The 144,179-nt window shown below is 39.8% G+C and overlaps 2 long non-coding RNA genes across 3 annotated transcripts in view; both read left to right on the top strand.

Moving 5' to 3' along the window:
- Window positions 1–40,201: 40,201 nt before the first annotated feature.
- LOC142057876 (uncharacterized) lies at window positions 40,202–118,323 on the top strand. Its single transcript, XR_012660796.1, has 3 exons — window positions 40,202–40,213; window positions 41,884–41,984; window positions 118,137–118,323. It is a non-coding gene; the product is annotated as an uncharacterized LOC142057876 (long non-coding RNA).
- A 24,025-nt stretch (window positions 118,324–142,348) lies between these two features.
- The window catches only part of LOC142057875 (uncharacterized), a 137,518-nt gene continuing 135,687 nt past the window's right edge, over window positions 142,349–144,179 (top strand). The window contains exons 1-2 of one of the 2 annotated variants that reach the window (XR_012660794.1): window positions 142,349–142,716; window positions 144,054–144,179. The exon at window positions 144,054–144,179 is cut by the window's right edge and continues 43 nt beyond it. This is a non-coding gene — a long non-coding RNA (uncharacterized LOC142057875). The remainder of the gene's footprint in view (window positions 142,717–144,053) is intronic. The other variant, XR_012660795.1, reaches the window with a different exon arrangement.

The following is a 144,179-nucleotide window of genomic DNA, read 5'->3' as shown; positions in this document are numbered from 1 at the left end:
GCTCTCTGTCTCTCACCCACTTATATTAAGTTCATATTCACAGTGTAAGAAATGTTTGTGTCCTCTGAAGATTAAATTAAAAAATGCTAGTTTACTTTTGATGGCAATAGCAATGATAGGTTAAGGTGGGATCCTTGACGTCCCAACAGGAAGCTCCAAGGTGCTCTGGACAAGGCAGCTGCTTGTGACCAAACCTGTGCTAGTAGTTGCTATTAGGTAAGGAGTGCTGGAGTAACCTGTGCAGAGGGAAGAACTTTCTTGGAAGAAGGACTGGAGCTTTCATGAGTGTATGGCTTTGGTGGAAGTGGGCTTAAGGCAGCACCCTCTTCCTGGATTTCACCCTATTTCGTTTAACTGAGGCCTTGGAAAGGGCTTTTTAAAAACAGCCAGGACTGTAAGCTTCCTAAAGCTTATGCCCCTTTTCCATCTAAAATATCTGCTTTCCAAATGTGGAAGTTTGTTGTGGTAACTCCTGGATTGCTAAGAGCTCTACAACATTCAGCTTGGGCTACACTCCTGTGTCCAGTAAGGAATTTTAGCTGTTGGAGTTAATTTGCTTTTCTGGCCCTATTAAACATATTAAGGAGCACTATAAATGACGCAGTGTTTATCTGAATAACTACAGTTTTCTGGCAAAATTTTAATTTAGTGTAGAACTAAGGTTTAATATGTGCACTAAAAGGGAATTTATCTTTCATGTTGATACTGTGAAGAAGTGCAGCATAGCTTATCACGCCTATGCTTATGATTTGTATGAAAAACAGAAAAGTATTGTGCAAACATTAGTATATCCCAATTCAGAATCTGCAAATAAAAGATGGTGATTAAAAAAACCCAATTACTCCCTTCCCATAAGTAAGTGGCTTGCTAATTATCTATAAAGATACAAGGATAGGGCAGTCATAATCTAAGTGTGGCTTTCTGTTGAAGACTGCATTATGGAGCTGTTGGAGGCTTCTGAGCATTAACTAGGAAATGTTTTGGAAAAGATCATGCATCACTACATGCTATCAAAGAAAAGGAGACTGGTCTTTCGAGCAGGAAAACAGCAGCATAAGGGTGACTGCTGTTACAGGTATCCGATAAGGAAAGGAGACTGCACCTATCGAGAATGAGGAAAGTCAGCAAGAACATCTTTGAAAGAGATAAAAGGACTCTCATCTCCCTTTTCTCCCTTTATTTATTTAGTGAATTTTAGTGCTTGCAGGAAGCACCTGGTTGACAGCTCTGTACCTTGTAGTCCTTGGTTTATTCCCAGCAGAATATGCAGTACAGACATCTACAGCACTGGTTTCTCCTGTTTGCTCTCCTAACGGATAATGTTAGGGTATGATTTTATTTCCAAGCTGTATTCAGTCACGGGCCTGTCTGCTCACTTCTGCAGTGGTGTGGGTACAGGCTGGAGTCTCTGGCAGACTTGGAGGCTGGACTAAAATGAGGCAGCTAATGCTGTCACTGCCCTGGCCATCGTCCCCACCCTTTGGTGGATGTTGCCACCCCTGAGGCAGTGATGTCTAATCCACTCATGAATCAATTATTGAGCTGTCACATTTTTCAGCCTGGCCTATTAAATTAAACTGACATCAGTCTCATCTCACAAAGGCATTAGATAGTGATGAATTTCAGGTAATGTTAACCTGGTTTTGAGTTGGCCAGCTAGAGACAGACAGATTCATTTTTCGTTCCAGATGCCAGAACTACTGTCACGTCCTATCTTGCTGTTGTGGTTTGTTGATCAATGTGTTGCCTTCCTTGCTGACTCCTGAGAGGGGACAACTTCATAAGGAGAAAGGGAGCATAAGAAAACAAGAAAGGTCAAAACCTGTTTTTTTTCTGTCTTTGCTAGAATTGTGAGGAAGAGTGTGCATATGTAAACAGGGAGATTGGCTGGTTACAAAATCTTCACTGGAATAGAAAAAGCACAATACTGCCTGTATGGCTTAAAAAGGGACTGCGTGGAATTAATGCAATTCATGTTAAGAGCTTACATCCATGGAAAAATGGAAAAGAAATATTCCATACTACCAGCAGCTCTGCTTTATAGCTACAGGTACCTGCAGTACACCTACCATGTATAGTCCCTGCTTGTTCTTTGCTGTACTTCCATTCACTGGGTGCTCCTGCTAAGGAAGCTGTGGAAACCTTTTTCCTGAAGCTTGTTAAAAGGCAGAAGGTCCTCAGAGTGCTCTGAGGTGAACTTGCATGCGTTTGGCTTTGTCTGTACTTGCTCCCTTTCTGGCTTCTGGTTTTATTGGTAACTGAAGTAAAACAAAAATGTGTTCAAATGGAGGTTGACTGGTCCTACAGTTTATCCTGTTTTCTCTGCCCAGGACTTAGGGGGAATTGGTGTCTGTGTGCTTTGTTTTGACTCCTCATGGCAAGACAGAACCATGGGAGACCTGTTACATACAGCCATGAACAGCCAGAAGGGCAGTGCCCTGGTTCGCAAAGCGGGATGGTCACCTGTGGCAGTGTCCCATAAAGCCTGTGTTTGAATGCATTTCTTTTTTTCACTCTGTGTGTGTGGGGGGATCAACAAGGAAATCCTAGCACATATTTCCTGCCTGCTGAAGCTGTGGATTTATTACTATTAATAGAACTCTTAATTGACTACTCTAGAGCAGCTATAAAAATTGATTAGATGCATATGAGGAAATAAACATGGGTCAGGCTGTAGTGGCGCAATGATATGAATATGATGACCTATTAGGACATTTTTGTGTCTAACAAAGGATTTTTTTTAAAATAAACATTAAACAGCCCAAATTCTGCCCTCCAGCGCTTCTCCCAGTCTAATGAATGTATGATGAAAGCAAATATTTGGTATAGCAGAAGAATCCCATTTTTTAAATCTCATTCCTCTATATTTTCAAGAGGTTAGGTTACTTGGCATGTAAATCATCTCTGAATTTTAAGTGAGGCCAGAGTAGTAAAGCTCTGTAGTTGGTCTTTCATCTTAATGTGACCAAGAATGTCCTCTAGCTCACTCTATTTACTAAGAAATTAAAAAATAGCAAATTGCACATCATCACATGCCATATGTCCACTCCTCTCCTGGGCTCTGCTCTACAACAATGTTAATTGGCTTGCCTAAACCCTCTTCTCCTGAGTTATGACCACTCCTGATGAAACAACCAACAATGCTGCTGATTGGAATAGGGAATGAAAAAACAAAGCATAACATTGAGCCACATTAAGAATAAATTTATTTCTGAAAAATGAAGATAAAAAAGAAGTACTGACATGTAACCTATGCTTTCAAAGGTAGTGTGTTCAGTTTTGGGTGCTCACTTAAAAAGCTGGATTTTCAGGCTCAGCATTGCCTGAAAGTCAGAGACTTTTAAAAGGCAATTTACATTGAAGAAACAAAATCATTGAGTAGAAAATGTAAATTGCTGTACATATTTGTTTCTGTTTTAGTGGAATAAACAAAGGCACAAAAAGTGTTAAAAAAACCTCAAGGGCTATTAAATAAAGACTATATATTCCTCTCTATTGGGCATAAGTTATTTAATAAATTTATACATAATAGGTAAATTGGATTAGATTACATTGAACAAAAATAATAAGGACTATAGGCTTACAGTACATTAATGAACTTGTTTTTTACCTTTTCGCTCTGGTCTTCACAGAACCTACAATAAGTCATTAGCTTTGTCTTTTATACTAATACATGGTATTTAGATGAGGACACATTACCTCAGCTTCACCTCCCAGAGCACAGTACTGTGAAATGCTAAAAAACCACCTGAGTGTAGGGGCCAGCTGAAGCCCATTTTCACCACAGCCTGTTGGCAGGTGAGGGTGCTGGGTGCAGCCCTCATTGTCTCGGGCTCCTTGCACAGCCTATAAAGAGATGTCAGCTGGTTCCCATCCTCCCGGGGGAGCTAAGTTGCTGTCCTCTGGGCCTTCTCCTTCGCTGGGCTCAGCCAGCAGGGCTGAGTGTGGCTGTGGGAAGGAGAGAGGAAGAGCTTAGAAGAGCGATAGGAGTCTCAGGCTGCAGCTCTGGAGGTGCCTGTGCTCATCTGGGCAGTTTTAACTCTGCCCCTGCCCATCCCCAGCATCTGCAGAGTGCTCAGTGCCACACCGGCCAGGGGAGCTGGCCCACGGGCAATTCCTGAATGTGCCATCTAATGCTCGCCTCTGAGGGTGTCTTTGTGGCTGTTTCTTGGTGTGCTTCACCCAAACCTGATGCTGACTGTGGGCTTTTCCAGCTTCTTGACCGCTTTCCTGTGTTGCCACCACTGGTAAGCTTTATGCAAGTTACTTGGTGTAGCAATGTTAGCAGTCTCTGTTACAGGTGTACTGTCCCTTTTCTATTTTGAAGAGTGTGCCCTGAGGCATGCTAAAGAGAGAAAGAAATTCTTGCTTTGCATATCCGCTAGTTTTTAGAACCTTTCATGTGCGTGTAAGTCCTGCTGCTGTAGCACCTCAGAGCTCCCACCATGCACGCTTGTAATGGCTGATGAACAAATACTATAAGCTGGGGGGGGGGGAGGAAATAGAAATGCAAGGAACTCTCAACTCTTAACAAACTTTTATCTTTCTTTTTATCCTAAGTAATGGGATTAGGTCAGAATCGCCTGCACTTTCCTTTTTACACAGATTTAAAAAAAAAAAAACAAAACACAAAACCCAATCCAAAATATTAGGTCTTGTGGATGCAAAGAAAATACCACAAATATGAAATCTGAAAAGACTCAGAAATGAAAAAGGAAATATAATTTGTATGATTTTATTATCCTTAATGGTCTGATCACTTTCTCTGGCAGTTTCATAATTTTTGACCCCTCCAAGCTGGCAGTGCACAAAAATGGAGCACAATTATGGCAGGATTATTCCAGATTTCCTTCATAATGTTATTCAGTGATACTACAAAATAGCTATGAAGTTAGAATTTTAATTTTAATAGCACTTTTTTTTAGGTATGGTCAATCTATCTTGTTATTATGACAAGTTATTTTAAACTACTTAGTATTCAGGATATTTGCACTTGCAATGAACAAGTTCATTTAAACACCAAATCAATCAGTATTTTCACTAGAGAGAAATTTTTAAGTACCAATTAAGAATGAAAAAGCGATCTACATCCTCTAATACAATATTAATGTGCTAAGAGGGGTGATCCCAACTGCATGAGAAAAAAATGCAGCTGTGCATATGCTTGTCTTAAGAAAGGGTTTTTTTTTTCCTGTCAGTTAGAGTAATTTAATGAATAAAAAGTGGTTCTTTTATTACTGCTAATGAACGGAAGTCCCATCAAATTGCAAGGCATCAACACATGACATTACTTTTAAACTAAAAGCACAGTAGATTATCCCAGCAATAATGGAGGCTGTGAGCACTTTGTAGGATGGATGGACTGCGTTTGTCTTGCTATGGAATACTGTTACCTTTCAGTAGTGCATAGATCACAGTTAAGAGTAACGCAAGGTGCTTAATTCTGTAATTCTCTGTTGAAATATCAACCTATCTGCTCATAATGAGACAGTTTAAAAAAAATAATTACAGAGGCACAGGGGAAATCATGTCCTTTAGATCGATCAGGACATGCAATAATCTGCAGAGGGGAGTGGTGGCAGTCTTGCCACTGAAGTAACTGAAACCCCTGCTGATCAAGCAGTCGGACACATAACGGTGGGAAGGATCTAGCTCAGGCACTGTGGTCTAGTGGCCATGTTCTCCTCTGGTATCCCCAGTTTGGGTTTTGTTTGCTTTGCAGTAAGTGGAGCTGCTCGTGAAATGGCCTTGCGGGAGGGGAGCCAAGATTTCATAGGACTAAGCCTTGTATCGGGATACCCTGTTTAGGTGGGGATTAGGCTGCATGGGAAAAGGGTTTTACAGGCCTCCAGCAACTGGAGGGCTGGCTCAGGAGACTTTTACTGAAAAAAAGGAACCAGTGCTTTAAGAAAAAGAGGTTTTATCACATTGACTTAGCTTTGTTTCAGCTTAACACCCGCTTGTTTCTTTAGCTGTTGATCTGCCAGGGATGTCGCTGAACAATAAGGTGACAACCTCACCCTATCAAAATGACATAAAATATGTTTTCTTTTAAGCTGTGTTTGAACTTGTCTTACCGTAAAGGTACTTTCAGACCACAGGGACCTTGGTGAACATCTGAAAATGTGAAAGAAAGAGGGGTACACACACACAAAAACACAAAAACAACAAAGCCCAAACCCACTTCTCCCCCCCAAAAAAACCAACCAAGCAACTAACCCACCAAAAAAAAACCCCAAAACACCAACCTGAAGTTGAATTGTTGAAGAAAAGATTGCCTAGCCTCTCCAAGGATTTCATTAGTGTCTTTCCTGTGAAAGAGTTTCAGAAGCCTATTTACAACAATTTTGGTTTTCTTATTCTAGTTACTTTCTTACAATAATTTCTGTAAGTGTTATTTAAACATACAATTTAAAGGACTGTTGGCTTAACTATTTTAAGACAGCGTCTTTATGAAATAGATTATTTCTTTAGGACAGCAAAAGATATGTAATCTTATTCTAATTATCTGGGGGGAAAAGTATTTATTATTCATAAACATAGAAGAATTTGTGCATATAAAACTAGAGCCAGTGAAGTTAGCTTGATTTACACAAGCTGGAAATCAATCCAGCTTGTTCTTAAAATACTTGTTTTGCAGTTTTTGCATGGAAAGTCTGTGAAACAGTACGGCTTCTGCTCCCTTGCTGGGTTATAAATAGTTTATAAATTAGGCATTTAGTATGCATTTTTTAATAAATCATCACTTGTCCTGAAATTCAGGATGCTTTGATCTGTGCATGTTTTTGCAAATACATAGCACCTTTATGATGACCCCACTGCTAATAGCAAACTGCATGGAGGGCTTTTCATAAGAATATTAAAAGTTTTTGCTGTTTAGTCGGCAGCGGCCTTGGCTGTACACCACATCACCCTCTCCCTGTGCACCACTGAGTGAGCATTGTTGGGGATACCACAAATGCAGGCTCAAAGCTACCACTCACAGGATAAAAACACCTTTGTGAGATATTGCCACGATAATTCCAGCCTCACAAGGTAAAGCTACATTTAAAAGATCTCTTCAAAAGAGAATAGGGAATGTAGTAATTAGGGAAGTGAGTGGAGTCATGTGGGAAAATATTTGTACCAGATGACTCTTTTCCAGCACAGGGATGTTACATTAAAGAGCTAATGTGTAAGTTAATGCTGCCTGAGGCAGGGATTAGCTTCTAATGTGTAGGGATTGAAGACTGCTAATGGCCTAGCTAGCATGAAAACCAGCTTGTGTGGGAAGGTGACTTACCGTACTTGCATCTGTTATCTGGCCATTGCTAGGTTTGTTATGCTGAGCACCTGCCACCAAATTGCCACCACCTGCCTGCCCAACTCCTGGGTGGGCACAAGGTCTGTCACAGGATCAGCCAGATCCAAGGCAGGGAAGAGTGGTGCTGCTGGTGGTGTGATTTGTGCATGAGGCCAAATCAACATGTATGACTGCCTTCCTCATCTCTCTCTCTCTTCTCGAGCTGCTGGTGCTGGTACAAAAACTCTTGTGCTACTTTCCTGGACCAGATCTGTAGCTATTGTCAGTCAGTGAATCTCAATGAAAATGGCGAAGTTATGCATCCACTGGGGGTGTGGTGCTTCTGTTTAGGAATCCACTTTGCTGTGCTGAGGCTTTTCAGTATGAAAGAGAAGATGTATTCCTGCATTGGTAGAGGGCATCTGTCAGGGTCGGAAATGTCACAATGGATGGAGATAAGAGTATGCCCTCTTCCAGGCCTGGCCCCGGCCTTTGGTCCTCCTCTCTGTTGTGTTGGGACAGCTGAGGTCTCTCTGGTGCACCCCAAGTACTGGGCGGAGGTAGATTCCCATGGGAGCCTGTGCCCCTCTGCAGTTTGGGTATGAGGAAATGGGCTTGTAGCATTGCTCTACACAAGCAGTGAGGTGGATTCAGTGTGGGTGGCAATTCTCTGGGAACACTTGCCACGGTGTTTTGTATTGTTCCTTGGATGCTGTCTTTACAGAGATTTAGTCTTGATCATATTTCTTCCCCAGATGTGCTCCTGGGCTCTTTCCCTGCTCCTAGTTCCTTTTCTGGAAAACCACTCCAGTGTGCTCAGCTGTGCATAGGGCACTACCTCTTCAAGTCCTGGCTGCTTTCTTAGCTAAAGTGTTTTGCTTCGCCTGGTGTGGAGGCAGAGCACCTGTATGTATCCTAGTCACATGAATGACAGCTTCCACCCTCTTCCTTAGCAGTAGTTTCTGTTGACTTGTGCCTCTCCATTGGCAGTTGTGCAGTTAATCCACCTTCTTATTGAAGGACATGCTGTTTTAATTTTACTGCATAACTACCCTCTTAAGGTAAAGTGGCATCTCAAAAAAAAAAAAAAATTAAATGCAAGAGATGGGGTAGACCAAATATCTTTTCCTCCTTTTTATAAAACATGTTAATTGTGGGTCAAAGAACGCAGTTGTTTGACTCCTCCTGATGAAGTGCTTGTATAGACTCAGCAGTGTTGTGGTTTTTTTCTCAAAAGAATGTTTCCAAATAAGAACTCAAATTCAGTACCTAAAAGTAGTGTTTTAAATTTAATATCTTTTTCTGCATGCCTCCTTTATGCAAGTATACTGTCACTCAGCTGTTGCAGAGGCAGCAAGACCCATCAGTATCTGTCAGTCCACCTGAAGGTACCTTGCAGGTCGCCATATAGGAATTCCTGCCTGTTGCAGCTTTCAGGCTGAGTGCAGAACATGGAATATTTCTCTAGTATATGTGTGCACAATGGCTGTGTGAGGAAGCAGGGGAATAAGTGGTGTTGGTGAGAAATCAAGGAATTCCTTTAGCAGTACCAGGCCATGTTCTCCTCTCAGTGAACATGGATAACTCAAATTAACACTAATGGGTGTTATGCACAAGGGAGAGGATGATCTACCCCATTGCATGCACTGGGAAGTGCAATTTAAAGCTTTCCTGAGGCATCTTTAAATTAGATTTCTTGGAGTGTCTCTTTGAGTTGTCTCGCAGGCAGAACTCCCACTGACGCAACAGGGCTTGCTGCACAGAGATCAATGATAGGCGATGTCTCCTTTGTTGTATCTTTTCAAGAGATGTAAAATAAACAGAGGTAAATTGCTCTTATTGGTATGATATACAGATTCTTGCCCGTGTATGTGGTAGCGATTCACTTCAGGGCATGTGCTTTCAGGTTACATGAATACCAAAACACTGGAAAAATAAGCCCATTAAAAAATTGGTGAGCAATTTCCTTTCCTCCAAGAGTCTACTCTGTGACCTTGATTGCTGGCAGGAGCTGAAGGAGGATAGATTGGTCAGATCAGCTGTAAAGACTGGACATTTAAATGGCTAGCAAGGACACACAGATCTGCTGTGGGAAGAATTATACAAAACAAAATCCCCAAGGCCATAGGACTTGGATGACAAAGGGATGTACCCATAAAAAGGTAGATTCTGTAATGGCTACATCAGGCCTTTTAGCATCCCTCTCAAAAGCATCTGGTATTATCTGTTGGTCAGTGGTTACAATGTGGGATTCCCCTGACCTCTGAAGTTGGCCAGTTCCTATGTTCTGGTTTCATCCAATAGGAATCACAGTTGGATGCTTTGAACTGTGCAGAAGATGAATTTGTGTTATTAAACAGTGTTTGTCCAGATCCCCTGAATTTTGCTTGTTTAATGAAGGAGGTGGTACGTGAATTGTTCTGTTGAAACCACATCCCAAAACAAGCTAAGTGGAGGAGAAGCAATGTCAGAATAACATCCTCATATGATGCTGGTGTCTGCAATGCCAAACTGCCATTTTACGATCTTACCTTATTTCTTTTTCCTGGTTTAAACACATGGGAAATTTTGAAAGGATATCTTTTTCTTAAACAGCTTTTTGAAACCAGTGGGGGTTAATTAAAAACTAAGTATGGAATCTACAAACACACAGAAATTATTTACACTGTTGTTAATTTCTTCTTTAATATTCATAAATGTTTTCTGTTAATTAAGAATAGAGGGAGAACATGAAGAAAGGCTGAGAACAAAAGCAGTCTGCATACAGATAAGGGTCTGAGTTCTTAAAGAACTGGACTAAATGCCTACTGCCTGCACTGAGTGAAGAATTTATATGCAGTGATTGTGTATTGCAGCTGAAAAATTGGGTAGACTTATGCATGAATCTTACTACATCAGCATTTGGCATGATCCTCTTACGACCACAGTTGCCACTTCACTGTTTTCTGGCATTAGATATTCTGCAGTCCTGGAGCAGTTTAATTAGCTCTTAGAAAGTCGGGCTTGTAGTTGGGAAATATTTCTAGCTTTTGAAGTAGCATTATATAAAGCATTGGTAGGAAATAAAGCTGCATAACTTAGAATAGTATGCTGCATTTTATTTATACTGAAGAAATCATAAGCCTGCTGCTAACCCTTTCAGAGGTATTAGCCATTATCTTAACAGCATCTATGGGCTGTGGTTGAGATCAGAGTTTCACCATGCAAGGCATTTCACGTAAACATATAGACAGCCCATTTCCTGATGTCATGCAGTATTGGTCTGTAGACATAGGCGCTGTTACCTCTCTGTGAGAACGGCAAGTTGCTTCTTCTCTCATATGCAGAGGTATTTGCAGCCTCTTCCACATCCAGGACCTTCACAGCTTTGTTCTTTTCAGTTTTTAATAACACTTGTTCAGCTTCATCCCTACAGCATATTTACTTAAAACAACCCTCTAGTGTAAATCCCTTATTTGAGCTGTTTTTAATACTGGCCTATTTATGAATTGGGCTGCTATCTCTAACCTATTTTACACCACTGTGTGCAATTTGTCATTTCTGTAGGATTTGGGTGAGTTTTAAATAGTGTATTTTAGAACATATAAATGAATAGAAGTACTGTATTGCCTGGTATGATTTGGCAGCCCTGCGTTAATTGTGAATTGCAGAGCAAAGATGCTCAATAAGTGCTTGGAAACAGAAGGGTTTCATCAGCTTAGTATGTCACAGTTCACTTTCTTTCCCAAAGGGACAAGAAAAATGATGCTGCTTTGTGTTGGACATCAGTTGATATGTGGCTTTTTACTCCCTTCAAACCCATTTGAAAACCCGGTCTTAAATGTATTTGTAATAGTCTGCTCAATACGCTCACCTCCATCAAAAAAGAGGCAAGAACAATTCTGTACGGCATAGGTGACCAACACACATGCTTGTGAACATCACATGACTGAGAGAAATGCTTCATTTTCAGAGGCTGGAAATGTAAATAAACACAAAGAATAAATTGCTTCAAGAAAAGTAAGGGTAAACTAGCTTGAAGAGAAACCAGTGCGTTCTCCTATTAGTTTCTTCAGCTATATTCCCAGCCCCTTTTAAATAATGTATTTCATAACACATTTAATGCATTGTAATATCTGTTGACCTAAATGCAAGGTTAATTGAGACTCTGCATTTTGTGTCCATCGGTAGAAGTAACAGTAAAATAAACAGTGTCTTTTGGCCAGTCAACAGACTTCCCGCTCGATCGCACTTGGAAAAGACTTTCTCATATATATATATACATAAAAAAATATGTATAGCACAATATGTTAAAATATGCCTGCAATATGAAGAGATGACAAGGTGAGACGAAGAACCTAATGTAACATGTTTAGTGAAAGACAACCTTATTTCATTCCCTTTCCCTTCACCTCTGTATCTCAGCAGGCACAGTTTGAAAGACACTACAATTGTGGAAATAGATGGTTAGTATCCAGATGACGTATTTGAGAGGAGAAGACTAGAGAAGACAAGTCGAGATAATTAGCACAAGCCAGGATCTTTAAAGTTTGTGCACCAGGATAACGCAAAGAAAAATGATCTCTTGAAATAATTAATGTAATGTTGTAGCTTTGTTAATGATACAAACTTCCCTTTATGCGGGGGGCCTGCACACTACTGAAGTTCATTCATGCAGAAGGTTTAAGTTAGATTCAGTGCCTGTGTTGATTCTCAGTATGGAGATGAGATTGCTGAAAGACTGTTTGACGTTAGCTAAGGATAGTTTTCATTTAGGATATTGAATATACCTGTGTCTGATCTGTTCCACAAGTAGAAAACAGGAGGGGAAAAAAAAAATCTAGGCTTTTATGAAGTCCTCTATGTAAAATAGCCTGCCTGGTTAAGATTCCTAGACTGACGCTTGCTGTCTTGCAGTGCTACCAAGACAGGCCCATTTTCAGGTTTCAGACTTCACCATCCCTAGCATCATGGCAATCCTCTAAGAATGAGCTGTGGGGATAATAGAAAACAGGGAGTAAGGAAACAACACTTTTAAATGAAGAAGAAATGGATTGTATTTCTTACCTCAGATCAAAGGTAGCAAAGGTTTTTTTCCAAGGGTGGAGAATTGGCAATGGAGCAGAGGGAAGAAACAGAATTAAAAGAGAATCTGAGTTCCCCCCTGCTCCAGGGAGAATGTTGCATGGTCTGAGGCTTATAAGGCCCATTGCATTCAAGATTTTAAACTGTGACAATAAGGTTAAAGTTGCAAAAAAAAAAAGGTTTTAGCAAAGATTTATGGAAGAAATGTGGCATATAGGAGTCTGGAGATTAGAAGCAGACTTCAGACTCTGTCAGCCTGAATACAAGTTAGAGACCCGGGTTAGAGATGAGTGAGCTGTATGTACAAATACACGTCTGTGATCTTTTTTGATATGAAAAAGATCACAATTTATAGCAGAAAATACAGGGTCAATGGTAGCAAGAATACCTTGAGGGAGACAGGAGTTACAGTAATATCAGAAGACAGTTGGTAATGGGGCAACAGCAGGTTCCGCCCCCCCCCCCCCCCCCCCCCCCCCTTAGGGACAATGATGGAACAGTAATTACTGAGAAAGCCAGCAACCTGCAGAGTATAGGAGTGTCTTGCTTGTAGTTAGTGATGCTGAAACTGGCATATATAGGAATCAAAATTTGATCTCTGAACAATTGAATCTGCTGATGGTGGACAGGTAAGAAGGCAGATGGGGTGGGGAAGGGGGAGAGAAGGAAATGAACACTGTGGCACAGTGCCTTCCTTGAAGATCTAATATGCACTAGCTATATCCCTTCAAAGGTTCACCTGTTAATGAAACAGCATCTCTCTCTAAACCTAATTTTATCTAAAATTGAACCCACAAAAAGGAATAATCCATGTATAAATGGATGCAGCTGGATCGGTCCACTATGTCACCCAAATAAAGCGGTGTGGCTGTGCTCTTTGATCTCCCCTGTTCTTCCCCATCTCCTTTACAAAAAATATTGTGCTGGTTTAATCAGTGATCTCTAACCCTTGATGTTGCAGACAGCATTTGCATGGTTGTTTATGTGAAGATGAAATGGGTTAACTGTGCTATAAGTAATAGGCAATGTAAATGGAATAGGCATATATTGTTTGAAGTGACAATGATTTAAGATGCTTGAAGCCCAGCATGAGAAACCTGAAAATGGACGGAGATATGCTCAGGCACTGCTAAAAATCATCTCTCTCTACGCTGTCCCAAGGAGGTCACTTAAAAACTACATTGGGCATTGGTAATTGCACCAGCAAATGTGGGCTGGTTTGTTTTAAACACTCTGTCTCCCAGCAAGACAGTTAAAAGCGAATGCCTGGGAAAAAAAAAATTCCAGCTGTACATGTTTTCTTTCATACTGATTTCACAGAATCACAGAATGGTAGGGGTTGGAAGGGACCTCTGGAGGTCATCTTGCCCAACCCCCCTCCTTGAGCAGGCACACCCAGAGCAGGGGGCACAGGAACGCGTCCAGGCGGGTTTTGAATGTCTCCAGGGAAGGAGACTCCGCAGCCTGTTCCACTGCTCTGTCACCCTCGCAGGAAAGTAGTTTTTCCTCATATTTAAGTGGAACTTCCTGTGCTCCAACTTGTGCCCATTGCCCCTTCTCCTGTCATTGGGCACCACTGAAAAGAGTCTGGCCCCATCCTGTTGACACACACCCTTCAGATATTTATAAGCATTGATAGGATCCTCCTCAGTCTTCTCTTCCAGGCGGAACAAACACAAGTCTCTCAGCCTTTCCTCATAAGGGAGATGCTCCAGTCCCCTGACCATCTTTGTAGCTCTCCGCTGGACTCCCTCCAGTAGTTCCCTGTCTTTCTTGAACTGGGGACCCCAGAACTGGATGCCATACTCCAGATGTGGCTCACTAGGGGAGAGTAGAGAGAGGGAGGATAACCTCCCTCGACCTGCTGGCCACACTCCTTTTAATGCACACCAGGATATTGTTGGCCTTCTTGGCCACAAGGGCATGTTGCTGGCTCAGGGTCAGCTTGTTGTCCACCAGCACTCCTAGGCCCGTCTCAGCAGAGCTGCTTTCTGGTAGTTCAGCCCCCAACCTGTACTGGTGCATGGGGTTGTTCCTCCTCAGGTGCAGGACCCTGCACTTGCTCTTGTTGAATTTCATGAGGTTCCCCTCAGCCCAGCTCTCCAGCCTGTCCAGGTCTCGTTGGATGGCAGCACAGCCTTCTGGTGTATCAGCCCCTGCTCCCAGCTTGGTATCATCAGCGAACTTGCTGAGGTTACACTCTGTCCCTTTATCCAGGTCACTGATTGAATGTATTGAACAGGACTGGACCCAGCTCTGCTGGGGAATGCTGCTAGTTACGGGCCTCCAACCATACTCTGACCCTCTGAGCTCTGCCCTTCAGCCAGTTCTCTATCCATCTCACTGTCCTCTCATCTAACCCACACTTCCTTAGCTTGCCTGTGAGGAGGCTATGGGAGACAGTGTTGAATGCCTCACTGAAGTCAAGGTAAACAACATCCGCTGCTCTCCCTTTATTGACCCAGCCAGTCACACCATCATAGAAGGCTATCAGGTTGGTCAAGCATGATCTTCCCTTGGTGAATCCATGTTGACTGCTTCTGATAACCTTCTTTTCCTCCACATGCCTGGAGATGACCTCCAGAATGAACTGTTCCATCACCTTTCCAGGGATGGAGGTGAGGCTGACTGGCCTACAGTTTCCTGGGTCGTCCTCCTTGCCCTTTTTGAAGATTGGAGTAACATTTGCTTTCCTCCAGTCCTCAGGCACCTCTCCTGTCCTGCACGACCTTTCAAAGATGATAGAGAGTGGCTTAGCAAGAACATCCACCGGGTCCCTCAGCACTCGTGGGTGCATCCCATCAGGGCCCAAGGATTTTCAAGGATCTAGTTTGCCTAGGTGATCTCTGACCCAGTCCTCCTCAACCAAGGGGAGGTCCTCCTTTCTCCAGATTTTTTCTCTCTCCTCTAGGGGCTGGGATGCCTGAGGGCCAGCCTTAGCAGAAAAGACTGAAGCAAGGAAGGCATTCAGTAACTCTGCCTTCTGTGCATCCTGCGTTACCAGGGCACTCACCTCATTCAGCAGTGGGCCCACTGTATCCCCAGTCTGTCTTCTACTACTGATGTATTTGAAGAAGCCCTTCTGGTTATCCTCGATATTGCTCACCAGATTTTGTTCCAAGTGGGCCTTGGCCTTCCTCGTTGCATCTCTGCATACCCTGACAACGTTCCTGTATTCCTCCCAAGTGGCCAGTCCTTTTTCCCACATACCTTAAAGCTTTTACCATTTCAGTTTCTCTAGAAGCTCTTTGCTCATCCATGTGGGTCTCCTAGCTCCCCTGCTTGACTTCTTCAGAGATGCACCAATCCTGAGTTTGGAGGAAGCGGTACTTGAATCTTGCCTTGTTGGCTCATTTCTGTGGCTGGAACTTATGCTTGTTTCTACCCTCACCAGTATTTCTGTCTCCCTTACAGAAGTAAATATAGTTTCTTTGGGGATCTTGTTTTGTTATTAGCTGTGCTAGTGAACTCCAGAGCAATCTGCAGTGTCAGAGGAAAAGCAAACCTAAAGTCTGAGGTTTCACTGGGAAATTGCCCGTTTCCTCTTACCCTGCAGGGGCCCCTGGAGTTGCTCGCACCAGTATCCGTTGTTCTATGTCTCTTAAAAAGACCTTCAAATACCTTCGTTTCTGCTTTATGCTAATTGACTCCTATGTGACTTTTGTAAGTTGTTATACTGTATTTATATGTAAGCATGAAACATTCTTCTCTTTGAATAAGAGATTAAACAAGTGGCAATGAAAATGCATTTGAAAACAAACTCCTACACAGCTGAATAAATACAGTCCATTGCATATTAATGAAGATCTGATGGGATCAGCAGAAGATACAGTTGTGGCGAAGTATTGTGAGTGTCTGTCCAACCACTGTAAGAATCTCAAAGGAGATGGGAGTTAAATGCATTTACTGTAGAACAGAGTTTAAATGCCACAGATTTAAAAGATCACAGCTGTTGCGTTTTTGTTTGGTGTTGTTTTTTTTTTTTGGGGGGGGGGGGGGGGGGGGTGGGTGGGTTGGGTTGGTTGCAGTGTTGTTTGGTTCTGGGGTTTGTCTGGGTTTTTTTTAAGAGAAAGAGAGCAACTGATACTGCTTTTAATTTTTTACCTAAGGTCAGAAATAATTTAACATCTACATTTGTCTGTCAAGAGACCACTGCCTGCTTGTGCATGTAATTGAAACCTGCTAATATAACAAAGATTTTCTGTTTAAGTGTTAAAATGTTAAGTATTGAGTAGCTCTGAAATGCATGCCTTTTAAATGAGATCTTTCAAGATCATTAAAATTAACTGCACATCGGTATTTAATGTATAAAACCATGATTTACTGTGCTGAGAACTAACTTCAGCTTGCTGCAGATGTAAACTCATCCTCAATTAACGTGCTACTGGGCCTGATTCAGAGATGGGTGAACTCAGCAGGTCTTTCCAATTACTTTTATGGGTATCAGATGAAGTCTTTAATGCACTGCTGAGTGCTCGGACTCATTTAAAAACTCTCATTTCTAGATATACTGCAGATCTTACAAAATATCATTGTACTTTAAAGCTGTTCTGCTGTCTTGGATGAGAAGTTATTTACATTTGTGTGAATACATCTGATATATTCCTCCTTTCCTCACACCATAATATGCCTACAGTATGTGTTTTCATATATTATGTGTATCTTTGAATACATAATATATTACCAGATGGTATGTGATTAGCAGGGTACACTAAAGTAGAAAGACGTCTTCCGTCCTTGGTACTTGTACACAGTCTGGTAGCGTATGTATTTGAAGTGAATAGTTCAGGATGTATTTTTAGGAGACAAAATATAATGTGTTGATACGTGCAGAAGTTCTGTGTATGCGGTAGAGGAGCTACCCAGGAAAGTTTAATATCTAACATGCTACTTTAATTATTATAGGAAAACCACCTCTAGCTCATGAGCTTAGCCTGGTGAAATTTTGACTGAGAAGACTTATTGCTCAAATGCCGATGGCACGTCTTCAATTCCAGTAGCTTGATAGTTCAGATTTGGAATATGGAATATCCAATGTCCACATGACTTTTTTCAGATCTCAGCTGCTGTTGATTTGTAGAGAAGAAAAAAAATGTTTCTAACTAGTTACTTCCTGTTTAGGTGGGAGTATGTGAAAGCCATTGTTTTCTCAAAACAAATAAGAAAATGCCAGCTCTGGGCTTGTAGACAAAGCTCCACTGTCAAGAAGTACTTATGGACATGTTTCAGATTCCTGAAAATTCAACATTTAAATCAAAAGCATTTCAGGTCTTGCCTGAAATCATGTGATTTGTTGTTATCATTAAGGCTGGTATTGTGAAAAGACCTGAAGTTATGGCCACCTGTTCCTAGCATAGATTTTAGTTATCAGAAATTGAATGCCATGGGCCAAACTTCCAGCTCTTAGTAATAAAAATTACACAGTGAAGAGAAATTATAGACATTCCAGAAGTGTACTGTTTATGGGTCAATTCAAGTCTGGAGGTAGCTTACGGTTGGTAACTGATAGAAAATTTGTGCAAGAGCCTTAGCTCACATAAATCAATAAGGCTTCCTTAATTGTAATCCGCTAATGCCAATTTATACCACCTGAAGAGCTATTGCCTAGATTTATAGTGTAAATATAATTACTATGACATAGATTTGCTTTGGTTCACTGACCTGGCAACCAGCAAGGTTTACAGTATTGTGTCTTTTTGTTCTTGCTTTTAGAGGGTGGCTAGAGTTAGAACCCAGACAGTTTCTCTCCCAGTGTGCTGTTTTGACAGTATTGGCATATAAAGTAGACATCGTTGCAGGGTGCGGGGCTCATTCCTACAGGCCCCGTGTACTGCAAGCGCAGCAGGGAAGGTCCATTTCAGTTATTGTTTGGCACAGTGGGAACCCGCTGACTCAGCAGTACCTGCAGGAGACTCGGTGCTTTTCAGTGTTGGTTGCTGTAAGCGGTTGCAATTAGGTTTTGACATTAACATCCTACCCTGCATCAGGCCGACTGGGAGAGTGGAGCAACTTGCTAGATGTGATTGTTTTCCTGGGCTCTGCCAGCAGACTCAGTGAGACAGTTGGGTATTGATTTAAAGATGAGACCAGCTTTGCAATCAGATGGGCTAGAAACATTTTTGAAACTAAATACTAAAATGCTGAAGAACGCAGTGAGCTCTCTGAATACAAGTGAGGAAATATCTGAGCTTAGGTTTCTCATTCAGACCTGTAATCTATGAAAAGTGGAGGATGGTTCCTGCAATAGAAACAGAGAAGGCAAAAGTATCACCTTGGTTTTTTTCATTATGTATTGTGTAAGCTGAAAGACATTCCATGTCTTTGGCCAGGAGCCTTCATGGACTCCAAAGTATAATGTCAGCACGGGTCTCGACTCCAAAGCATAATGTCAGCACGGGTCTCTCTTTGCCTGGTTGCAGGCTATCATTTAATTTCTGTCATTCTTCCGCTTCTCTGTACATGCTGTGATGTCCCTGCTGACAGCTAATATCAGTAAAAGAATCAATAAAGAGTTATTAATCCTAATTAAAGCATGGGTGGCCTGTTACACTGAGTAGGCTTAGTCCCTCCAAGCATAGATTGTGCACTCAATTTTGCAAGTGCACTGGAGAGACTTGACACAACTTCAGTGACCTGTGGATGTAACTGAGAGCAGAATGTAGCCCTTGGCTGTAGGAGCTATTCTTTTAAATTATTGTTAAAAGCAGGAAATAATGACTTTTGGTTCTAAGTGGTTGAAATGCCATGTAACTCAGGGAAAATTGTGAGTGGGGAAAAGAGCTGAAGTGAGTCAGTGAGCAAGTTTTTCTGTGCTTGGAAAAGAGAGAAACCTGTTTTCAAGTGCTCTTTATGTCAGAAATAAGAGCGCAATAGTTTCAACACTAGCATCTAGCAGTCATTTTCCACAGTATAAATGCACCATAACTTAGCATGATTTCTATGCTCCTGGGAGGCTGTGGAGCTGTGGACTTAAAGGGTGCTCCAGGTCACAGCCAAGACGCAATTAACCCTGAGATTGAAGAAATACCTTCCCCACCTGCAGGAAGGATTCTCATTTTGAATAGCTTTCCATTAGTTTTCCTGTGGGAATGACACAATATTGGCAGTATTTCTGGAACTAATATGACAGTGCTAGCCAGGGAACAGTTTAGCTATAGGTCATTAACACTTCTGTGGTCACTAGGGGTTCTGTGGGCTTTCAGTCAGGCTCTGACTATCTTCTGGCTATTGGAAAAACTTCTTGTCCTTCTGTGATTGAGGTAATTCCATGTGGCAAAAGACGTGCCATGCCCATATTTTAGTAAGGGGTGCATTTGTGTGCACCTGAGTTGTGATTTTTGTTGTTTGTTAATTCCTTTTTCTACCTTGGGAGGCACGTAAAGCTAATAATGGTTGTGTTTTCAGCTGACCCAACACATTCAGATGCATTTGAAATTCCATAAAACAAATTTATTTGTATCTGAGGAATAACCTGATAAACATTGAGTAGGAACACTTATTAAGATTAGAATTTCTGATCAAAGTCATATTGCTAGTGTTGCTAGGAAAACTTTAAGAACTTTAAAATGATCATTTATGGTGGAAAACAATTTAAGTGGTGGGTTTTTTTTCTTATTTACTGTATACTTTTCACCCATCTGTAACTTAATGTGTGACAGAAAAGCATTTGTCAGCTCCCTGCATTCTCTGAATTCCTTTGCTTCTTTCTCAGGGATTGGTTGTGTGTTGTCTCTGCTACTGAATTTTTAGATGAACTAGTATATCGATATTCTAATCCTGGTTATTACTTAAATGTTCTTTTGTCTTTTTTTTAGTTTTACAAAACTCTTAGTTTACTACAAACCCACTTCTGCAGAGGGAGACACAGAATGAAAATGAAACCAACGAAAAATTAATATGAAGGAGATTTGGTTTAGGACAGAACACTTCAGTGAAATTTGGAAGATGTCCTTTAAGTCTTAGGAAGTGTGGATGCTTCCAGCATGAGGTGGTCCTGGAGAGGACAATGTTCATCTGGAGAAGGTGTTCATGATGACTAATAGTTCATTTTATAGCTACTCCTGCAAATTTTCCTATTTGGGATGTGCAACACCAAAAGCCACTGGCTAAGGGGAGAGGCTGACTTTAGTTGGTGCTTGTGAAATCTTTAGAAGACATGGTCAGTGGACTGTCTCACTGATACATGAGAACAGGACTGCAGTGAATTCAAAGTGCATGTGATACAGAGGTAAAACAGCCTTTGTGAAATCAAGTGTTATGTATCTGATGGCTGCCTGCCTCCCTCCCTCCCTCCCCCCCCGCCCCGTGGAGTCTGACCTGTTTGGCTGTCCGGGATTGTGACTTGATAAGTGCTACTTTCATGTATGAGGAGATTATAAGCAGTGTTGCCACTGGCTCACGTTATCTTTGTAAAGCATAACCTACAGGATCCTGTAGAACAAAACGGGACGATACTGAAAGCAGTGAGATGTGGCTCTAGTGATGAGGAGAAAAATGATAGCCATAAAAGCATCACAGAGGCACTCTGGCTCATCAGGCACTGCATGCTATCATGTGTGTGTTTAGGAAGGGATTATTCCCAGTGATCAGTTCCCACTCTAAGTATCAGATAAGTCAGAAAGTGGAAGTACTGAGAGGCATGAAAAAAGCATAGAGGACAAATATTTTAATCATGTGAAACTGAAAACAGATTATTTATTTTCCTTAAGGGGTCAAGAGAGAGGTACAGAAAATTAGGAATGCTTATTAACATTTATAGTGATCATTGAATGAACATGAAATTTGGCTTTGTTTTGGGAAGTGGGGGGATTTGGACCAGATGATTTTCTAAGGTCTCATCCAACCTAAATAATTCTTTGATTATCATTTTTGATGAAGCCAAAAGACAATAAACTTTTAAAAGGTGTTTTGGCCTGTGGACCACATTGGCATAGCATACTTCTGAGTCCATGATGTTAAATAAAAAATGGACTAGAAATCAGTATAGGTGAAACAAAAATCCACAGCTGGGTTGGATGGAATACCTTTTCGCAAGAGCTGGATGATGTCAGGCCAGCACAGCTTGCATGGCATTGTAAGAAAATTTCCTGATAGGTAAAAGGAAGTTTTTCCTCTTCTTTTCCTAGTATAGTTGGTGTGGGCCATGGACAGGGACAGCTCACCTGGTTTGTAACGACATGCTTTATGCAGGGTGCATTCAGCTTTCAGTTACAAGTGGATAGTTCTAGTAACTTCAGCATCAGGACCTTCTTTGTGAGGCAGTTTGACTTTCACACAAAATTATTGGGGGGAAAAAAAATCAATGTATAAATTGGCCCTGGATTTAAAACTTGTGTTTTGCACTGACGCCAGATTTACTCTCCATTGTACAGGTAGAGAGAGGGTCCAATTCATCAGTATTTATCAAGGTAGCTGTGCTAGGTTGAGAAAGGTATGAAAGAATTAACTAGGGAAATGCTGAAGTCCCTGCCTTGCAGAGAGTAGATCCAACTGTGTTACACTGGTTCATGACCCCTAGAAAAATGTCACCCCCAAATGAAGCCAATGGTTTCCTGTTTTATGCAAACTAGGCCAACAGATTCTTGAAGTGTTCAAAAAAAATAAATTCATCTCTTCTTGAATAAAAGCAGATTAAAAGAAGCTGCTTGGCTGTTTTCTACAATAAAACCCACCAACCTGTCCTTGTCCAGAATTTATTTCAATAACATGTTCACTTCAAGAGTGGGTAATAAGAAGATTATTTTTGAAAAGTAAAAGGAAAAGAATATAAGCCTGAAAACCACTTTTGTTAGTGCTGCAGTGTGCATCTGTTGCAAGGTTAATAATAGAGTTATCTCTGTCGACAAAGGAAGGAGCCTGACAACAGAGAAGAAATCCAAATGGGTTTGAGTTCCTTGCATAATTGTAATTTTAATTGCCATGTACAGAAAAGGCTTCAGAGGTTCCCCAAACACTGCTCATCTCCAGATGAGATTTGCCAGTGTACCACTCACAACATTTCTTTTGAAAAGTCACTTTCTTGTTTTATCATGTTTACAAAAACTGAAGTGAGAGTTAGTTATGAATCTTCTGTTATTCAAGTCGATGGCAGATGCTAGGAAGGCTTTCCTGTGTGATAGAGTTAAACTCTTTGGGACTGATTACAAAGAAATTGCATTAGCAATATTTAAATGTCATCTTTGAAAGGCACTCAATAATATGTGTGTTGGCGCTGATCAAGAATAGTACCTTCTAAATATGAAAAAGTAATCTGACTGTTAGTTTAACATAAAAATGTCAAACTGTGGGCAGTCTCTTGTCAGTTAAAGAATCTGGGCTATTCCTAATGGGAATAAGGATGAAGGGGAGGGGGGAGAAGAGGGTACTAAAAATTGCAGATGTGCAGAACTACTCAGAGATAATTTGTGCTGGCAAATAACACTGTCAGCCAATTTGGGAGTAATACTGGCAGCTTGATACCTGTTCTTCCTGAGCCACCTTAGTGATTTTTTTTTTTTTCCTTAGTAACTTTTTTAATAGCTAGCAAGGCTTTACAACAGGCTGGGCTATGTTAATGATGTGCTGAGTGGAGGTGGATTTGTGCCGATTTAAAGAATATGCTTTAGAAAGTTCATAAAATGTATTAAAACAGCAAGCCTGCTTGTTGCTGAATAGAGGGGATATGCCTGTGAGAGGGGAAGGAGGAACCTTAAACTTTGGAGGCTAGTGGAGCTGGTGCTTAGTGAAGGGATGAAGATGTGCATCTTCTGTTACCTGTCAGTTCCTGTTAAGGTTATGTCTCAGTAGAAATAAAACACTGCAGTCAAATGTCAACCCTTGCCTCATCTAAAAGTATCTTCCAAGGAAACAAAAGTCTGGTAGAAGTTCACTTGGAGGGAACGTCGTATAACAACTCTCTTTATTAGCTGCTACGTAGGTCTGTTGCTTCTTTTGGGATGTCAGTTCCTGTTTTTTTCTTTTAAATGGTTTCCATTGTGTCACTGACATCATCCTACCTCCCAGCCGCCCCCCCTTTTTTTTTTCCCTTCTTTTCTTTTCCCCAGCCATTTTTAAACGAGGCTATGTATCTAGTGTTCTATCTACCTGGGCATGTTTCGAATCTCTTTGCTCCAAAAATGTCCCACCTAAAATGAAGCCTGTGCAACAGCTGCTGCTTTGATATGTCAGTGTACATCAACAGCTGTCTTATGACTTAAATGTAAATTAGAAAGGAAGCATTAGCATCTCCATTTTGCAAGACGAGCTGAATGTTAGAGTGTGATTTGGCCAAGGTCATGCAGGTCTGTGGCAGATCTAGAAACTGAACATCCCAGTCGTTTGTGTGATCCCTAAGACATTAACTCATTTTAATCTTTATATCTTAATGACAAATTCTGACCTGTTTGTCTAACAAATTGCCCAGATTGAAACAGATTCTTTCCTATTTTTCCCACATGGTCCTTTCTCTTATTCTTCTTTCATTTTTTTCAAATCCCTCTAAATGCTACTTATAAATTACCTACCATACTTCTCCTTTTCAACCCAAGATTTTGGATCATCCTCTTGTGTTAATTTGTTGCTCTTTGCACCTTAATGTCTTGTTTTAATGCGTCTTTTGTCCCAACTTCTTAAAAGCATTTAATCCATAGATTTGATGCCTTTTCATAGCAGCTTAATATTTTGTCCTCACTCAGGGACACCAGTCATTGGCTCACAGTTTTTGTCATTGCTAATTGTTATACTTTTGTTTTATTGCTGTGTCCTTCTGTTACCCTTTCCCAATACTTTGCCTAAAAGAGCTATATAAATAACTTAAAATATAGTGTAATGGGCCAACTGTAAAGTAAATCAATGGACAAACTTGCTGTGAGGCCAAAACCTGGGGTCCTCTAGAACTATGCTGCAGAAGGCTAGTGGAAATTGAGCACCATTTTCTCTAAGCACCACTACTATCAGGATTTCTGTGTTGTTAATCCCTAATATTTTAAAAGTTTATTCTCTAACACAGAGGATAACTAGAAGATCTGATAGAAAGCAGGTGCTGTATTTACGTAGATTGCAACACAAAGGCTTGTCTTGACATACTCCTAAAAAGGAGACCAAGTCCTAGGAATGCTGAGGACCAAATCCAAGAAAGTTTTGAGTGACCAACTATCACTTCAGGTATTTAAGGGAATAGTTCTTCAAGGAAGCTACAGTTGAATCGGATATGGAATGAAGTCACTTTTATACCATTCTAAGCTCTTGCATCAACTGTCATAAGCATGAGCCTTACTTCTGTCAGGCAATTGCTGTGGAGTTCTTGGCTTAACTCTTGCCAAGGGCTGACCAGATTTGTCTATAAGCCCACCACCAAGGCACCTTTGGATGGGAGTCTTACAGATGTTGGTATGTTCCTGTTGGCCAGCAGGTGAAGTAAGAATTTCAATAATGAATGGGAGTTTTTAGCATTTCTGTTGTACTTCAGAGGTCAGTACAGTGTGGTTGGAGTTCCTTTTTTCAGAGCAGAAGTAACCAGAATGAAGCAACTGGGTGACATGATATATGCAATGGGTTCTAAAATATCTTTGGCACATCAAGAAATACAGTATACAATTGCAGCACAAATTTCACCTCAAATGATTAGGGGTTGATGGTGGGGTGTTTAGCTACTTGAATTCAATATAATCTCTTACAAAGTAATTTCCCTAAAACAGCAGTTTTCCTTTGGTTTTGGCTTTTATGTTTAAGAAAACCCAACAGCATATATTGGAGGAAAGCGTTAATTTTTTTTTAATCCGAAAAATTGACAATGCAGAGAATAGAACGCATTACAGGAAAAAATAATTATTCTGCTATAGTTGCTGGCATACCATGGGAGTATGCCAGGGGAGATCAAAAATATTGTTCTGCTGTGATAGTCAAGTGCTGGTCCAAGAAACATCCATGCAGGAACAGTTTGAGGTGGAACTGTTTTTTGCTTCTGATTTCAAGGAGAAGAGCTATTTTTAAGTGCAGTGGAAAGATAGTTGTTGTGCACAAGTAGTGTTCTGTGGAACTCAAGATTTATTATATATCATAATACTGACACATTTTATAATGGCTGTGAGGCTGTTCGTTCTAAGGGGTGTCCATATTGCTAGTGCTGTTGGTAAGACCTGAGAGGGGGCTGTGATAGGATAGCACAGAGAGTTTTGGAAGGGCACAGGAGAAGTGTTAGAGCTGATTTCCCACTGCCGCGACCGAGGGAGAGGTGTCCTGAAAGGTCAGCAGTGCAAAGAAACATCCAGAGACTCTGAGAGGGACCAAAATCCATTTCTCAAACTTGCCAGGAACAAGTGGTGCTGGAACCTCCAGATGTTATGAGGGGAATCTTTAAACTGGGTACATTAATCAGGTTCATAAGAGGCATATGAGTATGGACATTTCCCTAAAAAAGCAGTTTTGCTTCTTTATAGGAGCTCTGAATGTGGGTGTTCAAATGCAGATGAAGTTCTCCCAGTGTTGGAGTTTGTTAGAGCAGGTGTTGCAAAGCTGTGTGAGGGTGCAGTGTGAGTAGACATGGGGCAGGCAGTGGGTGGTGTACATCTCTCTGGCAGATTGGACTTCTATCGAACTCTAATATAACTCTGTAGCTTTTGCAGACCCTGTGGAACCAGGAAAGCAAAATATTTTCATGTAGCTGAAACCCTGGGCAGCTTTTAGGAGAAGCAGAATGTACGTCATTAATTTGATGCAGGGATGTGTGAGCCTTTAATTAGGGACTCTGTAAGAGCAGCAGCCAACTTCCCCTCATGTAATTGCTGTGGTGGAAAGTTGTTCTCCTGAGTTTTAGATGTGTGCAATTTTTACTATTGCATTTTATCTTTAAAGAGGGAATAACTGTTTATTAAAGTGGTTGTATTTACCCTTAATGCAATGCATTAACCATCTATTTATTACTAAGAAGTCTGCTTAGTGTGCGAGTAGAGTGTGTGCTTGTAGAAAAGCAGAGCTATTGATTAGACTGCTTCTGAGGCACTTTACTCTCATTACAGTTGGACTAGATTTGGTGTGGTGTACTCTGGTTTCTATGAGCAGTGTACTATGCATGCATGTTTTGCCTGCTGGATGTTTAATGGTTGCTGTTGGAAGTTATTTTCTCTCTTATATGGCATTGGTATAGTTTGAATGGTGGCATTTCCTTCTCTTTTCCATTTCCTCTGTTAATGGTAATAATTAACCAGCTCTCTGCTTTCACTTTTATTAATATATCGATCACATAAGTATTACAAATGGGGTCTCAGTATATGTACTTTCACATGAAATGACACTCCTGGTGTGTCAAATATTTACCCCAAATAGCTTTTAAAAACAAACAAACAAAAAAAGAACCTTGCAGCACAAATGTTCTAAAAAGGGTTCAGAAATCTGGGCACTAATATGTGATTACAGGGGGTTTTGTAGTTCTTTTGTCTGTGATGTTGAATATATAGAGGCCTGGCTAAGATTTCTGTACATTATAGCTCTCACAGATTTGCAGTGAGAGTAGGGTTGAGTAAGCTCATTTGCTTTTGTTGATATTTTTGAGATAAGGGAAAATATGCTAGAAAACTAGCTTGTTGCTTTTTCAGTATTTTTTTTTTGTTTCAGTTCGAGACTTTTGGTTGTAAATTAACCTTTACTTTCATTTTAGGAAGACTTTAGAAAACCTCCATCCAGATATTTTCCCTCTTTTGAGCTCAACACATCTCATTTTTCTTGAGGAAGTTGAAACTCTCTTTGTTTCAGTTTAGGTCTGTGTCCTGTCCCTGTCCCCCCCCTTCAACACTGCTTTTTCAGCTCCTAACTCTTCTTTTACCCTGTATACTATACCATCTCAGTGCAAAATAATTTGCAGTTTTCTAATTGGGAGTTTCACTCCTTAGACCCCTTGATTCCAGTCTTTTAGTCTGAGGTTCTCCATGTAATACATGTGAAGGAAACTTGTTTCATAAAAACTGAAGTATTCCCTGTATGGGAAACATTGATTTGTTGTTTTATAACAAATTTAACATTTCTGCTGCAGGGTGGGGAGTCGTTCTTTGTTTATTCTGGGTTTTTGTTTGGGTGTTTGTTTTGTGTGTGATGCTTTTATTTGTTTTTAAACAAACAAACAAAAAAGCTCACATTCTTATCTTTAGAAACCAGGTTCATTTTTGGGAGACTTCTGCTTCCTCTTCCTTCTTCCCCAGAACGCCGTATGAGCAGCAGTGGCAAAGCCTGTGCTATGCACAAGCATAGGAAGATATGAGTTGGAAGGGTGGGGAAAATCAGAAATATAACATATATTTCCATACCTAGGAAGCTCCTTTCACCTTCCTTGTACTGATCTGCAGCAACACCAGCAGAAGCTGAGGGATGTAAAGGCTATGCCTCTTGTCTTTGAGAGCTGTTACCTCATTTTGAGACAAGTCCAGGAGATTTTGAGCAGTATGGTGTCCTATCACAGCTCTTGTAAATTCTTGTCAGCAGTCTTAGGAATGCTACAGCTGTGGGCAAGTTTGCAAACAAACAAAAAATATTAGCCTCTAGAAAGCCTGGAAAGAAAAGAGCTTTGGGCAACTTCTTCCGAGTTAGAAAATAGATGAAAGAATTGAAATTTAAGTCAAGTTTCCTTTTCAGTCTTTGTAAGATGTGTGTGGATTTCTGTCCTGGGAAGCTAGCTGTGTAAATTTATCTTCCCTTTGCTTGACTGAAAAATGGGGTGCAAAGGTTCCGTGCTGTCTTCTTGGCAAGGCAAGTACCAGTACTTGAACAGCTGCCACCTCACAGCTACTATAGCAGGACTGAGGCTTGCTGCAAAGTCAAGGCTGATCATAAAATCAGGGTTGTTCTTCTGCAAAGACCTTCCAGTTTCCAGTGTAGAAAGCTAAACACTTTTTAAAATTATTATTCCCTGGTGAGTGGGAAAGAATTATGTTTTTTGAAAGACAAGAATATTTTAATTAGTAGAAAAAATAAATTTCCCCTAGAGGTATTCATATGGGTGGGTTTTTTTTTCCCCGCTTCTAAATAGTTCCTGCCAACTTTTAGCTGAGCAGCCTACAACTTCTTTGGTAGGAATTTCAGAGTATAATGAATGGGTACAGTTTTGTCACATGGGTTACTGCCTAGGTTTCAAACAGTTTCATGAAAGAAGTAGTGTGCAAAAGGTGTTAAAAAATAAAGCAGTAAAACTCCAGAATTTAGGGAAATGTAAACCCTGCCTTGCCATTTGCATAACCAGTGCCATATATTGAAGCAGTGGATATGGACGCTACTGCTCCGTAAGCCAGGCTCGGCACTTGCTTTTCTCCTTCCGAGATGCATTCTTTTACCATGTAGAACTGCCTGAACTGAATGTTATGTTAAACCAAACCCTGACTCTCTCAGTATGTCTGGGGAATGCAGTAACTGAAGCAGATTGTAACAACTGCAAATAACTATTCCTAGGATTTATATCCCTGTCATATATTGGGATCTTTGTAGTACTAAAAAAGCCAGTTAACTAAGAAACTATGGGTGCATGAGACTGGACAACAAAAAGTGGTCTTAGCCCTGCAATATCTTTTTGAGGATTACCATAGCTTATTCTTTTCTTGTCTTCTGCTCCAGAAATGCTGTTTATTAAAAGCATTCTTCAATGATTCTTTCTGCCCCATCAGTCTTGAGCAATAGGGTAATGCCAGGCAATTATGCCAGTACCATGGTGAAGGTAGCATGCACAGTTGTATCCTCCAAGAAAGTGTGGTCATCTTCTTCAAAAACACCTGGAATTGGGGAATCCCACACAAGTCCCTTGCAAGGCTTGCCAGCTTTCTCACCGGGATCATTCATCATTTGTGAAATGATTTTACAGCCACATTCCTAGATTTAGCCATGATGCTCTGCCATCAGCACAGAGGCCAGAACAAGCAGAAAAGTGTTTTCCATGTAAATCTTCTTTCCTGAATTGAAAGACCCTTAAGGACTGTTTTAACTTGCTGCACAGACCGGTCCATATCCACGAGTGTTCCTTTTGTAGCAAAACCACACGTCACACAGACGTGTGAGTGGTGGGGTGGGATGTAGTACCTGGGAAGGTACTTGCGCTAAAATCTGTGACAGCACTTCTATGCGTAGTTAACCTAATAAGATTGAGAGTGCTTACACACATATTTACTCTAATAACATCAGTTCAAATCCCATTTGTTGCTTGCTCCGTACTTACGTGCCTGGCCAGATTGGGGGCCCTCCTACAGCTGCAGCTTCTCTCCCTGCTCTCTTCCCCAGTGGCTGGTGACCATTTGGCCAGCTCAGAGTTGCTGCTGAAACCTTGCAGTGGTCTCCTTACTGCTAGTTTCTCTTGGTTTAAAGCTTCTTTCCTCACCATGTGTACCCCAAGGCCACTGTTTGCCTTTTAGGGGAGAAGCCCAGTTTTGGGGGCTGGGCGGTTGTTTCCTCAGCTGCCTGAGGGGAGCCTGCCCTGCCCTGCCCACTGTTGGCTCTGGAAGGCTCTGTGGAGAGGCAGCGCCTGTCAGCACCTCAGGGAATAGCACCTTGCGTATAGCCTGTGACATGCAGCACTGCTTCAGCCCTTCAAAAAAGGATTAAAAGTGTTGGAAACAGCTCCGTTTTGGAGGGAAAAGTGTGCTCTCTGCTTAAGTGGAGGTTTGGCCTCAGGATCCACCCGCTGGTGTGAGAGAGGGGATGTCATCGTAGTGGACTGCGGTCAGGAGGCCGCCTGCTAACATGGCAGGAATGGAGCAAGGTGACTGGCCAAGCAGTACCAGGTAATGGGAAGAGATTTGTTTGGGAACCAAAAACACTGCTGCCTGGCTACAGTCTGCTGGTGATGGAGGTGCTGTGGGGCGCTTGGTTATCTCAAGAGTGTAGGGCTGCTGGTGGCTAGAAAGGGGAGAAACCTCCTGAGAACAGTCCCACAACAGTGCTATGTGCGCAGCGAGATGAAGATGCTCCGTTTCACTGAACCAGGCTAATACTACATCACTAACTATCCTATCCTTTCTGATTCTTAAGCTTTTTCCCTTCCAGATTTTTTTAAGATTTAAAGACCCTTGTTTTTTTTTTTCTTCTGTAATTATGTTTTTGAGCTGCAGCTGTGGAGCTGTACTCCTCTCCCCCTGGGCCCAGGGGCTCAGGTAATGGCAGCAAGCGCCACACCGTGGGTCAGGGAGCAGGCAAGGGAAAGGCTTCCTCCTGGCAGAATCATATTTTATTCCATGGGGAGACAACATTTCTTTGCAAAACACTCCTCTGACTTTAAAATAATACATAATAACTATAAAATTACCAAATGTCAGGTAAACAAAAAGTTATTAAGGATGACCTTATTAGTTCTATCTGCGATTTGCAGAGCGAGGTAATTGTCAAGTCTCACTGTTATTAGGTTGAAATAATAGTTTGGGGACCATCAACATTAAAATTTCATTATGATGGGACAAAAAGGCTCATGTATAATCAATAGTAAGAATCCATTATTATTGACTTGGAATGAATGAAGCATGAACACATTTGTGCAGATATGAACAGTTAGCAATCTTTTGAATAATAAAGAATTAACACTACACAGATAATGTCATTCTGGGAATTGGACTCGAACTCAAATTGGTACATGCCTCTTTGTTGTAAAGTCGGATTCACATCCCTTGGTAACTTCCATTAAGCTGTTTCTCAAAATACTCTGTGTCTACAATTTTGCATTCCTTGGCTCTGGCTTGTGAGGGAGGTGGGCAAGCAGGTCAGGATTGTAGCGGAGTGTGCTCTGTCGCTTGCCAAGTTCAGTGGTGGTGCTGGGAATAGTACTGCTTTGGGACACTTAATGCAGTGAGCATGGGTGGGTGGAAGCAGGCTGGGAGGGTGATGTTGCTTTCTGCCATCCTAAGCTTGGCAGTGGCATTTTAATGACACAGTGTATTGTTGATTGGATTGCAGGTGCCAGGTTGAAATAGGTAAGGGATGGTGAATGCTGATTGGAGAAGTGAAGCACAGAGCCTGTGGAGTGTGCTGGTTCCTGGGGATGTGGCAAAAGCCATGGACATGGTGTATGACATTACCTTGTCTACTGTATGTGATGTGCTGAGACAAGCTGTTCCCAGCATGTTCTTTTCTGTTGCTGTGGGATATGTCACATTGGCAGTATCTTTAGTCTCTTATTTTCGACTGAGGAGGTGGACCCGAAATGTACTTAAAAAAAAATAATCCCACAGTCATTATGTGCTAAATCTGATGCATTTTAATTTTTTTCAACCCTACTTTGAGTTTCTATATACTAAGTGCTTTTGAAAGGTGTTATTTAAGGGTATTTTAACCCTGCTTCCAGAGTAACAGCTGCTTTTCATCATCATCTTCTGGCTGTGATGTACCCACTCTCTCGTGCTGGCTCCCAGCTGCTACAGTACCCACAGTACTTTGAATTGGAGTTAGCCATTGACTTTAGACTGCAGTTTTACAGGCAATAAGGTTTGGGTTGCTCCAGACCTGCCTCTGCTATTACAGTGAAGGACCTTGGACATGTAGCGTTACTCTGTCTGTTATGAAGTGTTCCTCAGTGCCCCTACTCGCATGTCTTTCAAATTCTCAATCATGGAGCACTACAAGAGAGATTCTGGCCTTCTGCTATGAGACATCACTACTCCAGGTATCAGATGTGCAAACTTGCAAGCCCTCCTTATGCTTGCTAGCCTGGCCAGAAAGCACCTAGGAGCAGACTCTACCAGAAACTCGCCCTGTTTCCTCTAGTGGCTTCCTTCTATAGCATGCCCTATTTCTGAAGGAATTGGGAAAGTCACCTGATGCCTTAAAAAGTAGTAAAGAGATCTTGTGGCTGTGGCACTTGAAAGGCTCAAGGAGACTTTCTGGGGAATCTGGGAAGTAATTTTTTTTTTTTCAACTGTGAAATGGGAACAATCATTTTCTTAGTCAGTGGAGAGGGAATAATTATTTATTGCTTGCATTACAATAGCACTAAGGGCTGGTTGGGCTAAATGCCCAGAAATTGGAAAAGTTATTTAAGGAATTAAGTGTACCTTTTTTTCTTTTTCATTTTTTTGAAAGGCATTGATAATACTTTAGATGGAAGCCCTACAGGGGAATGAGTGGTGTATTGCAGTGGCACCTGCTTTCATCCATTAGAATAGGTATAATTATGAAAGAAAGAGAGAGTGTTATTTCCTTTCAACTTTTACCAACAGAGCATTTCTTCTTCCCTATACTTAACTTTCAGCTGCTTTTCAGGGGTAAGAAAGGAAAATAATTGAGAGACAAAGGGCAGCAACCCAGCTGAGCAGCCCATCTGTTGCTGAGAGGTGCATGGGAAGGAAGGAAGGTGCCACCTGCAGGGCCTTTAGATTCTGTTCCCTCGCTGTGGGGAAAGAGGGAAGATTATTTCCAGTGTCCCCTTTTCTGAGAAGGGGGCTAGAAGATGGGGAAGCCCTTAACCTTTCCAGCAATGAAGGGGAGTGATCCAAACAGTCTTAGAGCATGTGAACATATATTTAATTTGGCTTAGTAACCAAAGCCTGTTTGGTGAAGTGATGCGGGTGCCTTCTTTTTCATCATTTGTCCCTGTGAAAGCAGATGTAATGGACGCCCTGAGATGTCTTCAGTGAGAGAGACTGAGGGTAAACATGTGGAATTATGAGAGGTATTGAAAATTTTTGGCTTGCTGAAGGCGAGTCACTTTCACACTTGCCTTTTTTTAAAAAAAAACCCAAACAACACTTTTTTTGTTTTGTTGACCCATGATGTAAGGCTCTGTCATTTTGTTTACCTGCCTGTGGGTGAGGAATAAGGAATGTATAAGGTGTTTTAAATTTATGAAAAACTGGCAACTTATGTAACCTAATTTCTGAAACTGTTCTTCAATTTTTATTTTTTTTTAAAGCAAGAGATGCATGCAGGGCACACAAAAACAGTAAAAAGGTTTTACAGAGCACATACCATAAATCAATGAGTAAGTTGCTCAGAACAGCACTAACAATGAATATAACTGAGCGCACATAAATCTAGGGAGGAGGAAACCGTTGTGGTTTTTTTTTTCTTTCCCTCATCTTGTCAAGCCTCCTGCTGATCTATAAAATAGGTGAGTAGCTAGAAAAAACATCAAAGTATGCCCAGGAATTATACAGTAGTTTAAAAATACAATACTATTGTATTCACAACACAGAGTATTCATCGCTGATACAGTTCCATAATTATAATTGTTAAACATAAGTCCCCCAAACCCCATCTGCTACTTTATTAGCTTGAATGATCACTGCAGAGTTTGTCTACCTAGAAAAATCCTATTTTTCTTCCACTGAGTTGCATCAACCTCTTTGCCTTTAGTGTTAAAACTAATTTCAATTAGTTACTAATTACAATTAGTAATGCATTTCAAAGCTGATTTTTTTTAGCATAACTAAGTTTTCAGTTAAGTCGTAATTTTAAACCCCAAGTCATTAAAATTATTTTTCATATCTAGAACTAGGAAACATGCATGCTATAAAACTTTCAGATCTTTTCTTCTGCTGCTGCTTCTGGGTGTCTGCTTCCTTGCTGTGCTGTTTGATCCCTGTTGACTTCTGTGTCTGTGTTTGTTTCCATTTGTATGCAAAAGTTCTTCTTGTACCATAATCAAGATCAGGTGATATATGGGAAGAGACTTACGTGTTTGAATTCTTTTCATGGGCAAAATATTTCAGTTCTGCCTTTCTTGTAATCTATTTCTGAAACTTTAGGGAGAATGATAACGGTATAGTGCCTGCCATAATAAGTAACATTTCAAATAAAAGCATTTATTTACAGGTCATAATTGTTTTTAAGTAGTATTTATAAGGGGTAAATGCAGTGCAATTTACAACAGTTTGAACCAACCATGAGAATACTTAATACGCATAAACTGCATTTCACTTCTAAACTGTTATGAATACCCAAGAGACAATGAATTTGCACATATATTTTAAAACCTGAGTTTTCCTTCCTTTCTTGTGTGCATGGAAATGTCTTCCTTGCTGAATTGCTACCTCATGTCTCTGGCCTTGTTTTTATTGCTGTAGCATACCTGCCCCAAAATAATTGCAAGCATAAGCAAGGTCTAATTTTATTCCTCCTTATTCTTACTAGGTGGAGAGCATATAATACTGTTGAAGAGAAGTTTCAGTTCTATTAAGGTAAGAGCATGTCTGAACTCAATAGAAGCCCTCTTTGTATGACCTCTCCACTAATGCAGCCCTTTGGATTAGAGAGAAGGATTTCTTTTTCCTTAGCAATAAAGTAACCTACTCGCAGAATTGTTGGCACTGCATTTTCTGCTTCTGGATAGAAGCCAGTATAATGACAGAAACACCAAGATGTTACCTTTAGTGGTTTATTTGTATTAGATGAGAGAAATAAGTTTTCTAGTTCCATGTGGTCTAGCATCCTTCATATTTAAAACAAAATAATGATATTACCTTTCTCCCAGTCAGAGTCCAAGCTCAGACAAAACAAATTGGCTTGTTCAGATGACTCTTCTTTCACTGAAGTTGACTCTTTTTATTAACAAGAGATGGGGCAATTGTATTGATTCAGCCTGAGTCTGTGCAAACAGTTCTAAAGGTTTTGTAGTCACTCCAATCAAGTTGGCAAGAGCTGCCATGTTTAATGTCCTTCAAATGAAGAAGAGGTGTGAGCCATTGAGAAATGAAAGTCTAGTCTTCAAAAACAAATCTGTTCATTGTTTTTTAAGTGCAAAAAGCATCTTAAAATTTTAACTTCTATTTCTTTGCCACTTTTATAACTCAAAAATGCTAGACAAGTGTTCCTGAACTTCAGAAAAGCTTTGTAGACTTTACTGAATTTTGAGTGGTGGCAGGAAGATTCTGGAGGAATACTGCTTACATCAGCTTCAAAAAGTTTAGATCCTCATTTAAACTTGTTTCAGTCTTTGATCTAGCAGATGGACTGGAAATCTCTTGGCAACTGATATTTTAATTTTTAAAAAAAATTTTGCCACTGTAAAAATTTTGTGAGAAAACTCTGTCTCACTTAGCTGCTTTTCCTTCTGCTGTCAGAGAAAGCAGGTGATTGAGATAGCTTGACTTTATTGGGACTTAGATCTGGATTTCAGAAACACGTGGGATGGAAGAAGGTGAAATTCCACAGCTGAGTTTTCCAAAGTGTTTTGATCACAGAGAATCTTGTTAGCCAAACCAGAGTTTCTTTTGTTACAGGCTTTTCTTACCTAAACTCCGTAGATTTCTGTAGTAACTTCTTAGGATAGTGGGGTCTCAACAAATACTTCAGTTGTTTACCTCTCTTAGTTATAATTCAATGAAAAATGATTCTGCCTGTCATAGGTAACTATTTTCCCTGTGATGTTTGAACTTCCATTATGGCATTCATTATATCATGTAATATAAAGAGTTCTTTGTAATTACATTTTGACAAATACACATTTCATGTTCATAACATTATAGAAAATAATTTGCTTTTGTTTAACTCTTTAGCTTCTGCCCTGTTTCTACTTCACTATGCAGTATTTTACTATTGTTGGGCAGCCTTCCCTATTTAGGGAATGTATGTATGCCACATGCAAAAAAAATGTGCAATTTTGTACCTTATGTGTGTTCATCTTTGCCTCAATCACAGACCAGAGCCTTAATTGCTTATGTACTTGACCGAAAGTTAGTCAGGAAAAAACAAAATCTCAGTGGCTGTGTCATCCCAAGTTAGTTTATTTAACAAAGTCTTTGAGTCTCTAATTCCCAGTTTATTTTTAACTTATCTGAAAACTTTTAGAATGGAATTAATCTCATGTAATATGCCCATCAAGAAGTTAAGTGCCTAGTCTAAGCTACTCTCCTGGGCTCTCACTGGGAATATCAAAATATACTTCTGGATTTGCCCACCTACCTTAGAAACCGTACCCTACTAATTCCGCTCATTGAATGATGACTCTTCTATTAATGGAATAGAACTGCATGCCGTTCTGGACCCCACAATTTAAGAAGGATGTTAAGGGACTTGAATGCATCCAAAGGAGGGCAACGAAACTTGGTGAAAGGGCTGGAAGGTGTGTCCTGTGAGGAGCGACTGAGGGCTTTGGGTTCGTCTATTTTGGAGAAAAGGAGGCTGAGGAGCGACCTCATTGCTCTCTACAGCTTCCTGAGGAGGGACGTGGAGAGGGAGGTGCTGAGCTCTTCTCCCTGTATCCAGTGATAGGATGCATGGAAATGGTTCAAAGCTGTGCCAGGGGACGTTTAGACTGGATGTTAGGAAGCATTTCTTTACCGAGAGGGTGGTCAAACACTGGAACAGGCTTCCTAGGGAGGTGGTTGATGCCCCAAACCTGTCAGTGTTTTAGAGGCATTTGGACAATGGCCTTAATAACCTGCTTTAACTTTTGGTCAGCCCTGAATTGGTCAGGCAGTTGGTCTAGATGATCGTGGTAGGTCCCTTTCAACTGAAACATTCTATTCTAAAAGAAGATAAAAGGGACATCTAAAACAATTAACTCCTCGTGTGTAGCCTGGGTGCCACTCAATAACAATGTATTATTGGAAGCACAGGACCGATGCATACTGTCTGTGTGGAAAGGCTAGAGAAAGAATTAAAAAGTGCTTTTAGGGTAGCTAAACATGAGGGCAACAAAGGTTGCTAGTAATGAAAAATTGTCCTATTGAAATTGAGTCCAAATGAAGAAAACAGAAAACATTGTATGTTATGGTGAATTTCAAAATAGAATGAGGTGAACTAAAAAATACCTTAAGCCAATGTGTCCTCCAAACATGAGGACAAGGAATGTATGCTGATGACACAAAACTGTTCAGGGTGGTATGGACAAGAGCTGACACTAAGGAATTGCAGTAAGACCTTAGAAGACTGAGTGGGCAATGAAATGGTACATGATAGAGTAGGTGAGGTACCTAATGGAAAAGAATCCATTTCACATTTAAAATAGTAGGCTCTGAGATTATTTTCCTCCTTCAGGAGGAGGATTGGTTTGTCTTGTGGTATGGAAGGATCACCATGCTTTTAGTGGTGTCTGGAAGCCTTTCCTGGGGTGATTGAGCACTCAGAGGTCATGTTTGGTGTTTTTTTTTGTTGGGGTGGGTCTTTTGTTTTTTTTCCTCCACTCCTCTCCTGGTGAAAGAGAGTATGAGTTTTGAGAACCTCCTGTTTTTGTTTGGTCTTTTTTTATTGCCTTTTTGTATCTACTCCATTCTGCAGGAAATAGACTTTCTGTGTAAGTTCTATTCAAGCAAGCCAGTGTGAGCGGAGTTTGTGTTTTTAAGCAAGAAAGATCCTGCTGACTGAGATGGTTTCAGCTGATTCCAGATAACACCTTACCTGGTGTTTGGCCATCTCAGGAGATTGCTGGAGAGCACAGGGTGTATTCTGTATTTAATCCTTGTAGAATTAAAAGGAGTTAACTCCTCAGTTGAGCACAAGGACAGATAAAACCATGTATCAGCAGAATCCCTGAAATGCTTATAAAAGAAGAGTGCAATTCTTTAAGTTGCCTCTAGTATTCAGCATTGTTTCTCAGCGTTTTCTGCTCATCCAGATCTACTGGACTGTTCTATGGCTGGTGAGAATTTACATTGTGTTTTTCTCACATATATTTTGCAGGAAAACATTCTCATGGTTTCTCTACTTTTAGGTTTTACACTTGTCAATTTGCTTTTGCTGACTGCCTTCCACTAGGCAGATCATTCACGAATAAGGCCCGATAGGGCTTTTAGGACTGATACCTCTGTGCTGAAAATGAGTGAGCAGTTCTTGTGTTCAATACCACGTGTGCGGTTTTGAAATCTGTGTTCCCATAGAACCAACTGTTTCACTTAGCTCTGTCCATTAACAGTAGACCATATTGTATCATATTTATTTAAAAAACCATGGGAATATTGTTAACCAAAATAGCAAAATTGGAATATATTCAATTTGAAGATATTTTTTTTCCCCTCTGCATTCAAGGCATCAAAATTATTCTTCCATCAAAACATAACAATTGTTATGAATGATACAATAATACTGTGAACTGCTTAAGAGCTTCCACTTTAAAACTGTAATGGGCCATGCAGACAGAAGGGAAAAAAAGGCTAAAAGCATAAATTGAAGATAATCAATGTGAATAGACCTTACCCATTGTGCAGTTTGAATAGGATAAGCACACATTATCTGGCATAATTGGTTCATGTGATTTTCTAATTGAAGAGAAAAAGTAATTAGAGCCTAATTGAAGCAAAGTAACACAATGTCTGTCAGCATTTCTCCTTCTACCACACATTATATTATTACCTGTCATCTTTCACTTTAGTGGGACTGGAAAAATGAGAAAGAAAAAAAAAATCTTTGGAGTTTACCTAGCCAAAGCAAAGGTAAAGATAAAAGACACTAAATAAAAGCAAATAGGGCTGAGATTAACTCTCTACACTCATGGGTGCTTCCAAACTAGGAGTGTTCAGTTTGCCTAATTAAGAAATGTATTGTATTTTGTAAAATGATGTTATAAATTCAGTCTTATTAAACCTTAGGAAGAACAATATTTAAAACATACTGGTCTTGACTCAGGGCTCTGTACTTTCTGCTTTACATTTCTAAGAGAAGAATTTTGCAATTTGCAGTGAAAAAAAAAACTTGCTGTTTTTAACAAAATAGGGGAGAACACCTTTGCAGGCTTCTTTGCTGATTTTTTTTTCGTGGAGCAATTTTATTCCAAAAACTGTCTAACATGAGAAGACCAATTGCTGCCAGTGCAGAAAGGAGATTGTACTTGGAAGTTGTCTGGGAGATGCTTTGAACAGAGAGTGAGAGGATGTTGCAGGATATTCTCCATTTCTTGGGGACAGAAATATATTTTAGGAATTTTTTTTTTCTGGGGGAGAGAAAGGAGCTGGGGTGATGGAGCAGTTATCTCTCTACATACGCAAAAATTTGGGTGTAACTTGAAAGCAAGTTTCTTGAGACAATATACAGTTATTCTTATTAAGGGTGGGTGATATCTTAATGCAGTAAGAGGATACATTGAGGTAAGATGGAAGAATATTTTTCGTAAAGGAGTTAAAACTCATCGCCACTTCCCTTCTGGAAAGGTGCCTTACTAGCATGTATTTAGTGTTGTGCCATTGCCAGTGGAGCAGAATAGTGAAAATTAGAAATCAATCACCTTCATGTTGCAAAGCTTGTCAGGTTTCTTGCTGGTCATCCTGACATCAGTTATTAACCCCTCCTGTTAATAAAAGAAATTGCATCTCAGTTCCCTTTCAATGCATTTTTAGCTGCTGCTATCACTTGTCTCCGGTGTTGGATTCTAAAACACTGGGGTATGATGTCATTGGGAAGATTTTTGGACCAAAAGGTATGTTATAATCTCAATTTTTCTCCTTGCCATGTGTAGTAATACCTGTTGCTAGTGCAAAGAGAATATTATCACATTTCCTTCACCTTATCTGTAGGTAAAAACCCCTTTTGTTTTGGAAACAGGGAATCAATCCTTACTACCTGCAATGTGCTTAACTCATTGGTATATTACAAATATGCCATCAGTCTTTAAGTATCTGAACTGATACTGGATAGTGGCTAGCTCCAGTATTTAAAATGGCCACAGGCAGCCTGGCTTTGATTCCTGTATGGTAGTTTTCAAAGTGTGATAAGCTCTTACTAGTATTCCATTGCAACGAATTGCATGGATCTGAGGTCCTTTCACAGTATGTAATGTCCCAGGTCTTCAAACAAAAGCTGCTCTCTGTTCTGATGTTGAGCTGCTCATTAATACCTTGTGCTGGTGGAAGTGGCAGCTGTTTCTGTTTTGTTTTCTACTACAGAAGTGTTTTCTGTAGGGTGTTTTCCAAGCTCTCAGTTAGAGGGTATCTTTTTTTTCTGAAATGTGCTCTTCCTTTGCAGAGGAAAAAGGAAACTGTGAGGGTGAGAGACTGGGAAGTTCTGGTAAGCAGCAGCTGTGCTTTCTAGATCTGAAAACCTGTTGCCGGAAGCAGCGCAAACAGCACTGTGAGACAAAATGATTAACCATGACTACAGCAAAGCAGCCAGCTTGTAGCCAGTAAGTTAAGGAAGGCTTACTTGGGCATCTTCCTAAACTAGGGTGAATACAGAGCAGCTAGAGACCAGAAAGGCAGAGGGATTGCTAAAAGCATTTTTTTAAGCTTTTCTATTTGAAGGGCCTAAATTGATTAAATTGAATTGAACAGAGTTTGGGGGTTTTATTGTTTGTGTGATTTGCTTGTTTTGTGGGGTTTTTTTGATTGTTGTTGTTTTTGTTTTTGTCCTAGTGCTGTTTGAGATTCAAATAAGACATTGCACAGTACAACTGTGTCACTCTGGTGAAAACCATGCTATCCTGTGATGATGCTGGGTAGGGTTGTACCACCCAGCAGAAAGTGAAGTTTTATTGAGGGGAGTAGGGGAGTAGGAAACAGTGAAGGGAAGAGAGCCTGAGTAGCAAAAATGGGTATAGGTATGCAGGCTCATATGCAACTCAAGAATATACAGAATTGAATGGTATTGCTTGGAGCTAGGCAGCAAATAAAACTGAATAACTTATGCAAGAAAGAAATGAAAGTGCTCACTTATTTTTTGTTCTTTAAAAAAAATACTGGAAAATTACTGTATTTCTCGATGAAATCTGAGGCCGTTCCTAGCTCTGCTGATGCCCTTAAAGAAATAATTTTGATGGAAAGGCTTTGCGGAATGACTTTCATTTTTATTCTCTGTGGTCACAACTTGCCACACAGCTGCATAAAATGTCCTGGAAAGGTTAGGAAGACATTGCCCGTAGCCATTGTCTTCAGTTTAGTGCTTTGTGTAAGTTATTTTAATGGTGTTACTGATGTTAAACAAAGAAAACATGGGCAATGAAACAGAATGGGTCTGCTTATAAGTAAAAAGTCAGAGCTGCATAAATTGACTATACCTGAGGCTTTGTCTGCCAAATCGCTTAGGCCAAGCAAGATGCTTTCGTTTGGGAAAGCTGACTTCTTTTGGCTTCCTTTTGCCGGAATTTGGTTCACTTCCCATGAGAGGAAAGATTTAAACTAGGCTCTCTCAACTTTTGGTCAAACTTTGAGTTTAACTTTGGAACTGACACTTCAAGAGCTTTGTGGCCCATATTTCTTTCACAATGTGGCAATGATGGAAGGTTCTGGGTGCTACCACTGCTAGCTTCTAGTTTTTCACATGTATTCACTTTCCCATTCTATGTTGTGACATTGTAGGTAGAATCTGTTACCCTCCCATCTGCTGTTGACCACCACTGGGGCCAGGCTCATTTCTGAATGTCATTTACTATTCTGAAATACATGCTTAGCAGTGAATCTGTAAAAATGATTTGCTACATCATGTTGCTTTTTTATAGAGGTGAGAAAGAATTACATTTTTTTAAATAAAACACTTTAGACAAAGTAATATTAAAATATTAATGCCTCCAGATGCTGGCACTGTCAAAGATGTATCCATTCCATTTATCAGTCTCTTAACATGAGGGCTTTTTTCTCCTGTCTTTCTCAAGTGAATGTGGTGCGCTTTGCATGGAATAAAAATTGAATGTAATGACACACTTTGCACAATTTGATGAACAAAGGCATTAAATCTGTCACCAGGCTAGGTGGAAATTCCCAGTGTGAGAAGCTCTAACACTGAGCCAAGCACCTGACTCTTGCATCACCTCCTGTTTGCTCTGATGTAAGGCATATGTTAGCAGGTAAGTGTTGGATGCTCTCTTCCCAACCTGATCAGCAAACTCACCCTGCCAGCTGATATCAATTAGCCCTCTTCCTTCCTGCTGCCCCGCCTCCCCCAACTGTCTATGTAGTCTACAGAGGGCACAGATCCTCCCTAAGGACTGAGGAATTGCAACCATGTCTCTGACAACCAGTATGCATGAAAGGCATGGATGGCAGCAGCATAGGCTCTACAGGCTTTCTGGATACCCTCCTGGCTTTCTGCTTACCCTAGGCTCGCACTAGGCCCATTCTACTGTGTCTTCTCTTATGGTGATTAAATTAGCTTGATTAAGACTAGCACATATAAGACTGTACACTCCAGTCATATATCCTGGCTGATTGCAATGTCAATATGTGTGTAGTTAAACTCCCTTTTGCTTTGCTTAAGGAGTATGAAACTTTGAGTTCTATCTTTAATAGCTCTACAATTTATGTTCATTGACAATGGATGCAAAACAAAATGAAATTCAGATTGTAGTGAACAGCCTCTCTCAATCTCCATGTTTAATTAAATGGTTCTTTTCAGGAACACTAAATATGAAAAACTTGTTAGCTGAAAAGACAAGCCTACCAATGGATTACGTAGGCTGTGCAGGCTGGAAGTGAGGTTCTGATCTTTGTGTATATTCTTTTTGTTTGACAATACAGCTCATAAGGTTTTACCACCAATGCCTTCAGTTCTCCTTGAGGCCTGTTGTGCTGATGTTTGAATGTGTACTTACTTTAAATGCTTCTCTGCCTTGTTGACCTTAAGTGTGTGTGGAAACATGTAAAGATCAAATGGGTGTCGTCTGAATCCTTTTCATCTAATTCTTCCAAAGCCTGCAAGAAACACTGCTGAGGACATTAATGTGGAAGAGTAATCTCAAATGAAGTCAAAGGCCAAGCTGTTTTTATTTCTCAATATAATAAGCCTCATTCATTTGGAAATTGATGGAAAAAAATAGATTAAGCATTTGCATGTACTGTAGATTGAGGGAGGTCATATTTCCAGCTTGCTTTATGATTACTTACACTGCAGACTTCCTTAAAAAGCAGATAAATACTGTAGGTAAAATTGCTTAGGGCAGATATGGCAAGGATAGTTGTTTGCACGTGCCCATAATATTTAAGTTGTATTCTTTCAGTGTAGAGACACCAAGTGCCAAATCTGGGCCCTAGGGAGCACCCTTTTGCCCCACATACAGCTGCATCAAATGACAGTCTCTGTTATGGCCAAGGAAGGTCAGAGGTATTTTGTGCTTAGTCAATTACAAGTTGTTGTAGTTTGACCATGTTGCGTTTGTTAATAATTAAAAGGGGAGAGGGTAAGAGAACCTAATAATAATGACTGGATTGTAAAGATCTCCTTAATAAGTCTTCCCCACCTGCCTCTCCCAGTGCAAAAATTAAGAGGAATCAATTACCAGGAAGCAGACTGGACAAAAACACAAACAAACCAACAATAGTGATGTTTCTTTGCATCACCAAAGGTGAGGGGTGGGGGGGATGGGGAGGTAGGATGAATGAGCGAACTTATATCCTGATCTTTTCTTTAATTAACTGAGGACTCTGAGCTTATAAGGCCTTTTAAGCTCAAAGGCATCAAATAGGGGAAAATGAGGAAATCTTGACAAAGAATGCTCTGCAATGAAGGCTGACAATACATCAGTAATGCATCCTTTCATGAGCTTGGTTATGATGAACTTTGAGAATATTGCATGTTGTTTTTCTCGTATTACTTAGTCATAATATGCCAAACTAGGTGTATTAATTCTAAATATCCTGGGGCTTTTGAGGCTCAGGTTAGACCTTAGGACCACAATTTCAGTCTAGGCTCTAATGTGCCTCTGAATTATAGTGAGGTACATGTAGATGTTTAGCTATTTGTGTGTGATAGATTGTGCAAGCAAAAAATTGCATGTGCAAAAAATGAAAGCCAATGTTTGAAAACCTGTCTCTTATCCTGAAATAATTTTTCATTTGTGATCTATAGAAACATAGAATTGTTTAGGTTGGAAAAGACCTTTAAGATCATAAGACTCCAACCTTTAACCTAGCACTGCCAAGTCCACCACTAAACCATGTCCCTAAGCACCACATCAACAGATCTTTTAAATACCTCCAGGGATGGTGACTACACCACTTCCCTGGGCAGCCTGTTCTAGTGCTTGACAACCCTTTCAGTGAAGATATTTTTCCTAATATCCAATCTAAACCTCCCCTGGTGCAACTTGAGGCCATTTCCTCTCTTCTTGCCACTTCTTACTTGGGAGAAGACACCAACATCCTCCTTGCTACAACCTCCTTTCAGATAGTTGTAGAAAGCAATAAAGTCTCCCTTCAGCCTCCTCATCTCCAGACTAATCCATCCCAGTTCCCTCAACCTCTCCTCATAAGACTTGCTCTCCCGACACTTCACCAGCTTTGCTCTTCTCTGGACACGCTCCAGCACCTCAGTGTCTTTCTTGTAGCGAGGGGCCCAAAACTGAATACAGTATTCAAGGTGAGGCCTCACCAGTGCTGAGTCCAAGGGGACAGTCACTTCCCTACTCTTCCTGGCCGAACTATTCCTGATACAAGCCAGGATGCTATTGGCTGCCTTGGCCACCTGGGCACACTGCTGCCTTATGTTATTTTCAGCTGGCTGTCGACTAACGCCACCGGGCAGCTTTTCAGCCGCTCTTCCCCAAGCCTGTAGTGTTGCGTGGAGTTGTTGCAACCCAAGTGCAGGACCCAGCACTGAGCCTTGTTGAACCTTATGCAATAGTCCACAGCCCATCCAGCCAGCCTGTCCAGATCCCTCTGTGGAGCCTTTCTACCCTCAAGCAGATTAACACTCCTGCCCAATTTGGTGTCATCTTCAGACTTACTGAGGGTGCACTTGACCCCCTGGTCCAGACCAGGGAGAAAGGTATCAAACAGAACTGGCCCCGATACTGAGCCCTGGGGAACACCACTTGTGACCAGACACCAACTGGATTTAACTCCAGTTAACACTTTGGGCCCAGCCATCCAAGCCATGAGCAGCCAGTTTTTCCAGGAGAATGCGGTGGGAAATGGTGTCAAAGGCTTTACTGAAGTGTAGGTAGACAACATCCACAGGCTTTCCCTCGTCTACTAAGCAGGTCACCCCATCGTAGAAGGAGATCAGTCAGGAGATCATAGGAGGAGATCAGATCAGTCAAGCAGGACCTGTCTTTCATAAACCCATGTATCTGGGCCTGATCACCTGGTTGTCCTGTACATGCCACGTGATGGCACTGAAGATGATCTGCTCCATAACCTTCCCTGGCTAACAGGCCTGTAGTTCCCCAGATCCTCTTTCTGGCCCTTCTTGTAGATGGGCATCCCATTTGCTAACCTCCAGTCGACTGGGGCCTCCCTGGTTAGCCAGGACTGCTGATAAATGATGGCAAGTGGCTTGGTGAGCACTTCCTGCAGGTGTCTCAGTACCCTTGGGTGGATCTCATCCAGCCCCACAGACTTGTGTGTGTCTACGTGGTGTAGCAGGTCACTGACCACTTGCTCTTGGATTGTGGGGCTTCATTCTGCTTCCCATCCGTCTCTTCTAGCTCAGGGGGCTGGGTACCCAGAGAACAACTGGTCTTTAATAGTAAGACTGAGGCAAAGAAAGTCTTAAGTACCTCAGCCTTTTCCTCATCCTTTGTCACTATGTTTCCCCCCATATCCCATAAAGGGTGGAGAGTCTCCTTAGCTCTCCTTTTGTTGCTAATGTACTTATAGAAACATTTTTAAATTGTCTTTTATGGCGGTAGATGGATTAAGTTCTAGCTGGGCTTTGGCCCTTCCAGTTTTCTCTCTGCATAACCTCAGGGCATCCTTGTCCTCCTGAGTTGCCTTTCCCTTCTTCTGAAGTTCATAAAATCTCCTTTTTTTTTTTAAGTTTTTATTTTTTTTAAATTTTCTCTCCTGAATTCCAGCCAAAGGTCTTTGTTCAGCCAGGCTGGTGGTCTTCCCTAACCAGCTTGTCTTTCAGCACATGGGGACAGCCTGCTCCTGCACCTTTAAGATTTCCTTCTTGAAAAATGTCCAGTCTTCCTGGACTCCTTTGCCCTTCAGAACTACCTCCCAAGGGACTCTGTCAAAACAGGCCCCTAAACAGGCCAAAGTCTGCCCTCTGGAAGTCCAAGGTGGCAGTTCTGCTGACCCCCCTCCTTACTTCTCCAAGAATTGAAAACTCTGTCATTTTGTGATTGGTATGCCCAAGATAGCCTCCACCTATCACATCAACCACAAGTCCTTCTCTGTTCACAAACAAAAGGTCCAGTGAGGTGCCTAGTTGGCTCGCTCACCAGCTGTGTCAGGAAGTTATCTTCCACACACTCCTGAAAGCTCCTAGACTGTTTCCTTTGCCATATTGTATTTCTAGTAGATGTCTGGTAAGTTGAAGTTGCCCATGAGAAGAAGGGCTAGCAATAGAGAGACTTCTCCCAGCTGCTTATAGAATATTTTGTCCGCCTCTTCATCCTGGTTGGGTGGTCTATAATAGACTCCCACCATGATATCTGCCTTGTTGGCCTTCCCCCTGCTTCTTACCCATAAACACCCAACCCTATCATCACTATCATTAAGCTCTAGACAATCAAAACACTCCCTAACATACAGAGCTACCCCACTGCCTCTCTTTCCTTGCATATCCCTTCTGAAGTGTTTATAGCCATCCATTGCAGCACTCCAGTTGTGCTAGTTAACGAACATGATTCTGTGATGGCAACTATTTCATAGTTTTTCTGCTGTACAATGGCTTCCAGCTCCTCCTGTTTGTTGCCCATGCTGCATGCATTGGTGTAGATGCACTTAGTTGGGTTACTGATCCTACCAACTTTTTGGGCAGAGAAGCCCTAATTCCTACATGACCATTCTCAGGCACTTCCACTGTTTCTAACACATCCATAAGCCTTGTGTCTTTCCTGCCTTTACCTCCACGGATGCACAGACTGAAGGACCTCACTAGCACACTGTCTCTCAAACGTTGGTGTGCCGCCCCCAGGCTTATCTGTAGTGAGACTGGTTTTATCCCCTTCCCTTCTTCAATATATGTACCATATAATAGTATAGTAGCAAGTTAAAGTGTGCGCTAACAATTATTTGGACAAAGCATCACAGTTTTGCTGAAGGTACCGGTGTTGAAGAACTACAAAATAGTGATGTGAGGCAGAAAGAGGAAAACTCTGAACTTCGTCATCTTAGTGAAGAGAATACTCAATACAAAATAGAATTTAAAGCAAATGTGTGTACGGGGGGTATATGTTGAGGAGCAATAAACCAAAGCTAGGAATATGCATTAGTATGAGCAGTTTTGCAGCAGTCCTGTCTAGGGAAGGATTTAAGGTAGTTTCTAGGAAAAAAAAAAATCCTTGAAAACATCAGCCCCACTACATGGCTGAAGTAAAACTAAGGCAAATGGATGCCATCAGGTGTTACATAAATAGGACAATAGAAAGATTCAAAGATGTTTGTTTTTGAGGCACAGGTTAGAACTAATCTAGAACCCTGCTGTACATGAAAACTATTAGAACAGATGTTTAAAAATGGCTAGTGAGGAAGAAATCCCCAAAGATGCTGGTTAGGTGCAATATCTGGTTATTAGCAATATTACTGAAATAAAAAGTAGCTCTTAAATAGGATTTATTTCTAGTATTTTTCTACTTATGTTTAATTTTAGCTTCCTGACATTAGGACTTTTTGTCTTTGAAGACATTTGTTGCCAAAATTTGTTTCTTATATATGTACTTACAGATTGTGATCACAGTTTACATCCTAACCTTCTCTTGTTCAGGTGCAGGTACAGCTGTACATCAGTGATGATGGAGTATCTTCCAATTAGCTCTTTGGCAGCAAATGTTTAGGATCCATACTCAGCTGACTATTGATAATGACTCTGAAGCCCTAGTCATAATTTGTCCCGCACAGCAAGAAGCTTACAGCCTGCACATCTACACACTGTTCCCAGATTAATAGGTTTAATAGTGACAGAAAAATATGCTCACTGGGCGGCAGGTTGTTCAGATTCTCTGCAGCTCCAGTATTAAAAGTAAAGATTTCAGTACTATATAACGTGAAGTGAGATGATGGAAACCTTAAACTGCAAAAGCTGAAATTTTCAGTGCACTAAGTCAAGGTGATGTTACATTGCCTCCATGCCAGTAACTACCTAATTAGCATGCATGGTTACTGCTAGTGACTCCCCTTCTCCTCCAATTCAGGCCAATTCGGCAGCCGTATTGGTGCCTCACAACACCATGAGGGAACTTTGAAACTGAACATCCCATCAGCAAACACCTCTGAGCTACCATCTGTTTCATAAATGAAGGAATCAAATGTTGCTTAAGAAATAAAATAAGACAATATTATAGGTAATATTATGCAAATTGACTTAAGCCTCTATAGGCAGTCCTGCAAGCTGCATCCACTCCTAAGGATTTCCTGGTTGGTCTTCCAAGCTGAAGTGGATGCTTCCTGTGAATGTGTTTCCTTCCCTGTTTTTTGTGATGTGGAGCCCCAGCTTTAAAAAGCAAAATAAGGATGATAAACAACTGTGTCCCAAACTTCATGTGCATGGGAGGCTTTATTAAGTTACTTATTGAAATATTTCATATTTCTTATGAAATGTCTCATGCCCTGACTGACTGGTGGTGTTACTGTAACTTGTCCCCTGTACCCCGTGTCTTGAAAGTCTTTAAAGATGGAGGCTAAAGACTTTCCTGAAAGGCCATGTGTTTTCTGCAGGGATGAACTGCAAAAATAAACTATAGAAGACTGCAAGTTCAGGGATAGGTCTGACTGAATGCATCTGGACTGCTTTGTGGCAACTTTATCTCTTTTCCTCTCTGCCTATATATGATAGGCTTCTGACCCCAGAAAGGGCCATGTTTTCAGTTGGCCTGTATAAACCATTGAGCAACACAGACTAAGAGCAGCTGGAGATCTGAACTCCTTGATATTTAGCCCATGACTTCTGTGAGATTTGGCTTTAATAGTAGCTCCAATAAGAATGCAAGAGTCTATTGTCTTTGTAGTCTCTGTGGATATGAAGTCCTGTTGCAGCACTCTCCTGCAAGCAGACATACCTTACTCTCTTCTTGTCCTGAATTAAATTAGCAGATATATATGTCTAGGAAAATGGAACAGGAATTGGCTGATATCTTTTCCCAAGATCTTTGTTCCTACTATGAAGTTGAATTAGAAGCACCACTTTGGTAGTGCTTTTAAAATGTGACCATTTTTGTGGGTAAATAGGAAGTTGGACAGAACTGACTCTAAACTTATCCTCAGTTTGGTTTATTTTATTATATAATTATACAAGCTAGGTGATTAACAGCAATATATGTTATTTACTATTTCATATTTGGCAGTGGCTCAGAACATATTATATAGCTTGAAAATACAGGTTGTTATTCCCAGAAACTGATAAAACTTGCATCTTGGAAGTTCAGTCTCTGTAATAATGGATGTCTTTATAAAAATAGGGATAACTTTGTATGATGTTTCAGAAACCCTTAAAAGGCTGAGGGGACTGATTAGGCGTACAGAGTATACTCATAAGGTATATAATTAGTCAGTTATGGAATGGACAAAGTCAAATAAGAATATATCAGTAATCAGAAATTCTAAAAAGCCAAGGAAAAAATGGGTTTAGATATATGTAAATGAAGAATCAAAGCCATTGTATCTGGATTTAATGCACTTCATTTAATTGCTCCCAACATGCTGAAAAGCTAGAATAAAATATATAGCTATTGCTAGTATTCTTGGGCCTTTTCCAGAAACAAGTCTAGGCAGTACTGGTCCTTAGTCTCCTTTAGAAGAGTACAGCCCTGGAGTCAATTACTCAAAATTTAGATTTAAACTAATGTAGAAAAGAACAAAATGTGTGTCCCAATGTGAGCCAAATGGTACATAAAAGGAGTCTAAATTTGGTAAAGTCATGCTGTCTTTCATCTCCTGCATTATTAGCATTACTAGCATAGGGATTTCTCGTATGCTATATGCTGTCAGAAACTTACAGCTGTTATACTTCTGATGGACCTGGCATTAATTTATCACAAACCTACCCATATCTACAGCTAGACCTGAATTTGGCCATTCTGTGTTGTTATTTAACGGCTTCTTTTTTAAAAAACAAACAAACAAAAAACCACACACACAAAACCCCAAAACAAATAAAAACAAAACCAAACAAAAAAACCCAGCAGGCACACACCCTGTTTCCCACTTACTACTTTTAAATCTCAAATTCCCTTTTCTGTTTCTGTGTTACTGACTGGAGTCTTTCAAATCATTGGACCTTGTCCCTCCATCTTGGTCACTTCATTGCCTTGAAATACAGAAGAGCTAGTGATCTTTTTTTTCCCCTTTGACTCATAGGTGAAGGCTCTGGGGACAACAGAGGAAATGATGCTGGCAGCTTAATACAGGTCCATCAGTAAGACTTGGTATTGATAGTATGCATGGAATGAATCTATTAAAAGGTCAAAGAATAGCATTTATGAAAATACAGCATTTACAGTAATATTTTGCCTTGGCATCAACCAAGAAATATATTCATGTAAAGCGACATAACGTTCAGTGGAGTGGAAAATAGTTTATGTAAAATTGTCCTCGCTATGAAATTATATCAATACACAGGAAAAAAGCAGCGATTTTTTTAAAGGTAAGAAGCAATGCTGTTCTATTACTTCATGAAAAGGCTTTTACATGTGATAAAAATTAGTTTAGACAGCTAAGCAGACTAGCTAATTCATGGGAATTACCAAAGAAAACAAGTCATAGGCACTGTAAAGAGAGGTTACATTAAGGTCAGGACCTCATAAATGATCATGACAGAAAATCGTACGCTCTTTTTTTCTGACCTGCATGAAATATCCATGTCTGCTGTAACTCATAAATGATACTAGGACTGCAGTCTGACTCATTCATAAACCAGTCTTTAATAATCCTCTGATGGATGGTCATGATTTCCAGTGCTGAGAAGGTATTAATAGTCTTGTATTTTGGGTGCTCCTCATGCAGACAACCTCTTCCCAGAGAAACAAGGGAGTGTAACAAGACAAAACCCTTCAGTGAATAGGTCTGATTCCTGCTCAAATCTTCCAGCCCCTGGGGATGTGTAGAAGGCCAGAGATGTGTCTTTGAAGCCTGAGTTCTCACTGTCCTCCAATGCCATTGGAGTTGTGGCTCTGAGGTTCTCATCAGCTGTTGCCATTGCTCTTCACGGAAATACAGAAGGAGGTATACAGTAGTTAATGCAGCCTCAGGCTTAGGCTGTGGGGTTGTCAGCACTATTCACTTGCTTTTCCCCTTTTAACTGGGCCTACAGCCAGATCCCCAGACTTTTATCTTTAAAGAAATGGTGTTGGAAGGGCATGGATGCAAGCGCAAAGGATTATCCACTCAATTACTTTCAGTCAGATGGTTTCTGTGAGCCACAAAATCCCTTTGAAAGGGATGGAGAGAAAGGTGGGTGTGGGTTTTTTTTAAAAAATGCCTTTTAATATTAAAGATTATTGCCTTATATCTGTCATTATAATACAGTGAATGCCAAAGAGATTTTACCCTAAAAAATAAAAAAAGAATTACACCTTTACCTTTCTATCTGTTAAAATACAGTGGTCTACTAAGTAAGTTCTGAGTTCTGGTATTAAGCAGTTTGCATGCCCTGTTTTTTACTGTCCTTTACTATGATTAGCTTACAGTAGCTAATTTTACTTGGAAATGTTGGTTAGCTTAGGAGGGCTGGGTTTCCAAAGTTTAGCACAGGACCCGGTGATTTTATACAAAAGATGTTGTTAATCTGTTCTTAAGCAAAACAAAACCAAAAAACTCTGAACTTGAAACTTATAGAAACTGGTTTTTTCCTGTTGTATCAACCATATTAACTAAAGGGTGTCTTACTGATGCCTTAGCTATTTCATGCTAAATCTTTTTGTTGCATAAACTTTTACATGTGTTCTGTTATTACATAATTTTGTCAGATATTTGATCTATGACTTCTTTGAGTTATTCAAGCACAAAGTCCAAACTATTACAATGCTCTGATAATTTCAGAAGGGTATACAAAGCTCCAGAACCATCTCTCACATTGGCATGTAGGAAATCATTGGAGCTCAGTCTGAGTTTAGGTGAGTTATCTACGAATATCCTCAGTGTCTGCTTTTCATTTCAGTGGTTTTCTCTGAACTTTGCAGCTTCTTATACTGGCCAATAGAGGACATTTGCCTATTCAGACATCTAACATCTGAGGTAAATGTGAAAAAGGCTTGAGGGATCAGTAATGAGTCTTGCTAAAACAGTGGATATGCTGCATGGAACTGACAAATACTGTCTTAGTTTTTGGTGGAGAAATAGTATGCTCAGTGAAACTGTGAATTTTTGTGTTCTGAATTCTGCAATTCTGATACACTAAAGTTATCTTCCATGAGCTGATCTATGGGTGCATTTGGTGACGGGGCTTATAGGTGGCTGTCATATTACATTGAAGTGATCTTCCTGTTCAGGTAGTGGCAAAGTCTTTAAGCACCTGGACAAAACGCCATTCCAAAATAAGCACTGAAGCAATCAGGACTGAATGATTCAGGAATCAGGTTATTGTTTTAATTTGAAGTAATAACACCACTTTAAACAGAGCTTTATAATACTTCCTGAAATATTGCACACCAAGTATTTGATCTAAGATATTTTGTACAAGATAATCATTCTTTACTGGCACCTTAAGAAAAGGGATGGGAAAGTGGACCCATCGTCTGTGCCTACATGGCACCAACTGTCGTGTCAAAAAAGTACTATTGTAACTTAAAATATGCCTCCAGTGAATGCACATTCTTTGCAGGCTGCTCCTGGATAGGTCTGTATAGTGCAAAGTAATTTTTTTTTCCTAGGGATTGAATAGGTTTTTTATACATAATTTCCTTCTTCCATGTACTTTGTGAATCTGACATTATTAGCGCAAAGAAACGCAAAATTTGCTTTTCCCGCTTTTCCTGCTCAGTATAGTCAACTGCAAGCAATGGCTAGGTTATATACAGACAGCTTATATTGTCTTTCTCTTAAAAGATCTCAAGATAAAGTCAGCTTTAATGAAGTGTATGTGCCGGTGAGTAGTGAAGGGGGAGGGGGGTGGTGGGGTGTTTTTTTCTTTGTTTTTAGAGTTTTTAAATGGTCAAGAGGGATACCAAATTGCTCAGACAGTCAGAGGAACATGAGGAGGCGCAGGTGAAAATAGGGACATGACAGTCATTTTGTTTTTCTTGGGAAATAAGGGGAAAAGGGCTGCTAACACTCTTAAAAAATGGCATGATGGGATTGGGTTGACATATTTAGAGTGAACGTGATACAGCCATCCCTGGAATCAGAAGCTATGATGTTGCAGGTATCAAGGTGTCTCCACGAATTGTTTAAATGAAATTTTCTGTAGAAGGGAAAGTGGGGAATGGAATCACATCAGTAATACTTCAGGATCTGGTTCCTCACTCGCAGTTTGTACCAGTCCCACAGAAACACTTCCTCCATCTGGAAGTTGGGGCATATTAGAACATTTTCTTGTTCTCCATTATTTACAAAACCACAGATTAATTATGATGATTGTAAGGAACCTGCTTGGTGATGGCGAGGGTTTGGTATCCCTGTGTAATGCTTCAAAATAGTATGGGGAGTTATGAGACAAAGTTGGGAAGAAGCCTGGTCATACAGAAAAATTGCTATCTACAGGAGGAGAATCCTCAACGTATAAAAAATTGTCCCCAGGGAGAAAGCTAAAACTGATTCACTCTTTAACCTTCTGTGCTGAAAGTAAACAAGCTTAAGGTACAAACAGATTGGGAATTAATTGGTGTAATTAACATTTTGTGATTATAATGACTTCTAATCAATACTCTATGCAAATAGCTGTATTGATGTGTTGAACAAAAGGTGCTAGTTGTATTTGGATGGGGAAAAAAAACCACTTTAAAGCACTAATGAAATTCAAACCTTTCAGCACAAGTAAAATCCTGACTGCATCTTTTTCAAGGTAAAAAGAAGATCCTTTAGTGACTTATTTAATTAAAATGGCTCTGATACAGCTGCTGACTAAACTTCATAAAATGAGGTGACTGGAAGATGAAGCATATTCCCCTGCTGACAGTTCCCTCTGTTAAACCACTGTGTTTCTTCAGGTTAACAAAGCAAAACAGAGAAACAGACCCGATGCAAGCTCACAGCAGTGAGACCTCTTCCTGTGGCAGGAGTAGCCTGGGACTCAGTTCAGATGTCAAAGCAGCAAATGGAATATCAAGAAGCTTTTAAGGCCACGAGGAAAGGGTTAGAAGCCTCTTTTCAGATGAGTGAATGGGGTCTGACGTCTTTCTCTGTCTCTGGAAATCACCTTCAAATTGTTCCCCAGTTCTTTTTCTTTCTGAGGTCATATTTAGAATGGGTAAGTTAGCGATCAGAAAAGGTTAGGAGCCACCAGTTTTCCCACACTCCAACCTTCAACTTCCTGTGGTAAATGATACCTTCAGCAAACCTTATTTGCCAGTGGCTCCAAATTTTCCTCTTTCAAATAAGAATTGGAGATTGGGCAACATAAAAATGCAGTCACTGCTAAACTTAACTCAAATACTTCCTGAATCATCTATTGAGGTATGTGATGGAATAAAAAAAATTTGTTTTGAGTCTTGATCTTTAGAAGTAGCAGGAGTGGGTTTGGAATAGCGGTTTGATAAATTTTCAGATATAGGGAGGCCTCAAACGTCATGGAATTAGTCCTTTGCAATTAGAGATCAGCATACATTTGCAGTTGGATTTGATCTTACGGGTTTTTTTCCCAACGTACATGATTCCATGATTCTATGAAATGTATTTAAGGCCTTCAGTTTGGGTGCAGATGGATATTTTCTCACAGTGGACAGGAGACCATGAGTGACAGGCTTTCCTCAGCACAGTCTGAGGACTATGACAAGTCAGGATTGACAGATGTTGGAAATACTATACTGCGAAGACTGTATAATTGCCTTTTGTGATAACCCTACACTTGTCCGATGCTTTTCAAAGTGACAAAGTAAATGAACAAAGACTTTGCACATACAGTGTTGATCTTGTTTTTAGAGATGAAATAAAAATGCATTTGTTATGATTTTGTATTCTTAAAGAAAAAGCCACCTCGGTGCCCACCGCTAGGAACACTTAGCGGGTTGCTGGGGTTTATCATTAGTGTAGCATTAGTTTTGTAAAACTTGTATGCCTTTTGCTGAGTCATAATGAAGCATTAAACTTTTCAAGACAACCTGATAAGCAAAATCCCTTAGTCATCAAAGAGGAGGCAGTTCATGCCAGGTATTGGCCAAAAATAGCTGTTGGGATTTCACCCAGTAAATGTGTGTCTCATCAGCATTCTGCAGTGCTGCCAAAGTTTGCTATAGCATGAAGGAGAAAGAAACAAAGAAACATAAGGAGAGGGGAGGGGGAAGGAAGCTAATGAGGAGAAAAATTGCTTTTTAGCTGTTCATTGGAACTATTTTGGTTTCCCAGTGAACCTGAACCACATCTTAGGTGATAATGTGGGGAAGTTAGCATTTTCAGCACCTGAGTAGGAAACGTGTAGTTTAGGCACTCTGAAGGGATGGAAAGAGCTAGTGTAAGTGCTTTACTGAACAGAGATAGAATGGAGTTTTTGTACATTCCCAGTGTCTTGCTGAACTGGGACCTTAGTCTGGCTCTAGTGGTAAATGTGCCCAAAACAAATCGTGGGTCTTAGACTTGCACTGCCATGGATCATGCTCCCTTATTAATGAAGGGCTCTCACTTCATATGTACATTAATGTCTGTTTAACTGCCCTGGAAGAATAAAGGGACCTTGAAGTGGCTGCAAATGCAGCATGGTACAAGACTTTCTTCTTAAATGACAGTCAGATAATAGGTAGTTCTGTTTGTATAGTTGGGGGTTGGTTTGGGGTTTCTTTTTTGGTGTTTTTGTTTAGCATAGGACAGCGTAGAGTGCAGTTACCCAGAAAGAAGAGACATTCAAAGGAAATTTTAGAAGAGACCTACTTGGGTTTACCTTCATCTGATATTGCTTTCATTATGTCACTTGGAATAGCAGATAGTGACTCTTCTTCTGAAGAGTTCCTCTCGTTTGCAACTGATAAGCTCTCACCATTCTGATGGGGCTGACAGAAAGACTCTGTTGAAATCAATGCGTTAAACTCCAGTCGTCAGAAAGATGCCAAGGTGTGTATCACACCTTTTAAAGACATAAAGCTGAGAAGTTCAGAAAGTCACTTAGCTATAGCTAAGTGCCACATGAGTGGCAGCCACGCTGTCATTCTTTTTTTCCTAGAGAAGCAATCCCTGTGAATTTTCCTCTGTTATAGATACGGCCTTTTCTATGCATCTGTTCTCTTATACCTCACCTCCTGCCAATAAATTTTTAATTAAGCGGATAGTTAGAAGCACAGTGGTCTCAAAATATTAAGTTGTTAGATATTTCATGAAAACAGACATCACTAGTGCCCTAACATACACACAGGCTGCTGTGCAACCCTTGTCACCTACCAAGGAGTCCTTGTAGCCAAGAGTCCTTATAAACCATAGGAGAAATTTATTTGGCATATGATCTACTAGTTGCTCAGATTACAAGTGTTTGGGAACTGTATTTGACCTCCTGCTTCCAGAACTGCTTGTCTGGAGACAGGAGTGTTGTGCTACTTATTGCAGGTAGAATAAATTAATTTTCTGGCTTCCCAGTGTTATAAAGGTCCTTTACAGCTGTATCTATGATGTTTATCATACTGTAGCCTTGCCTGATGGTAATAAGAGTTCTAAAGTTCTGTCTGCATTTATGGTATAAGAAGGATTGGCTAATAGCAAAATTTACAGGCTCTAAAGTATGCATGCAAAAATTCATTTGCTCAAGGGGCTCTTCTGCTTTGTCCTCAGCATAGCACAAATTGTCAGGAAAGATGGGATCCAACTGAAAGCTCTAATGTTTCAGCTTTGTTGAAAGGGAAAGTACAAAAAGCCAAAAAGCTTTTTCTGGGTATGCCTTTGATTTGGCTAAGGAAGCGGAGACTGCTCTGTATCTACCTGAATTTTACTTCTGAAAAAGATGAGATAAAATATTTCTACCCTTTGTACCTGTAAAAGATACAAAACTGAAATCTAAGGAGTCCCTATAGACTTCAGGAGTATTCTTCAGTCCATTTACTGGCTTAGCCTCTTATTTTCTTTCAGACTTGCTTTGTATTTGGCTGAAATAAAAGTGGCTTAAAATCAAAACACTTTTAATACTCCATCTCAGTAACTTGCTGCGTGCATCTCGTGTGCTACTTGCCTTCCAGTGGATTTATAGCCTATGAAGGCAGACTGTTGTTTCTGCTGGCTCATGTCATGAAATATCTTTACTTTGTGTAACACTTTTGACTACTGAAATGTGGCATTTGTCTCTGGCATGCCTTGTGCTTTACTTTTACTGTAGAAGCACGTAGTAAGTATTCTGTAAACACTTCTGAAAGGCAGGACTGGGTGTGGAGCTTCTAAGCCACTTTGGTAATTTCGATGTCTTTAAAACAATGTCGCTTGGTTCATATTTATTTCTGCAACAATCCTCAGTGCTACTGTCAGAGCCACACTAGAAATAATAGCAACATTAATAGCATCAACACCTTTTGAAATCAGTTAAGCCCTTTGAATTCTCTTGAGGGGAGGGAAGAAGGAAGGGAAGAACAGCAAACGCAAAAACAGCCCTTTGAAAAGAATTAGCTCGAGACCATAAGATAAATTAAAAGAGAAACCTGACGAACTGTACTGGGCAAGTACAAATGTACTCTCTTTTGCAGCCCATAGAGAGTTGTCAGGCTGGAACAGGGTGCTTATGGTGCAGAAGCTGGGATTGTGAGCGTACATTTAGCAGACAGAATACATCGTGACCTGGCACAGGGTTCATAGAAGCAAACCAAAGCAGTTGGCCAGAACAAGGTGTTTTATAGAGATTGTGCATGTGTGTGCTCTGTGAACCATTGTCTCACTGAGCCGCATAAATGAGAAGGGCCACCAGGCATTGTGATTGAGACAGACATGCAGGAGGGATGGCGTTTGGGAATCCTAAAAGCTGATCTGGTTTCTAGATTCCTTACATCTTCGAACCAGGCAGATCTTTGTGTCTGCTTTTTTGTTCCTTGGCCTTAAATTGGAATAATAGTCGTGAAACATTCACAGTTCACTTAGTTCTGCTGAGGTTCTATTATTTGCCTCTAGGTGAGCTCTGGGAAATAACTGAGATTAAACCACTCTTATCTCACTGTGAGCCTGTGCCTCCATTTATTTCTAAGAAGTCCTCCTTGTACCTGTCCGCCAGTACTGGTACAGCTGGACCAAGTGCATTTTTCCTTTCCTCTTTTTCTGGGTGAGGATAAGAACAAGCATTTGACTGAGCTGGTGCAATACTTGGTGGGAGTCCTGTTGCTGCGGTATTCTCCTCCTCCCCCTACCCATGTTTGTTGACTATCCTGTGTCAACCTGATGTTTAAAAAACTCAGACCCAGTCATGTCTCCAAAGTATGGGTAGTCTGTGTACCCTTGAAGAGACTTCAGTGACATGAAGAAGAGATTTTTAGGAAGGCTGGCGTTTGTTTACCCCGATGTGTGCAAAAATGAGGTCAGGCAGTTAAGGCAAAATTTAGGACTTTCTAAATGTTCCTGTTTGCCACTTTGGTGGTGTAATAAAGACACATGTTAGTCTGTTTCATTAGTTAAAGGTGTGTGGGACAGTTGTCTTCATGATGCTCCATCTCCACTAGGAAAAGATGCTTTGGAAATGATTTATACTTGAAGCTTTCCATGGAATTGTGTCCATTGCCTTGTTCTACAGTCACAATTAAAGCTTTGAAATACCTTAGTTTAAAAAAAAAAAAGATTAAAGAAAGACAGGAAATAATTTTTTCTTCTCCTTAAGTGACTAGTAAATTGTTGTGTGCTTTACTTTTTGTGACAAATATACTAATGGACCATAGATGATTAAATAGTAAGGTCTCCTTCAGAGAAAGAGAGGAACATTTATATGGTGGACTGCTTAGAAATGGGTATCTTCTGATTGTTAATGAAATGCAAATCAAGTGAAACCAAATTAGAGATGGTGCCTGGCAGACTAGTTGTTTAGAAGATTTTTCTGTGTGCTTTAATGTGTGGGGTATTTTTGCCAAGGCTTACTAAATGATGAAATGATACTGCAATTAGAATTAAGATTGGCAGACACTTTTGTTAGAATTCTGCTATTTGTTCTTCAAAACATAATCAATTAAGAAAGGGCCTTTGAAAACAACGAGAACAAATGAGAAGTCAGGAAGTAGCCAAATAATCACTTGACTGCTTCTGTTTCGAGAAACCAGAGAATTCTTCTCAGTCACAATTAAAAATTATATTACACAAATTATATCTTCTGTCCTGCAAGTTTGTGGGGTGTATGTGTCTGCAAGAGAGAATAAGCTGTAAAACTGCCTACTTGTCTGCAGGAGAAAAACCGATATAGGTCAGGTTTAACCTTCCCTATAACCAAAATCAACATGTTCTGAACGAATGATTAAAAAACCCATTTACTGCTCCAAGTATTCACTATCACCAAGCGAGATCTTCTGAGCTAGCTGATGATTCTAAAACTAATCACATTCCCAATTATATGCTTATAAATATTATTAACAAATTATTGATTTGTATAGCCTGAGCATACAAAGCATCAACCTGGATTAATGTCTTATTGTTCCACAGACTATACGAAGAGAATGAAAAAGGCAGACCATAGTAAATATTACAGTCTGCAAAGAGAAAGATGATACCTCAGCTAAGTATAGCAAGACTCTGAAAGAAACAAGGACGCTGAAGAGACCATAGATGGGTGATTGTATTTTGTGTTCGGTTTGGGTTTTTTTTTCCTGTGTGATTGGATACTGAGGTCCACCTGGTACATTACCAGCTGCTTCCAGATCATACAGCTTCACTTAGGGATCAAGCAACCTAGCCGTCAGTAGTGGATTTTTGAGATGTCCCACTCAGGAAGTCCTCACAAGGTTTTCTGAAAAAAATGTGTACTCAGTTTTCTGGAAAACCTTCAAGTTTTAGTAGTTAAACCAGAATTTGATATCATGTTTTGGAAAGTCCCCCTGCTCCAATTCCTATGTTTAAACACCAAAAATTGGAAACCCGGACTTGAACTACATTGTCCGTTGTAAAAATGGGAGTCTAGAGCATTTTAACATGAGATCTCTAAAAGTTCTTTAATTTCATTGGCACTAAACTTACATGCAAAGCTTTTGAGGCTAGGAGGACTGGCAACAAGATAGATTATTCCATTCACACAGAATAGTAGTAATTAAATGTACAGTGAAAGCCTTTACAAGATTCTGCCGAAATTACTGGAATTATACTGAGCCAAACTCATGTCTAGTGCAACTCCATCTGTGACAGTGGTCCTGCGGCATCGAAGCACAGAGAGATGACAAGTCATGAGGAAACGTGTATTTTAAAGGAAATGGAGGGCAAATGGGTTATTGTAGTACAAATATCAAGCAAGATTCTAAAATTATGTTTGACAAAAGACGTTATTTTTCATGTTTTCCCAGCTGGTTAAAATTTAACTGAATGATTTTACTTTCAGGAGACCACGTACAGGGTTTGGTCAGAACTGGCGTAGGGAGGGGAAACCTTTCATAAAGAATTGCTAACAAATGGGATTCAACACTCAAGAGGCTCAGATGGCCTATTAATTCTGGTTCTGGCTTTCTTCCAAAACAACTGTGCTTCTCTTTTAATTCATGGCTAATTTCTATCAGAGATACCAAGAGACCATTTCTTTTTTCGACAGGAAGCATCCACATTGCTTAAATGGATTCATGCGAGGGGCTTTAGTGAGCAGACATTGATTGGCTCGTCTCTGGGGCCTGGCAAAGGCCTGACGGGTACTGGTTTGACATAGGCAGCAAATGAAATACGACCTCCGTAAACAGGCCTGAGCTTCTGGGCCTTTGTGGAATCTGGTAGCTAAGGACCTTTTCAATCCCTTTTAATTAATGAAGTGATTTTACTTGACTGAGATTACATTTACAATAATGAATTAAAAAGTAATAAAAAGAAATCTCTTAACAAATATGCAACAGGGAACGAGGACCAAATTCTGTACGTATCTGATCCCCATTGTATATCTTATTTCTATATGCACTTCAGATCACTGATTTTAAAAGGGAGGCTTTTGTTTTCCAAGCACTAACAGCTGCATACTTCATATTTTCAAGTGCTTTTGCATAGAAGATTAAAATTATTATCATCTCGTATGCCTAGATGATTAGTTTAGCCCTTTCTTATCTCTGTTGTGCTAAATGTCTCTATTCCTCAGGATTCTTGACATCTTACCCTAGCCACTTCCGTGCTGTATTTTCTCCTGTGGTATGGCATAGGTTTAGCTGCCTTTCGCTTGATAGCAGTGAGCAATGGTGACTGCGTATATTTTCTAACGGGAATGCAGTCATCCAGTGTCATTTCTGATGGGCACATAGTGAGTGTGAATCTACGCCCAGCCCAGTTTTTAAATGATTCCCCTCTGTATTAAGTCTGAATTCAATCTCGCTTTGTTGTTTGGGTTTATTTTTGTTGTTGTTGGGTTTGGGTTTTTTTTTCTTACATTGTACTTTAAGGTGACAGTAGAAGTGATCCTAAATTTTCTTAGAGAACAGTCACATTCTGACTCTGATGGGTACATTATAATTTTGGGGATGTAGCTTACCGTTACTAACTTTTCTTCTAGTCTGTTTTGAGTTCAGATGTGATTTAAGTCTAGAAATCTCCACAGTAATAGTCTGGGACATTTCCGATGCAAGGGAAGGCCCAGGGCTAGCTTAGACTTCTCCCTGATGTTATGTTTCAAGGTGTCAGAACTGTCTTGCTAACTAAGAGGGTGCTTCACTTAAACTCCTGATTTAAACACTCAAACCAAAGCAGTTGCTGAAATTGAAGGAAAATACAGGTTGGTGGAAAAAACAGATTAAAGCCTCTGCATTTTTTGTTAAAATAATATGGCATCTAAGGGCTTCTAAGAATATCAAGTATATTTAAGTGCATGGATGAGGTTAGCTATGCAAAACGATGGAGGAAACTTCCATACCCAGAGTTACATTTGTCACAGTGTTGTGTGTTTGGTCATGGATGCTCACAAAATACTCTGTGTGAGCATACTGCAGTGAAATATGACATGCAGAGGTATCTTAGAGACTTCCACACACTCATGACTTTGTGCAGGAACTGCAAGATCACTGAGTCATCAGTCTGCTTTTTTGTATTATAGCATGTACTTAACTTTTCAGTTAATTCTGTTTCTTTCCCTTTATCTCAACAAATTGTTTTCCTCTACTACTGCATAGATTTATTCTGTCAGAACCCGAAATCGCTCTTTCATATATTGGCCGTGGAAAGCCGCTCTTTTTTCTGCTGTAAAAAAGAAATGGCATCAATGCAAGATTGAAGCAAAAAAGTTACAATTGTTTGTCGGATTCTTTTTTAAATATTTCATCATTTAACAGAGACTAGAGCAAAAAAAGGAGTAGAGATGTCATAAAGGCCTTGTGTATGATCCACTGGGAGCTCATTAAAAACCAGTTATACTTAGATACTATTAGGTTTTTAGGATGAGAAGCATCTTAACATGTAGAAGAGGAGGATCTAGAGTGGTAAACAATGAGCAGTAGTGTGGCAGTCGGTTAAATAACAGAGCATATCTTCTATTAAAACTTTAGTTTTCAGCATTTACAGCTTGGTTAAGATGCCACTTAATTACACAAATTTGTATGAAAAATCTCCTTAAATTGCTACGGTAGTGGGAGAATTTGCAGAGAGGTGGTTATCATCTACTTTGATTTGTTCTCTATTGCTTAAAAGTAAGTGATCTAAAATTAAAAACCCTCCTGCTCCCCTGAGAAGTTTTATTGCAGATTTAAGCTTGGAACTACAATAATTTTAAATATATGTGTAGAGTTTTGGAGTAATTTGAAATTAGGAGTCATCAATGAATGAGTGGCTACACTTAATAGATGTGATTTTACTGGCCAGGGATACTTACTGATATTCTGGAAGGAGAATTAATCCATGGGTTACAAAGATTTTTTCAAAAAACAAACTACGTTTGGTAGATTTAACTATATTTTCCTTTGAAACTTACTTTCGGTCGTTTTAAGCTAGCGCTATCCGTTTGGCAAGTAATCTCACCAAAGATTTACTAACTCTATGTTCGTCGTTATTCTGCAGTAGCTGCTGTGGTCCCGACCTTGAGTTACCGCCGCGGAGCGCCCGGCACGCGGGGCCCAGCGGTGCGCGGGCTGGGGCCGGCCCGGGGCGGGCGGCCGGGCGCGCTCCCGCCGCGGCTCTGCAGGCGCGGGGCCGCGCACCCGCCCGGCGCCGCCCCAGGGGCCGCTCCGACGCTGGAGCCGGAACCTCTGTGGAGCCACGCTTCGGGACGCACGGGCTGCCCGCGGCAGTGTTACGCTGGGGAAGCGCGTGCGCCCCGGCGGGCGGCAGGCCCGCGCCGCGCAGGCCCGCGCGCCGTGGCCGGGCGGGGATGGGGCGGCGGCGGCGGCGGCGCGGCAGCAGGTGGCAGCACCGGACCGGGGATGGGGAGGCGCTGAGCGGCGCCGGGCTGCCCCGCGGGGAGGCACCGGGCACCTCGCCTGGAGTCGCCGCTGATGGAGAGGGCATGAACGATCCCAGGCCCCGGCTCTGAAGTTTCAGCCTGGCCGTGCGCCTCTGTGAGGTGCCGTCGCTGAAGGTGGTTCGGGTTGTCTTGTTCGGGTGGTAAGCCCGTGATGCGGGAAACGAAGGCAAACAGGAAAATGTATTGATGTCTTGGCAAGTTAGAAATATCTAAGGCAGATGGCATTGTTAAGGTGCTGTTCATAGCTACAGCAGCTACCGAGTTGGTAGGTGATGCAAAGGAAAAAAAAACCACAACAGACAGACTTCCGTGGGAGATGGCAAGTTGGCCTGAGCATGGGAAGATGGAAGTTGCCCGTAAGTTACGGACAATCGTACACACGCACGTGTTTACACTTGCATGTGATCGTGGTAACAGTTTAGTTATGTAAATACCCTGGTGCCGTGACTTTCCTGTAAAGTAGGTGCGTATTCGTTTTCTGTAGGTGAGTCCGCTGGATTTGGTTTTTAGAAATAGTATGAATTGACTTGAAAAATACACTTGAGAACAGAGGAACAAGCCAAACTGGTAAGTAGAAAGGGTACAGAGATATGGGGAAGAAGGAGAAAGAAGTAAGAGGTGTGTTTATTTGGCAAAGTGGTAAGAGAGCACCATGGTTGGATGCCCACTGGAGAAGGCAGTGATAGCAAGAAGCTTTAAATTTTAAATATTATCAAGTGGAAAATGGGGAAATTATACTACGGAGGGGGAATGTATGTGAGTGAGACTATCTTTCAGTTCCTTACCGATAGCATTTCAGACAACCTTGATCTGAGGAAATGACTGTTTAAAATAGTGTAGAAGAAAAGATTCAGGAATGACAAAATACTTGAGTAAAAACTTTTCCAAGATTGGGAGCAGTGGGAGGAAGATGGCTGGGAGGCAGGAACAAAACTTCATGGAATATAGTAAAGACTTTGGTATAACAGAAAAGAAAGCCTCAGAGGGAGAGTTGACGGATTATGCTAAGAATGGGAAAGGACCAAGAGACAACTGAGATCTCTTTTAGGACAACTGGAAGAGGGGCAGGAAGAATTGGAGAGGGCCACCCTCAAATATAAAGTATACTCCATTCTTATCAGAGTACAGCAGCAGATGAATTAAAGAGTTCAGAGGACCCGACAGAGTTTGGCATTTGGAAATTGAGATCCTTGTTGGAAATGTGTGTTTTATTTTCTGATGTGGAAACTTTCTCAAGTGGGCTCTGTGACCCATTTACCTTCAGTTTCCCTTAAATCAACTCTTTGGGTGTCATGAGTTCGATATTTTATCTGAGATTTATTGATGAGATTTGCACTGTGCTGCTATATTCCAGTTCCAATGTGCACTACATTTCCTGGCAGTACTCATTTCTATGATCCCTCCAAAGTCCTATGAAAGGGTGATGATAATATTTCATGAGTTTTCCTCCATGGATCTAATAGTGCTTTATGATGCTAGTCAGCATCCTTATTCTCACTGTATAAACAGAGACTCTGTGCCAAGGATTAAAGAGAGTCATGAAAGATAGGTCCATTAGTCACTATTCAGCATGACAGTCTGGATGTACAGTAATACCGCCTGGAAAAGTTCTGACTTGGTATTGGCCAGAAGGTACACCCAAGGAAAGATGTCAAGTCTGCTCCTCTTCACTGATGAAGGCAGCTTGCTGGGCTGTGTAGGCTGTGATCTGACCTGGCACAAATATTTTTGTCATTTCTGTGGCTTTAGATTACGCACCTTTGCTTTTTACGATAAAGCAGATGATTTAAAAATTAGGAATAACACTTTGGAAGAGCATAATTTTGAGAAACTGTATATAATCCTAAATGCGGTACTAGGTCAGTGTTTAACACCTCACTTACCTGTGGCAATATTTACATTATGTTGCATCAGCCCTGCCTTGTCATATGATCATCTTTCACCATATTGCCCTCTATTGTTGTTTAAATAAGTACAAGAAGAGTCAGCTATAGAAATTGAGTTATTTTTACTATTTTCATATAATAACCATGAGCCCTGCAGGCCTAGTGCTGGCAAAATACCATAGATTTGTCATTTAGAAGCAGGAATTTCTGTATAATTTCCCAAATAGAATTTTGGTCCCCTCTGCTGCACTGAATGTATTATTGTTGCATGTTTTTCTTGCTGTTTCTAATGAGCTGTTAATGAGCTGCTAACTATGTATGTAAATTAAATGGGGTTAGACATTGAAAGGTTATCAAGAAATAAAATGCCATATAATACTTCAAAGTGTTATAAAATAAATTAGTGTCTTTAATTTTGCTGGCACACAGTTGATATTTAATAACCTAGACCCTCAATTCTTCTAAATGATGTTAATTTAAGACATTTTCAGTCTGTACCCGGAGTAAAATGGCAAACAAGTTCTTTCATTCCCCCTTCATTACTAAGATATATCTATAGCGTATGTGTGGGTTCCTGTGTACCTCAACTGAGAGATCAAGTTATTAAGGGTAGTTCAAGACCAGTGGGGCTTACTGTAAATATTTTTGTTACGATTTAACATGACAGGTAAGAATATGGCGTGGTGAATGCCGAGTGCTTTGGCTATGGTGATCTTTTAGAAACTATGATACCGGCAGCTCCGGTTACCTTGCTTGTCAGTTGTGGTTATGTTTTAAGACCACAATATCAAAGTGGTGTGAAGCAGGCTTTATGCAACACGAGGGTGCTGTGGTGAAACTGCTTACTGCAGCCGTCCGTCACCTTGTAAAGAAGGGACAGCATGGCCTTTCCTTTAATGTCACAGCAGACTGATCTTGAAGAGCTGGTGAGGCACAGCTCTGGAGGTTCACTGGTGAAACCAGGATATATTGTATTAATATTAATATTTCTATTAGATGTATTGGTATCGCAGGAAAAGGAGGTCCTTGTTCTCTCTCAGTTCTAACCCCAGAGCTTGCTACTGAGAGCTCAGATGGCCTCCTCACCTGTGATAAGCTGACCTTCTCCATAGGTCAGTCTGGGTGGGCATTAGCTGAGCTGAACAACCCATGCTTTCATGAAGTTTTCACCTGGACTTGATGGTATGCAAGGCTGCTACAGAGCAGCCAGGCATCAGCTCAGGGCTGTACTGTTCTCAGTGTAGTAGGTGTAAAAACAGTCCAGATTAATTTTTCGTTTGGGCAATTAGGAAGCTGGAAAACACTACCAGAGTGAAAAAATCTAGGATTCTGCATCACGATATGTAATTTAGTCATCTGTTTGACAAGTGTAGTTTAGCTTAAATAATTCATGGTAATACTTCAGAGTATGCCAGCAAATGTTCTGCAGTATGTTTTGTGAAATTAATGAGGTTGTGGTAATATGAGACCTCGCTACCACATTTTGCCATTAAATGCTCGCTGAGAAGTAGGACAGGGCACAGTTTGTTATGGTAGCTGGCTCATGAAGAAGTCTGGTTAGTCTACTAGGAATCTGTGTTATTCTGCTAGGCTTCAATGTAACTTCAGTATTTGCTGTCTCATGTCAAATACTACAAAGTTATGTACAAAATATTTAACTCTGGGTTTTCTTTGTCATGATTTGAATGTTTAAAGAGTTCGCAGAATATTATGGTTAGATTAGTAGTAGTATTTAAATTGTTTTGGAAAACAAAATGATTAGTAGGCAAAAAGAAGAAAATCATATATATGTATGCTGCATCTTAGTTTTGCAGAGTAGCTGAAGGAATTTCACCATATTCAGTGATGTCTCATGCCATACCATATTTTACTGCCATACCTAAGCTAGAAGGATGGACTCATTCTGAATTTCACTTGACTTGGAGGTATGGGGTTAGATCCTTAAGTATATTTCTCAGTGCTTTCATGGAACTATCCAATGTGTCACTCTGTGACACTGAAGCAAAGGGTAATTTTTTAAAAAAATTGTTTTTTGGTACTGTGCCATCCTTGTTCCTTGCAGAAAATAAGATATATAATTTATGTTCATTTCCCAGGAGATGGACAGTTTTGTCCTGAAAAGCCTGTAGGGACTTTAGTACTCCGAAGTCAGCACTCCAGAGGCTAGTAACATAAAGAAGCACTCCACTGCAGACAAACTAATCCTCCAACAATGTTTCATTCAATCAAAAAATGCTGCAGATTGAAGGTGTTATTGCATGCCTGCATTTTCAAGAGATTATTGTGAATGAACTGTATTTTCCACTGAATAGTAACAGCAAAACAGCCTACCCATCTAAATGTTTCCCATGGTAATTTTGCCCTAAATGAGCAAAGATTGTGAAACAAGTAACTTATTGTTTTAACCTTTGTCCCTTTGAGTATGTGAATAAAAGCTGTTGTGAAAAAAAAATTTGTTTTAAACTTATAAAGTCAATTTATTTTTTATTATGTGGTGCTAATCAGTTCTCAAGCTGATTAGATCGTGAAAACTCTATCTGGTTTTGTCTTGGACTAAGTCTGAAAAAATTGCTGAGAAATCTTGTTATGACACGTTTGAATTTATTTTGCAACGCTAATCTCTAGAATGCAGCCACTTCTCCCCATGTACGTGTTTTCCTTTTCAAATCAATACCTGATGGATCTTTTCCACTGTACGCCCAGTTTTCTACAAAATTTGTGTTAACAGAATATACTGCTTTGGATAAAATCTTGTTTCTGATGATGTGATTTTAGTGGAGTGCCCATATCCTCTTTTGTAGATGCTCAGCTACGTGCTTTTGTGTCTGAAAGCATTCGTGTATATCCTGATGATAGACCTGAAAATTTAAAACAGCAAAATTTGTCTGCAGAAGGAGGTAGTGAGACTAAGACATCCATGGATGAGGTGATGGGTCAATTCCTGATTCTGTCATTCCCTTCATTAAAGGCTTGAGGCTGATCTGCGGGGGCTCACATAAGGTATGAGGGGCATAGCCTTGTGCTAGTCTCAAGATAGGATGAAAGTTACTGCAAGTTTTCCCCAAAAAGCTCTTCAGTGAAATGCACAAAGATAGGTGGTGGTCCTATTGCTGTTGCCAGTGAATGCATTTTTTTTGGTAGCAAAAATCTCAAAGCCCTGCAAAGTTGTTTTCAGATGTGGAGGGCACCCATAGAGTTGGCTCGTGGGCTTGATCACATCCACCTGTTCAGACCTGTTTGGGGCAGAATGACTTTTCATGTCGGCAAAAACAGGCCCTTCAGGTGTGCCTGTTTTGGTGAATATTGGGAAGTCAGACTGGTTAGCTGTCCGCTGGACGCTTCTTCATAGACCCATAGTTCATTCTTAAAAGGAAAAAACCAAACATGAATGAAACCAGCCAAACAGCTAATCCAAAGCCAGGGATGCGTAGGTACCCTGCGAAAGCCACGTTACCACATAAGCTAGCAACGCAGCGACTGCTTTAGCTATGGACTGCTCTTTATTTCTATTCATATCTTACTACTTCATAGCAATTAAATGTTTTGTTCTAAGGTTCAGAGCCCAGCCTCACTGAGCAGAGGTGAAATTTCAGCGTAGATTAAAACATTTTTACTGTGAGGTGCCATCAAGTACAGCAACACTACAAATGGACATTTACAGCTTATTAAACTGGAAAGAACTCCACTGATACACGCCATCGCATTTGGCATTTTATACGGCTGAGATTGAAGATGGGGGGATAAAGGTGTGATAGTAACGAAAGCAGCGGGGGTAGGCAAGTGGTGATGATGAAATGTTTGCACTGGTAATTGTTTTTATGAAGAAAGCAAAATGAAAAGGAGGGGGAAGGAAGAAAGGCAAAATTAGGGTAATGGGCAGTGTATTTATGAGCTGAAGCCTTCTTGCCATAAAGTGAGGAGGAAAATGGCCTTTTAGCCAAAGAAGGTCATTCCATGCAAACCTCTAAAGGAAAGAGGATTTTGTAATGATAAAAGGAGGGGAGAGTACGCTTCTTACACTTTAATGATTTCTTTGCTGCTCACAGATAGGAACTGGAACTCCACACTATTAGCCACAAATGGCATTTTGAAATGACTTTTTTTTTTGGGCAAACCCAAAAGACATTGCTAAGATTTACATTTTCAAATATATGCTGACCTTTTTTTCCTCTTTCTCTTAGTTCATTTGTCATCAGTATGTAATTGAATCAATATATTTCCTGATCAACCCAAAGATTGAATAAGGTCATGGGAAGCCATGTGTGGACATTAAAAATCATTATTTTACTCAAAATGAGCAGAGATGGCATAGACCATTCAGAGTTCCAAATGAAATTCTATTAGATTCTATTACACTTTTACAATTATAGAGACGTTCCAATATTACAAGGGGAAATGAAGTCATAATAAAAAAGCCCAGAGGTGTATTACAAAGAAATGGGCATACTATTTTTCTAGTTAAAAACTTGATGAAAGGAGCTCTGCTACTTTTCAGTTGCTGAGATGTGACCTTGTTCTTAAAAAATATATATATTTTAAAAATACCAGGAGTCAGTTTCCTTCTTACTCACCCTTTATACTTTGTGCTTCACAGCATGTTTTTACGGAGGACAGGATATTTAAGCTGATTTTTATTCTAAAAATATTTAGAGAAAGATGCACAGTAATAAGTTTGATATATTTACACATGTATCATTTTAGTGTCTGTCTCTGGAAAAGTAGTTTTAAGGGGATGCTTGCCTGTTTATGGAAGTTGAAAAGATATGAACTTTTGGCATGTAAGAGACACAAATTTCATCACATTATGAGTTTTCCCTGACTGTTCCTCTTTGCATCATCCCTCTGCCCTCATTAAAATGTTTGCTCAAGCTACAAATCTTTGATTTGAGGTGAACTTCTTTTGATCAGAATTTTTTGGGAAACCCAGAATCAGTATCTATAAGAGAACCCATTCCTACGTCCAGGATTTGACAGTAGCGCATTGACCTGCAGCTAAGAATGAGGTTACTGTAGAGTTTTGAAGGCGCAGTCATTATCTGACCCAGGGTCGTCTCATCTTGGCATTGCATGGCAAAGAGTGGAAGAAACCAGTTTGCTTTGCAGAGTTTCAGCTCCGTTCCAGACTGCAGGAACAGGGAAGGATTTGGGTGCAACCTTTTTCAAAGAATCAAGCACACTGTTTGCATTAGTACTATATTTAAATGTTGGCTTAGATGTTAGTGAACTGTTTCTCTACTACTGCATCCAAAGGAATAAGGCAAAGTATTGAGATAGCTTAATTTTTCTTTTAACTTGCTTCTGAACAATGAGATGTTGTCTGACATACACAAGAATCAGAGAAAAATGGTACGGCGTATTCTTATCTACACAACAAAAAATTACTAATTCTGAGGAAATAGAAAACTGAGAAATGGCAGTATAGATATACCATAGACCAAGCATAAGCTTGGAGTCCTACTCCTTAGGTTTCTGGACATCTGCTATGAAAATTAGGGTTGTACTGGGAAATATTCTTTGGTTTATATGTAGATGTGTGTGCATACAGGATTCTAGACCAACATAGGCTGCAAAGGTAGCTCAGTTTCCGTGGGGACATGAGGAAGGAAACAGCATCTTCCTCAGAACTGTGAAGTCAGATGGTAACTTCAAAGGGCACTATTAAACTCTAGAATAATGCCTATTACCCACCACAATAAATTGAGTAATTTTCAGAAATTAACACTTTAGAGATCACAGAGTAGAGCAGGTGTGAAGGGGGAGGTTAAGAAACATAATAACTTCTTTCCAAGGTTTGGAACACTAGCAGAACCGTTCTGGAAGAAGTCATAGTAATTAGGTCACCGCTGGTCTCCTTTCTGCATGGTTAAAGGCAGAAGCTGTGATTCAAGACAGAAGTACCTGAAGAGCTCCCTCGTGCTGTCAATGAGCGTGAGTGTTAATCTTCCCTAATGTTTCCAGTGTTACCTTCTACAATATTTCCTCAGTACTTGAGCTTGTTTCTGCAAGTTATGAAGTCATCTAGGGACCTTCCTGGTACCTTCAGCATTACTACAGTTTGCACAGACAAGGCAATAAACTGTGGCCGTATTTGCCAAGGCAATGGGGCTGTGCTGCTGGATGGTGCTTTCTGAGCACGTTTATGATTTGGCCTTCATTTTTAATCACTACGTAAATGGAATGAATCCCTAATTTCAGGATATAGATCACAGGTTTACCCTTGTCTGTCTTCGAAGCTACCAAGAAGTCTATTTAGATGCGCAGTGAAGGATAAGCTCTTTAATGTGTTTCACTGGTGCCATTAAGGGTTTTGGGGCTTTTTCCAGACACTTGCTATGTATGCAGGAGGGTAAATACCATTTGGCTGCTGCTCTTCACTGACTTCTTTTCAGAGCAGTAGCTGTTGTCTCGGTTTTGCTTCTTAATAGCCAACCTGCATCTGCCATTTTGCCATTGCCATCATAAATGGCAAGTCTGGTTTTTTTGGTGGGTTTTTTTTTTTTTTTTTTTCCTTCTGTTTAGAGGTCGTCCTTTTGTTACCTGGGGAAGAGACTTCCTAACAGCTTGGCATTTTTTGGCACCTCCTTGGGACTTAGGCAACTTCAGAGCTTTCAATCAAATAGTTGCAGAATATGTGGTAGCAGTATGAGTGGCTATTGCAAATTAATACAAATCTAGATGAGTTCACTTCTCTCATGGAAGTGGTTTACAGTGGTAATCCTGATAATGTGTCTTCACTTCTCTTCTTAAAGCATCTTGCTTGAATAAATGTATTTTGAACTGCCATGGGTTGCATGTACCCCACAAAGTCCTGTGCTAAGCCTGTTGGAAGGGGGTAGTACAGAAAGCAATGAGGAGGAAGTAAAATCTCGTAATGAAGTGTGTAGTCTGTATTAAATTAGGCTGAAGTCACCTCCAAAGCAAGAGACTGATGGTGAATCTTGAGCATAGATTTCTACATGCTACCTCAGAGCTGGGCAGTGAGGTTTGTTTTAAGCTGGTTGTGTAATGAAAATATATGCAAGTGTCCTAGCAACTTTTAAATGGGTAAGTAATAATTGATGAAACAGTCAATTGCTAGAATGACCTCCCCAAACCCTCCTAGCAGTTACTGAGACGTTAAAGTGACAGAGATGGGATCAAGCTAGTAAATGAGAATGTGCAATGCTGTCTTCTCTGAATGATTTCCAGTCTAAGAAACTACTTTGAGCCCAGCATATTGTGCAATAGGTTTGAAAGCAAAAGCCTAATGAAAAGCTGCATTTAAATGCTGTGGCTGTTTAGGGGGCTTTTTCACCTAAAACTATTTATAGTTTTGCCATTAGTCTTACCTTCTTTGTTCCTCTGTCAATGTGTTCTTTCTATATCGATAAAATGGAGAAAACAATAGAAAAATTTAGAGAAGTAACATGTTTGCAAAATTATTTTTGCTGCACTGGTTTCCAAAGCTTTTTTATCTTAAAACTTGCGAAGTCCACATTTTTAGCCAAAACCTTTGTCCAGCTCTATTTAATATTCTTAATTATTTCCAACAATTAATTTTGGCAACTGCCTTGCAAGAAAATAGGTGAATGTTTTACACTAGTTTCACAGAAGCCGACTGATTAGAAGGGCAAATTTTGCTTTCCTCTCTTGTACTGTGTAGTACCTGCCCTCCTTCATGAGGAGAGCTATTCGAGTCTGACCTTAAATGATTTGCTGAAAGCCAGAAAAAGAGTCAGTGTTAGAGTGGCGGAATTTTGGCTTCTAATCCAGAGTTCAAATGACTAAACCATGCATCTGATAAAATGAAATTTAAACTTGTGATACTGCATACTGTATAGCACATTTAAAATGCATTTACTTCCCCACCTCAGGAGCTTCAATAGCTCCAAAATAACTTTTTAAAAGAAATTGTTTATTGAAAGATTAAGAGCATTTTATTGACTTTGCAGTTATGGCCAATTCCAGTGCGTTTTTGTGACAGTATCTACTCACAGATAGTCTCTTTCCTACGTGTGATGGTTTCATTATCTGAAAGAAGCCTACCTACTGTTTATCCTTCCCTTGCTCTCATCCTCAGTGTCTCCCATGTTCCCCCAATGCTTTGTATGTCAAATGATCTCCCTGTCTCAATTCAAATCCCTCCTTAAGAGATGACTTCTGTGCAGATTTCCTATAATGATTCCCCCAAGATACCCATACTGATTTGAGACAGGTCTTTCATCCATTGTAGCACATGTGGTTGATGACACAATTTCTGAACCTAATACCGCTGTGTTCAGAACAGTTTTGAAAAAAATCTTTAAGAAAAAAAAAATCAAACACTTTTTTCCTTTTGCTTGTCTTTTTTCACCGTGCCTCTGTAACAAAAAATGCCTTTTTTTTTAAAGCAAGGAAAATGAACAGATCAAATTTTAAATATGCAGCATAAATGATAATTAGTTCACAAATAATTTAAATATGAACATCTATCCTTATTAAAAATCTTGTAGTGCCCTCCCCATCCAAGTGCACGTAGAACTGTGGTGAAACCGAATGCACCATAAACCGTAGCACTTTGCTGACTCTTGCAGCCCTCTTGAACTTTCCTTTCCTGCTTTTGCAGCGTATATCCCTCTTAGCTCAGCTGTGTGTGTTCAGGGCTGAGTATGGAGCTGGGGTGTTTTTGCAGCCAGTGTTTACTTCATGAAGTTCATGAAGTCTGTCCTCTGTGGGAGGTTCCTAACTTGGGGATTTGCTTTTGCTTTGTTTTTTAAAGCCAGGGTTTAGTATCCTGGAGTGTGATGCCAGCTCCACCTTTTCAGCTGAGCCTTTGCCAGACATTAAATTAAAACATTACTTTCCTTTCTTACTTTGTACTTAGCTGATTAATTTCTTCTTTCTCCATCCTACTGATGTTTGTATTATCGCAGATGGATTTTTTTTTTTTTTTTAAACTGATATGGGCTGCTCCCCTTTTGCGGGCATGGGTGCACAATAGGTTCTGAAAATAAAGGGCTGGATTATTTGGTAGATGCACATATGACTGTATCGAACAGTCTTCTAAAGCACCTCTATGCTGCTAATTTCCACAAATGAGACAGAATTAGTTGACCTTTGGTCTGCTCTGGTATGGCAATTACAATGTTCAAGGTACTTTCTGGTAATGTGCTACATGAAGTCATAGAAAAAGAGGTGGGGGAAAAACCTTCACAAATGTTTTTATTCTGTTAGTTTCTAAACTGAGTCACCTTTTTTTTTTTTTTTGATGTACATTACATTAGGGGAAAGAAATTGACCAATAATAGTAGTGATATGCAAATGGAACCTTTTCCTAACATAGACTGGATGGATATTAAATCTCCAGAAGCCCAATAAACTCAAAAGAGTTCTATAAAATGGCATGTTGTTGCATCTGGGTTTGTGACTCGTGACCACTGTGCAAGTATGAACAAGCAAGCACGCATAAATACAGACTTTGCGGAATTGTGGTAATTTTTAATCATAAGCCTAAAATGCTTACAATACTTCAGTCCACTCTTGTTGAATTTTGGACTCATGCCTGTCCTGTGGCTTCTGTTCGGAATAATGTGCAACAGAGGTGGAGTCATGGCTTTTCAATTCCAATCCCAAAAAAGTTTGCTTTTGGCAGGTGGTCTGAAAATATGCAAACCAAAACACTCTTTTCATAAACAAGATACCCCCCGCCCCCAATTTGTTTTGGATCCTTTGAACGGGAACCTCTACGATAATAGGTATATCATGGATATAGATCTGTAATCCGTGACCTTATCACATGTGATAAATTAATATTTCCAAACATAATTGCCTCACTAATGTGCACCCACACCTGTCCTAACTTACTTCTTCCATTTTTCAAGCTACCAGTGAAAGCAGCTGATTACCATTCTCTGCTGAAACAATCTACATCTCGTAGGCAGAGAGAAAATAATATCCTACTCACACAAACAAACAAAAAAAAAATGCCATATGAAATGTAGACAGAAATGGTTTGGAAGAAAAGTTGTTTAATCTAAAAGCTTGGAACAGAAAGCTGTTCAACTTACAGGCTTCACAGATGTACCACCTTGAAGCTAATGGACCGGGACCAGTATAAATGAGAAGACAATTTGGTCACTTGTGTCAAAATACCCAGGACCTCTTTTCTCTTGTGTGATGGTTTTATTCCCCAGTGACTCTGGTGCTTCACATCCTTCCTTCGACATACTGTTCCGTTAGGCTACAGCCTCTCTGGTTCCTACCTATGCCTTACCTGGACAAGATCACATTATAAGTCGGCAGGAGACTGACCAAGTAAAATTTGAAACAATAGATGTTCCTCTGACATTTAGCAAAGCATTTCTCTGAAGGGTCTGGTCCTGTTAGATTTCCTGAATAAATCTAGATTAAATCACCATGTGGCCTCTGTGTAACCTTTTGGTGATGCAGCAGGTTTCATAGTAGTCATGTCTCTAGGCTTATTTTCAGATATGGTGATTTGTAATATTGTGGTTAAAAGAAACAAACAAATACTACCCTCACTGCTTCCCATCCGGATTCTAGTCAAGAAATCCAAAATACATTTCAGTTCATCTGCATATGATCTATATAGCTCCTCATACACGCAAAGTTCCAGTTTTCTCTGGGCATCTTAACTTTGTAAACCAATTATTACTCCCATTTTGCAATGTTTAATGCTTTTTATTCTCCTAAGTGTCTAGTATGTATATTGGTCCCAGTGCACAAGGTGTTTGGGACAAAGTGATAAGTGGGAATATATTGATTAGGAAAATCACTTAGCTTTAATTTCTCAAATGTCATTGAATAAGAGATCACTCTTGTGTGAAGCAGGATTGTCTAGTTCCAATACTTTTAGAATTCCTCTGTTATTCCAGTCTTCCATTTCAGAAATTGGTAGTCTGTTGCTAATTATAGAGCAGGGTAGTATCTCTTCAGTGTCTTCAAACCAAACATCTACCATACTTAAAAAACAAACAGCAAAACAAAAAAAACCCAACCCCCCACAAAACCACACTATGTAATATTTCAACCTAATGCTGCAGTCCTTAAAAATTGAAAGATCCTTAAAAATTGCAACAGATATGAAATTAGAGCTCGGCTGGAAATAAAGTAAATGGAGGGTCACAGTGGAAAGGGGTAGGGAGTTGAATGAGAATTTCCTTAAAGTAAGTTGGTATTCTTCCAGAGGCATAGATTGGGCTGTTTTAAAAGCTGACATTGATAGAGAGAACAAGATATGGAAAATCAGAGCAAGACACTCAGAATCCTGTGTGTAAAAGCCACAGGTGATTCTTAATAGGCAGTAAATTAGCTGAAGGATAGAGAAGAGTACTTATTTTTGTGGCAATAGCAATGCTTTCATTTTCTAGCAAGTTTTTAACTGAAAAAATTAAATGAAAAGTAATTCAAAGAATAGAAGGATAATTGTGAATTAGGAGCCAAATTATGCCAGGCACAATTGAATAAGTTCTGACTTTTCTTACTGACAGACATGTATATTAATAGTTGGCACTTATTGAACCAAATATGAATATTCATCTTCATTTATATTTCAAGGCCTTTCATTCCTCAAGGACCACAGTGCTTTTGACCAATTTTCATCCACATTACTAAAATGACAGCTTTCACTCCTGGGCCCTGACAGAGGTCTGCAGAATTCATTGGAGGTCCTGGGAGGAGGGAACCAGCTCCCGCTCCCAGCTGTCCACAAACACTCATTAAGAGAGGCAAATATCCAGCAGAATCTCTGTGAGAATTTTTAATCACGCAAAGGCTCTGCTAATTAGGTAGCTGATGGGGCATAGAGAGCACAAGGACGAATTCTTTAAACAAAGGACTAGAAACTTTAAGAGCTTTAATTACTTGGGCACAGAGTTCATTTCAGAACTTGGGAGCAAATTATTCTAATAACAATAAGACCAAGTAGCAGGCCATATTAGTGAGTATTGTGTAGAAAAGTTCAAATTTCTTGGGCTGTCACAACCGTGATTGGAGCATATTGGAAACTGAGAGGGTTATAAAGGTATTAATAATAAACTTTATTGTGAAATTGATTCAATGCAGAAGATTTTCTATCAGTGTGCATTCTGTTCCTCTTTTCTGTGAGTACTGCTTTGGCAGGGAGTATTGCGCTGTGTCCTATACTTCAAAATGCTCGTGTAGCTCAAGAAGTAGATACTTTTTACACAAATGAAGAACAATGGCTATTTTCAAAACAAAATCTCCCCTTTTGTTTAGTGCAGTGGACTGTCTCCAAAACCTAAAAGCTGGGAATATGTTGCTTTCTTGTAGGCTAGAAGAAAATCCATTTCACCAGCTGAAAATTATGGGTTTGTTTTTTACTTGCTTTGTAAGTGAATAAATAGCATAGCTGTGTTTGTATGGTTTCTCCCAGGACACAATTTAGGCTAGAACAATTTCCAGGATCCCCTTCTTCTAAGTGAAATAAGGAAGAGACAGAAATTGTTAAGGAAAAGGAAAAAGCAGAGAGCGTTGAAGGATTCAAATCAGGAAACTCTGCTCTCCTACCCATCAAGAGAAGAATATAGAAAGTATACAGCTCTCTCTCTCTTGGAAAATGGAAAACAGCTGATGTTCTACTTTTATCACTGCAGATGAGAAATCCTAGCAAGCTTGTCTGTAATTGAGCAGAAGGGACACATCCTGCTTCTGTGCTGGATGAAAATCTGATTTCCTTTGGGCAGAAACTGGGGTGACCGGGTGGGAAGGAAAGGAGTCATTTGCTGGCTGCTGCAAAAGGTTTGCTGGCCTTGGACATCTACACAGTCAGGGTAGGAGGGACCACTGTATGGTGCACCTGCTATATATTAGAAATATTCTGTGAAGATATACATTTAATTTTCTTTTTTTTTTTAGGAAGGGACCGTAGCTTGTCTGGGGGTCAGTTTCTGACAAGGAGGAAGCTGATGGCTTTTTACCATGTGTCTGTATAGCTTTAAAGAAAACTCGGTTATAAGTAAGGGCTTGTTTTTTAGTAGATTTGGTGCAAACCACATACAATGATTACTCATATGTTAAATGCTAATGAAAACTTTAGTACCCAAGAATAAATTTTATGGCCAAAGGACTCTGCTCAGTGCTGGTGGGGAGATGGGCTTGAACATGTCGATTGAACATGCAAGAAGTTCCAGGGAAGTGCATAGGGACAGGTGAAAACGTAACTTGTGATAATTGAGGGCTAATTATGCTCAGTGAGCAAGTGGCGGACTCGTGTTTGGAGTTGCAGGAAGAAATTGGAGAAATTAGAAAAGATATATATGCTCAGAGAATTGGTCCGAGATAAAGCTTCAAGATTAGTCTTGAAACTTGAACAAATCTTCTGCTTGCGTTTGATACCGTGTGTACTGCATGTTTTATCCACTCCAGAGGACAGGCGTTACTAAAGAGAAACTGCTGCAGTCTGTGGTTGTAGCCAAGCTTTCGTTTTTTGTGGACTTTCCCCATATGAATAAACAGAGGTCTGAGTGCAATAAACATAGCTGAGTCGTTCCATTAGGAAGTCATTCTGCCCACTGTGGTCCCTCAGCCATTTGTGAGAGCAGCTAGAGTAACAAAATGTAGTACTGACAGAAGAGCTTTTTATTCATTTTTGCTTTTTGCTTTTAATTCCCAGGAAAGCAGGCTAAGCTGACATGCAGGAATAATTCTGTCACCTTAGTTCCTAATATTTCTGACAGCAGTTACAACAGAATAAACAAATAGGTGAGGGGGAAAATGTGAACAGAAGGTGGGGAAAGAAGAGCCCCGTCTTACCTTCTTTTAAAGCAATTCCTATTGTAATTTTGAAAAGCACTTAAGCTTCATGTACAGTGAGCTGCTGTTCTCTTCTGGATCCTTTGGGGGAGTAGGAATAAGTATGGCTTGATGCTCACTTCATGTGGTGTTCTGTTTTTCTGGCTGTTGCTCTTACCTACTTGTAAGTCTGCTCTTGGACATGCAGCACACAAGCAGTATGCTCCCCAGTTCGATCACACTGCATTGATTTTTTTTTTTTTTTTTTTTAAAAAAAAGGTGCTTTTATGGCACATAACTTTTAAATGCCCATGATTTAGCAGTTCTGCAAAGCTTAAAGCCCAGAATCCAGGAACCTATCTGAAAGTAAGGTATTTCTTTTTGCATAAAAATATATGCAATCTACTTTTAAAAATAAATACTGTTCTAAATATTACTTTAGTATCTTGGTCTCAAAAAGTGATACAGGACAAAGATTGCACACTTATGTTTAACTTTTGTGTTTTGAGGAAACATGATTTGTAGCAAAGGTGCATGGCCCTGCTGCTTCAGCTTAGCTCGTATGACTGAGATCAGAAAGTAAGTTCCAGGTTTTCAGCAGTTACGCTATACATCAGATCTCATTAGAATTTATTTTCTTTATAGGTGTAAACTGGGTCTTTTTCTTCTTTCTGCCTTTGTTTAGTATAGATATTTGTTGCCCATTTTGCTAGTGTATTCTGAAGCCATGTTCTTTCAACATGTACAGAGATCCTTAGCAGAAAGAAAATGCATAAGACATACAAAGACATACAAAGAAGCAGTTTATCAGCACTGCACTGAAGTTTTAAGTGGATCCATTTTAGACAGAATGTCAATATCAAGATACAAAAATATGAACATTTTTGCTCAGAAAGGTAGCTGTCCATGCATATTTGTCAACTGTTATGTTCTGTTTTCTATAGGAAAAAGAATCATTCATCATATTACAATCACTGTCCAGTGCAAAGCTGATCAAGAGGCATAACCATTAATTCATGTCTGTCCATAGATGTCAACTCTAAAAGTGCATGTAATTTGTATGAAAATAATAAAAATATTTAAATGGTTGAATACAGGAGTCTTTAGAACCACCCTCATGTAATTTTGAGGGAATTTACCCTGAAATCGGAATGTGAAGGAGCTAGAGTTTAGAATTGCTACATGCTGGGGAAAATAATCTTGGAACTGCAGAAACTGCAAATGGCTCTTGAGTGTGGTCTCTCAACTGGAAAGGGAAATAGAAGATAAAGAGATATTTCTCCTGATATTTTAATGTATTTTTCTGGGTTTATGTCAAGAGCGGCTCTGAGGAACTTTCATGATGCAAAAATGCTGTAATTCCTAATGCAGAAAGAAGAGCTGCTTTTATGTTCATATCCTTAAAAAAAAAAAATTCCTTTCCTTCATTTTAACAGTTGAGAGTTAGAAAGATAGATTCTCTTCAGGAAAAAGATGTTGAAATTGTGAATATCAGCAAATTCGTTGTTTGATAACAACACTGATAGAGATCAGCAGGTTTGTATGGGCAAGGCAGACCTACAAGATCCCATACTGATTACATGTTTAAGATGCTGATTGAGAAGAACTTTCACCCTAACTGGTGGGATAGTCCTATTCTTCTCCTCAGTAGGATTTCCCTTTCTCCGTTTGGACCTGTGACTGGGCCTTTGACAAATGCTCAATTTGGAGTACTCAGGCTTAAAATGGAGACTTTTAAAAATCTTTAATTGGGGCTAAGGGCTAGTTCCTCATGCAGTTCATTGTTCTGAACAAGGAAGCAGGACTAAAGAGTTAACTGCTTCCAATTGTAAATACATCAGTGGCAGGCACATTACAAAGCTCTATACAATCCTGTAGAGTAAATGGTGGACAGCTCATCACAATTAAGCATGGTCATAATGAAGAGCCAGAAGAGAGAAAAGAGGGCATGGGGAAAAACAGACCTTTTACAAATGTTTTATATGAAGAGAAATTATAGCTAAAAGGGATAGTTAATTAGTTTAAAGAATAGGTGGTAATGCCTTCTTTTTGCAGAAAAAGAAAACTTTGAAAGCATGGAAAATGGGTGAGTTACTAGCTGCAGATCTGGAAAAGGAGAAAACAATTCAAAGCAATACTGTATGTGGGTGTTTCTCAAAAGAGACTGTGGTGGGAAGTGTGTGATCTGAGTAATTTACTCTTAGCAGAGACAGTAGGCACTATTGTATTTAACAGAAACCCTGCACCACGTAGCCTTGTTTTCACTGGAATGCATCTGTATTATTACAGGTGTTTATGAGAGACATAGATGCTTATGGTTTGCTTCCCAGCTTTGCATACTGCCTAGGAAGGCAAGAACCCATCTGGCTTGTGCTGAGACGATTGCATGGAGGAGCAAGGTTACAGTAAGGTTTGCTCTCTAGCCTTTAGCAGCGTGCTAGCTAACCAGTCACTGTGAAAACAACGTGCATTCTGTGATATGTTATTTGCAGAAGAAATAAAGAATAGCGGTAATCTGCGTCAGATTATTGAACAGCAGCACATGTAATCTAAAGTATCGTGGTGCTTATGAGATAAAGCCTGGGACACTACCTGGAGATGAAGCTTTTATAGCATGAAAGAAGTCTGCAAGTATCTCTTCCTACAACTCCCATTGTGTGTATCTTGGATAAGATGGATCTGTGTGTCATTAATAGAAATACATATACCCCACATAGACTCTCTGCTGTTTGAGTATGCATGTACTACAGTCATTTCCCACCAGTTAGTTGAGTTTCATGCTGCTGGGATGCACTTAGTTCTTCTACAGCTGGCTTGGGTATTTTGTGTTACGCCACAGTTGTTTCTGAGAATTGCAGAGTAGATGCAACCTTTATTTTGTAGTTTGGGATTTTGGACCTACAGTCGTCACTCCCTATGACAACTGTGGAAACAATGTTGTTGGTTAGCACTGTTTGTCTCTGTCACATGGCACAAAATAGATTATGTTACAGTAGTGAATGGGATAAGATTATTATTTCTCAACTGTTGGCTGCATATAGTAGTCATATATAGCATGCGTGGCATATTTGTAGTAATATGGCAATTCTCTATGGGTAAGGGGGTGACTTTTATGGAACTGCTTCAGTCTCTTTTGTCCCAGAGAAAGAAAAATGGCACGTAGGGAAGCAAGGAGGAGATTGGTATTACAGCTGTGTTTAATCTGTCTCCTGGCTCACTTGAGTTCTACTAGTACCTCTGCGACCTTGCTTTTGCAAGTTGCATACCTCTACCATCTCCCTACCATCTCCAAGGGTAAATAATATTCAACTACATATCCCAGGAGTTGTGATGTTGCCTCAACAACCCATAGTTTCTGTTGTGGTTTTTGTGGTTAAAGCTGGGATACGTAAGAGAGATTTTAAAAAGGACTTGGTATTAATCTAGCTTTACTGCTGTTGAAATCAGTGGTAAGACTTGTGTAGAAACAGGCCAGTTTTCAACACTTGAAAAACCTTCCTATAAAATATTTTATTCTTTTCATTCATTGTACATATTTGCTTGTCCTGGCTTCATAGAGAGTGCTGTAGCAAAAATATTGTCTTTCAGCGCTGTTCTCTGCAGACCCAAAATCAACATTTCTGCCACTCCCCTTTTCTTTAAATCCCCTCTGATAAGATCTGCTTTAGCATTTGAATATGTGCAAATAAAATGGATTCGTGCCCCCAATTACATTTATCTTGTACATGAACAAACAGTAGGATTAGAAATTTAGAGGATAAAGCCTGTGTCACTGGCTTTATCAGGAGTTTTGTGAATATAAGCCCTTTAAAAATTATACTTTATTGGTACAGATGGATGTAGAAGGGAAACCAGAACCACAGAAGGCAGGTATACAGCTGAACGCTCAGGAGGGCAAATGCAGGAGTGTAAAATCTAAGTAGTATACAAATTAGATTCTTCAGGTCTTTCCAAACACTTCTTAAATTGTATTTTGTGGGAGAAAAAGATATATCTGTATCATGTAGTTTGTAAATGAAACAAAGCAACATTTGCTGGGGTCTTGTGTTTGTTTACATTTAGTATAGGGCTGATGTAGGTTGTGGGATATTAAAAGGGAGAATGGAGGATGCTGCTAGAAGGAGAACAGACACACAATGTTATTCTGAAAGAAGCTTGTGTCCCTAAAAATAATATTACGCAGATAAAACATTGAAAGAAAGGCCTGTGTGAAAACCTGGAAAGTAAGAATAGGGTTTTATACCATATTAATACACATAAAATCCTAGGGTAAAATAGGGAATTGGAAGAAAATTTATTTTTCCATTCAGCCTTCCAAAAGTAAATTATTATTGCTTTCCTATCTATGGTTATGTAGAGATTACAATTTCAGTAATTTATTCAGCTTTCTGCAGAAACCTATCCTCAAGCTGTAAAAAAAAAAAATCTCTTTAACTCTGGTCTTCAGGTGGGTAGTCCATCTGTACCAGATCAGTCCACTTCTGTCATTTTACAGAAATATCCATCTCAGAATGGGAAAACTGTGAACGTCAACATAACAGAAGGAAAGCTCTTTCATACACTACCCAGGAGCTGGAAGAGAGAACTAAACATCTTTGGAAGATTGTTTCTGAGAGATTTTTTTTTTAACCGTATGGTTAAGCAGGGAGACAAAGTTGGAGGTGATCCAAACCCAAGAGTATGTAACAGAAGTTACCGAGGCATATGAAAAACATATTTGAAAGAGAGAGCAAGAAATGGGAGCAAATAATGAGAAAATCTAAAATCTTTAAAGGTCATATTGACAAGGAAAGGTAGCAATTGAAGAAGGCCAGGCATATAATGCATCCTTGCAGTTTAAGCAGAGTTTTAGTGAGTTTTTCCATAGGTCTGTGAAGTATACACGAGGTTATTTTGGGAAGACCCCCAGTCAGTCAACTGGTAGTATCCCAGTGCAAAGATGGCAGAGATCAATGGATCAGGACAAGACTGCAAGGTCTGTGGATTACAAAGTCTCTGCTGAGTTGTTCCTCAGTTACAGGCAATCACAATGCAGAAACCTCTCTGTTACAAAAAGTTTCATTTTTCTGGAGGGTTATTTGGTAAGCTGGAACTCAGCAGCCTGACCATCTTGCCTCTGTTGTGATGGCTAGTGTGTTCATGTTGTTGTTTGTATCAGACTGTGACTGTAAACCAAGCTTTTTCATGGGCTGCCATTTACATAAACAGTAATAGTCAAGTTAACCTTTGGTGTCTGAAAATGCTAGCCTTGCTTGCTGGCATTTAAATGCTAGCATTTAGCTAGAAACTGTCTTTGTGACCAGGTAGTTTTGTCACATCAAAACCTGCCAAAATTTCTTTAACTGTAAGATTTATTCATAATTGAAAATTTATTATTTAATCTAGAGTTTAAGTGTAGTTACATATGCCAACTTAATGCCACAAAATAGCCTAAGAATATTCTTAAGCAGTAAGTCAGCTAAATTTTATTGCAGGTCCATTAGTATTACCATTAAGCAGCTGACTAAAGGTCATAATGAATACTTACTATTTTATATCACCCAGGAGGTACTAAGCACAGCTGGAGTCTATTTCACTACTTGAACACATATAATACTCGACAAATTGTCGATCAGTGGATATGTCCATCTTACCAAAGTACTTTGTCTGCCCAAGTATGTAGCAATTCTTTTAGTGTGCATTGCATAATAGACTGTGGGATTTTTTTAAAAAGAAAGTTCTCACTAAATGGCTGTTGTTAAAGTTCTATTTCAGGTACTGCCTATAATTTTGTGGTTGCACTGATATTTCAGAAACCCAGTCAGGTTTTACATGATTCTTTCCAACCAGTTAAACAAGTGGGAAAACAGCTATTGAGATTTCTGATGATCAAGATGATGGAAAATTATTCTGGAGATTTTATTATATTGATGCTTTGTTGATATTGCTTTTCATACTTTTCCAACCATATAATTCCTCCTACTGATGTCAATTTCTGCTGGAACTGCAAGATTATGCCCTTATTGTAATTTTTTTAACAGCTGTTGCAAAATAGGACTTAACCCTTCACAAATCACTTCTGTGCATTTAGAATGGATATTTTGAATGATAGTTTGTGAAAAAATTACCAAAATAGATGGCTTGCTTTACATAATGACTTGAGCTTACTGAACTCTTCTTTCCTGTGAGGAGATAAATAAGATCATGCAGAGTTGTGTGAGCAGGATGGACTTAGGATCCATGCAGCTGTTATTACCGATCTAATGGGTTCTCTGTAGTTCAACATAATTTGCAATAGGAAAGCCCTAACTTTAAAGTAAAAGTACATGATCTTTTCAAGTACTAGGTTCTGCTGGTTTATGAGTACACACAGCAACACAGGACCAAAGGACAACTTCTTTATGAAAAAATATTCCACAATCCTCTTGGTCCTATTTCTTTTCACTACAGAAAGTCTATGAAACTTCAGAATACATTCAATTTCACGTTCATTTCAGCAGCAATGACACTGTAAACCTACTCATTTCCTACAGGGCTTTTGCAGTATGTATTTTAGCGCAGACAGTGAGTAATGACTGAGTTTTGATCTAAAATGAACTAAAAATACTTTATTATCAAAGATTGGGTGTGTCTGTGAGTAAAGGAGAAAGGTTAGCCCTCAGCCGTGTTCTGCTTGAGTGTCTTGTGATGTTAACTTGTTCAAAAGAGAACAATTTACACACAAATATGGTTATATTAACAAGCAAAAATAGGATCCTCATCTAGAAGTTTATGCTGTAAGGCCTTAGGTAAGTTAATTTCTTTCCTTTTCCTTTTCTTCCTAGACTCAATTTTTCATCTTTTTCAGTCACATCTCTTCCCTCTTTAGTCTGTTACCACTAGGCAATATCTTACTATTAGTAGCAAACTCCAAGGCAAGAAAGAGTTAAATTTTTATGGAAGAATACCTCCTTGGACTTATCAGTCCAATTAGGTAATTAGGTAACCAATTAGGTAATTCAGCGGCCACAGTTCAATGGGACTTGGTGTTTGATGCTGTTCTCTACACCTCATCGTGGCTGAAGCTGGGAATGTAACTGAGGCCACAGTAGAAAAGGGATGCCTCAGAGGTGTCCTGAATCTCATAGTTAATGCCAAAGTATGTGCTTGTCACATGGTCAACATCTCCAGTGGTGCGTAGCAGAGCTACAAGTTGAAATGTTGCCTTCCTGTAAAGGGACAAATTAGATGCATCTTAGACTTAAATCTTACTTCCTTGTCAGGATACTCTAAACTGGAATATCTTAATCTGGGGAGAATGGTGAAGCTACATTGAGACGCAATGGAAATTGAAAAATGCAGGCAGAAAAATGGGAATGAAAACTGACAGTTATTTTAAGAGTACCAGAGACTGAAAAAGCCAGAAGTTCTGTTCTGTATCAGAGAGAAATGGAAGCTACACTTGTAATAAATGACTATTTTGCTATATATATACTTATATATCAATTGATATCTCTATAAAGTTCTTACAAACTGGAAGTAATGAAGTATAAAAATTGAAAAGGGAACCTAAGACATGAGGGATCCTGCTGACAGGGTCAAGGACAATGGGTTTTGTAGCCCATTTAGAGGAAAAAACAATCCCCAAACTATCCACAAACCTGAAGAATTATATAGATCGTTTAGTAGATGGAAACTTCTGAATTCTTAATAGTGCAGAAAAAAAAAAAAGCCAGGTACGATTAAATAAATACTTATGCTGCATTTGGGAGGAAACATGGTATTGTGTCCAAATACTGTATCAGTGCCATGAACTGTAAAACCCATTAGTAGCTTAGTTAGAGAAGGTCTTTTGAAAATAAACTGGGTTTTTTGGGGTGGGGTTTTTTTTCTTTTTTGGTTCAAGCACCTAAAGGACTTTGCTGAGATGATCTCTGGTCAACCTGTTTATTTTTATTAAGGCATGTGATTTTGTGCGTATTTTAAAACACAAGCGGTAATATTGTGCTAGCGTTCAGAACTGCAAGCAGAATAGTTTTGATTTGATTAACCAGCTTGTTACTGACTGCAGCTAAACTAATGGAAAAGCTGATGGTGAATTCAGTAGACAAAGAATTACAGAATGGAAGCCTGGTTAATGGCTGTCAACATAGTTTTATGATGAAAAGACCTTGTCAAAGCAGCTTTCAGTTTTCGCATGTGATTACAAGTCTAATGATTGTATTGTGTAGACACAGAGTATTTGAGCTTCAATATCTCTTGATGCCATGTTGGCATTAAGAGGAACAGGAGCACTTCACACTGTTACTGTATCTAATAACCAAACTGAAAAAGGCCTCACTGGCAGATGCCAAAAATTGCAGGTTTCGGTGAAGAGTCCTTCCCATATGGGATGTTTCCAATGGCATTCTGCTAGGACTGATTCTGGCAGTGTTTGGTGTCATCTTCAGTGACTGGACACCAGGCCACAACAACTTGGCTAACAACATTTTTGGACAAAGATTGGTGGCAAATTTTGAGGGAGGCCGTCCTGAGGTTTTTATCACTTTATCACATAGACTCTGCCTTCTTGGAATAAAATGCATTTTGACACATCCAGGTATAAAGTTCTACAAAGGAGATGAGTGTCAACAGCAATGGCAGCTGCATCCTGTGAAGCAGTTGTTGTCTTAGAAGATTTTGAACTGACAGTGGCAAGAGCGCTGAACTGGAGCTCCTAGGGAAACGTGCTCAGAAAGGCCAGTGGGATCCCTGGATGTGGCAGTAGTGGGCTGGGAAGTGATTTTTACCTCTTCCGACTGAGTAACTTAAGTGTTTCTCGACCAATACTTTGATAACTGTTCTCTTACAGACCCTTTGTATTATATGCGGAGGCATCGCATCTTTGTCATTGTCTTTCATGCTTCTTTAGCTCACTGTTAGAGGCAGGATGTTATGAGGCAGACCAACTAAGGTACACAAGTGATTTATTGGAAAAAAAAAATTAAGTACAGAAATATTCCTCTGAGATGGTCTGTGGTCAAGGCAGTGAAGGATGACTCACATGTCCTGGAGCTGTTACTGGTTCCATGCAACTTTTCTGCACGACTTTGAGCTGTTTCTAACATCCTGGAAGGTGCAGTGGTGTTGAGGGAGAGTAGGTTCTGACCTCTACTCTTGAGGTGGATTTCCTCCAGGATGTAGTAGAAATCATACTCTGTGCATTGGTTTCCCATTTGTAAAGTAAGGCCAATGCCTCTGCCCCATCCTGGAGGCAGTCTGAAGGTGAACACGTTAATGACAGTGTATGAATACCGCAGCAGTGAGCACCTTGGGGAGACGTCTTGAGTAAATGAGACAAATGTGTTATGTAGGGAGACATAAATGAATCTGTTAAGAGGAACCTCTTCCTCATAAACACTGCAAATACCAGCCACTCTACTGCAAGTCTGTTTTAAAGATATTTTTTAATGCTTAAGACTTAATTTTGAATGTGTTGGCATTTAAGTATTCGTTGAAGTGCTTCTGTTTAAGAACCAGATATCCATTTACATTCAAGAATGTATCACCCCTTTATTAAATACATACTCTGAGGTCCTAGCATACTGGCTCCAAGTAGCAGTTCTACATTCATGTATACTTTAACCCGTCTGAAACATTTAGTTCTGTGTAAAATACTGAAGTCCATTGCTAACCTGTAACTGCTGCGGTAACTATGTGCATGGCCAGAGAAGACAAAGGTTAGCTGTTTATTAACCTGTTAATTCATGTTTTAAAACTCAGCAAGTCTTTTTAGGTGACATAGATGTAAAGCCATCTTCATACAAAAAAGTTTCTGGACTAAATATAGTTTACTGAAAGACAGTAAGCCTACATATGTGGGAAAACAAGAATAATGCTCAAAGACGTCAAAATAAGGTATACCTTTATCTTAAAAATTGTTTACTGGTAAAAATTCTATTGTTCATTTCTGGCTTTTAGGTAGCCAGAATCTTCTTATAACATTTTTCCCAAATCCTTTGCAAGGTGTAGTAGCTAGGTTATTCGATAGCTAACTGACAATAATTAGCCTATTATGATGATTAATGCTTATTCAGGAGATTTAATTTGCATGCTATAAGCACGGTGAGACAGCTAATTTGAAGTTATGCCAAATCCAGTGTTTAGTTTTTATATACAACATTTGTTTGGCTTTACAAATGTAAAATAATTGACAAGAATAATCATAGCCATGGATGTTAGGTCAGCAAGTTTTCATTTCTCCTTTTAATAACAATGATGTGTTACTTAGTGAACCAATTAGCAAGGTAAACTTTACTTGCATTAAAAAATACGTAAAGCTAAGGAAGACTTTCTAAATTGTAGTTAATGGAATGTCAACCGAGATGCATATACTGTCATTTTAGCCCAGGTGAAAACCATCTGTCCTAGATAGATAGCATTTCTCTAACTTTCCACAAGGAAGAAGGATACAAGGTCATTTTTATGCACCTTGTGATCAGGATTGATTTTATATATTTATTTTTTTAATTTATGAAAGTCAATTAAACTACTAGGCCTGAGCCATAGGTTCAGATAGATGCACAGTGAAAGAATAAATTTGTTTAATCATGGATACAACAAGCCTTCCCTTTTTTTCCCTCAGGAAAAGCCTATATATTGAAGTGGATCTTGCATCTTACATCACCCAGGTTCTTTGACCCGGATAGCAGAGCACATTTTAAAAGGTGATGCTCTTCACCGAAGATTTCGGTGTCCCTGGATTTGAAATTAGTCTCCCTAAGTGTGCTCCAGAAGAATAAGCCAATAGGGGAAACATGTAGGGGCTTGTAGGGGGAAGAAAATGTCTGCAGTTGTGTCTAGAAAGCAATCTGATGCCTTTGGAAGATAAGGGAAAGACATGTTTCTTTACTGTAACTGTTGACATTTTCTCTAGAGTCTTTCTTAGGTTTCAGCCTTTGAGACAGAATACATTGCAAAAATCCTCCATGGACATCGTAGAAAAGTAGCTAACACATCTAACTTCAAACCTGTAGTCTAATCATCTCTGCTTAATAGACATCTCTGCTTGTTTTCTACAAAAGGCGTTTCTGGCTGTTCTCTCCAGCGAAGCAAACAACAGTGGCTGGACTGTGGGTCACCAAAACTGATGGGAAACAGAAGAATCTATCTTTCGTGAAGTGCCCTTTTTTTTTCTTACCATCTGTCAACCTCAAATTTGAAATACCTGGGATACGTTGCAGGATATTTGTTCTTGTTAATGCCATTGTTTCCTCAAACTGCTGAGAAAGCAAAGTGTCTGGATGCTTTCTGACTCAGGAATAAGAGGAGGAAGAGGCAATTGTTCTCCTAGAGGTGATGACAAAACCCAAAGTCTCTGTCACTTGCCCAGGGTCCTTTTAACCTTTTGTTATTTGGAGGAAGCTGACAGTCTGTATTAATCTGTATAAAAATAGTGGACCTATTTCTGTCCACTTGATCTCCCCTACCCTGAAATGATCACAAGCAAGTAGTGCAGGTTATAGCTTGCATTTATCCCAGCACTCCCACTTTCTTGCTAAAGCACAGTCATAGCATTTACCACTCTCTTGCAAGGAGCCAATTAGTGTGTCCTGAATCCAGTTTAAGTAGAATAGGGTAGCAACGTCTGCACCAGTAAACTAAGCAAGACCAGGCATGGACTTGAATACAGCACTACAAGCATTTGTAGAGCTTCGCTGCTGCCACATTTATGGCATGGTTTTTGTCTAAGCCAACTAGCCCTCTCCTTGATGATGCCCAGGTGTGGGTCAGGGTTTTGCCTAGGACAGAGTCTGTTTCTACTAAGTAGGATGAATGAGGGCTGCCCCCATGGTGGGGGTGGGAAGAATTTGGCCCACAGATGGGAGTCATGCCATACCGCTTAGGCCTTTGTCCCTTTTTGTTTACAATTACAGCCACAGACAAATGAGAAACTGCTCAGTCTCTTTCTCAGTAAGAACGTGGGGAATCACTGGTTATCCACCACCTACTTAGATCCTCTTTATTCTATTTTTCTATTAGCGTCTCCCAATACTTCATTGCCACCTTTGTAACTTAGAGGAGTGCAGGGACCAATTTAAAATCCATTGAAAGAGCCTTCATCTTTCTGTAGTGGATCCTGGATCAGGGCCAGGGGGTATAAACTGCTAGTGGCAAGTTTACAACATTGTGGGTGCCGCTGCTGGGGCTTACTGAGGTGGCTGAAGATTTTCATAAAAGTGATTTTGCAGATTAACCCTGTGACAAGCTGTGTGTTCTCAGAGGGAACTGTTCTCAATTTTAAAAACAATTATAGTTCCCTATCCACGTCTGCTGGACTATCATATACTTCCAACACAGGGAAGCTTGAGAGGATTTTTTGGCTATGTTGAAGCTCCCTCTGTCTTTGTACTCTAGCTAATCTAATCAGACATTAATTTGCCTCTTACTTTATTAGCTCCACATTCAAACACACACAGTGTAGGTATTTTGTGAGCTTACTTCTGAAATAGATTATAGCAAGGTTAAAAAAAATTATCCTTCTAGCACTGCATATATATTCACTTAGTCATGCATAAAAATTCTTCTGATCTGGTATTACCAGGGAAAATTAACTGTAAACTGAAAGGAAAAGTGGTGCATCACACTTCAGTCTCAATCCTACTCTTTCAGTCTTGGATTTATTCAGATCTAGTGGCTGAGTAATTTAAGTACATTAAGCAGTAATTTGGTTCTTACTCATTCACAGACAAAAATCATAATTTTCTTAGTTTGATAAAAACTGTCCTGATGGAAATGCAAATTTTCAGGAAAAGCACAGACATGGTTTAAATTGTCCATTACATATTTCTGTTCACTTACATGGGGCCAAGGACTACCCCAGTTTGAAGCAAAGCTCTCGGTTAAACCAGAACACTAAACATGTTCCTGGGAGAGCAGCTGTCTAAGAAAAGTCAGTATTATATTAAATTCTGCCTGTGCTGGTAGTTGGAAAGTAATAAGGTTGCATCACTAATGGCTAAATCAAACTGACGAATTATTGCAACAAATTATTTTTTTTTGAAATTGAAACAGTTCATGGTTGAAACTTGAAGCTCAGAAACTAGGGTTCACAGTAGGCTTTCCAATGAAGGATTTTTTTGTTGTTGTTATTACAAATGTGATCATTTGTAGTTGGGTTTCGTTGTTGTTAAAAAAAACTTAGCTTAAACTTGCCCTTGTGAAACTTGGAAGTGTTTGTAGTTATGCAGTGTTCTATTCACCATGCACAAGCTAAAAAATCAAGTGCTGTGAAACAAGCAGTGATGATTTGCCAGTAACCAGTGGCTTATGGCTTAAAAAACACTTTTTTACTATTTTAGTTGTGACTTGCTACGTTCTGCTCTCCTCTTTTTAAATAACACGTAAAGGTCCCTTGTTGTTTGTGTATCACTAATAAAATTCTTTTGCAACAAAAAACAAAAGAAGGCACTAGTGCTTTGAATAGAGGGTGCCTGATTGATAAGCTAGTCGCAGCCAAACCTGCTCTGGCTAATTGTCTTTCAAATGCCCTCATTAATCAAACAGAGGAGTAACTCTGACAGGAGGGCTGTCACTGTTTTCATGATTTCCTACCACTCACCTCACAGTGTGAGACCTGGCTGCGTACCCAAATCGTGGCCTTTAAAGCAGTTTTAATGCCTGCTCGCTGCAGAGCACACCTGGCTTTGGTGGGATGGGGGCCTGCCCAACTCTGAGGCATGATCTATCCCAGAAGACCAATTTAGCAGTTATTTAATGATTCATAGCTTGATGTCTGGAAATGAGTGCTCCACACGATAACATACATAAACAAATTTAATTAGTTTTTGCCTTTTTTGCATAAGTAGCCACCGGTGTATTAAAGCTGCAAACAAACCAGGTAGGCTGCCTGGAACGTCATTGAAACTGGTTAACAGCCGATCTTTGAAAAAGACTATGGCGATTGCTTTCATCTGCTGATAGTCACTGCCTGTTTGGTCAGGTCCTGATGTTGCCAGGTTCGCTTGTTAATGAAGAGGGAAGCAGCTATCGCAATTATCTTCTGCCTAGATGTTAGAATTACATATCTACAGGAAAAAAATGTCAGTGTCTTGTCCACTTCCTTTCAAAAGCTATAGAAGAAATTGTTTTAAAAAGGCGTGCTTCATATATTTCCTGTTTGCAGTCTATTCCAGGTGTTATTCAGTAAACATCAACCTAAGTTATTGTTCAGATATAGAGTTTTTATATTTTTGCAAAAAGCTTAAGAGACTGAAAGTTGGTTGTTTTTTGGGTTTGTTTTGTCTGCTTGTTTTTACTTTTGCAACATTGCATAATTAACACTGGTGATGTATGAAGTGTATGGGGACTTCGTCTCCCTGCTGTTGTTTCATATACTCTGTGGAGCAGAATTCTAGACTTGATAGTCCAGAATAATATATTGCCATTCTCCTAAGCAATACAAGTGAATATATTTTGCATGAAAAAAATGTTGTATTTTGCATATATTCATATTAAGTGCAATTCTCACTTTAATAACATTTCATAGGGCTGAAAATTATTCAGTGAAACACAGAAACATTTCATACTGGAGAGTTCTTAGGAACTCTAAACAGCAGGACAATATAGCTGGTTTTTCTTCTTCATTTGGAAAGAGTTTCCTTCTACCACGTGCATTATTTACTCCTATGAGAGGTGCCTTTAAAAGGGCAGTTCGGTCACGAATTTTTGCAGATCTTTGTTTTAGCTTGCAAACTGCCTAAACAGACACCTTGCTTTCCTGAGCATACAGAGGAAAATCATAGCATGAACATGTCAGTTCCAGGTATCCTGCAGTCATCACTTTATAAACATGCTTGATATTGTACTTGAGCAAGGCGGACAAAACCTTGGTTTAAGATGATATTTTACTCTCCATAAGTGGAATCCTGTCTCCAGCAAGTTCAGTGGAAACTTCATTATTGATCTCAGTGGGGCCAAATTTAATTTCACATCTTTACTTTTGTTGAGGTATTGCCAACATGAAAGCAATTTGGACTGGCACAGAAGGTAGGAACTGGGGACAAATTGCTTTTCACCACCTTCTTTTAGAAATTTAACAGAGACCATTAGCTCATTTGTGTCAGTACCTCCCAACACCATCAGAAGAAGTATTTTCTCTGAGTCACTATTAATTTTATATCAAGGTATTTATTTTATTATGAGAGCCAGGGTTCCAGGTGGTGTGATTTATAGGATGTGTATACCTGGGCAGATACTGTCTTCTCTCTTCTCTCCTCGGTAACCCAAAACAAAGAGTTTTACAGGGATGTATTAAAAAGTAGGTGTCTGCTCCTAAAATTTGACAGATTTTGACCAAAGCAGTAGCATGTGGGTAAACATTTCCAAATGCCCATGATTAATTTTGTGGACTCATTCAATGCCTTTAAGTTGTGCTCTATAGACACTCATAAGGATTTCTAATTAGTGTCACCATGCCCCCTATAAATCTACTTTCTCAGGACTTTATATCTTGGTAATAAGAACCTGCCTTGCTGTGAAAGATCTCAGCATAATGGCAGAATAATAATAATAATTATTATTATTATTTTCACTGCATTTGAAAAGCAGTTCTTGGACCTTGCCCCCATCTTCCAGAAACTTAGTCTATTTTTTTGCTGTCTACAATACAAACAAAATACTTTTTTTTTTTTAATTGAAATTTTTAGGCCATTAGCTACTATTGCATTGAGAGTGTGAAGGGGAATCAAACTCTTCTATAAAAATAAACCTATGAACAAAATAGTTGCTGCTTTTCTTAAGAAAAATATTTGATGGTGCTGCATTAGTTCTGAGAGACTATAACACCTTCTTCAAGAGACAAAACAGAGCTGAGGGGTTTGGGAGTGTGTAGGAATGATACCTTCAGACAAAGGAGTAATTTTGTCAAGTTCAGTTGTTAACTTTAATTAGGCAGTCTTAATCAGTATACATTTCTACCATAGTTTATATGGTGGGCTGTACAGTTACAACCTGGTAACTGTTGTCTGGCTGCTTGTGCGGACCACTGGCAGACTTAGTCTGTAGGGCCCTTGCTGGGGAAAAGCTGTCTGCTTCTGCCTCTGGTTGGCTCTTTCAGACTTGGGCCCCCAAATCGGGATGGGTCTTTAACGTACAGCGAGGAATCAAACTTTGTGTTTAAGTGGATTTTTTTTTTTCAAGAGCTGTGAGAGCTCACGCCATTTTAAGACTGCAGTTATGGGTTCTTCAGACCTTGACCTTGCTCTGATCTCAACAGGAGCCATTTCAGGCTTGGTCAGCTGAAGTTTTGTATATGTCAGATTTGGCCAATAGGTCTGTTATGGAGCACAGAGTTTATTATTATTATACAGGATCTGCTAAATAGGCGATAGTGTCTAATTGCTTTTGAGTCTGGCCAGAGCCTGATGCTCAGAGTTAGTCCAGGTACCACCTTGACAATTAGAGGTTGCTGTAGCTGCTCTTCGGTGGGGTTTCTACTGCTTTGAAGGCTGCGCTGTGGAACAGTCCTTGGCAGCGCTGCCTTCTATGTAACAGTTGATGTTTTTACTATCCAGGTAAATGAAGAGTTTATTTTTGTTCTGTCTCCTAACTACATGCTCCTAACTACAGCATGTAGTGATAGTGATTCCCCATGATAACTATGCAGCCAGCTAAATAAAACATTTGCTTGGGAAAGAAGTTGTTAGTGATTTATGTTTTACATCTGTCTGTAGAGTATTCACTGTATTTGTTGTTGAGAAAAACACCATGCCATTCGCATTTGAGATCAGCCATGGCCTTTCAGCTAAGCCTATGCTTAACTACATTCTTTTGTGGGACTATTATTATGAATCATGGCAGAAAAAATGCAGAGTCCTTCCTTAAAAGTACTGTTAAGTGTAGCATCTGACTGTAGGTTGTTAAGCTCAACAGTGTTTAAAATGTGCTAAAATTCAGGAAGTGAATAGGAATTGGTAGATGGCAGTTCCAATTTCAGTTGGACATCTAGAGCTAGCATTACTCACAGCTTTGCACACGCTGGGGTCTGGGTTCTGCCTTTGCGTGAGCAGGAGAGGAGAATCTGCCACAGGGTAACTGCAAGAAGATCAGTAATCAGATACCTAATAACTTGACTGACTGCTGTAGGCACATTTTTGAGCAAATAGATTGCACTGTAGCAACACAGTACATAGCGATATTGCAGGTTAGGCAGAATGAAATAAATGGATAGAGTTGAATGAAACTGATTAATTTTTTGGTTGTTTTAGCTGGTCATGCGCCAAAACTTATTTTCTTTTAGTTAGCGATAATAGTTGTGATATATTAAAAATGAACAAGATCATAAGGGAGCTCTTGTGAGTAATAAATAGAGTATTTTATCTTAGTTTTCTGCGTTTTTCCCATTTTGTTTTTCTTGTGTATAATTTTAACTACTATTCTACCAGTTGTTTTATAAGCTACAACTTTTTTTTAAAACAAGAAAAAACATCTAAATCATACGTGAATAAGTTGGTAATATAACACTTACAAGAACATTTTATGTTTATGCATTACAGAAACAATGTTGCTAGGTCAGATCTGGTGAGAGAGAGAGTTGGGAATACATCGGTGTAAAGGACATATATGGTAAGAATTTGTCATTAAAGTAAAAACATACAGGATTGTCATTTAAATTAAATGCTGATTGATCAGGGATTAGATGATATCTGAGGGCTCATTTAGCCTTAAAGTATAGAGTATATCCACGAGTACAGTGCTAATGGTGAATATTGCTCTAATGGATCATCTCTCCAAAAATAATAATGGAAAGGACCTTTCTGAATTTGCGACATTAGCCTGTCCCATGGGAAAAATGTGTAACTAAAAGACCTCTGTTACAAAAGGTAGATGCATGGAACAATTTCTCTCTCTTTCATCCGGTACTTAATTTGTATGTTGCTATGAAGTTACAAAGGCTTAAAGCTATGAATTGAAATTTCATGTCAGATTGTTGGTCAGAAAGATGCTTGTTGCATTTTGGTTTATAATAACAAAAGTATTTGTACTGGAAGTGCTTCACTGTTGGATTCAGAAAAATTATCTTGTGGAAGTCGGCTCTGATTAGGACAGAAGAAATGAAAGCAGCATTACTGCAGTAGAGTCAAACTCATTTTTGCCTTTTAATTTTGTTTATTATGTCAACTTACTGACTTGAAACTATGACTGGTTAAAACAAAGGCAGTGTTTTTGTAACGGGCAGGATTGTGAAAGTTTGTTGTGAAATCTGGGAGTTTGCTATGAAAATTCCAGTTTCAAGGAACACATACTTAACACTGCTAATTTGTCAGAGTTGCTGGGCTTGAGCTCTGAAAATTGGGGGCGAAATTCAGATGCCTTCACCAAGATACCAGTAATGTAGATATCGAAGTCTGGGGAAGTCACCCTAGATTCACTTTACAGTCAATTGAGGAAAAATGGGCACCTTCAGAGAGTGATTCATCTCAGCCTAAAATAGGCAGGTCAGATGACTTGCCCCCTGGAGATGCCTGTTTCTCTCCATTGACTGTAGAAAAGCCTACAGTGACAAACTCAAAATTAAATGTCTCACCTTTTGATGTCTAAAGCTAGGTTAGACGAATCTCACCATGTGTTAATAAGGACAGGCTCTGCCAGCCGTACTAGTGTTGAATAACAGCTCCCTCAGGGGTGCTCCAGTGGAGCTGGTTCTGGAGGAAATTGAGAAGGTCTGACTGAGAAATTCTGGGGGTCTCCAAGCAGAATGATCCCAATGATGATTTTAGGTTTTGGTTTCATTTTTAGACTCATTAGTAGGAGGTTTTGTTTTTTAATTGGAAAAAGAAAATCCTGGTTGGTTTTTTTGCTTGTTTGGGGTTGGTTTTGGCTTTTTTTTCTGGTAGAATCTTAAAAATGAAGGTTTATTTTATTCTGTTGAATATTAAAAGTTGCTGTGGGACTTTTTCAAAAACAGATGACTGTCTGCTTTGTGTTGCCCAAATTTCCTTTCCCCGTTTGTTGTGTTGCAGAGTGTAGATAGGTGGTGGCTACCCCGTTAGTCTGGTAAGCATAGTGGAAGGAGGGAGTTTTTTAAAGACTGGCAAACTATGGTGGTCTTGGAGAACCTCTGTGAAACTGAAGACCTAGCTACATTTGTAATAAAAATCCTTGCCGTATTTCAGAAAACACATCTGTTTAACAAAAAATTGAAAAATTGAGAAGTGTATGAAAATGCGTGGTGGTACTGTATTATGTAACACTTGCTATTAAGAGTTAATCCAGGAAGGATACAATGTTACCAAAATATTTAGGGAAAAGTTGTGGTTGTGGTAGTTTACAAATTAGAAAAACAAGAACAATCCAAAGACCTTTGTTTAAAAAGGAAATGGCCTGATCATTCAGCTATACTGTGGTAGAATATTTTCAGCCTTTTCGGTCACAGGATACTTTTCATGCTGAACTACTGTAAATACAAACCGGTTTGAACATAACAGGAGTAAGAGGGCTTTTTGCTTCTGCCAGAAATCCTCAGATGTGGGAGGACAGGAAAAGTCCCAGTAGAATCTATGACTTCCGTTATATTTTCTGTTGTTCAGGGAACCTGCCAACCATATAGTAATTAGAACTTTGTGCTGGAGGTCATACTGGTTCAGCAAATTTATACCTGAGCTGATGTTTTCCATTACAGACTGTTCTGAATTTTCTGACAGTCGTAGATGGGACAAAGTGGCTCAATGGTTCAACATACTTGTAACATTCCTTCACTGATTTTTATTTTTTTTCATGTTTTGACAAGTTCTAAAAATAGAACATAGATTGTCCCAGCATCTTGAATGTACCAGAGGATTTTGGGTTTGCTTTTTTGTTTGGTTGTTCATTTTTTTGTCTTTAAAAAAAAGAAAAAGTCCAAGCAGACATATAGGATGAAAGCTTAAACTTTTACAACTCAGGAAGATACAAATTTGCACCTTCTCTTGCTTGTATGTCCACAAAGTCCCTTCATATTTAAACATTGCCCAGTATTACCTACCATGACAAATAATCTTTTATGGAGAAATATGTGTATGAGTTTAGCTGCTTGTCATTTATCAAGAAAACGAGGAAAATGCATAGAAGGCAGGCTTTCGACTGGATTTGTGCACTGACTTCAGTAATAGTGATAGGATCTCTAAACAGTCAACATCAGTAAACCTTTGTATGATTTAAATTTAACCAAGCATGTTGTATAATACTCTGTATCCCTCTTTGAACAATTCAGAAATGAGGTAGTTTAAGCACGTGCCAGGAGTTGCATGTATGCTGCTAATCGATCTTGTGTGTACAACCATGTTGACAAAGGAGGTCCTGGACTTAAGTGAGGAAGTTTTGCATTAGTAAAAATGCCCAACAGAATCATCTCCATACAGTGGGGTGCTTCACCTACAGTTACTTTTCAATTAGTCCTGTGTGAAATCCTCAGAAATAATCTTTGAAGGCTGTTCCTCACTCCTGTCATCTGTCTTCGTTGTAAATGATTTGCCACAAAGAGAACTGGAATAGAATTCAGCCTCTTCTGTGTAAGACCTTTAAGAACTGATAAAAGCTTGACTTTAATACAGGTATGTGATAATAATGCTGTTACAGGGCACCTTTTGACCACATAGAAAAACAGCTGAAATATAGTCTGGCTCTCTAATTTCTGTTATTGAATCTGTTTCTTATCATGCAAAGACTTGTAATTAATGGGGAAAATCCTTCATCAGAAAGATGAACAAAACTGAATGAAACTGAGTATATTAATCTTGTGAAAGGGCAAACTTCCCTGCGCTTCTGTGGTCATTGCTATTTGCAATTTGGAGGCAGGTAAGACTGTTGAAATAGGAACAATACTTTTAATGCAAGTGAAAACTAGGGGAGTAAGATAATTCTTTCAGGATTAGAGAAGAGCATTTTACCTTAACTGAAAAACAGGGATTGCCTTCCCTAAATTGGGATGGCAGGCAAGTAATTTTATATACCTATGTTTGACTCTGTTCACTTGGAGTGTGACTTATTTACTTGGAAAATGTTTGTATGGAAACATATAGTGGAGTGTTTCTAGCTACTCTGAATTTTAACACAGTGGCAGTCTTGATGGCCTTCTTCCAGGACCGCCATGATCAGAAAAGGTCTATGTTCTGCTGAGCATCTTCCTGAATTCAATTTTAGAATAATCACAGTGCTGTTATGCTTTGAAAATAATATGTATTGGCATGGAGTTTGAGCTGTTTCAGGGCCTGATATCCAGGGAAATTTCTCAGGCTGTTGAAAGGATAGTTTGCGTAACTCTTTTTAGAAGCTCATTTAATACAAGGGCATGGTTATTTTTGCCCTCACAGGAATGATGACATGATTAGCCAGTTAAGAAGGCTGTGACACCACTAGGCAGGTATTTCTTTGTTGTGGTATTTCTGTGTTGTATGATCTAACTCTCCAAGAGTTAGATTATTCATCATTTTGAGAAAATACATATCACTCTTGGAGTCTCCAGAAAGTTTGATCTTTTCTTTGGTGTTATCCTAATGTTCTGTTGATGGAATTTTTGTCTAATTCTTCTGTGTTCATTCAGTGACTGCACATGATTATTTTCCCTTAAATTCTTTTTAAAAATTCTTTCCTTGCTTTAGTGGATTTATCTCTATCAGTTATAGCAAAGAATAATGCCTTATCTTTAGAAGTAAGAGGATTCTGGGTGTAGAAATTGAATGCTCAGACTTGACAAGGTTACCCTAGAAAAATTGGATACGGCGTGGCTGCTGGCCTAATTACCTTGTTCTTGTTGAATTCAAATTCTGTCGTTAGTAACAGACAGTGACTTGAGCAAACACAATGGAAATTTTCTTGAAGAAACAAGACAAGAAGTGAAATGGAAGAATGTGCAGCTGCTTATGTTAGTTGTTCTAGTGAAGGCAGTATTTAAATGATGGCAGTCTTACTTCTGAGTCTCATAATTTTCCCTAAGAGTAGATTTACATTACTGTTTTACTTCAGGTGAAAAGTGTACTTTGTTCTCGCTTGCCCTGCTTTGGTAGTAGTGAGGAAGTCCTGGAAGTGAAAGGCCCAACACATCCATGTGGGTATCAGGACTTCAGAACAAAGCCCTGATACAAACAAATGTGTGAGGACTAATAGAAGTCACCTTACTGCATGAGTACTAACTGTCATAACTTATTCTCTCTGTGCTTAGCAAATAACCTCTTTGAAAGACAGACATTTTTTACAGTACAGTCGGTTATCTTTACCCAAAATGCTCTTCAAAACTCACATTGCCAGCTGCAAGGGATTGTTCTTTGAGTAGTATTCCTTTCTGAGCCTTGTAAAGGGAATGCAGTATAAAGTGAGTTTCTAGTATTATTAACTTACCAAACATGTTTTGTTTTACTTTGAACACCACCTACCTTGTTTTTACTTGCTCTATTTGCTTCTCACTATCTTATCAGATTTGTCTTTCATTAACATGCCTAAAATATATTTCCAAGGGAGCTTTGAAAAAAACCTACAACATCCTGTTATGGGAAAAACTTTGAATGCAAAGTTGATTTATTGCAACGTTTTTCTTCAACAGCATTGCCTAATTTCTGTGTAAGGTTGCTGCTGCAGGTACTGCAAAATTTGCTGTACATTACCATGATGTTAAATGAAGAACTCAATAGCTGAGATGTAATGTAACTGCCTATAATGAGAGAAATTGAAATGGGCAAACACTGGTGGTACGGAACAGAAACAAGTTTTTGGCTGGGAAGAGCAGTAAATCCTTCAAAAATAGATGTTTTGGGCATTTAATGACCTCTAACTGCTGTCTACCTGACAAATACAATCTAGTGCTGTCTAGAACTTTTGGCCACCTTTGGTGTTTGTAATAAGGGAGGATCAATTCCCTCATCCATAGGCACAACATGAGTGGTGAAACATATTGGTGTCATTTGGGAAGCCCTGGCTTCCCATAGTAACTGCAGTGGTGGGGTGCAGAGAATCTTAGCACTGAAATGTGTCTATGGCCTTTTCTGCAAAGCAGAAAGTTTGCTTTTATTACATGAGTCTTAAGAATATTTCCAATTTGTTGGGCTTCTCTGAGAATAATGGTGAGAGGTGAGCAGAGTCGCTATGTTCTCCAGGAAAATGGGTCAGTTTCTTGTCTGGCAAGGCCAAAGGGTGAGAAGTTAGGTGCTTCTTACTGGAGTTGTCTTCATCAAACACATCAGTATAAGCCCAAGCTATCAGTCCTTTAACATAGAAACTTTTTGTAGGACCTTACTGCATATTTCAAAAGATTTAAGTATGTATTCATATAGTCATGTATACTATTCTGTACTCATAATGTTTCACCTTGGATTGGAGAAAATGAGCCCATAGTCACATACAGTACAAACCGGACAGATTTTAAGAGCAAACTTCATAAAATTGCAGTATTCTTTTAATGTTGGAATTGCTACAGGCAGAAATGTCTCCCTTTGCCTTAGCTGAGGCCTTTGCAGTCCATCATCTTTAAGAAAACACTGCTGGACTGTGGAAGTAGTCTGTCTGAACCAGTTATTTATCCACTAATATGTTAGGATACCCGGAAAATATTGTTGGTGATATTTTTTTAGGTAGCGCTGATCTGTGATAGGAAATGAGATGCCAGTCAAGTTATGTCATTCAAGTCTTTATAATACTTCTTTCTTGCTTGCATTGATCAGCAATGAACTGACTGCACTGGTATTTAAGATACCAGTATTAGAATTCACGACTAATTCTCTGTTGAGATCAAGGAGTCATGCCAGCCATTCCTCTATTTTGGATGTGTGCAGACTAAGTTTGTATAAGAGATTTTCCTCATAACCAGCTCTACAAGTTCTTTGGAAAAGGGAAATACAATAACAGACTCTAAAATGATCATAAGAATTGAAAGCATACAGACCCGACTGTCACAAAAACACCAGATTTGAAGGTTTGATAAATAATATTCTAGGCTTATTGAAGCAAGCAATAATTTTATATTTTCAGAATTGACAAACTAGTACTTCATTCAGATTTGGGTTTGAAAATTTAGTTTGGACCCAACATTGATTTCTTTCTTCTCTTTAACGTTACCATATTTAGATGCAGTTCTAAATCACTGCATGCTCTGGGTTTGTCAGTGAAATGCTAAGTGTCACATTTTGTTCCTAGTGAAATTCTTGTGTGTGTGTGTGTGTAGCCTGCAGTTTACCATGCTGTCCTGACATGGAGGCTGCTTACTTTTACAAGGTCAGGTTGGAAAGGTGGCCACATTCCCTGAATAAGAAAGCCAGAAGGCCAGAGCATGCCCTTTCATTAGACAGCCCAGGACTCCCTTCTCACAGGAAAGGAGGGAGAACGAATGCTATGGAATTTAAAATAACTATTTCAGCTCTTTTGTAGCCTGGAAAATGTTACTCTTGGGCAATATTTTGATAATGACCGCTATTGGGCCAGATGTTCAGCACATGTAGATTAGTGTATTTCCATTGACTTTAGTGGAACTAGGCCAGTTTACGCCATCTAAGGATCTGTCCCCTCAGCTTGCTTTCTAAACCAGTAGTGATTTTAGATAAGGAGATGCAATATTATATGTCAGAGTTCCAGTTTCCAGCAGAGGGGAAAAAGAAAATTAATGTTCATATTTACCACATCAATGTGAGAACAGAATAAACTGTGACAAAGTATCAAAGTAATTAGAATAATCAAATTTAAAAATGCCAAATGTAACAGACTTGCTTTGTTTTGCAGTGGGTGTTTTCTTCGTCAAAACATTTCTAGGTGGCCAGCTACTTCTCAAAGCTTCTGATATCACTTAGGTCAGTGGAGTGGAATAAATTGAATGTATTAACCTGAAAAAGATCCCAAACTTTTGTTGTTTGTTGTTAAGGTTTGGTGTGTTGTGGGGTTTGTTTGTTTGTTTGTTTTTGTTTTAAAATTCATACAGACTCATGCAGGGGCTCTAAGAAACGGGATGAGCTCTGTGAGCTGGGTGCATTCCTTCTGCCTTTCTATTCTGCTCCCATTCAACACTTATAATGGTAATGAAGTCTAATTACAAATGCATGTGACTGCCTGTTGTAATCTGTCAGTGTGTTTCTGAAAAACCTTGTGCCAGTTCAGTATTGGTCATTAGATAATAAGGATTGATAAAACGTAAGGGGCAAAATGTTAAAAATGCTACTATCGATTAGAACGCACCTTAATAATGAAACCATGGGCCTGGGGACGAAAGCCATGGATCATTTTGACAATTCGGCCTTAGATTGTGGATGAGACAGAGTGGGGACAATTAATCCCTCAGAGCCACAAATCACAAATAAAGTAGTTGCAGCTCATTACAACCTGACCTTGCTAAATGGCCTTGAAAACATAAGTGACCTTCTAGTATTTGAAAAGATTACAAAGCTCTGTTGAGAATTATTTTTTTTTTTTTTAATGTTTGGGAACCACACGACTTAATTTTAACAGAACTATCTTGATGAAAGAAGCTTTTAACTTCACCATCTTTCATGAACCAAATTGCTAGTGTCTTGTGGAACTGATGGCAATACTGTAGGGGAATGTTCGGGAAAGATCTTAAAAGTCAAAAGTCTTGCTCTGTGCAATTAATCAGTGGAAGATTGTGCTACAATAGCTTTGAAGAGACAATAGTTTCAATGAACTATCTGGTAATTCCAGTTAGGGCTTTTATAAATGATCTGGCATTATTGGAGCACTGCATAATTACGGGAAAACATACTCCTTTGTGCACTGCAGCCAAGTCCAGTCCCAAAACTTGGGAATATGTTCAGCAAAGTATTTCATGAACTCTCCTCATGTTCCCACCTTAGTGGGAATAAGGAGAGAGCATGTGTTTTGCATTTCTGTCCATTCACATGCACTGCAGATCTGATGTTCTTTGGCTAAGTGGAGTCACAATTTCAGTGCCTTGTCATGGGCTAGTGTGTATGGAAATCACAAAGTGTTAAGCTAGTTTATTGCATGGCTAATCAAACATCCCATGATAAATAGCTAGATTCACATCTGTAAATATTCTGTTTCAAACTGTACACAAAAAACTGAGTTTCTAATTAAATAGTCCACCCTAATTTGGTCCTTAACACTAAGTCAGGCTAGCTCTTACATCATCTTCCTGCTGACTGTGGTAGGAGACATTCTTTCAGCTCATTCCTGAGAAAAGGTGATGACCACAATCCCTGATATTGTCTTAACTGTGCAATGAGTTTGCAGTGCTGGCTGATTTCATTGTGCTTTGAACTAGGCCCATGTGTGACTCTCTGCTATTACTCCTTCCCTTCAATGTATCTGAATGAGATGCTTCTAAGTGTCCTCATTATACATGAAATTAAGTTTGTCCCTGAGTACTGCATCCCCTCCACTAGATAAATGCGATTTCCCTTAAGACCCCACTTCTCTGTAAATACAAGAGACTTGTAGCTTTCTGTGAGGATCAATGGTCTTTGCCTATTCTAGACAAGAGATAGGGTCTGCTATAGTGCTGAGGGCTACTCATTAAGGATGCTCTACCCATGCACCTCATGGTTGTGGTAAAAGAGACGCAACTAGTGTGACTTCAGTGATGGCTGTGTGGCTGCAGGGAATGGAGAGAACAGGTCCAAGTTCCCCAGTTCTTCAGTGTTTAGGCAAAAGCATCGAGTATCTTACGGTAGTCTGGAACCACTGCAATAGATCATAGATCTACTGAAGCATACTGAGTCTGAGAAATGGCACTTGGTAGATAATATTTTCTGCAAAAGTGGAGTTTTCAAGATAGCCCTAAAATACAGCTCCATGTAGAGGATGTTGCAAAAACTCTGCTGAAAGTGTCATAAGCAGAAATGAGCACTGTGCATGGAATAAATTATTTCAGTCCACTGGCTGTGTAGGGAGTGAGGTGAAGGAATCTCCACGCTGCTGCTAGAGGAACCATGAGAGCCTACTCTCACAGCAACTGGATTTGGGTACAGCTTCCAGGTTGTTTTACCCTGGCATTACTAGAACTGATCTTCGGCTGTGGTAGAGCTCCCTCCTTGACACTGGGCTTGGATGACAGTTCTTTCTGCATTGGCAGTGACAGAGAGAAGGCTATGTGGTATCACCATATGCAATACATGGATATCGGCTCTGTGCCTCTCTTATCAGCCCAGAAAACAGATGAACAAAATGGATTCCTCCGAAGCTCCATTTGATAACTTCACAGTGACAGCCAGGGAAAAACTCAGCCTATACCCTAGATGTAGCAGAGTTAGTAGTTCTGGTCAGAAAGCATTGTGGCATTTTCAACACCTCAATGGCAGAGCAGTACCACTTTTTGAGTTAACACACCATCTCCTGACCTTGCAGCGAGCAACCCCAACTGCTTTTGAGAGACTCCTTTTCAAGAGCTTCAGCTGTAGTAATGTTCTCATAACAGTGATAGTCATGGTCATACACTTGTAGGTATACACAGTAGGGTGTGACACAACTCAATTACTGGAAGTAGGATTGGGGATCAACTGGAATAAAATGATTGCTTGTAAGAAAAAATCATTCAACCATTTATTAAGTACAGCAAGAAACTGCAGGTAATCCCATACAGAAGTGTGTGACCAGGACAACTAGAGCTATTACTTTGACACTTCAAACTTCTTCTTTTTGAATGGGTATTTAAACAGCGTTTCCAATAGCATGAAAGGTGATTTAAGCATCAAACCAAAAGTTTCCTTTACCTTCCTTACTTAGTAGCTCCACTTAGTGGCTAACCGGATAAAACACCGTTTTCTTTAGCATCTGTGTTACCCGGTGCTATTGTGCAGGTTGCTCTTTCCCTCAACTCCCATCTTCTGCAGACACACAGCACCGCCGAGCACTGCAGTAGTGTCAAAGACCAAGAAGTGCACTAACTGCAGAGCGGAAAAAATTCCCTGCTGATTCTCTGCTGAACTGAGTTATTCTCGTATCAAACCTTATGTCCGTGAATGTATCTGTATCGAGTTCTTGTGTAGTTCTACTTTCCTTTGCAAATTCGTAGGTCGTATGGAGTAGTAAATCATAGCAGCTCAGCACGCAGCCTTCCACCTTCATGGACAACACTCTCTGCTTGGATTCAGTCCGGCCTCCTCTGCAGGCTTTCTGCTGTTTGAATCCTCATTGTGCCTCATTTCCTTTCTGGCTTCCAGGGATGAATTGTCTCCCTGTATATTGCATTTAATGGGGAATATGATTTTTAGGAGCTGTTAGGCATGCTTAAAGAATGCTTTGGGGGAAAAATTCTTCAGAGGAGCAGAGTTTCTGGCTTCAGTAAGGTGAGATCCCAATTTGTTCATCTTCGTATAAAAGCCTGAAGTAGTATCTCAAAGCTAAAAGTAGAAATAATTGAAGCAGCTGAGGAATTTTGGTGTTTCCAACATGTGGAAGAAGCAGAGAGGTGATTCTTAGGTGCATAGATGTGGACATTGATAAACACTGGCCTTTCAAGAATGGGATATCTAATTTCTCCAAGCAGGGAAACTCCTGACTGCTTTTCTTAAGAAGTTGTTGTTTTGGAGAAGGGAGCTAGTGTTGTAGGTGTACATTTGGCACTTGTATATATACTCTGCCTATGCTTTAAGCATAGCTGCATATGGCTTGCTTTCTAATGCAGGAATCATTCAGAGTACTGGCAGTGTAATATATAAAATATTTGGGCATTATGGAGGCTCTGTAAGTCACTGTAATGAAAACAAATTACCTTTTCCTTTGTATTTAAGCACTTGGCTCTCTTGTAGTGTGATGAAGCAGCAAGGTAAGAAGGAGTAGGAGCTCCCAGGTCCAGTTGTGTAACCGTGCTAGCTGCTGTCTGGGTTGTAGCATCTCAGAGGAGCAGAAGACCCACTGGAGGTAGCTTCTGTGGCTAGCTATGGGACCTTGCTGGGTAGGAGAGAGGTAGAAGGAGTAGATACTACTGGGAAAAGGCACATACAATTCTTGGAGGAGTGAAGGGAAGCCTGTTTCTGCAGCATGCATTTTACATAAAGAAAATTTCCAGTTTTTAGCTGCAGCATTTTTGTCTGTTTTATTTGGTGAAGACCACATCAGTGTGCTTAGCTGCTTTTCTAAATGCATAAGGTCTGTTTCTGCATGAGAGCTCCAATGCTCAATTTGGTTTAGTTCCTTATATGAATCAACATTGTTAATTTTGCTGTCCTATCACTATAGCATACTCCAGCAGTTGTGCAAGTGGGATCTTGACTTAGCACAGCTCTTTCACCATGAGTAGTGGACTGAACGCTCTTGTGAATTCGCATCTTATTTTCTGCAGGTTTTCCTCTTCGCTTCACTCAGCACTGCCCCACCAATGTGCAGCTATTCTGGCCACCCGAGCAGCTGATGTACCCCGGCTTCTCAGAGCTCAGGCAGCTGATGCCACTGAGGCCTCGTTCAGAGACTGAATGGCTCGTACTTGCTGTATGCATTTGTCTGTCACTACAGCGTGGTCATTTTTGTACTCAGGAGTGGGGCCACGTGGCAACTCCTTAGTGGGTCTCTTGAGCATTTACATAGCCTAAACACCAGGGATCATCTGGCTGCAGAGTAAGCACCTGCATATTCGGGGTCTTTGTGTCAACAGAAGTACCCTGTTTTATTGGTTCCCTCCACTTTTAATAACTGAAATTCATTCATATTTATGATGTGAGTTCCCAAGTATCTGTGTCCAGTGCTCTTTACTACTTAGAAGTCCAATAATGTTTTTCACAGTGCAAGCCAAAGATGGTGCTTAGGTTTCCTTTAGGTTGGTATATTGAGCATTGACCTGCATATTGAATTGATGTGATGAACCACATGGATGTCAGGCCAGGTCTAAGTCACGTCAAATATAAGTTCTTGGTACCTAGCTTAGAAACTTCGTTTTTTTCTTATGTAAGTCTATAAATGCATATACAAGCTCTTTTTCCCCTCTGTTTGAAATGTAAAAAAAAAAAAAGTTCCTATTCTTTCCAGAAAAAATGAAGACAAAGAACATTTTGTGTGTTCTTGTGTATGTTTGATAAGCTCCATCACACTGTTCTTCAGCCTTAATCTAAAAATGTTGTGGGATCATTATCTTTTTCTATTCCAGTGAAAATCTATTAGGGAAAAGACTGAAAAATCTGTTTTTTCATTTGATCAGTAGAGATTTGGTAGTAGCTGAATTCCCTGAAATTATTGCCTGTACATCACACACCAAGCACAATATTGCAGGTGTTGAGCAAAATCTTCCTGAGGATTACTTTTTGTAGATTTTTAAGCTACTGTGGCATCAAGAGCTGGAAGTTCAAGTGTATGCCTACACGGAGCAGTGCAGCGTGCTGCTGGGGATGCTGAGGGGAGGAAGTCAGCTCCCTGCTCTGAGCACAGTGCTGGCCAGCAAGGCTGACAGCAAGGAGGTGCTCTTGGGGTTTCAAGGTTCTGCTCTTGCTCAGACCAGGGAGGGAGGAGGAAAATCTACTTAACTGCAGAGCTGATCATCAATCTGGTAAAAGGATTTGGCTAGGACTGGGACCTAAAAGTGAGCAAGAAAGAACTTGTGGAAATAAGGATGGGAAATGTTGCCATTGACATAAGGCATGACAGGAAATTTGGAGGAGTGTGGATATGGGTTGGGGTAGGAGACAGAAAGAAAGGTAGGATTGGGAACCTGAGGGTAATGGATAGGAGAGAGACCAGAACTAACAAATAGGAGTAAGAGGAAGAGTAAATACTGCTAGGGTGAATCTGGACAAGCCATAGACTACAGTCCTGAATAGAAGGCTGGGATGGGAAACTTGCACTGGAGGAGTTTAGGGTTGCATTTGCAAAAATATTGCTGTGAGGCAAGGACTGGAAGTGGAGAAGAACATGAGAGAAGAGTGAGTGCAATGGGAAGTAGTAGTTGGGGACCAAAGGTCATTCGTCTCTAGACACAAGAGGGAAAGCCAAGATACATGGCACCCTGTGTTCCTGTCATGCAGGAGGTCCCTGGGAAACCTGCATCCCTTTTAGCCCTCCCTTCAGCCTGCTCTGTGTGCAGGCTACCATTGCTATTATTGCTTGTGTGACCAAAGCCTCTCCTATGGACCATGAGGCACCAGCCCTGTATTTCAGTATCAGTGCTGTTCCATACAATAGATTTTTTCCAGGCTTTCTTTTTCTCTCCCCTTCTGTATTTTTTTAACAGCCTATGAAAATATAGATAAAAGGGTACAAAACCATGAATGTTGCAATAAAACCAAGCACTTAAAAAAAAAAAAAGAAAAAGAAAAAAGAATAATGCGGTCCATGAAGCTTTAATTGGCCCCCCTTGTGTGTATACATTTTGATACTGTCTCTAATTACATGGTCACACACTGCTTTTTCCCATGGACCCCTGCATCGTTCTGTGCACTAAGTAGAAGGTGTTTGCTGAATGAGTGCAGCTTTAAGTTGTTTTATTCTCACTGTGGCACAGGTAGTCCTAGGCTTACCTTACTGTATACTGCTCAAGACCAGGACTGAACATGGAATTACTAATTTCCTTGTGGGTTTTTCATCACTACCTGTTTTGCAAACAATAATTTTTATTTTTGAAATGCACTTGCTCTGAGATGAGTGGTAGGGCTCGCCTGCTCCCGCATGTGGAAAAAGGGGATGCAGGGTGGTTAGGTCTGAGATAGAAGGGGCCCAATGTTCTCCTGGATCTCCACAGTGTAAGTCAGGCTATGTGTTCAGACCAGGCTGCCCATTTACTCCAGTTTGCAGCTGATGGGTGCAGAGTCTTCTATGATACGGACTTCTTTCTCAGGCACTATTTCTCAAGACACAGAAAGTGAAGATGCTACAAATAATGAATGCCATGAGAAGGTGAGTGCAAATGACTTGTCTGAGATTTTGTAGGAACCAGCGGTGAAGACTAGCTGTAATCTGCAAGGGTAGAATTCAAGAGAGTTAACCCTGTGACCGTTTATTCCCTGGCTTAGTCCCTTGCCTTATTTATTTCTCATTTCCTGGTCTCTGCAATGAGCAAATGAAGATTGTGTATGCAGGCAGTCTCCTTCACTGCTTGGGACAAATTTGAAGTATTGGTTTGGGATGAATGATGTTGGAATCATCTGGAAAAGAGGTCATTGTTCAGTCAGTGTATTGTCATGGACATGCACAGGGTGGAGTCTGATTTAAGATTGTGCAGAGGATATTAATTATGGCATCTTAAAACTTCTGAGTGCTTTGCTTTGCAACCTGAATGTTCTTCTAATGTAGTTTGTGTGTACATGTCTTTAATATATATTGTTTTTTCACTTATGAAAAGATGTTAACAGGCTGCACTCTTCAAATACTTTTATAAAAATTCAGAATTTAGCTTTCTGAACAGGTTTTTGAAATCAATACAGAGAGAGCTGCTAACAGGAGGTAAACTACAAACCACAAACACTTTCAATAGGATAGCTCTTTTTATATAACATTTGATATCATTTTCACAGCATGATCTCTACTTTCATACTGTGATAGCTTTTACCTGGAGTTTAGATGATTCATTTTTGTAGTGGATACTTAACTTTTATATGAGGAAAATGCAAGAGAAGCCAGCACAGCATTAAATGAACTATAGTTGCAGCATTAAATGAACTGCAGTACAGTAATAATGTAGAATGCTCAGATCCTTGCCATTGCACAGGGTTGGATTCATGAATGCTCTATGGATCCATAAGTGAGGGGATATAGAGGCCTGGAATTTTTCTCACAGCTTTTTGGCATATCAAAATAAATTTTTGAAAGTAGACGGGGCACTTAGAGCTTGTTTAGTAATTGTTAGAAATTCTTATAGAATTCTGCTTGAAAATTGACTATGATTTCCCGTTGGTGTAGACCTTGGAGAGACACGTGACTACAGCAGTGTGTTTTCCTCATCTTTTCTTTCTCTGAAGTTTTTAAAAGACTAGAAGTCCTAGCTTTATGCTGACTTCTACAGTAACTACTGGGAGGAGGGAGAACATTTTTTTTTAACTTTCATGTTAATGGTGACTATTGTTTCAGAGAGATCCAGAGTTTTGTGTGCTTTATATGGAGTACATGGAATTAACTCTGTTATTTTGGGTTTTCTGGAAAATGATGACTGTGGTTGAAGTTTTTTGGGCTACTCTGCCAAGCTTCTGTTTCCACATGCTTGTAACCGCTTATGAACCATTTTTAAATGAAGTTTTCTGTATAAGATTCCAACCAGTTTTCATGTCTACTAATTTCTGAATAATGCAAAAATGAAAAAACTAAAACACATTATTTTGATGCTGCTGAAAAATAGTTTAAGGAAAAAATTTAATACTTTGCCTTATTTCCTCTGTTCAGCCCATCATCAACCTCCTCCTCTTCTTCAGGTTTCCATTACACTCTCATTTCACTTTTCTTCTCCAAGAACCTACATGTAAAAACATACATGAGAAATGGCCTGACGGTCACATGCTGTTAGAAATCTGTCAGACTCAAAGCTAGTAATCAGAAATCATCTCCTCAGAGCTTCTGGAGGGAAGGAACAAACTGGTTTATAACATAGGGCGGATAAGGTTGAGCTGGACTAATTTTTTTAAATTCTTGTTAAGGTTTTTGTTTCTAATTTAGTTCTTACTTTAGAAACAAATAATAAAGGAAACCTTCCTCCTTACTACAAACCAAACAGCCCTTTCTCATTTCAAAAGAAACAAGTCTTGTAGCTATTCTACTGTTTTTATAAATGGAGGATCAACCTGACTCTGTCAAAGACTATCTCGCAGGACCTGCACTGCACTTGGTCAAGGTGAAGGTGTTCAGCCCTTTCTACATTTGTCATAATTAAATATTGTAAAGCCATTTTAAAATGAATGAGACAATTGAGCACTACGAGTTTTGCTAATAGGGGCTGAAAGTTCTATCCTGGAGTTTCATGCATGTTTGAAAGTAGCTACCCTTGATGATTATCTCCGGTACTTTTCTGTACTGAACAGCATACTGTGTTGAATCGATATTTCTTCTGCTCCCTGAGGTTCTTAATTCACATGTTCAGAAAGCTTCATGTTTTGTATTCCTACAAAACCTCAAATACACACAGAAATGCATGTTAAAAGGCTCCTGCTTGCACCCCATCTGTATGAGCTTATCACCAACGACTGAGTGAGATTTGCTTTACAGCTTGAACCTTTGTGCATAGGCACTCTCCTCCCTGCCTAGCTCTGTCTTGGGACTCTTCTGTTTCTCCTGCTGGAACTCAGGAGGCAGGTTTTACCTACAGTGTGTTTTACAGTGCATGCATGGACTGCAGTGCCTGACTTCTTCCCACCCCGCTGTTTAAGAATTGCATATCTGAACTTATTTCAAGGAGGTTAAATTATTCCTAACCTTAAGTAGAATAATGTTATTTCCAGAGCTTCCTAACATAATTTTTATTTCTAATGGTGTAGGGATTCTAGTCAAGGTCATAGCCTGCGTGTGCTAGCTGCTGTACAAACATGTTATGACAGTTGCTCTCTGGAGGAGGAACCATAACTCCTAAGAAGATGGCTGGCTGTGCTTTTGGATTTCTGTCCCTTAATGTTAAGTTTCAGTGCAAACACTCGGATTGGTGAAGCAGGGCTGATTTATACCTGCTGAGGACTCTGCTCAAGAACTCAAATTTGAGACTCTCTCAAATTTAGATTTAGTTGTATAAAGCAACAAAAAGTCTTCAGGTTCTTGCAGGTGACTTACACTGTCTGTAAAGTTTCTTGAAGGGAAATTTAATCCATTTTCATCAACTTACCTTTTTCTTGAGCTGTACAAATTCAAAAAGATCTTTCTACGTGGTTGGAGCCTGCCATATGTTTAAATTATAAGGCATGGGGCAGGGGTAAGAGGGAGGGCAAACTTCTAGGATAAGCAAATACTGGATTTTCTGACAACCTTTTGGTAAATGAAGCCAGGTACACATTGCTGCTTCAAGAAATTACTGCATGTGGCAGATTTAACATTGCAGTCATTCACCTTTCCCTTCACAGAATCTCCTTTTCAGTCTAGCTTTCAGTGTCCTGCTGTTGCATCTCAAAAGTGTATCCAAACTGAGTAGTGTTCAGGACAAGTATCTCTCCTTCCTCTCCTCACCATTCTCTCATTATGGAGGACCTGTGCTCTGGGAGGGATGTTAAGGATTATTGCTCTGAATGAGAAATGCTCTGCGGGAGAGCACTATGTGAAGCAAAAGCTGCTATAAGTTACTGTGCTTGGAAACTAAAAGGTAACTCTTCTCTGGGAGCTTTCTGCACCAGAGCAGAAGCATAGGCTGATAGCAAGCATCTGCCAATGCAAGCAGAAGCCAGAAAGCAGCCTTGGCAGGGAAGAGGCATAGGTGCTTGGGACCTAGTCCTTAGAGACTTTGTCAGGGGTGGGAACTGCCTGCCATTGTGCACTGTGTCCTCTGCTCTAGGCTGCTTTTTCTAAGCGGGCTGCACAGCAGAGCAGCTTTGCAGTAAAGCTGCAGTCAGGCCTGGAGGTTGGAGATCTCCCTCTGTGATATTTTTTCACGAGGTGGTGAATCTAGTAAGAATCAAAGGTGGCCAGAGGGGAATCCCAAAGCTTTCAAATCCTGGAATCCCTGCAGTGACACTTCAATCATCAGTCTTAACTTTGAACAAACAGGTCAAAGACACTCCCTGTGAAAACCTTTTCATTTAATTAGGCTTCCTCATGTGATTAAAACTGCCTTTGATATGGTTTATTAACAGTTTCAGTCCCAAGTTAACATCTTACCAGTATAAATTTGGACATTGGTCTCTGACCCGTCCTTTTTTTGTTAGGAAAGGTTTCAACTGAGTCAGCAGCTTGGCAAGCAAGAGAGAATGCAGGATGAACTAAGCAACTGTGTCTTGCAGAACAGCTGCTCAGACCCTAAGGCTTAGGATCTGTCTTTCATTGCATGCAAGGATTCTCCAAATGGTAAAATTGTGTGTTATCAATGGAAGGGTAGTTTGCCCTGATTTTTAATTTTCCCCAGTATGAACACTGGAGCATACAGAGACTGTTGTTAATAGAATAAGAACGGCGTCTATGTTTATATGACCCTTGTTATGAGGATTTTAATTGTCTGTTACCAAGCTCTATTTAAAAAAAAAAAAAAGGCAGTAGGTAATTATTACAACAGGACCACAGATGAAGTTGCTGAAATGCCAGATAGTTTAAGTCTTAAGATCAGTGGTAAGTCCTATCACAAGATTTCAGGCCAAGTCAGAATCTACATATTCTTAAAGTCCCAGGCATCCTGGTGAGAGGCCGTAAAGAGGCCAGGCACAAAGTCAGATTCATTTAATTTCATCTTCCAAAGAAACATGATATCAACTTCACCTTGAGCTAAAATTTGTCCTCTGATCTGATAAAATCATTATTTGCCAATAAAATATGGGACAATTCTCCTACCTGCTCCCCCACCCCCTGCTGTGCATACTGGCACTCTGTCTTCAGTTACAGATCATGTGGAGTGGTACCTTGGTGTGAAAGCAGCTTTTGATTGCAAGCAGAAGCTGCCACGTTACCCAAGATGATACCTCTGATTAACTGTCTCGTAGTCGTGGCCACAGAGGGCTTGACATCACAAATTAAGGGCAGTGTTTCACGTTCCATCTTGAATCTGCTGCCATTTGCTGACTGCAACCAAGAATTGAGTTTTCTTGCAGAAAACTCAAGAATTGAGTTTTCTTACAGAAGTTGTCAATAGGAAGAATAATTAGGCTTCTGTCACCAAGTGAGACTTAATAAAAATACACCAAGAACTAATGATCAGGCTGACTTTCAGTCAGAATTAGAGAAATGATTGTTATGGGTGTTCATCCCTCCACTTCTCTCATTTTTTTCAAGTGCAGACCCTCATCTCATCACAAGGAAAATCCTCCCTCAGGCAGAACAGCTGACAGCTACACTTTAATCTGCTGATTCTGATCCCAACAGCATTCTGAGTGAGGGGAAAAAAATCAAGTGTATTTGACCCTTAACAAACTGAGTTGCAGTATTTACCAGGATTTTAAATTATTGTCTTTCAAAATATTTAAGTATGAGCAGGTGTTTATGTAAATGATGATTTGTTAATTTGTCTAATAGAGCTGTTTTTTTCCCTTCCTCCTATTATTCATTTCACTATTTTGCTTCTGGAATAGAGCTGTGATCTGGATTTACAATCAGACCATTGTTTTTAGTTGAGTTCATTGAAAAGGTAAGATTGTATGTAATAAAGTCCAATAATGACATTTGTATTTTTCTGTATGTAAAACTCACTTGAAAGAGCTTTGCATGCACAAGGTAAAATAAGTGACTGGGAAAGGTAACGATAAAGATGACCTGATCAGCTCAATTTGCCCAATGAAATAAGCATCATGACACATTGGAAAATACAGAAGACTTTTAACTACTAGAAACTACTGCTTAGAAAAACTGCCTTTACTAGCTCTTTTTAGTACTTGTAGTGGGCCTATATATAAAGACTTTGTGACTAAGCACATGTGCTTTAAGTTACACAGTAAACTGAGTGTGTCCCCATACCTCTGATAATATCATATATCATATCATATAGACAGTATGTGCCCAAAGTAGAGTAACAGGTCCGAAGCAGCTTATTTGTAACTGGTGGTATTATCATAATAGAGGTAGCTGGGCTGTCATCTTGCATTTGTTTACCTGAATAGCAAGAATTTCTTTGGTCTGGCCAAGCTCGCCTTAGAGTCACAGGAACTGCAGCTGAGGAGAACGTGCGACAAATACGGCTCCAGAGTGTCTTTTTGTAAACCTCCAGTTGTGAGGCATATCAAGGGCTTGAGCATAGCTGCTTATCTTCTTTCTCCTGAGATGGCCCCAAGCACTATCTGTTGGGGCAGTAGATGATCCCTGGATCTCAGTGACATCTGACCACACCCTTTTCCTGATTTCTGTCCTTGTTCTGCAAAAGAAGTGGCACAGAACAAGCTCTGGAGGTCTCCAGCATCACAAGACTTTCAAAATAGGGTTACTCCTTGCTACTTGTATAAATGCAAGTCAGGCACAGTCAGAGTGCATGTTTTGGTCTGTGGTGTTCTAAACCTGTTTTGACTTTCTACACCACTTAGCAGCTGGGGGGGAGCAAGGTGAGCAGGCAAGGTGGGGCCCTCCTGCTCTTCCAGGAGTCAGTCAGTGGGATATTGCCCTTATATCCCAGGTCTAACAGTTACACTGAGCTGACTAGCTAGTCATTTCATAATCATGCCTAGTCAACACGGTTAACTTTCTGGCAAGGATTTTTATTTTAATATCCACTTTTGAGAAAGTAACATGAACGTTTATAGCAACTGATCGTCATTGTGCTAATGCAGCCAAATTGCTTTTCACTCACTTTTATCAGGAATATTTTCAAACTTTAGTTTTCAGAAAAACCCAAACTGCTGCTGCCCGGAGAGATAGGATATACAACAGAGGATATGACCTTTCTGAATGTTTTCTTATCAGGCAGCATAAGTACTATATGTCCCACTAAGCTGCTTCAATAGAACCTTGTCAAGTTATCACATTACTCGACATGTTGCTGATAATGAATACATAAAAGCTTTAGATATTGAGAACTCAGAGGAAATAAATAAGATTTACTGAAAAACTGCTCAACATATATCCCAGGGCCACATTTTTTTTTCCACGTGGGTTATGTACTGACTTTGGTCCCTTAGATAAATGGCATGATGCAAGAGTTTCAGCTTCTTGAAATGTAAAGTGCAGATGTGGGTAGATAAGTGAAGAAAGTAAATGGTCATCTCTCTCTATTGTGGAGAACTCAATCACATCATAATCATACCAGTCTTATTCTCCAAAACTGCCTGATATTTTGCTTTTCTGCTGCCACATGCTCCTCTAGCTCTGGCTGGTATCTGCAATATCTTCTCTTGTCTCATATTCTCATGAGGGCTGCATGTCAGGGAAGAGTTCATATTAATCCTTGTAATTTTGCCTTAATGTAGATCAATTCTTGTGACTTTGAGGAATTAAAGAAAAAAACAACAAAAGAAAAACCAGCAGACGGAACTAGGATAGACAGCATCAATCCCCTGTGTCACTGCAGTGGAAGGCAGCGTTCGGACTTAGGGGTCAAATAGCACTGGCTGAGAGGCTGCCCAGGGTTTCTTGGCTGATCCCCTCCCCAGCAGGAGGGAAACTTCAGGATCTGATCAAGAGGAATAAGGTGACTTATCCCCTCACTCCTTTTCTGAAATGATGTGCTGGTAGCCACATAGCTTTGGAATGGTTTTGGTTAGTTGATCTTATGTCTTATCTGGGTCTGGAAATCTGTGTGTATCTCTCATCTGTCCTGAAAACAGTCTGAAACCATCTGAGGTTTCACATTTGCTTTATTAGTAATCTCCCAGTATCCTTGAGCAATAAGAGCTGACAGTGCTGAGAAGATGGTTTGTGGCAATGAAGCGTCTGAACTTTGGATGCAGTTTCTGTTAGTTATCAAGGACTTATTCAGCAAGAGCTATTTGTGTGCCTTTGATTGTAGAAGGTAACTTAAAACCTTCTGAATGTGATCTCTGCAAATTCTAACTTGGAAGAGCTGTAAAATTAATGACAGTTAGCTTCTTAAATAAATACCTAATGGAGTAGTTTTAGTAATCTCTGCTTCACAAATATGCATTCTGTTGCCTCTCTAATTCCTAATTTTTAATGTTTAGATTAAATGGATTCACTCCTTTAGTGAAGATGACTTTGACATTTACTTCAGGTTTACTCATTTAGTAGACTACTGTATGCCTAAAGCAAAAAATAAAAGCTAATATTTTCCCATTTTAAAATGATGTTGAGCACCTGCAAATTGCTAACCTACAAAAAGGCACCTGTAGAAGTTGTTCTTTATTTCCTTCTAGTGCCCTGAGAACTATCTTTCTCCAGAAGGCTGTGCTTTCATTCTGGGCTCCTGTTGTATGTAAAGAGACAATCTTATATCTGGTGTCTTGGCTGGTTGAGACTTTTTCTTGTGTTTAAAGTCACCTCTTGTATTTGACTGATCAGGAGGAAGTGGGAAGCGCTATTATGGCACAGTGGCTCACAGTGGCTGTAAGCAATGATATCTAACAATGCCCTAAGGAGCTAGTTAAAAAGTGCCTCACACACTCAGGAAAGCACTTTAATGTTACTGCATTAGAAAGCTGTCAGTTGCTTGTTGGGCAAAACAGACTTTTTTGCGCTGTAAGGATTATTGAAGCATTTGTTACACAGTAATTTGGAAATCATAATAAAACATTTCTAATTTTATTTCCCCCAGCAAACAACTAATGGATCTAGTGCATAGGAAGCCCGTACAGCATGCTACAGAGCCGTGAAATCTTGTTCATTCTCCTAATTGGGAGGGCAGGGGATAGAAGCTGTAGCTATTTTTTTATTTAAGTATCCTTCCCAGAAATAGAATTTTGAAAGGCAGAGGTAGGAAATGGTATCTTTTCAACTTTTCCACTGCCCTAAACACTTGGTATGTTTGGGCAAATACATTTTAGTGTTGTTTAAATGACATGTTAAATGCTGATGAAGTGTCAGAACTCTAGCAGGTGACTTAAATGTTCTCAGTAGTCCCCCATAACAGGAACCTTGGCAAAATGGTAATAGATGAATAGAGATTAGATTTTACAAAATCCTAAGAGGGTGACTGGCAAGAAGTGCTTTGTAGAGGACACCCTTCAGTGGTCTCTACAGGCCAATGTATTACATGGTTGAAGAGAAATGAGTGATACTTAAAAGGAAAAAAAATTTTTCTAAACTGTTTCTTTAGAGTGGCTAACTTGTCTCTTTACCACATTGTTATTTCCTTCATGAATTCTCTTTGGACTTGGAGAAGTAGAAATCTGATCCAAAAATCATGCACAAGTCTTTAGTAGCCATTATAGAGTTGATGTTAGATATGCTTAGGTCCAGATATCTAAAGATGCATCTTGATATTTTTCAGTTAAACTTTAAATACAGATCCATAATTAAAAAACCAAAATAAATAGCCTCACATCAAGGAAGGGAGAAGAAAAAAGTAATAGAGTGTGATGATTTGCTGAATTTCAACCTTAAGTTGTGGCCAAACCTGATCACATACTACTGAAAATGTTAACTGTAATTGTTCTGTGAATAAGTTGGGTGAATTTTTGCAGAATTGGCATTTCCATGCATCCAAAACATCACAGGCCTGAGGATATAGCAATGACAAAGTTGCATTAGGGGATTTATAAATCTGTTGAATGGGTTTGCAGTTGGAAATCCAGAGCACTTAGCTGCATCTGAGCAGAGGCTGGTATACTCTATTTATTTACTACCCTCAAAAATTTCAGGTAAAGTTCTCCTTTAAAAAAAATTCTCGCAAAACAAAAAAAGCACCCTATCTTGGGAAAATAATTTTTAAAATGTGTGTATACAAATAATTTTTCTTGTCAACTAAGACCAAATCAATTTATTACACCATATATTCTAAGAAATACTTGCATGCAAACTTGCTTTCTTGAATTCTGAGATCAAGATGAAAATTGTCTTACGTTGTCCATCAGTCACACTTACTGGAACAGCCCTTCATGAGCTAGGGCTTGTATTGTTCAAACCTGGATATTAGATGAGCTGTAGTAGAGTTTGAGTCAGAACTTGAACATGAAAAACTCTGGACAGCATGAATTTTAGCTAAAGGGGTCATGAACCCTTAGCTTCAAAGGGGCAAGCATCAGCACCTATGTTTAAATTTCTAAAAAGCAGTCTTTGGCACAGAGGACAGAATTAAAATCAGAGACTGGAAACCCTGCAATTCCTGACTGATACACAATGGCTACTGTAGAGGAACATTTTATTATTTTAAACTCAGAGGTTTTTAGAAAATTTGTCATTCCAATTTCAGTCCATCTTTGTCAGTATGGAATTCCAAGTAAATTAGACTTGAAAAGCTTGGAAATATTCTCTTTCACAAATTACTTTTGTTTCCTGTCAAATATCATGATGAAACATAGTGTTGAATATGTTTGTTCTGGTATTTTCAATATATGCTGTTAAACATTGGCTGTTCAGATAGCCATATAACACAGAATGCAACACGTGACAGAATACAGGGAAATGGAGAATGAGATGGAAGTCTGGGCAGAAAAGATCAAATACCTCATTTTATTTTTGAATAGCAGCACACATGAGAGATTTCTTTAAGAGAGCATTGCAGCAGAGAGGAGGAGGAGGAGAGGAAGACAGAAGGCCCTGGAAGAAAGTGGAATCAAGTTTCTGAAAACTTCAGCCTTTACAAAGAAGGTCCTTTAGATACAAATAACGTGCAGGTTTATAAAAGAGAGAAGTGGGTTTAGAATTAGGAACTCAGAATACCAGTGAGCATCCAACAATGAATCTTAGCAAAGAAAAATACCTATTGCTGTAGGAGCTCCAGTTGTGCCTTGAAAGTACAATGGAGAAAGGACAGAAGTGAAAAGACAAGTCTATTCTTCTTTCTATTCAGGAAAGGACTGGCCTTCCCTTCTCACAACTGTCATCTCGGTTTGTGCAATGTAGCCCTTCATGAGACCTGGAAGGATGCTTGATGGTAAACTGTCTTCAAGAAAGAACAGTTCATTACAAAAAGCTTTAGAATTTGGGCCTCCTTAACAGCCTTTCAGATAAAAGGGACAGACCAGTCTTTCTTATATGATTTAAGTAAGAGTGTGATCACTGAATAGATCTGCAGGATGGCAACAAGGACAGAGATTTATACAAGAGCTTTAAGAACAGAGGTTTATAATTAATTAGTCAGTGGTGAATCGGTGGAGCATTGGGAAGGAGAAGTAAAGGAGAGACCCACAGTGCTGCTTGCAGGTTAGTCTGAAGTGAAAGCTCTTGGGGTGTGGGCCAGACTGAGAGAGTTCTGCTAAAAGGAAAGAAAAAGCATTAACCTGTGTTCATGCCTGGATTTAATTCCACAAGACACTGCAGGACCTAAAGCAAACCAGTTGGGACCTAAGGTACATCAAGTAACATTTAACCAGTTGTATGTTCTTTTTATGACTTCTGTTTGTGAGGGAGATAAATGCATGTCTTAGGCAATAAAACATTTCCCCTGATTATAGCAAATGGTGTTTCTTTTCCCTCGTAGAATGTAATAGGAATATCAATGTTTTATAACTTGTATTAAAAAAGCCCAAGTTTGATAAAAAATGAAACACATTCAGTAGAGTTGTTATCCCAGGTAAGGTAAAGTACCATTATACAGAGTCATAGGCACAGATCTGCCTATGCAGGCGGATTCACTTATTCACTGTGAATCCAGCCAACCTTCTGCATGCTACGTCCAAAATCCAGATAAGCTTGGAAGAAAAGGCTAGTGAGCAGGATTTTGTAAAGACTACTAAATCTCTAAGCAAACCCAGGTGATACCTTTTATCAAAGGTAACAACTGTCTCATTAAATGCAGCAAATGGAATTTTAAATTGGAACAGAGTTATATAAGGGGTGGTGGGGAGGAAGGCGTCTGAGAGAGTGAGAAAACAGAAGAGAACCCACTCAGAAAAATTATCCTGGGAAGAGTGTCCGATTTTTCTAACATTTCTAATCACTAACATCTCCAGAGTTGTGTGGGTATCTGTGAAAGTAGAATTTGTCCCCAGTAGAGCTTGAATAGTGTGTTAAGCAGATGTTTTATTTCAGGAACGTAAATATGTAAAATAGATATGCCAAAATATTTTCTTTGATATGGAATAATAAAATCAAAGGAAAGGGTGATACAAGCTTGTCTTTCCTTTCTGTATAGTGAGCTCCCGTTTTGTGCTTGCTTGTGTAGTTGTATGTCTTCTGGGGCTAAAATTTCCAAGCCTGCAAAGTTTCCAGGAACTTAGGTCTTTTCCCTTTCTGTGTTGTGACAAAACCAAACTCTCCCAGCATATGCTTCCTGTCTGTCCAGTAGAGACACCTGTGTTAGTACAGCCAAAAACCTGCCAACTTGGGAGTTTGCCTTAGAGGAGGAAGTCTCTCCCTCAGGTGGTTTGGAGCAGGGTCCTCACTCTGCCCTCATCGCCAGCCTGCTGTGCTGGATGTTCTGGTCAAGGCCATCCACTGGCAAACTCCAGTGTTAGAAGGCAAGAACAGGAGAGCGTGTGTGTGGGATGGTATCTTGGTTTAACCCCAGCTGGCGACTAAGCACCACACAGCCGCTTGCTCACTCCCCTCCCCTGGTGGGATGGGGGAGAGAATCGGAAGAGTAAAAGTGAGAAAACTCGTGGGTTGAGATAAAGGCGGTTTAACAGATAAAGCAAAAGCCATGCACACAAACAAAGCAAACCAAGGAATTCATTCACTCCTTCCCATGGGCAGGCAGGGGATCAGCCATCTCCAGGAAAGCAGGGCTCCATCACGCGTAACGGTTACTTGGGAGGACAAATGCCATCACTCAGAAAACCCCCCTTCCTTCTTCTTCCCCCAGCTTTATATGCTGAGCATGACGTCATATGGTGTGGAATATCCCTTGGGTCAGTTGGGGTCAGCTGTCCTGGCCGTGGCCCCTCCCAGCTCCTTGTGCACCCCCAGCCTGCTCGCTGGCGGGGTGGGGTGGGGTGGGGTGAGAGGCAGGAAAGGCCTTGACACTGTGTCAGCCCTGCTCAGCGGTAACTGAAATGTCTCTGTGTTACCAACGCTGTTTTCAGCACAAATCCAAACCATAGCCCCATACTAGCTACTGTGAAGAAAATTAACTCTATCCCAGCCAAAACCAGCACAGAAGGGCAAATGTAACTCACTGGGGAGTGTGCTTGTGGGAACATAATGTACCCTGGTCCCTTCTGCAATGAGTGTTTAATTGTGTCTGTGCCATAGGATAACGGCATCAGGAGGAGCAGAGACACCATCAAGACTGTTCCTTTTGGTTTCCGGAAATGGACTTGAAATTAAACATTTCATCTTAGGTTTTAACAAATGGATATTTGCAGAAAAAGAAAAAAGGCAACCAATGAATAATTGGCAATGGGTCACCTTAAAGATAGTTCTCAGAGTTTTCTTTGCAACATCCTAGAGCTATTGTATCTCATTACAGTAAATCAGAAATTTTCTGTATGCTTCTAGGGGAGCATGTGCTATGTTTCACAAGTTCTGCATATTCCTTAGCTTTCCTAATTCTCTACCAGACTAGTTCTTACTACTTCTCAAAACACTTGTTTCCAAATACCTGATTATTATATATTGCTCCAAGCAAAGGTTTCATATATATGAAGGCAGTATTTTCATGGTCCATATTTCTGAATGGAGGTGTTTACTGCTGTTTGAACTGGGATTTCACTGCAAAATTAAGCAGAATGGTTTTCATGGTTAATTCTTGTGAAATGAGATTTGTTGTAGCAAAGTGTTTGTTTGCTTGATTAGGTGTTTTGTTTTCTATGGTGGTTTTATTTATTTGTTTGTTTGTTTGTTTATAGAAAGGCATTTATAGCAGCCAAGACCTATCTGGCATGGAAGAAGTTTTTAAAAATAGCATATTAGTGCAGTACTGAAAGAGAGCATGGCATAGTTTGGTTAGGAACTGTCTGGGATGAAGCACAATCAAAGAGCTGAGAGACGGGCTGATGGCAGCAAGCTCAGGTTTGGCATGTCATGATGCCGATGTCCTTGAGTGGAGTCCAGCAGGCTGTAACAGAGATCCCAGCCTGCCAATGCTTTCTCTGCATTGCTTTTAAGGTATAAAGTACAATACCAGTAAAAAAATATTGGATGTAATCTCTATTTTATGGAATATTCATGAAGTTCAAGGAACAGATTTCAGGCATTATACATTGGCACGATTTATTTTATTTCATGTTTTATGTAAGCACTGAATTCAGCATACTGTGGTTTTGCATTTGTGCTAGTTTACATTAGCTGTAAATGTGACCTTAGAGTGTTTATATGTAATGTACTGAAGCTTCTCTAGTTGACAATTACCAGGATGTTTCTTGTGCTACACTACAATTGAGACTCACAGATCCTACAAGACAAATTTGTGTAGAATTTTGTTTATCTAGATGTTGCAAAACAGAAAAACAGTTAGTTTAGCTTATCTCTTGTCGTGTTTTCTGCTCTGCCAGTTGGAAATCTTTCATTGGTAAAAACTTGTTTCTTTTTTAAAAAGTCTGTCTTCCATTTTTGTGAAAGTGAATAATTGTTTCCTGAAGATTAATCCCATAAATGTTTATAGTCAATAAAGTCACTTCTGACCTCTAGTTTCATGAGCTTTTGCCAGTAAAAAATTGAAAACCTTACAGAACTTGAAAATCTTGTAGAAGAAGCTATGAGAATAAATTTTAATATCAAAAGATGATACAGTTATGCAGAAGTATAGAGCCTTTGGTTTTTTAGTAACATTATTAGATGCTTTAAGTTTTGCTCAGCTCCCTCCCTCCTTCCACCCCAAATGCTGGAACCGAGCTAAGCTATAAATTATCATATTTTTAAAATATTTTGTTTTAACATACATCATACTTTTCAGATGATCTAACCTCCTTTAGAAATACTAGCCCCTGAAAATGTGACTGTGATAGCCTGCATTCTCAGAGAATACACAGTAAATTGGAGGTTAAACATATTTTACTAACCACAGCTTGCACTGCTGCTAAATTAAAGACCTTTTTTTCTTTTAAAAGATGACCCCGTGTGTTACCATTTTTGCACATTTAAATATTTGTGGAAGTCTAGGCGACAGAAACTAGCCCTTTTAGCCATATTAATTTCTTACACTGTCTTTGAAAATCCTTCGTAAAATATTTACAGAATAAAAGGGATGTAATGCTTGTATATGGTTACAAAACCTCCAAAATTCACCAGGATTGCTTAAACTCTGAAACTCTGCCTTTACACTGTGTATGTATATATAAATGCCAAAATAATGCAGAAGACTGCATATGGCATCGTAGCAATGCCACAGCTACAGCAATAAAGTCACATCAAAGACTTGGAGCTTTGCGGTACCATTGCAGTCACATCAGAATTGCAACAGATAATAGTCAATCTGTAGTCGCAGCACACCACAGACGCTTCACATTCATAAGGTACTGCAGCAACCCATTAGGATGTTCATAGACGTGCTGGAGTATCATTACTTATCCTACAGTAAAATTTTAGTTGCCTCACGTAGTATTCATGTCAGTCCTATGGATTAGAAGATTTTGCTCAAGTCTCCTTGGTTTTGTTCCTCTGTAAATAGAATCAAAACGCCAGGTAGGAATATCTTTCTATATAAATCTGTTGTATTACACATCAGTTCTGGTTTTGTTTACAGAAGATACATTCCTATTTCAAGAAGTTTACAGAATACTATAGTGCTTTTTTTCTCTCCCTGTATCCATTTGGATAGTTTTTTGTTTAAAAGAAAAAAAGGAAACTCACTGCAAAAAATGTTATCGGAAATTACATATCTTGTATTATAATCGTTGATGTTGAAGGCCTGAGGTATAATATTTACATTTTGCAATTTTATTCAGAAATTAGAGCTAGCGAGGTTGTATCTAAACATTTTGCTTATTTATTAAAAATTAAAATATACTCTCTTTTTCTTAATGATCTTTTAAAACATTTATCATTAGAAAATGCCCACCAGAATGTAGTTCTGTGTTTTAGTGGCGGTTGTAAGTTTCATTGGCTACAAGTTCTGGAATGTCAGTGTAACTAATGTTTGAACCACACTCATGCAATGTAATTTATTATTGCATCATCCATTTCTCTTCAAGTGCATGCGAAGATGAAATAGCTCTACACAAGATGTGTACAATGTGTTCTGCCTCACAGTGTGTCATTCGTTACAGGATACGTGCTGTCTATGGATAAGGCAGCAACTGTGTTTTTTCCGTCCATTCCAGGATTTTTTTTTTGCTTTGTGATGATTTTATTTGAAATAAATATTTGAAATTTTAGGAATTCAAACGCTTATTCAGAAATCAGGATGAAACTGCATTTTTGTGTTTTTTCAATGTAACTAGCGCACAGAAATTTATTCACATGGAGCAAGACACAGATTCAGAGCTAGAAGTGCTTTTAAATATGGTCCTAAGGGGTTGATAAGAAGAGATGGAAAGCATTCTTTTTCTGTGTTTTAATTTATGTTGAAAGTTCAATGCTTGTAAGCTAAATCTGCAATTGTACAATATCACATATGACCTGTCAGAGTTCCATCAGGTACCGCACCAACTCTGGGGCCACCTATGTTAAGCATTACCTCTACCTTATCCTTTCTGGGAACAGGCAACATTCTTTTTGCCAATGGCATTTTTTTTCCTTTCAAGTGCATAAAATTAAACTCAATTTCCCTGGCAAAGTCACATACAGTTGAAAAAGAAACAATGATAGCTTTTGTGTAAAGTTTTTAAATCTTCCTAAAAATGTAAACCAGAACTGCATGTCTGCTAGACCTCCACAGGACAGGCGAAAAAATTCCTAGAGAAAAGTCATCCTTCTTTATTAAATTACACAGTTCTTGGAAGACGTTTTGTAGAAGCCAATTGTATTGTGTGGAACCCAATTTGTGGTGTCGCTCTTTAAATCCTGTAGGATTTTCCATGAAGTTTGTTGTTCGGTGCAAAAAGCCCAGTTGTTGTTTGCCCTGAGCGTGAGGGTTGCTCTCGCCCCACGCTCTGTTCCCCGTTAATGACTGGGTTTTCATGTCTCTTGCATCTGTCCCAAGGGAGGAGCTCGTGGGAACGAGGGGGCAGGTCATTCTCAGCGACAGGCTCCTGGCTTGGGATCTCGCTCCTGCCAGAAATCTGTCTGAGCCTGAAGCTGGCAAAGTTTAGGAAGCAGTGTTAAATGCACCTCTTTGTTCAAGGCTTCCACTAACGGCAGGCACAGGAATTTCACTTGGCAATCGGTATCCTGGCTACCCTTTTCAGGGTACTTCTATAGCTGTTTCAATAGCTAGGAGGGGCATGGAGCAGGTTTTGCAGTGATTTAGATTAGAGGTACATTGTGTAAAATGCATCCAGGTACTGTGATAATTTTCCTTGATGATTTAAATATATGTGTGTATATACATAATATTGGTTGACTGGTTTCTAATTTTAATTTAAAAAGAGAGCCTTTAGTTTATATAATTTTAGAAAAGTATTAAGCCTGAAAAATATGCAGAAGAATATGATCTGTGTGTAGGATCAGTGCCTTTGTTACTTTGGATAAGTGCTACAACTCCAAAGTAAGGAGAGAGAAGAGATTTTTGAAAACAAAATTTATTGTTTAGGCTTAGGAACAAATGTGAGAATTGGGCGTTTCATGTTGATTCTTCTTTACAGAATACACTCTGGATTTAGATGCTGACTTCTATAGTTAAAATGTGTAAGTTTTCACACAGGACAGGTTTTCCTATGGGTAGAACTACAGTAGCGTTTCGATATTGAACAATAGCTCTGAGGGTGCCAGAGCCCGCCTTGGGCATTAACTAATTCCATTGCCAGAAGGACTGCTGCTTTAGCCCTTTTCAGAAATGAGCTGATGTCTCTCTCAGCAGGCAGAAGAGCATTGCCTATAGGAAATTCACTACAGTGCGTGAGTGCATTGGGGTTTAGATACTAAAACAGGCCCTCATGGAGGTGTGCTGGCACATGTCTTTTCCAAATTCTGATTGACTTAATCAATTACAGTATTATTTGCTTGTATTTCACAACTGCTGAGCCTGTTATCTGTACGTGTAGACAGTGCTTTCACCTAAAAAGCTGCTGCTGCTGAAGTTAATCCAAGAGTTCCCTTCACGTACTGTTGTTGCTTGCTTACTGTGTTGTCACTTAGGTGCATTAAAAGGTGTTCATGCATGAGCAGCAGTTGTTCTGCATGTGTGTTTGTCAGCCTAAGGCCCTCTGACTAAACAACATGAGAATTGAGAATAATACTCTAGTTCGTATCTACAGCTAGATATGAGTCCCGCCGTTCCCCATCCCCCAGCATGTCTAGCCAATAACAACTGGACAATTCCTTACAGCTCTTGTGGCAGAAGAAGATCCTGAAGAGAGGTGTGGAGAAGTAGAGGAAGAAGGAGGAGAGACATGTAGAGGGACTTTAATATTGCTACTGTTGGCAGAAAGAAAATGCCACAGGTAGCGCTGTAAGACAGGTCAAACAAACATGAGAAGTGTTTAAAATTCCCATGATGCTGAAGAGGAGCTGCTTGAGTTTTGCTGTAGGAGTAAAGGAAAAGACAAGTATGAAGGAATGTGCCTGGGTGGCAGGGAGTTGACACGACTGAAGTGACAACTGAGTGGCTGAATTAGTGGTTTGATCACTGAGGGTGGGGGGAACCAAATTTTTTTCCTAATGTTATAGGGAAATGGTTTGGAAAATAACACATCTCAAGGTTGCATCCCCTGCAACTCCTTTTCCAGCTTGAATCACAAAAGAAAGTTCAGAAATCAGAGAACAGGTTCTTGTACTGTACTATTTCCAACCTAACTTAAACTGGAGAACATTTGCATCAAGTCCTCATGAGGATTACAGCACAATTGTTCAGAATTAGGTATCTTTAGATGTCTTTAATCTTGAAACACTCACCCATCAAGCCACAAATGATGAAATCACAATTGCTCACTGTGCTTCCGTCTATTTTTAAAGAACGTTTTCTCCCATGCCCTATTGCTTTTTCAACAGCTTTTTGTGAGTAATACTTTGCCCTCACATCACAAGAGAAGTGTTCTGCCAGACTCCCCAAATATGTCCCTTCTCAGAGTTGAGTCCATCACTACTGAGTCCAGGTACCCAAAGGATTGCAGTGTGAGAAACTAGTTTTCATCTGTGGCTGGCAAGGACATCGTGCCCAGTCGTGCTGAGTTAAATTCTTGGTCATGTTTGCACACAGGCTGTGTTACCGTGGGTCTTTCAGAGCAAGGAAGCCTCACGTCCAGGATACCAGGTTTGTTCAAAAGGTCCCAGGTGCTTAGCAATTAGCAGCTGGGACACATCTTACTGCATTACTCACCGCTGACTCACTCCTTTTTAAAGACAGAATATGGTTCAAAGGCTCTGCCAAGATTTTTAGATGTTTCCATGGACACGTGTTTGATACTTTGGGACCACGCCTTCCTGTGTGAGCGTGATCTTTCATTCTCCACTGTCACCAGGAATGTCATAGGAATCAGACTGAGATACTTGTGACTCTAGGAGGCAAAAGCTTCATAAACACCTAGGGAGAACTGCAGAACACTTGACTGGGATGGCATTGTTCCCTCCAAAAGAAGGCTCACCAAAGTGCCAGTCTGGTCCTTGTTGGGGAAAGGAAGATAGAGAGAGACACATGAAGTGTGTTGTGAATGTGTTTACCTACTTGAGTTAGCAAAATGCTATGACAGTGACATTCTTAAATAGCAGTACTTCTATTTCACTCATTTCAAAGAACTTGGAGGGTGTCTTCTTTTTAATTGGTCAGTACCTATTTTTAGGTTGCCTTTTTTGCTAATTCTTATGCTGACTAACAATGCTAACAAAGCTTTTTACATAAAGCAGGCTGTCTTACAACTTAATTTTTTTCTTCTGAATTATACGTTTTAATTAGTAATAAGTGTTATGAATTAAGATAATTGAAACATTTCATCATTACATACTTAATCCTTAGATTTGAGATGGACTCTGGGGAAAGGGTTTGCATCTAGACCTAATGGCATAAACACAACCTTGCTTTAATTGTCAGAAAACAATTTCATAATTTCTGTTTTAGGGAGTCTTCAGTTATACACACATTTAGAAACCTTTTTATTTGACTGAAGTTGCTATGTGTGACAATGCAATTGTCTTGTTGCATACGTTCTCAACCTGTTAAATTTCAAATCATTTTTCTTGGATCTCAGTCTAAAGGATTTTTCTCTTATCGTTCTTTGGGCTTAATTTTGCTTTGGAAAATCAAGCTCTGTGCTCTTTTTGTTTCATACCCTGTCATTTAGAATCAGACAACAATAATTCTGGAATCGGAATGTGCTTTCTGTTATCTGGCTGATTTTGATGGATTGTCATGCGTCGGTTTGACTTTGCAGGGGTTGAATATAGCATTAAAATGTTTTGAGCAGTTAACTGAACAAACATGCCATGGAAAATAGAGAGAAAGGTCACTGGCACAGTGTTTGGCGAACAAAGCTTTGCAGGTTTTTTTGGGTTTTGGGTTGTCTTTATTTTTGAACTTGAGAAAAGCTTTGAAATAACGTGTTGTAACACAGTTTGCAGATCACGGAATTATGTACTGTGCACATGGTTAACGAGTTATGGGGCCATGAGTTATTTAATCAGGTAATGCATATACTTTGTACGACAAGCAAGCAGATGAAAACTCTGAATAGAAGAAATTGTTCATCCTCTGAATGACACGCATTATATGCTGTGCTATCAGAAAATAATATGACGTTTTTCTAGCCAAAAGTTGTTGTTTCCAGTGACCATTGTCTCATCTGAAAAATTCAATTAAGCAAAAATATGTAATAAATAGTGCCTTTCATTTGGGGTGTGTTAAACAAGTGCAGGGCAAAATAGAGTGATCTCAGGTCTCTGGCATTAGGCTCTTGTGTTGTCATTGTTGTAAATTTTGTTGCTTTGCAGAAGGGATACAGTCTGCAACAAGGCAGTTGGTTTTAATACCTGCTGGAACTGAAATGTGTTCTTGCTGTAGAAGAGATTTTAAGCCTAATGACTGGGAGGAGGTAGATAGCTGTAACGATGTGTTGCAGCATAGGATATAAAGGGTAAGGATAACCAAGGAGAAGCATTGTACTGTTCACAACAGAGATGGCTTTTTCACGGTGTTGGCACAGCACTTAGCACACTGGGGCTCTTATTCTGGATTGGGATTTGTTGGTTACATAAAAATGAAAGGAAAAGAAAAAAAAGAAAGAGCGGCAGTGTGATGAGGTAGGAAAATAAAGAACCGATTAGAGGGGAACAGAGGTAAAGTGCAGATGGGGGAAGCAAAGAAAGTCTCAGAAAAGAGATGTGATGTGAGGAAAAACTGTTAACAACTTATGGGCGGGGAAAAGACAATCTTCAAAACTGTGTGGGACAGCAAATGGGGAGTGGAAAGGGAAGATAAGCTCTGACTCTGCTACAGAAGGCCTTGTTTTTTGACATGGGTGGTGGAGATGAAGGAGCAGGGTCTTGCCCCACTTATTACATCTCACTGTCCATCCCAGCAACTAGAGAGCCACAGATCAGATCAGACAGGGTGATAAGTCCTTTAAGAATAAAAGCAGAAATGTTGTGTCAAAGAAGGCATCCCCAAAGGAAATAAAGCAGTATCACAGGCTTGGACCCTTCCATGTACACTAGAAGAGTAGTCTTGTGGACCTTTGAGAGCCGATCACACTGAAGAGCCATGGATATAACTAGGCACTCAGCCTTCTATAAACCGAGACAGTCTGAATGACACATTCTAGATGTGAGTAGTGTAGCCAGAGCATCGCTGAGCTCTTGTGCTCATCTAGGAGGCTAGAAAGCTGCACTGAGGTGACTTGACTGTCACATATAGCACTGATGATACGCCTCTTCTTCAGATGTGTGTTCTTTTCCTCTTCTCAGAGACTGAGGGCAGTGCACAGTTTTCTACAGTGTTGCCACTCAAAGGAGCCTGAGGAGCAGCGTGCCCTGCTGGGTAAGCTGGAGACGTGATGGGGCAATGCGGACAAGCGCAGAGCCTTCTCCGTGCTGCAGTGTCCCCCTGTGCTCAGAGAAGCTCTCTGTGCCCTGCTCCCCGTACCTTTCTGTGAGCAGCTCTGGCTCACAATGATCCTTTCAGGTAAGACTTTTCCCTGAAAGCTGGAACACTCTCTGGGAAGAGAGGGAGGTGCCCCAACCTGTCAGAATGGCATTGCTGCATGTGTACTTCTGTAATGGCCAGGCTCTCTTTATATTCCTCATAGAGTTTGGATTTTTCTTTTTTTTTTTTTTTTTTTAAACTCCTCAGGAAGCATCCAGCTTTGAAATTTTCCCTGTATATGAAGATGCACAAGTCTTCCTTAATTCGTATTTCCAGCATCTGACTTCAACAAGAATCCCTGAGGTTTTCTAGTTTCAAATTGTACTTTTGTGAATAATGGTGACTCAAATATTCCAAAGCAATTTTAATGTTCTCCAAATCCCTCAAAATAGTGCAACTAGGTCCATGCAACTAGCTTCAGAAAGCCACGTGAAAATGCAAATGTTTGCTTTCTCAACCAGAACTGAAAAATACCAAGCATTTCTAAAGGAGAAACAGAACAGTATGTCCTACTTTCCTTATGTATTTTATAAAAAATGCATATATAAAAAATGAATATAAATTCTTTTAGGAGCAATTGTTTCATAAAAGAAACATGAGTTTGCTTTGGCAAAGAAGCCGATGATTTATGGTTCATTCTGTAAACTTGGCCAAACAATTTCCTTCTCCTTTTTGATTGGAGAACAGAGCTGTTGGGGGCAGGGAGTTACAGGATGGCATCTGTTCTTAGAGCAACAGGATTATGTTTATTCATTATTAGTTTATGCAGAAAATGCATCAAACAGTTTATTTGAATTTTTGATAAATTTACCTTGTAGAAAATAAATATTTTTCTTAATTGGACCTTGTAGGAAAAATCCCAGTAATGGCAAATGGAAATGAGAAATAATCTGAATTTAAAGAGCTTGTTTTTCAGAACCACTAGCGCTCAAAATAGGGTAAGGCCACTGTCTTTGCACTTTTTAATAAAATTGTGGGCTTTTCTTCTCCCCATTAATTCCATATGCATATTCCGTGGTGGTACAGTAGTAGTTTAACATGTAGCTTCTTCATGTATCTTTACTGAAAGCAGGAGATAAGTTTATCAGTATAGTGCTCGGTAGCCTTCTTTCCAAGATTGCATTTTAGTGTTGAATGTGGTTTTATAAAGCGCCACCAACCATGCCAGTTTTCCATATTTTCGACTTCATGTAAATTTTTGCACACAGGTAGGGAGAGCAAATGAAGGATTGACACTGGTGTCTCCTGAAATGTTCCCTGTTTTTTTTAAGCAGCTTGATTTTCCTTATAGCATTGCCAGAAACCTAACAGATTATGTTTTCAGGATCAGAGACAGGAGATTGAAATGTTGCTAATGTCTGTAGCGCTTAAGTCATAGAATTCTGTAAAGAAATGTGCCATGATTGATCTGATTAATCTTTTAGATGAGTGGCAAAAGAGAAAGAAACTTCTTCACCATACTAAATTTTATATTTATATAAAAGCTTTTTAGACACTCAGCTTAGGTGTCCTTGTAATATCCTGGCGTGGGTGACTTGTACTTAGCAATTTCAGTTGAATTGAGTACTCTTCCTTTCTGCCACAAAGTTTTCTACATTGGCCCGGCTGTAATAGAAATGGTGTTTTTTTGCAGTTCTCTCCCATGAGCAAAGTCTTGTGGGATCGTTTGGGAAATGTACAGCAACATGGCAGTCAGGCATGCTGTAACTGCACAGAAGCTGTCCACTTGCTGCAAGGAGATTCTCAGACTTTACTCAAATTGAGGGTTCATTGCCAAAAAGCTTCAGGTTATATCTCATCATTCTCAAGATTAACTGTAATGGTAGATGAACAGTGGACACTGTAGCTGAGCTGGGGAAGCTCTCACTTAACTGGCAGTTACCCCTCCCATCGTGATCTGGAGCAGACTTTGCTGATCAGCCTTCAATCAGTCTAATGGAGCTGGAAGACCTGGTGCTTGTGCTGAAGGATTCCAGTCCTTCCTCAGCTTCTCGCTACTGTACTGAGGCAGAAGAGCAGGTACATCTCATGCTGGTGCCACCAGCTGCACACATTTGTTACAGAAATTCTGGTCTCTTTTTGCAACTTAGATGAGCAATTACCTGGAGGGTATCTCATGCAGAATTGGGTCTTTCCAGCCCTGTCTTTCAGTTTCAAAAGGTACAGTACTTGATAAGTGGAGCTAAAAATGTTTTTCTTTCCACATAAATTCTTGTAAGTTCTCAGTCTCTCTGGGCAGATATCAGAGGGCTATATTAAAGTGTATATGTGATACACATGCACACAATTAATTATTTCTTTAGCAAGACCATGGGGCTTTGGCAAGGATGTAAAAAAGCCAACATAATGTGCTGCAACCAAGGAGCAGAACTGGTCAGACATTACAGTAACAGTTTTATTTTGGGAGGAAATGGACTTTAAAAGTCACAGTCATTCTCTAAACTAGTCAAAGAGCAATAAATTAATTTGTTACCAAAATTTATAAAATTCAAAATATTTGATCAAGCCTGTTTGGTTTTCTTTCATTGGGAACCTGCTGAGTGAATACCCGGAACAGCATACATGAATAATAGGCTTCCATATGGTTTGAGTTCCAGCTTTATATGTTATTTGTCCAGTACCTAGAATGCCATGCAGGACTTAAAGGACATATTATATTAATCATATAATGTTGGAATAAATATAATTTCCTAAATATACACTCTGTCATTGTGGCCACTGATAAGGAATTTAATTTGAAACTCAGCTCTTGGCTTCTGAAAATCAGCTTTAACTAAATTGTCGCAGTCATTACATGTTGTAAAGCCTCTATATTTCACACTTAATTTTCTATCCAAATGGATGACAGCCTACTTCAAGGGGAAAGAAGTAAACCTGTGGTCAGAGTGTTCACCTGGACAGCATGCTCTCCCTAGATCCCATGTCTGGCAGTTACACACATTTTGAATTCCTGCAGGTTTACAATTTAATTGGTCAAAAATCCAAGGATGTCCAGTTGAACTGTACCCTCATATAATAGGGTCAGAGATTGGGGAATAGTGTTTGATGGTCCTTCCTGACATTTCACTGTTGCATAAAAATGGGAAAGATGTTTCAATGAGCTTCCCAGGCTAGAAATGTTAATACCAAGTGTTCTAAACTTGCAAGCATAAAGTTTATATAAAAAAGAGACAGTTTTAGAGCTCTACTTCTGTGCCTACTAGAGGCTATAGTACAAGAGGTGAAAATAGGATGCTAATTTGTACCTTGTCATAGCCTGTAATATCAACCCAAGTACTCAGATCCTCATTCAGCCCGGTGAATGGTCTCAGAGTGTCCTATAGGACTTGTCATGGAATACAACATGGTAATCACACAAATATTTCAAACTGCAGTGGCAGGATCTATGTGACCTTCAGCATTGTCTTTTCTGTGTCACATCCAGGAGGAATGGTTACATTCCTTGTTACACACACCTCCATGGGCACTGGTCCCTGGGTACTTCCTTTGATTTTTTTGGTTGTTGAAATTGTTGAGGGAAATACCCAGAGATAGAAGGTAGGAAGTGTTTGAAAGAAGACTGAAAGTAGAGTTGGTATGAAACTGAATGGAAAATTAAGGTTCATTGCTGCCGTGAGGTTTACTACCTAATTGCTTTGGACAGTTTGCTTTAGGTCACATCTTTTAAAACATAAGCATCTTTTGGATATATCCTGTTCATGGATCCCTGGGCAAAGTGCAGTTTTTGTGGCTGAGGACAGAGGCTCCAAACTCTCTCCTTCTTGCTCTCCTCTTTTTCCATGCTTACTCCCTTGGGCAGTGGGAGGCCAGTTTGGTCTAAAGCGAGCAGAAGTCAATCATCAAGTCATGCTGAGGTTCAGAAGAAGAACAGTGACCTCTGCCCTACCTTCCTGCTGCCTTTACTGGTCCTGTTTACTGAGAGGTCATGCAGCAGGAGATTTTTGCCAGTGGTGACATCGTAACTGAGGCTGTGCTGTCTGGGGCCGTGGTGTCAGAGTTATGGTGTGTGTGGTTTGTAAATAGTGAATTGGCAGGAGAAATTAAAATTGTGAAACTTTGCAGTGGTTGGCTGCGTCCCGCTGTTTCACCAAACGTCCCATTTTGAAGGATGCCGTTGGCCTGTCTTCATTTCAGCTCATACGGTATTTGTGTCAACACGCATAGTGTGCAACTCATAGCGAGAAAGATGCTGTATTGCTGTGGGAAATGTGTATAATGGCTATATAAATTGGATTTGTATGGGGAGCCAAAAACTATTCATTTTTACTTTTTTTTTTTTCTTTCCCTGAACCAAACTCACATTGTTTGGGGCTGCGTCACAACTGATAGCAGTGTTCTTTGGGGACCTCGATGTTATGTGCAAGTAATAAGGACATTGTCACTGTTTATCTGACCAGAGATTGCTAGTTCAACGCCTTTCAACTTGGCTGGGCAGGTAAGTTGCAGGGATTTTTAAACTGTGTGTTTCCATCACAGAACTGACTTGGGCTGGTTGTTGGTAACACTGTTCATATGTAAATGCATGCTTTTAAAATCACTTCTCTTCACATAGGAACCGTTTGCTTCCCTTTTTTTAAAAAAAAAAAAGAAAAAAGAGGAGATTCATCTAGATAATCAGAAAAACATGGTTATGCCAGAAAATATAAATACTTAAGACTGATAATTATTGCTCCTACTAAACGCAGTAACATACATTTTTTGGAGTGTGTGCCACAGGAATTGGTAGATACTCCAAAGACAGCCAAGACAGGAGAGGTGGAGCTGGCCTCTGGTGCTTTGACTGTGTTCTTTGAAGCAGACTGCAAATGCAGGAGCTGAGGCATGTGCTGTTGGCAGCTGTACGTGCCAGTGCCTGAGACATAGAAAGGAAGGAGAATGTGCCTATAGAGAAGCAGAGGGCAGTGGTATGTATGGTCCGGAGGAAGCAGAGGTACAGAGGTCTTCTGGAGCTCTTGAACTGCTGAGCAGGATGTGACTTATTCTTGTATCCGTGATATTCAGGGAGCCAGATCTTTTATAAATCTTACAAAAAAGCAAGTTTGAGCTGAACAATGTCTGTTAGCATGAGCTTTTCTTCCTAACAGCAACTAACTAGTAAGGCCTTAAATACTTTTTGATTGAATTAAGAGGAACAGCTTATAATTAAAGATAAATAGGTCTAAGAAGTCCAACTTGCAGGTTATGGGCTGAGACAAGGCACATCGTAAAAGATTATTAGGAAAATAAGCTTAACATGTGAGCTTTCCAACATTTCATTCAAATAAATTGTGTTCTTTTAAATATCACTCATTGATAGGAAAAACATGTTGATTTGAAGAATTCTTATTTTCTACTCAAATTTATAGTGCCTCTCCTTTACCCCTTTTTCAGACTATTCAACAGATGCTGGATATTCCTTTATTTATTGATTGATTTTTCAATTTTGTATGCAACACTTGGTCCTTTTCAAGTTATAATTGTGCTACTTGGTATAGCTTTCAAACATCCAACCAGCCATTGGGTGGAAAGCGCATTATATAAAGTTACCCTGTCATGCGCCCCCCCTTTCTACTAGGTACCCATTTCACAAGCAGGTATTTAAACCTGTCTTGGCACAATATCATTATTCTGTAGCAGGTGTCAACTGGGAGATTTTTTTGTATTTCTGGATCCCTTGACCTTTCTTCTGGGCACACGTACAGTGTGTTAATGATGAACAATGTCCACACATCAGCACTAATTCAAACTTGAGCTATTCCAGAGTTTGAAATATGCATGGATAAAGTCTGTGCAGATGGTCCTGAATTTTAATATATAAAAGTCACAGTAAAACAAAGTTAACTTTTAAAATTCTGCAATAAATCACAAAAAGCTGAATGTGATCCTCTGGATATCTTAATTAGATTAATCTCCTTCACTTAATCAGACATTCAAAGTTAAAGAGACAAAGACACTGCCTTTCTTAGACACTAAGGCCTGAGTAATGTCTCTGTAGTCAGAAGAACTGATCAAATTACTTGCTGACGCTGATGTTTATATTTGTATTATTTTTCTGAATTTTAACTTAAACGTCACTGTTTATATTTTTTTATCAGTCACAATCAAGAATATTCCCAACAGCTTTCTTTCTGGGCTTATTGCTGCCATGCAAGGATTTGGCATCTTGTGCATCTACACACAAATATTTATGGAATGGTTAGTTTGCAGGCTGAACTTCAGAGATGGGAAATAGCAGAATCAAGATTATCCACATAACCCACTTCCGTAGGTATCTCTGCTAGGAATCACCAGCAGCAGTAAGGAGAAGGGCAGAAATGAGGACGTCGGGTGTCCTCTGGGCTCAGAGAAGTGCACTGCACCCGCTGCGTGTCATTTAGAGCTCAGGCCCCTGGGTGCCCAGGCTCATGCAGAGCTCATGGAGGCCTTCAGACCTGAGCAACTGGACTCTTAAGGACTCCTATTTAGCACATGCAGGTGGCACTTTTAAGAAACTTCACATATGGCTAAATTAAGAGGGTTTTTTGTGAGGAAATTAATAAATGTCTGTCTGCTTTAGGGTTATCTCTATGCTGAATTCCCATGTTTCTTCTCCAAATCTTCAGAATGTTCCATTTTGTTTTTAAAAAGTGGTTTGTGCTGGCAATCTCTCCAGATTTTCTAGCCTTACTGAAGATAGCTGTGACATTTTTGCTGAAGCAGGATGTCTCTGGTTTTGTGTCTTTTGGGTTTTTTTTAAATTAAGTCAGAGGTAGAGCTAGAGCATGGAAACATCAGTTGCAGCTATAAACAAAGTTTTTAGAGAACAGGAGAGGGGGAGAGAGCCAGACAGCAGGGTTTACAATGGGAAAGTATTAGGCAGGATTGACTCTAGGTGTCACTGTGAGCTGGGCCTATAATTCTGCAGCTCCATTTCCACTTTTATTTAGTGACCCCCACTTTCCGGCCTTCTTCCTCCTCTCTATTTCCCCCATCTCTTTCTCTCTCTCTGACTCTCTAACACACACTTGCATGCAGAGAAGTGTATGACAAATAATAGCTGAAAGCAAGGAAATTACTGTGACCATTAGAGAGCATGGCATTGATGTATGTTAATAGATACTTAATGAAAATCCTGGTTAACTGAATAGTTATGATGTATGGTATCTTGCTTATATGAAGCCCTGGAAAGCTAATGATTTAAAAAAAAAATTAGCTAAGCTTTCTTTTTGTCCAGTTGTGTATAGCTACAGGTAAGAACAGAAGGCAAACACCAGCAGGCAAGATACTCTTCCAGTCTTGCTGATCTGGTCTGGGCAGAGGCAGGGCTAGATCGTTTTAGGGACTGCAAGCATGAGTAGTTCTGGCAAACTTTGAAATTGTAGCCACCTCTATGGATACCTGCGAAAGCAACCTCTATCTCTTAATGGTTTCTTTCCACTAATATTCAGTTAAGTACTCAATTTATAATTTAGAATACTTTCCTATAAGATCCACTTAGAGAATACTAACTAATGACATACAGCAACATCATCAAACACTTTAGTGCCTCAGGGTAACAGACTACAATGCATCCTGCGAAGTAGCACTTAGAGGCTGTATGAACATATTCTGTCACCTTGCAATCTTTTATAGCATAGCCCTGGGAATGTGCAGGGAGATAACATGCAGCAGAATAGAACAAAGTCTGCCAGAGTCACACTCTCCTTAACGTGATGAATTATCAAGATGCCGTATGTTTCCTGGTTAGGTCCCAAACAGATGAACTTTTGTAAATGAGCAAATTTAAATGCCTTCTTATCACACATAGGCAGAACACTGTTTTCATGGTGTTACTGAGAGTCTGATGTTACTTTTAAGTGACTTTGTGCAGTGATCAGTACTTCAGCCCTAATTAGTAAAAGTAGTAAGAGCCTTAGATTTAAATCACAAACAGAAAAATAGGTCATCTAATATTTTAGTTCACCCCCCTGCCAACCCTTAATTATTCCTTGCTATATAGATACTAATTTTTTTCCTGTATCACTTTAAATTTCCTAAGCAACAGCTTCCATGACTTCATGCTTTTTTCTTTTGAGTTTGCTTTTTTAAATGGAATTTAGTAGGAGTCTCCTGAAGGACAAGGGCAATTTTTAAAGCTGCTTTGTAAAACTCTGTTTCCTTTTATATTTGGGCTCCTCTGACAGTGCTGAATCTCAAATTTTTGTAGCATCCTGTGGGAAAGGGAAGGCAATCTGCAAAGTAAAAGTTCTCCTGGCAAATCTTGCTTGTTGCTAGATGCAACTTCTAAATGATCTTTCCTTGGTTTTCATCCTTGCCTGATGGCTGCATTGCGTACTGTACGTTCAATATGGTGATGACTCCAGGATACACCCTGTCGCTAATCTAGTCACTCGTGGCTGCTGTGATTATCCACTGCCTCTATCAGATTACTCTTGGACAATGTCATCAGTGTAGTCTCACCTCTGAATGGAACAGCTCTTTTTTCTTTTTTTTATTTTTTTTAATCGGGATTAAGCAGTCAGATCTGATGACACTTCACACAGGTATAGTTGTTTGAAAACATACTGTCCTTTCAATCACAGTAAGTGACAGTGTGCACAGTGTGCACTCCACTGATGCCACGGCTGCCTTTGATGCCTGCTCTGACATGCTTTAAGATAAATAGTTCAGAGAAAAATTCTTTACAGTAGCAAACTACTTCTGCCAAATGGTTAGCTCTATATATAGTTCTTCCCCCCCCCTTTTTTTTTCTTTAAATGGAAAATATAACATGGATTAAATTGGGGGAGAGTTAAGTAGCCATTTCCTAGGTTGAATATTTTTTTACTGGGGACAGGCTTAAATTCTTCTATATTTAGAGCAAAGGAGTGGGTGTGAGGAAATATGTCTAAGCTCCCTGCTCCCATCTCCATGCCCAGTTTCTCTCTCATGGATATTATAGAGGCTTGAGTGGGAGTTTGGGCTCTTTCAATATGTGGGAGACAGCTAGTCGCAAAAGGAACCTGCGGAGCTGAGTAAACCACATGATTGCATCTCTGTAATTTCTCCTCTCGCACTGTCCTTTGGGCAGTGAGATGGGAGAGACGAGCCTTACGAACTGTACGACAGGGAAGAAATGGCAGCCCTCGGCTGTGGGTGGGGCGTTGTAGGGGGTTTTCTTTGACCATGGAGCGCTCTGACGGCTGAGGCACCTCATGGGCTGGGTGCTGTGGACTCCAGGTGGGGTGTCCCTGCCAGCATGAGGTGGGTGGGGAGCAGGGGTAGAGCACCAGGAAGCAGTGGGGATCAGTCAGGTTACAGTATGGACCGGTCAGGAGGTGGGAGGGGTATAAGAGATGGACCAGCAGTGTGTGTCTCATCGTGTGTGAGGAAGGACTTCCCTGGGGAGCCACAGCACACAAGGCGTGGTATGGGGATCTAGAGGAGAAACATTGATTTAAGCCAATTTATCATCATCCCAGATTCACAGACGTGATCCCGAGTCACAGCAGTTTCTCATGCACTGCCTGTGTCATGTAGTAAGAAGGCCTGAGGTCACCCCTGCTCCACCACTGGTCTGTGTGGTCATCACACCAGATTGCAGGGAGACCAGAGCAGAGCCTGTGCTGACCCGGGACAGGTAGCAAAGGCCATGGCAGTGTTTGCTCTGCCCAGACTGAACACTCACTGCGAGGCTGGCGGCAGAGGAAAGATCCTTTCCAAGATCTGCAAGTCCTAAAGTTCCAGGGAAGAGCTATCATGTATTGTAGGAGAGATGTAAAGGTGTAGAACATACTTCTCTGCAGGTCTGGTGAAGTGTTGTATGGCTTTTGTAGGACATATTTGCTCTTGCAGTAGAATTTAGGGATGAGGAATATTTCCAGCATGGGAAATGGAGAAGGAAGAATCTTACCGGAAAATGTTCTTAATCATAGCAGAAATTTTCAGTAAGTGTTTTTTTTCTTTTTTTTTTTTTTTTTCTGTAACGTTTTCTGGTGCTGAGTGCAAGTAGTGCAGCATTTAAATTCTCTTAATCTCAGATGATTCACTGAAGGTCAGGTCTCTTGAAGTAATATTTTCTTTCTTATCTGTACCTAATCAATCATGTCATATATAAAAAGTCCAAGCAGTTGTATCAGTGCTTTAGTATAATATAACAATATTAGACCAATCAAAACAAACTAATCACATATTAGAAATTATTTTAAAGTGATACTGCAAAAAAAACCCATGCAGGCTACCAAATCACACAGATAAAATAATGCTCATAGGTCATTACAATGGAGATAGTTGCAGGGTTTTTTCTACTTCTAGGATATTTAACTGGCTGGCTCCTAATATTTCTTTTAATGTTTGCTTTTGCCTGGCAGGAATGTGATAAAATTATGCAAAGCTATGATTCACATAGAACAAATACAGATTGCAAACTATATAATGTTATCCCAGCCTGCTGTTTATAAAGCAATGAATATGCCTGCTAACTCTGTATGCTGATGAATTTTTGCAGCCGGGTTTATATCTGGATGAATGACCTTTTCTTTTTCTAATTATTATTTTACACAAGCAAGTAATTTACCTTTATAATCATAAGCAATTATCAAGAAAGACCCTTGGCAGGTGCTAGCATATTGTACTGTTCATATCATTCAGTAAATAGTCTTTTTCTGGTTCAGGTGTGGTTTCTAGGCCTACATGTTGCTCTACACAGAAATATTGTGAATTAAAACTTAAATCAAGGCAAATTATCTTGATTGTTTATGTATGAGTTTGCATAAAATCACAGGCTGTCCTAGTTGCTGATACAGGCCTGCTGGGCAAATGGCCTAATGGTTCTGATGCAGCCTCTACTCAAAGGTCTGAAGAAATCAGACCCCTCTCACCAGAGCAAACAGTTGTCAGCCTTACACAGTGTCTTAGGACTTGGAGAAAATCTGATAGTTTCTCAGCCAGTGCGCCCAGAAGGGCATTGTAACCAAGTGGTCAGTTTGCTCAGCCATAGCTAGTTAAGCAGAAGCATGTGAAAAGGCTTGCTCAGTTTCTTCACTACTTGAGTCATTCTGAATGTCTTAAGGGTCAGACTCTGTTTTAAAGCACTTACAATAGAATGGCAGTGACTGAATTGCTGACAGCATAGCATGTAATCTTGCTCAAGAATTGCTCAAGAAGTGCAGCGTTAGTCTAGAGACAACATGGGGTAGTTCAGAGACACCTGAACTGTTTCAGCAATAACACTGAACTTTCATGCTTCAGCTCTTTCTGATATAGCTTCTTGTTTCACAAACAGGTGTCTAAAACTGCTGTGAAAGTCACTTCAGCTGCAGACTGAGCCAAAGTCTACTGACTTTTCATCTAATGGTACAGTGTGAAGTAATAATGTGCACATTACTGTCACTTGGGAATTGCAACTTGG

The sequence above is a fragment of the Phalacrocorax aristotelis genome, chromosome 5 (genome assembly GCF_949628215.1).
Source record: "Phalacrocorax aristotelis chromosome 5, bGulAri2.1, whole genome shotgun sequence".
Taxonomy (NCBI): domain Eukaryota; kingdom Metazoa; phylum Chordata; class Aves; order Suliformes; family Phalacrocoracidae; genus Phalacrocorax; species Phalacrocorax aristotelis.
The sequence above is the reverse complement of the archived record's forward strand: the minus strand, read 5'-3'. Positions and strand labels throughout refer to the sequence as shown.